Source organism: Neolamprologus brichardi, chromosome 22, assembly GCF_056152115.1.
Source record: "Neolamprologus brichardi isolate AB-2024 chromosome 22, ASM5615211v1, whole genome shotgun sequence".
NCBI lineage: Eukaryota > Metazoa > Chordata > Actinopteri > Cichliformes > Cichlidae > Neolamprologus > Neolamprologus brichardi.
Window position 1 is genome coordinate 14,531,524 of NC_142124.1, and position 123,493 is coordinate 14,655,016.

A 123,493-nucleotide genomic window follows, 5' to 3' on the forward strand; every position below is an offset into this window, starting at 1 on the left:
CTCTGCCGCCTCTCTGTACCTCACACACACACACACACACACACACACACACACACACACACACACACATACACACAACGGGACACATAGTAATGTACGTTTGGCTTAATGGTAACAGATTACACAATATGTAGGACACACACACACACACATACAGTCTTAAACATACACCTACTTGTGTGCATAAGTAGTCTTTACACAGCTGATGCCATGATGTAAGTGTCAGTGAAGCACTAATTCTGTGTCGTTTGTCAGTTTGCTGACAGTCGCTCACACAGAACAATCACTGTTTGTGTCTTTTTAACTGGTTTTATGAGCGAGTAGCTGTATTTTACTGTAAGTCCTCGGCTACAGAGTGGGCAGACATACAAAAGAGAAACAGAGACAGAAAGTGGAGGAGACAGACAAACCAGACATTGCAAATAAGGGGAGAGAAAATGGCTCTGTGTATATGTGTGTGCGTGGATGTGTGTGTACCCTGTTGCCAGTGCTATTAAAGTTGTATTGCACAGAGCTTTTAGAGCATCAGCCATCAGCCGAGTAACTTTAGCTAATAATTTTTTCAAAACCTCTGTGCTTTGTGCATGTCAGGGCTTCCCAACGTGTGTGTGTATGTGTGTGTGTGTATCCCTGTTAGTGTGTGTTTGGGTGGTTTGGATTGTCAGTATGTACTTGCGCGAGTCTTTCGTTACATCGTGTAAGGGCACGTGCATGCATATGAGCCTTTTTAGACAGTTATTGCAAACTGTAGATGCTAGACCACATGTGAATACTGTAAAAAAAATTGGCACTTTGCTCACTTACACATACCTTCAGTAGCCCACTGTTCCCAGCAACTGTGTTCATACTGGGTGATTTTACGCTGCGCAATTTATATCCAGTGCTGGCATCCGGTGCTAATGGAGGAAGCGGCGAGAGCTTCATGGAGAGAGGTTAAAAGTGAAGCTAACACCATGGCCTCAAAGTAGCAGGCCCTCTCTGTGAAGCCTGAGGCACACGGGCAAGTTTAATGTTGAGAACCTAATTTACATAATCAGCTATTTCCCCCTGTTGTCACTACAGTGGTACATGATGAAGTAGTTAATTTCCCAAGCAATGTGTTTTATGAAATGTTGTTCTCATTAAGTCCAAGAAGCTCATTAAAGTTACTTCACTATATGTTACACTAATTGGGGAAGTTGCTGACCACTGTGTTGGCCCACATCAGTTTTAAGTACTATTACATGCAGTAGTTGAGTAAATCAATCCAGAGTGATGGAAATTATTGAAGAGTCAGTCTTCTTTAAGCACACACAACTTGGACTTTAACTCGTGTCCCAGACCTGAAAGAAGACAGCGAAGCAAATAAAAACATGAATAAAACAAAGTAAAATAGATTCAAATACAGCATTTTAGCACTCCTTCCTCTCTGTTCTGAGTCCCTGCTAACAGGAGAGCAGAAGCATACGCATTTACGTCACACAGGCTAAAGATAAATCAGCACAGTCAGACCTTGCTCTCCCAAATGAAAGTCCTCTGCTTGCACCATTCCTGTGCAAAAGTCGGGAGCCACCCTGATTTCTTTATACAATGCAGTTTTTCCAGTTTTTGTCTGCTTTTTCGTTTTCAGTCAATTGAGGATGTTTGTTTGTTTGCTGTTTGTTTGTTAAGCCACTCAACATTGTGGCATCTAAAGGGATGAACCAGTTTTGTGACGACGAACAACAGATAGCTTAGCAAAGAGCCCATTTTGAACAGTTTCTTTAGAAATGTTGTTAATAACAGTCAGTTGCACAAACAAAGAATTTCTGCTGATGCCTCATCAGAAATCGTGTCAGTAGAAGGGCTGCAAAGACGCCATTCTTAAGGAAGAGAAATGGAAACCACAGGGAGTGCCTACAGTCATCTGTAAAACACAGTTGAGGCTCTTTCATAGTTTGAAGCTGCATATCAGCCGGTGGCGTTGGATCTTGAAGGAAAGATGCATTCATGTATTTTCTTGTGTTTATCCAATTCAGGGTTGCGCTTTGACTGGAGCTGATGCAAGCCCTCACAGGGCGAGAGGCAGGGTACACCCTGCACAGGTCACCAGTGTAGGTCACAGTATAGGTCACAGACTGGTAGTTTATCACCCACGATGGCGGTCTATGGCCTGCTATAGACTAACAAATATTGACCTTCAATCTAATTAGAATCGTAAAGCCTCTGTTTTTCCATGTATGTTTGCAGAGATAAAATTGTATGTTTGCTGCTCCTATTTCTCATTTTATAAGCAGAATATAAATAAATGAGATGTGGCTGAAAAAACTTTTGCACACTATTGCACTTCCTGCATTTTTGCCCTCCATACTCATCTGAAAAAACAGGCAAGCTCCTCTTCGCAAGTTTCTAACACCTCACAACATGGACTGGAACATACTTAGTAGTTATAGTTTAGCTTTAATGTTTGCCTGTTATTAACCAAAGTCTATACTAGTAGCTTTACTCCAAACATACCCTAATCTTCACTTATTCCCAATATGACCACAGCACTAACATAGAAAATGACAGCACATAATATAACCCATCTCTTAAGGTATTCTTCCAGTATCTGTGGTTGGGATTTGCCTGTGAAGCCCATCAGTGTGGATACTCCTAAGTCATGGTCAGACCACAAAGACATCTCCACTGCATCCCCTTGCTCTGGACTTAAGTGTTGAGATGTTTTCAGTGATAAATGCAGCATGGAGCAGATGTAGGGCTCAGTGTACAGTACAAGTGCTTCGCTCATGAATAAACTCACAGAGTGTGAAAATCAGTCAGCAACCAAAAAGTAAAACTTTAACAAATAATGTCCTGCACTGAAACAACTCACTACACCTTCATTTCAGTCATTTCATGGTCTAAGTGTATGAAAAGGAACAACGATACACCCCTCTCCCAGCCTAAAATGTATCACTCCATGTATCAGTATTTATGAATAATTGGACCTGACCTTTATGTACACACAGTGTATATATATAAATTCCTATGCAGATGCACTCAAATGCACACAAAGCTCTGTTTGCCTCAAGGTGACTCTGACCAAAAACGAGCAACCAGTGCTTTGTCTGTGAGATAAAGAAGAAGACAAAAAGAGAGAAAGTGCAGAGGAGGGAAAGAGAAGAAGAGAGAGATTAAGAGAGAGAGAAAGGGAGAGGCAGAGAGAGGGGAGTGCATGCGGCAAAACAGAGGACGGACTGAAGTCATTCAAGCTTTTCTTCCCCCTGAATAATCCCAGTTTTGTCCAAATTTAGTTGGAGGAGATTGTGGAACATCCAGTCCTTGACATCAGCCAGAAAGTCATGTAAAAGCATCGACTTCTACTGAGACTGAATCGCTGCCTGACTTTTTTTTTCTTGAGCATGTTTGCATTTTACTCTGTTTCTCAGTCTCTCTAGTTTCAATTATCTCAAGATTTATTTAATCACAAAATGTCTCACTGCCAAAGGAAATGGACAGATGGATGGATGGAAATGTCAGAGGGAATAAAGCACCCTTTTTCCATGGCTCTGTCGGGGCTTTAAGTGCAGAAGGAGAACCATAAGGGCAAAAATAGTAAGTTCTTGTAATTGAAGTGTGTAGATCTGGAGGAAGATGAGCAATTCAATTCAATTTTATTTATATAGCGCCAAATCACAACAACAGTCGCCTCAAGGGGCTTTATATTGTAAGGTAGACCCTACAATAATAGATACAGAGAAAAACCCAACAATCATATGACCCCTCTATGAGCAAGCACTTTGGCAACAGTGGGAAGGAAAAACTCCCTTTTAACAGGAAGAAACCTCCAGCAGAACCAGGCTCAGGGAGGGGCGGGGCCATCTGCTGCGACCGGTTGGGGTGAGAGATGGAAGACAGGATAAAAGACATGCTGTGGAAGAGAGACAGAGATTAATGACAAGTATGATTCAATGCAGAGAGGTCTATTAACACATACTGTGTGAAAAACGTGACTGAAAAGGAAAAACTCAATGCATCATGGGAGTTCCCCAGCAGCCTATGCCTATTGCAGCATAACTAAGGGAGGATTCAGGGTCACCTGATCCAGCCCTAACTATGTGCTTTACCAAAAAGGAAAGTTTTAAATCTAATCTTAAAAGTAGAGATAGCGTCTGTCTCCCGAATCCAAACTGAAGGCTGGTTCCACAGAAGAGGGGCCTGAAAACTGAAGGCTCTCCCTCCCATTCAACTTTTTCATATCAATGGCTATGAAAACAGGAATTGCAATGAGCAATGTGTGAGCTAGCATCGCAGTTTTGGTATAAACTTTAATGCACCATTTATTAAAGTTTATAGTGCCTCTAAGCATCACAAGTATATGCATCAATACGTGTAATGTTATCATAGACCGACACAGAGGTCACAGGAAGTCCTGAAATAAATAATATACAGGACTAATAGCAGGTTGTATGTGACAAGCCTGGTTTGATGTAGATGTAGAGCATTTAATGAAAACATCATTCTAAAATTAAAAAAATTATAATGGAATGAGTTTGATTTAGAGTGTTTATAAAATGGAGCAGCAGGAACAATCCCGGGACAGGTTTCTGCTTGCAATAAGAAAAATGTAAGAAATGTTTACAGTAAATTCACAAATCAATCAATTCAGCATCAGAATAAAGATTACACCACCATGGATGGAGGATGTTCCTATGAACAGCTTTACACATCACTGTCTACACGTTGGTTTACCTCCATAAGGTGTTGTGTTACTGGTGTTGCTTCAACCTTCATGTTGTGCAGGTAGGGGGATCAGATGTCCCCCTATAAGGGGGACTGCACTGTATTTTTATGCTTCCCCCCATCTCCCACATCTTGAACCAATGTCCCACATTTTACAGGCTCTGCAGGACATCCACCTTTCTAAACAATGGATTTTCCTTAGTACATATAAAGTTGGTGCTTTTAACCATAAACAAATATATCATTCTATGCAATATAGTGGAAAATACCACAAAGCACATATACTGAGAAATGTAATGAGAAATAGAGTTATTTTTCAGTTTCACACAAGATAAAAAAAAATGGTGTGAAGCGACACAGTATATTTGTGTGATATTTGGCTAAAGATTGTCAGCTAGTGCTCCAAAAAGAGCTATGGATACATCCTTACTCAAACCTATAGACTGTTACCAGACAGAACTGCAGCTGAAGTAACAAGGGAGAGTGAAAACTTCCCTTTATTCTTATTGTGTTTACCTAGCAAGAGTTGAAAAGTCCGACATGCGGCTTATTGTGATCTTGTCACCCTGTGTGCATGTCTGGTATGGCTACTCAGCAGCCATACATTACAGGGAATGAAAAAATCTTTTCAATTTGTTATTGTTGCAATTGCATTCTCTTAATAAAACCCAGTATCTGCAGTGCAGGCTCTCCTCACACACATACTGAAAGTTTTTGAAATATCTACAAAAAGTGTCCAGTTCACCAGCGGTTTAATGCTCTAAAGATTTATTTCAGTCCTTCATGTTGGAGTCTCAGATGTTGACACATGGCAGTACTGCACTTTAAAGATGTTACATGGACTCTGCTGACTCCATTGCTTCTTCTGGCACATTTGCAAGTGGCAGGAAGTCACGAGGAAAGGTGTACTCAGTCAGGTTGGAAAGTCCAGACACCACACAGCAGCTCAAGGCGCTGCGGAAAATCTCCATGTTGCACGCCTCATACCACTCATTGGTTAAAGCGTCGTAGTACTCGACGTTCAAAGTGGTGGAGAAGCCGTTGAAACCCCCGACGGCAAAGAGGCGATCGTCAATTACCTCAATGCCAAAGTTGCTGCGGGGGGTCAGCATGGAGGATACGAGGTTCCACGTATTGGTATGCGGGTTGTAAGCCTCAGCGGTGCGCAGACGGTTGTTTCCATCGAAGCCACCAACCTAAAAGTAAATGCATGGGTCAAATGACTGAATGTAAGTGTAACCAGCTTCACCGTACCCCTGTAAGAAAATGCACCAATTCACACTTAGTCTGAATAGAAAATAAATCCTAAAAAGCAGCTAGCTGAATAAAGAAGTGTGTCTCAGAAGGTGAGACTACAATCTTTGCTTTTACCAAAGGGTGCAGCTGCAAATCAACTAAATAGCTGAAATTCCTACCGTCCCCAGAGGATGAGTTCTAATCACTTGGCTTATTCCCTCATTTTTCTAAAGGTGTTGCAGGATAAGTTTGAAATTGTCTCTAACATATGTCCACTATGGAACGATGAGGATGACAATGTTGGTTTTGGATAAGTATTTCTGTATTACTTAGTGAAATGTGAAATCATCAGTGAAATCATCAAAGACACAACATTTTGGGAATGAGGCACATGAAAAACAAACAAACTAATGAGGCAGAAACATCCCTAATCAGTTAAATTAATATATAGAATGAGTAAGAATGCCTTCTCTGAACCTGTGGTCAGGATAGGAATCTGATCATTGATAAATACCAAACAAAGTTAACAAAATTCTGTGTCAGCCAAATCTGTGTTAAGCCTTGCTGATCAAAGCACATTACAGATTTGATTTGTATGTTACGTGAGTGTCAGCACTACTTTGTGGGCTTACTGCAAAGACATGATCCGCATATGCAATGACACCTATCCCGCTGCGGCGGCTGTTCATGGGACTGATCATTGTCCACTGGTTGCTCTCTGGGTTGTAATATTCAGCTGTCTGCAGACACTCGTTGCCATTGAATCCACCACAAATGTAAATCTGAAAACAAAAAAGGGGCATTAAATATCTTTACATTTCTTAGATTTCAGTTGGAAACAATGTTACCTGTAAGTGAAATGTTTCCACATCATTTGTGAAGTAAGACTGATACTCAGTACCCAAGTGTCCAACTGAAAAATACAAATGTGTAATAACAAATGTGTGTGTTTTACAATTACCTGTAATAAAAACATGTTTATTTTACGTGGGACTTCTTTGAGTCACAAAGCCCGAAATGAATCAAACATAACATTCAATCAATAAGGCTAATTTTTCTGTTCAGGAATGCAGATAAATAACTGTAATCTGGGATCTTAATGTAATAAAATAATGATGTGTTTTACAATTTTTTTAATATCTGTTATATTTTAGTTGACAAGTCAATTCAACTAAAGTACTGTACATAAATGTAAAGATGCACTTGTGATGAGTTAGAAACAATACATACATACATATATATACATATATATATATATATATATATATACATATATATATATATTAGTATATTTTTCAACTTTTTAAACTATACTTTAAAATTTGAAAACATGAACATAGAAACCAGTTTGTGACCTATCTTGCACCTCGCTTCACTGTAAAAATGTGTATTCCCTGACTGGTTGGCAAATGGTTGTTGGAGGTTGATGGCTGTCACTACTGTGAAATTGTAACCAAGAAGGTGTTGCACCACAAGCCTCCTTGTGTTTCCTTTGGTCGTTAGCAGACTGTTGAGGTTTGCATGGAGTACTCTGACTTGTCTGCAAATACTCACAAACTATTTGTTGTAGAAATCTGTAGAGTCTTTCATACAACCACTGCCTAACCAGCTGAGGAGTACACATTTTTCCCTAGCAACTGGTTGTTACCAAAGGTTGCTGACAGGTCTCTAGGCCTGTGTGCCTGAGACCCTACTCTATTTCTCTGCTACTCTTTTACTTCACCCACCTGGTTGTTAAGTGTTGTGCAGCTGGCGTCGCTCCTCTGTTCGTGCATCGGTGCAATAAGACTCCACTGGTTGATTTCCGGTTGATAGCGCTCTGCACTGCTGAGTCGTATATGCCCGTCGTAGCCTCCCAGGGCATAGATGAACCCGTTCAACACAGTCACACTCACATAGCAGCGGCGGGAGTGCATGGGCGCCACCTCATTCCAGGTGCGAGTGGTCAGGTCAAACCTACGGACGCTGTTGAAATGCTCCACCCTGTCGAAGCCACCAACGGAGTAGACGTACCCGTTGAGGAAGGCGGCTCCATGATAAGCACGAGGACGCTCGAGGTTGTTCGTTACGTTGACCCAGCGGTTAGCCCGGTAATCGTAGGCCTCGATGCCGTTAGTTGGATCACCACCACTCCACCCCCCAATAGCCAGCAGGATGGAATGAGGCAGGCGGGGACGAGCAAGAGGGTGACACAAGCCAGACATGAAGGGTCTGCTTCCTAGACCATGTATGTCTAAGATGGCATTACGTATCATGGACAGGCACTCAGAATTGGCCTCCACCATCTCACTAGACAGCACATTGTCCTTTAGGTAGTCTACAGTCATCACTCCCAGTCGGACCTACAGAGAGATGACAGAAGAGAATATGACTATGAATTTCAACTACATCAGTTTTAGTAAACTCAAGCTTCTTTAGGATAATGCTCTTAATGTTGTTTCATTTTCTTATTGCTAGCAAGAGAGCGACCAAAGTCAGACACCATTAGCCTTTTCGTCAACAGGGACAAGTCCTTTCTACAATTGTAATGAGGATCAATTTTAAATCTAAAGTGTTAAGTTTAACTTTATATAAAAATAAATCAAGTAAAATAAAGCTAGGGAACACAAACAGGGCAGAATGGTTGTACTTGTTAGGGATAGTTTTTAGTCATTGTTAGGGATAGTTTTTAGTCATAGCCATAGCAACTATACTTAATAAATATAATTTATTCTATAGTATGTGTGTAGAGATCTGATACGGTTGTAATGCTCTTGAAGAGAATTTCTTAAATGTCGTTTGGCTACAGCTAAAAAGAGCAACATCTCAAGATATTAAAGCATCCTTATACCCAGATGGATCGACTCAATCTATGACTTAAATGCTGAAGATTTAAGTCCAAACTAAATGTAGTAATGGAAGTTTATAGACCTTGGACAACAGAGCGGTGAGGTGTTGTTCCCGTTCTGCAGGTACATGGCTAATCCACTTTGTAAGCGCTTCATACACAGTGGTCTCCAACTGCACATTGAGGTCCTCTCTATCAAAGATGTCAGCAAGTTCCTCCACGGTTAGCTGCAGGAACTCCTCCTCAAGAACAACCTTCTCAAAGTTATTGATGATGTAGTGGTAGGCCTTGGCGCGTAGTTCGGGTGATAAGCATATTTTTGTGAACTGCCAAATGCCAACGCAGTTCTCTGGGCACAGTTGCTCCCCGAGGAAGTCAGAGCAGAGTTTCACAATGTCCATTGCATTGAGTTGATCAGCTGCCATGAGAAGTTCCACTACATTTTCCCCCGTTATGGAAACTGAGCCGGTGTATGCAAAGTCAATGATGAGTGCCATCATCTCAGGAGACAAGCCAGGTATGTTGAAGACCACTTTGTCTGGGTTGCACCAGCGGGTGAAAAGAGCCCTGAGGGTAGAGATGGAGACAGAGTAGAGAATATTAAAAGGTGTGGAGGCAACAAGATAATAAACTATGTCATGCACAAGTAGGATAAATATATAAAATCTGTTGACAGGAATGGAAATGATTGCCTAATTACATGTGTTACTATGTGATTACTGTGATAGTCTTGTAATGTCTAGTCCATATTGCCATAGAGTATATAACTCCAAAACAGAGTTTGTACATGTTTAGTGCGCTTGATTGTTGGGTTTTCAATGTCTTTATTACAATGGCACCATGTTTATGAATTTATTGCCAAACACAATGCAGTCCCACACCACGACAGAGCCTCCACCGTGTTTTAAAGTTAACTCTAGACACTCACTGTTGTACCTCTATGACAAATATTGAAATCAACTCCATAAGGCCAGTTTGCCCTGATCTTTAGTCTAGTTATTGCATAATTTGGCATACCTCAGTCTGTTTCCTTTCCTTATGGAAGTTCCAGTTCATTTTGATTAATTACAGTCTCTGTTTCTCTTCCATAACCATTTCTGATGAGGTTTCATGATAAGTAGATGGATTAAATGGTCTTGTGTCATGAATTTGCTGGATTCTTTCTTTTTTTTTTTTAAGGACATGACTTTCAGATACTGTTCAACTGCTGTAGACCATTACTTTTTTTATGTGTGCTACTCCTTGTTTTGTCTTTAACGTTGGTTCTTCACTAAGTTTTGTGTTATGTGTAGAAACAATAATGGTTCATCCTTCGAGTTATGGTAGGTGTCCTTTTTATGCTTGAATGATTCATAGATCAGCGCTAAATGGCTTAACAAACAAATAAACAAATAAATAAAAACTCATCTATAAACTTTTGCTCAGCGTGTGACTTTATAACAGAGTTCAATCTTTTTAGTATCAGTAAGCCTGGTGTGTTTTATTGGGTTGATAAGAGTGCATCAAAATGTTGTAACTTAATAAAACACGTAAATTAGACTTCAGTTCAACACAGTCTGAATTTAGTTCATATTATAACCAAGTGATTCACAGTGCTTTTTAAATGGCACATTTACTGAAGTGGAATCTGGAGCTCTGTGAAGGTAAAGATGAAATCTGCAAATGTTTGCATTATGTTTTGGGTGTATCTGTCAGTTGACCGTGACAAAGTCTTTCTATCACAAAAGTTTTATGATTCAACCCGTTCCTTTTTGTTGGCACTGTGTCACCGACTAAGACCATGAATTACATTTTTCACAGGTATAAATCCGTCAACTGTCCTTCACATTATCAGGTAAGCAACTCACCTGAAGTACAGTGTACAGTTACACAGGATGATCCTGTGGACCGGAAATTCAACATCCTCCACTTTGATGATTGCATCACAAAATTGTCCCTCCAAACGGAGTTCATTATACACTGAGCTCGACTTGTATGGCGGCTGGCTTTCTTCACTCATCTTGAGTTTTGTGACTGTTTTTCTTAGTTTTTTTGTCTGACGTTTGTCTTGAAGTGTTCAGATCACAAAATCAAACCTAACTGTGGAATTTGGGGAATGGAGCCTATGACATCATCATGACTTGGCAACTGTTGCCCCATAGAATTGTTTTGAAATGTATATTTACATTGTTTTAATGAACCTTTCATTGCATAAAAGCTTTGTTTTGATTTGATTTGGTTTTAATGTATTGCATATGAGCCTCACATATAGCATACAGCATTTTGTATGTTTGCCTCACAGAGGTCAACTAGTAAAATAAGCGCTTCAAAACACTCTTACGAATGGACTACAATATCATATTTAGCTCATATTTAAGCCTAATAGGCCATTTTTTCTGCATTTTATTGTTTCGTGTGTTGGCTCTGTTATTACTGAGGTTCCAGTTGTTGGGGATGTGCTGTACTGGACTCCGTTATGTTGAAATAACAGTTCCCAACAAAAATGCAGTCCAGTTTATCTCCCCAGGAAACTACAAACACACAAATAAACATTTGTAACCACCAGTTTTTACCCACATTTTAATACACAATACTGTAACAATAACAGCGTCAAAGTATTGTGTATTAGTGATGGTCCTGTTTTTATGCATGCTAGGTCATTGGCACAATTCTTTGTGGACACGTCATTATACCCCCTGTACTGTCCTTACTACACAAGCCAAAATAGGTGCAAGCAGTCACCTGTCTGAGCACAGACTGCACGCGCGTCCAACTCTGTTGCTGAGCAATTGCTCAAAGATGTAATATATACGAATAAAAGCAGGTTGTATATGACAAGCCTGGTTTGATGCAGATGTAGAGGATTGTATGAAAACATCATCCTAAATTAAAAAAATATATAATGGAATGAGTTTGATTTAGAGTGTTTATAAAACGAAGGGGAGCAGCAGGAACAATCCCGGGACAGGTTTCTGCTTGCAATAAGAAAAATGTAAGAAATGTTTACAGTAAATTCATAAATCAATCAATTCAGCATCAGAATAAAGATTACACCACCATGGATGGAGGATGTTCCTATGAGCAGCTTTGCACATCACTGTCTACACATTGGTTTATCTCCATAAAGTGTTGTGTTACTGGTGTTACTTCATACTTCATGTTGTTCAGGTAGGGAGATCAGATGTCCCTCTATAAGGGGGACTGCACAGCATTTTTATGCTTTCCCCCCTCTCCCACATCTTGAACCAATGTCCCACATTTTACAGGCTCTGCAGGACATCCACCTTTCTAAACACTGGATTTTCCTTAGTACATATAAAGTTGGTGCTTTTAACCATAAACAAATATATCATTCTTTGCAATATAGTGGAAAATACCACAAAGCAGATGACAGGTGTAATGAGAAATAGAGTTATTTTTCAGTTTCACACAAGATAAAAAAAATGGTGTGAAGCGACACAGTATATTTGTGTGATATTTGGCTAAAGATTCATGTCTTGTCAACTAGTGCTCCAAAAAGAGCTATGGATACATCCTTACTCAAACCTATAGACTGTTACCAGGCAGAACCGCAGCTGAAATAACAAGGGAGAGTGAAAACTTCCCTTTATTCTTATTGTTTTTACCTAGCAAGAGTTGAAAAGTCCAACATGCGGCTTATTGTGATCTGGTCACCCTGTGTGCATGTCTGGTATGGCTACTCAGCAGCCATACATTACAGGGAATGAAAAAATCTTTTCAATTTGTTATTGTTGCAATTGCATTCTCTTAATAAAACCCAGTATCTGCAGTGCAGGCTCTCCTCACACACATACTGAAAGTTTTTGAAATATCTACAAAAAATGTCCAGTTCACCAGCAGTTTAATGCTCTAAAGATTTATTTCAGTCCTTCATGTTGGAGTCTCAGATGTTGACACATGGCAGTACTGCACTTTAAAGATGTTACGTGGACTCTGCTGACTCCATTGCTTCTTCTGGCACATTTGCAAGTGGCAGGAAATCACGAGGAAAGGTGTACTCAGTCATGTTGGAAAGTCCGGACACCACACAGCAGCTCAAGGCGCTGCGGAAAATCTCCATGTCGCACGCCTCATACCACTCATTGGTTAAAGCGTCGTAGTACTCGACGTTCAAAGTGGTGGTGAAGCCGTTGAAACCCCCGACGGCAAAGAGGCGATCGTCAATTACCTCAATGCCAAAGTTGCTGCGGGGGGTCAGCATAGAGAACACAAAGTTCCACGTATTGGTATGCGGGTTGTAAGCCTCAGCGGTGCGCAGACGGTTGTTTCCATCGAAGCCACCAACCTAAAAGTAAATACGTGGCTCAAATGATTGAATGTAAGTGTAACCAGCTTCACCGTACCCCTGTAAGAAAATGCACCTGCTATATGTCTTTAGCTGTTTTTGCACAGATACTCCAGAAAGTGACGGAAGAATTAAGTTGCAATATTGTCCAAAGTTTCCCTTAATATGTAGCAGATACAAGGAGATTGTTTGCTTTAGGTGTGATCTGACTACTGGAAATACTCTGATTGGTTTAGGGTTTTACCTGGATAAAGCGAACAACTACCTGACATATTCTCATGCTGTTATATGGAGTTTACACATAAAAGTTTTTTAAAAAGGCTCATTAACGTCCCAGTATTTGCATTCTCACAGGCCCACATTTGTTGGGAATGTCTAGAAAAGATCAGGGTGCAGGGGTGTGTGAAAATGACTTCTGAATTAAAAGGAGAAAGTAAAATAAAGTGGAAGCCAGCTGTTGTGGAAGTCTGTATGAGACCTTTTTTCACTCAAGCCTCAACTACAGCTATTAAAGCACTGTTGTCTATTACACCACGCTATTATCAACAAAGATGAATAGCCCTCGACAAAAAGTATTCGTGTTTTCAGTATAAATTTCTTCACAGCTCTTTTGCCTTTAGTCCAAAAAGGAACATTGAGTTCCAGTCCTTTCTTCCTATAACAGATTAAAGTAGCCCTGACAGGCCTTGGGGCCGGAAAGCCTGATCAAAGACCCTGAGGTCGGCACCAGGGTAAGGTCACTGCATTCTGCTGATAATAAATTTTCCTTTTTTTGAATAGAGACTTAGTCTGAATAGAAAATAAATACTAAACAGTAGCTAGCTAAATAAAGAAGTGTGTCTCACAAGGTGAGACTAAAATCTTTGCTTTTTACCAAAGGGTGCAGCTGCAAATCAACTAAATAAGTGGTTTTAAGGCAAATAGCAAGATAAATTTACAGCTAAAATGCCTACTGTCCCCAAAGGATGAGTTCTAATCACTTGGCTTATTCCCTCATTTTTCTAAAGGTGTTGCAGGATAAGTTTGAAATTGTCTCTAACATATGTCCTCTATGGAACGATGAGGATGACAATGTTGGTTTTGAATAAGTATTTCTGTTGTACTGAGTGAAATGTGAAATCATCAGTGAAATCATCAAAGACACAACATTTTGGGAAAGAGGCACATGAAAAACAAACAAACTAATGAGGCAGAAACATCATTAATCGGTTAAATTAATACATAGAATGAGTAAGAATGCCTTCTCTGAACCTGTGGTCAGGATAGGAATCTGATCATTGATAAATACAAAACAAAGTTAACAAAATTCTGTGTCAGCCAAATCTGTGTTAAGCCTTGCTGATCAAAGCACATTACAGATTTGATTTGTATGTTACGTGAGTGTCAGCACTACTTTGTGGTCTTACTGCAAAGACATGATCCGCATATGCAATGACACCTATCCCGCTGCGGCGGCTGTTCATGGGACTGATCATCGTCCACTGGTTGCTCTCTGGGTTGTAATATTCAGCTGTCTGCAGACACTCGTTGCCATTGAATCCACCACAAATGTAAATCTGAAAACAAAAAAGGGGCATTAAATATCTTTACATTTCTTAGATTTCAGTTGGAAACAATGTTACCTGTAAGTGAAATGTTTCCACATCATTTGTGAAGTAAGACCGATACTCAGTACCCAAGTGTCCAACTGAAAAATACAGCAATTAACAAATGTGTGTGTTTTACAATTACCTGTCATAAAAACATGTTTATGTACCCAGATTTTACCTGAGTACGTGGGACTTCTTTCAGTCACAACATTCAATCAATAAGGCTAATTTTTCTGTTCAGGAATGCAGATAAATAACTGTAATCTGGGATCTTGATGTAATAAAATAATGATGTGATTTACTATTTTTTTAATATCTGTTATATTTTAGTTGACAAGTCAACTCAACTAAAGTACTGTACATAAATGCAAAGACACCCTTGTGATGAGTTAGAAACAAAATAGATATATATTAGTATATTTTTCAACTTTTTAAACTATACTTTAAAATTTGAAAACATGAACATAGAAACCAGTTTGTGACCTATCTTGCACCTCGCTTCACTGTAAAAATGTGTATTCCCTGACTGGTTGGCAAGTGGTTGCTGGAGGTTGATGGCTGTCACTACTGTGAAATTGTAACCAAGAAGGTGTTGCACCACAAGCCTCCTTGTGTTTCCTTTGGTCGTTAGCAGACTGTTGAGGTTTGCATGGAGTACTCTGACTTGTCTGCAAATACTCACAAACTATTTGCTGTAGAAATCTGTAGAGTCTTTCATACAACCACTGCCTAACCAGCTGAGGAGTACACATTTTCCCCTAGCAACTGGTTGTTACCAAAGGTTGCTGACAGGTCTCTAGGCCTGTGTGCCTGAGACCCTACTCTATTTCTCTGCTACTCTTTTACTTCACCCACCTGGTTGTTAAGTGTTGTGCAGCTGGCGTCGCTCCTCTGTTCGTGCATCGGTGCAATAAGACTCCACTGGTTGATTTCAGGTTGATAGCGCTCTGCACTGCTGAGTCGTACATGCCCGTCGTAGCCTCCCAGGGCATAGATGAACCCATTCAACACAGTCACACTCACATAGCAGCGGCGGGAGTGCATGGGTGCCACCTCATTCCAGGTGCGAGTGGTCAGGTCAAACCTACGGACGCTGTTGAAATGCTCCACCCTGTCGAAGCCACCAACGGAGTAGACGTACCCGTTGAGGAAGGCGGCTCCATGATAAGCACGAGGACACTCGAGGTTGTTCGTTACGTTGACCCAGCGGTTAGCCCGGTAATCGTAGGCCTCGATGCCGTTAGTTGGATCACCACCACTCCACCCGCCAATGGCCAGCAGGATGGAATGAGGCAGGCGGGGACGAGCAAGAGGGTGACACAAGCCAGACATGAAGGGTCTGCTTCCTAGATCATGTATGTCAAAGATGGCATTACGTATCATGGACAGGCACTCAGAATTGGCCTCCACCAGCTCACTAGACAGCACATTGTCCGTTAGGTAGTCTGAAGTCATCAATCCCAGTCGGACCTACAGAGAGATGACAGAAGAGAATATGACTATGAATTTCAACTACATCAGTTTTAGTAAACTCAAGCTTCTTTAGGATAATGCTCTTAATGTTGTTTCATTTTCTTATTGCTAGCAAGAGAGCGACCAAAGTCAGACACCATTAGCCTTTTTGTCAACAGGGATAGTTTTTAGTCATAGCCATAGCAACTATACTTAATAAATATAATTTATTCTATAGTATGTGTGTAGAGATCTGATACGGTTGTAATGCTCTTGAAGAGAATTTCTTAAATGTCGTTTGGCTACAGCTGAAAAGAGCAACATCTCAAGATATTAAAGCATCCTTATACCCAGATGGATCGACTCAATTTATGACTTAAATGCTGAAGATTTAAGTCCAAACTAAATGTAGTAATGAAAGTGTATAGACCTTGGACAACAGAGCGGTGAGGTGTTGTTCCCGTTCTGCAGGTACATGGCTAATCCACTTTGTAAGCGCTTCATACACAGTGGTCTCCAACTGCACATTGAGGTCCTCTCTATCAAAGATGTCAGCAAGTTCCTCCACGGTTAGCTGCAGGAACTCCTCCTCAAGAACAACCTTCTCAAAGTTATTGATGATGTAGTGGTAGGCCTTGGCGCGTAGTTCGGGTGATAAGCATATTTTTGTGAACTGCCAAATGCCAACGCAGTTCTCTGGGCACAGTTGCTCCCCGAGGAAGTCAGAGCAGAGTTTCACAATGTCCATTGCATTGAGTTGATCAGCTGCCATGAGAAGTTCCACTACATTTTCCCCCGTTATGGAAACTGAGCCGGTGTATGCAAAGTCAATGATGAGTGCCATCATCTCAGGAGACAAGCCAGGTATGTTGAAGACCTGTTTGTCTGGGTCGCTGCAGTGGGTGAAAAGAGCCCTGAGGGTAGAGATGGAGACAGAGTAGAGAATATTAAAAGGTGTGGAGGTAACAAGATAATAAACTATGTCATGCACAAGTAGGATAAATATATAAAATCTGTTGACAGGAATGGAAATGATTGCCTAATTACATGTGTTACTATGTGATTACTGTGATAGTCTTGTAATGTCTAGTCCATATTGCCATAGAGTATATAACTCCAAAACCGAGTTTGTACATGTTTAGTGCGCTTGATTGTTGGGTTTTCAATGTCTTTATTACAATGGCACCATGTTTATGAAGCTATTGCCAAACACAATGCAGTCCCACACCATGACAGAGCCTCCACCGTGTTTTAAAGTTAACTCTAAACACTCACTGTTGTACCTCTATGACAAATATTGAAATCAACTGCATAAGGCCAGTTTGCCCTGATCTTTAGTCTAGTTATTGTGTAATTTGGCATACCTCAGTCTGTTTCCTTTCCTTATGGACGTTCCAGTGCATGTTGATTAATTACAGTCTCTGTTTCCCTTCCATAACCATTTCTGATGAGGTTTCATGATAAGTAGATGGATTAAATGGTCTTGTGTCATAAATTTGCTGCATTTTCTTTTTTCTTAAGGACATGACTTTCAGATACTGTTCATTTGCTGTAGACCATTACTTTTTTTTAATGCGTGCTACTCCTTGTTTTGTCTTTAAAATTGGTTCTTCACTAAGTATGCGTTATGTGTAGAAACAATAATGGTTCATCCTTTGAGTTTTAGTGTCCTTTTTATGCTTGAATGATTCATATATCAGCGTTAAATGGCTTAACAAACAAATAAACAAATGAACAAAAACAAAACCATTCCTCTGAAAATGATCGGGTACAAGCACTGGACTAAAAAGGGTGAAAAATGTCCAAACAAAACCTTTACAAGTCTTCAAAAAAACACTTTGAGAACTATTGCTCAACTGGACTTTTAAAAAAATCATCTGTTTCAAAGCAAAATATAAACAAATGAGAGGCAACTCAAAACTTTTGCTCAGCGTATAACTGTATAACAAAGTTCAACCTTTTTAGTATCAGGAAGTCTGGTGTGTCTTACTGTCTAAATAACAGTGGGGAAGATATTAATGTAACTTAATAAAACACTTCAATTAGACTTCACACAATCACCAAGTGATTCACAGTGCTTTTTAAATGGCACATTTACTGAAGTGGAATCTGGAGCTCTGTGAAGGTAAAGATGAAATCTGCAAATGTTTGCATTATGTTTTGGGTGTATCTGTCAGTTGACCGTGACAAAGTCTTTCTATCACAAAAGTTTTATGATTCAACCCGTTCCTTTTTGTTGGCACTGTGTCACCGACTAAGACCATGAATTACATTTTTCACAGGTATAAATCCGTCAACTGTCCTTCACATTATCAGGTAAGCAACTCACCTGAAGTACGGCGTACAGTTACACAGGATGATCCTGTGGACCGGAAATTTAACATCCTCCACTTTGATGATTGCATCACAAAATTGTCCCTCCAAACGGAGTTCATTATACACTGAGCTCAACTTGTATGGCGGCTGGCCTTCTTCACTCATCTTGAGTTTTGTGACTGTTTTTCTTAGTTTTTTTGTCTGACGTTTGTCTTGAAGTGTTCAGATCACAAAATCAAACCTAACTGTGGAATTTGGGGAATGGAGCCTATGACATCATCATGACTTGGCAACTGTTGCCCCATAGAATTGTTTTGAAATGTATATTTACATTGTTTTAATGAACCTTTCATTGCATAAAAGCTTTGTTTTGATTTGATTTGGATTTAACGTATTGCATATGAGCCTCACAGATAGCATACAGCATTTTGTATGTTTGCCTCACAGAGGTCAACTAGTAAAATAAGCACTTCAAAACACTCTTACGAATGGACTACAATATCATATTTAGCTCATATTCAACCTTAATAGGCCGTTTTTTATGATTTTTCTGCATTTTATTGTTTCGTGTGTTGGCTCTGTTATTACTGAGGTTCCAGTTGTTGGGGATGTGCTGAACTGGACTCCGTTATGTTGAAATAACAGTTCCCAACAAAAATGCAGTCCAGTTTATCTCCCCAGGAAACTACAAACACACAAATAAACATTTGTAACCATCAGTTTCTACCCACATTTTAATAAACAATACTGTAACAATAACAGAGTCAAAGTATTGTGTATTAGTGATGGTCCTGTTTTTATGCATGCTAGGTCATTGGCACAATTCTTTGTGGACACTTCATTATACCCCCTGTACTTTCCTTACTACATAAGCCAAAATATTTGTTAGTAAACATATGAGTCTAAAAATACATGACAGTGCCAAACACAGATATTACAAAGTGTGATTCATGGCTAAACTGTTTTCTTGGGTTGTATTAGACTTTTATCTAGTTGGAAAAATGGGCTCCTGCACTTTACTGATGTACAATAGCAGTAAAAAACAAACAAACAAAACACATATATACACTGTATGTATAGTACAAGACTGTTATAATGACGGTGCTTGACAGTATTACCTCAGACAGGTGCAAGCAGTCATCTGTCTGAGCACAGACTGCAGATCTGTTGTTGAGCAATTTCTTTCCATTCACAGATAAATGCAGCATCCAGCTGCAATGGGTTCTGGTTGCCTCTAATGAACATGCCAGCCTAAGATTACCCAGGCATATTCAGTGGGAGAGATATCAACACTAAATGCTGGCCAAGGAAGTGTCTGGATATGCTAATGATCTCTGGCAATGTGGAGGCGACACTCAAACTGCCACAGGCCGTGTTGTTGTACAGGTTAGAGAACTTCATCTCGATAGCTCTGTCAAGTCACTTCCACCAAGAACAGTCAGATGGTCATGCAAGGGATCAGAAAAAGGACGACATGCATGCTCAGCCTGACATCAGGATGCTTCAGTCAGTTGCAGCAGGGTGGCAGTGATGACAGTATAAGGCATACACCTGCTTCTAATATTGAGACTCGTGCCTTGAGAATGCGGCACCCGTCTATGCATCCAGACAGGTTGCCAGTCTGTCACAGAGAGACAGAAAGGACATTCACACTCACACCTATGACTAATTAAGAATTGCCAGTTTAGCCTCATATGCGTTTTTGTTCGCTAATCACTGCACCACTGTGCCACATGTGTGCACGATGGCAGTGGCTTACGAGGTACATCTGGTGGGCAATGAATTAGCAGGTCAGTGGCTTGATCACTGGCTTCTGCAGTCTGAGGAGTGTGCGCGAATGAGAATGCATTAATTTGAACCGATTCTGAGCTGTACAGGTGAGTTTATTTGGGCTTGGCAAAGAAACCCCAACCCTGCCACTGACTAAAATCATTCAACTTGAACCAAAGACTGCTCACAGAATATGTTTGGGTTCTCTACAAGATTAAAATGATATATTAAGAAACGCATTTAAAAGAAAGACTGAAAATTTATTGCATTTGCGACATAAGCCTTGTTTTGTTTTTGTTTGTTTTTCTGACTGGTATAGCACTAAAGCGGAACTTGTTATAATTTACAAAGTTAAGCAGAAAATTAGGCCATTGTAGCTCCGTCAAGCTTTCACTGTATGACAGAAAACAATGGGAACGGGTCTCTCTTCCCTTAAACCTATCAGCTGTGATTGAACACCTGAGTAGGTAATAAAGCATCTTATTGCAAACACATTCAACACAAACCACATTTTGTTTTTGGTTTTATTTCGCACACACAAACCCATTAAAAAAACCATCCTTTATTTTTTTAAAGCTCACACACAGAATGTCTAATACATTCTCCCAACCTCGCATGTACACGCATCATTACAGGGAGGCATTCAGATATGCAGCTGCACACTTGCTCAAGCTTTATCACCCCCAAAATCTGTGCCCACTCCATGTTATTATACCACTGCCTTCCTCAAAGGCAAACACAGCAGGTAGCCTGAGATCTAATTAGCTAGTTAGTCTTTGGTTGACTGAGTAAAGACCCCATCCGAAATAAATCTGAGATCTCAGTTCGTGACATTTTGCTGTGATAAAGAGGAAACGTTCGCGGCTGTGAACAGTAGGAGAGGGCATTGTCCTGATGAATTTCTGCCAAACAAAGCTGTTTCTGATACGACAGTGTCTGAGGAGGTATTCATAAAAAACAAACAAACAGGCAGCATAGAAGAATGACTGTAATCAAACAGATTTCATCAAAACTACTTGAACTTATTTACTGGGGTCACTGTGCTTGTTTTCAAATCACTGGCCCACTAATCTGTCTCGAAGGCAAAACAACTCAGAGTGAGATGTCAAAACATTCAGACACACAGCGTGAGACGAATATTTAAAGGGGGAATACTTTTTTTTTACAGGCCCAAAAGCAAAAACTGTGGCTATAAATAACTGCGTGCAGCTAAAATGGTGCCTCATCAATACGCATGACTGAAAGATTTCTGATGAATTTCCTCACTGCACCATTTGCATGCAAAAGGTTGGAAAAGACTGACCAAACACATAACGTGCAAACATGACGGCTGACCAAGCCTTAGAAAGTGAAACAAAATGCCCAGTGTTATCTTGTTCATTATATTGTTCCTAACAGGCCATTTCAGGTCCCAAAAAAGCCTCAGAGGGACAGTTCTAAACAAAGGAAGCACCAGAAAATAAATAAATTATATTCCTCCCCTCCATCATTATTTAGGTGCCTAAATTCATGGCTCAAAGAAACCCAACATTTCAATTTTATTTATATAGCACCAAATCACAACAAGAGCCACCTCAAGGCATTTTATATTAAAAAGGTAAAGACACTACAATAATAGAAAAACACCAACAATCAAATAACCCCCTTTAAGCAAGCACTCAAAGGTGACAGTGGGTAGGGAAAACTCCCTTTTAACAGGAAGAAACCTCAGGCACAACCAGGCTCGGGGAGGGATGGCCATCTGCTACGATCTGCTGGGGAAGTCCTGAAAAGCTAAGCCTATGTCAGCACAACAAAGGGAGGATTCAGGCTCACCTGATCCAGCCCTAACTATGTGCTTTTAACCCTAATCTAAAAATTAGAGAGGGTGTCCGTCTCCTGAATCCAAACCAGGAGCTGGTTCCACAGAAACATGTGAGATGCTAAAGCACTGCTGCCCTTCAACAAGCTTTTGTTGATAGAAATACAGTTACTCAAATAACAGAACAAAGAGAACAAAAGAGACAGGAGCCCTAGCTAAAACAAAGAAGAAGAAGAAGAACATGAATCAGCTGCATAATGGGATTTCGGATTCAGGTTTTTCATCAAAACTAGTCCTGAAAAATTAAACCAATAGTAATCAAGACTCGGAAAAGTACTACCAGGTTCGACTCAGCCTATGGTTAATGAACAAAGCTACAGCAGCAATGAAGGAATAAAGCAGCTGCTGATGCAGATCAGGTTGGAGGAGAAAAGGACCAAGATGCCAGTTACACTCTGCCATGCTTCGGCTTCTCTGGGTTTAAATTTTTGCAGCGAACCTTCAGCAAATAATCAGCTTTGAGAATAAACCAGAGGAGAGAGGATGATAAGGGTTGATAACAAAAAGCATAAAAAGACAATGAGCACCCCCAATCACCATCATCATCATCACTTGTAGAAATGAGACTCCAAAGTCACATTGGTGCTTATTTACGCAAAATAGTTTTTATTTACTCTAAAAAAGGTGTGGTGTAGATCACAAATATATTAAGAAAAATGACACAACACATACTGAAAGTGTCATTTTTAACAGTATTTTGTGGTGTAGGACAACAGCCTTACATCAGCTTCTTTGTTGTTTTGTCGTTTCTTTGAATCATCGTAGTAGAAAAATGAGAAAGAGGTTATTTCTACATACAAGGCATCGTCTACCTTATCATTGTGCTTCTATCTTTGAAAGAAAAGGTTTTAGGTTATAATTCATAAGAGGAAGTGCTTTTATACAAGAATAAACTAGCTTGTGGCTATAGTAGGCTACAGTAGTTCATAGTAGAAAAAAGTAGGCGATGCACTCTGGTGCTGAAATATTGACCAAATGTCTCCTCTTCGTTCTCAACAAAAGTCTGAATCACATCGAGAACTGCCACATTAAATTCACAACAGCCAGAGATGATGAAAAGAAAAACAACCTGAAATCAGGAAGAGCCTTTGAGTCTTCAAATGGAGTTTTGTGTTTTCATGTAAAGCCCTCGAGCAAAACTGATCTTCTGATTGGATTTAAAAAAAAAATACTGAGAAGAGAGCACAATAATTGTGACCAACTTATAGGAAGAAACTCTGGCTGTGTTCAAGGACTAGTGAGGATCAAAGAGAAGCCAGTTCAGCAGCACAGCTGTTGTTTCACATCTTAAACAATTCCAATATGCTACCAAGGCAGAAGAGTGGCCACAGTTTTAACTGTTCAGGGTTTGCATTTCGTCCATGTTTCAGCACCAGAGGTCTACAGCAGTACCTTCTACTCTCTACGATATTTTAGAATAATAATACGAGGCAGGCAGTGCATAAACCATGTACAAAAAGACCCATCCCGACCCAACCCAGAGCCCTCTGTCTAAAGGAGTAGAACCACCTGTGTGAACCCCTGGAAGCCTCTAATTTGGTCTTTCTGACCGGCTGTCACCGCAACATCACAGATTTAGCACTCAGCACACATAAAACCGAATAAAAATAATAATACACACACACATAAACACTAATATCAACATACAGTCAGCAAATAAACAGTCAATAAATTCCTTCTGTCTGCATTTTAGGGTTAGGGTATGTCTAATACATGTGTATAATGTATAATATATGTATAATAACATAAATTTATATATTGTGATACAGTAATATATTTTCATGATAGTATTATATTGAGAGTGTTTTTATGACTACCACATCTAACAAGAAAACAAAAAAAAAAGAAAAAGTGATTATGGCACAGCATATTTTCTAAATGCTGCAAACTCAGATATAAAGCAATTGTTTTTCTTTTTACTATCAGTACATTTATCAGTCAAGTATAGAGTGTTAAGCCAGAGCTATTCGTGGCATGGACTTCCAGATTGACTTTAATACGAACACAGAGTCCACTGTAAAAAAAATCCACTATACTGGTCATTTACGTATTAGTTTTTTTTTTTCTGCCAGTTTCCTGCCATATTTTCTGGTCTGATTTTGTGCTGTGTGAGCACTGATGTGTGTCTATTTGAAGTCTTATTCTAATGTCTGACATCATAATTGGCAGTTTCTGTGGAAAGCTATTTGGTTGTGAAAGCTGCAGAAATCTTCACTTTTTAATGAAACACAGAGCGGGACAATGTTAGTCTGTCAAGAGGCTTATCCGTTACCTCCTGTCCCTCGTGAAACCACTCAAAGCTCTTTCTTTCAAAGGCAAAAAAAGAGAAAGCTTTTTGTCCTCTTAGCAAATCATTTGAAAGATCATATCTATAGACATAATCTGCTGTTTTGTGCCTGAGCTATCTGCCTTCAAACGCAACATCGGTCAAAAAAGAATTGTTGCCATAAATTTTACTTATTGCAATAAAATGGAAATAGAGCCATATTCATCATTTGTGTCTCTCTCTTTTCGCTCTCTCAAGAATGTTTTCCTGCGTGAGTTTAAGCGAGTGTATCCACGATTAACTGGAATTTTGACTAAACAATCCTCCGAGGTTCTCTCAGTCATTACGCTTAAATGTGACAGAGTGTTAATGCTCAGAGATTTTAACATTCATGAGGAAAAAACAAAAGAAACTGGAGCCACAGAGTGTGAGAGGAACAGAGATATGACACTAATGAAGATGTATGCTGCCAATACAGATCACTGTGTGTGTGTGTGTGTGTGTGTGTGTGTGTGTGTGTGTGTGTGTGTGTGTGTGTGTGTGTGTGTGTGTGTATACTCCGGGAGAACGGACTTCATTGGGCTCTAAAGTGCCTACGAAATAGCTTGATAAATGCGAGTAGGAAAAAAATTACATTTGTCAGTCACAATTTATTCAGCTGGTAAAGCCTCCATTGCTCTATCACCCGTGTCATGTCTGTGCATCTATGTGTCATTACAACATCCTGCTGATTCATAAATTATCGCCGGATTACTGTTTTCTTTATCACCTTGCTGAGCTACTGTTGCTTCAAAATGCGGTTAAAAGAGACATACCAGTTATTGCAATCTATACACAGTTTCCACACAGTTCTTTTACTTACTTTTTTTGTCCAAACCTTGCTGCTTGTCACTAAAATCTGGGAACAAGAAAGCTCTTGCGACTCCTGACCTTTGTGTGAAGAACAGCCTGCGGGCAGCCTTGACTCTTTGTGTCTCTGCAGCAAAGTCAAAATGAAACAGAATTATTGTCAAACACGCAGACCCACATTTGAAAGAAAATAAAGTCACTTAAAGTCAGGCGTTAATAAAAGTTTAAGGCACGACAAGTCTGGATTTGGTGACACTTCGATTCATATTTTTAAAAAGGGAGACTTCCTGTAAGTTGAGCCTTAAACCAAGTCGGCTTGTCCAGAAAATCGGGAAGTGCTGAAAACCAAGTTTACAGTGAAGTGACCTCAATCAGAATTGATATGACGTTACATAGCCAGAAAATGCGCAGACAGGAGGAGGTTCGGATGGATTGATGGGTCACAAAACATCCGACTTAGTTGAGACAGGACACCACTGATGGTTTCTTCCAGGGATGGCTTCTGCAGCTTTTTCATGACTGATACACAGCAAACCCTGAAGCCAAGTGAGAAAAAGCTTAATCTAGTAAATAAATGTCATTTTAAAACCATTTTCTCTGCTTTATGAACATCATAACACAGCAGAGTTTTTTTTTCTTGCATTTCTTCTTGCATATTTTCTGGCTTTGCTTCTTTCTCTCTCTCTTTTTTGCCTTTTTAATTAAAATGACAGTGTATTTATTAGAGTAGTGCGCATAAAAGAGAAATGATCAGCAGCACAAATATCCGTTTTCCAATAATCTGTTTTTTCTCTGCTCAGAGCAATTTTACATGGGTTTAAAAGACAGAGTGGTGCACTATGCAGCAGTGTAAAGAGGAAATGTAGGTCTGTAGTGCTGCAATGTTTCTTAAAAAAGAGAAAAGCTGATGGGGCAGAACAGGCAGTATACTTCGATCCATATTCATATTTCCATTTGTTTTTACAGAGACCTCTCTACAACTGCTGATGCACTTTGAGGGATCAGTCATTTTCTCATTTTTAGGAGGGAGCACCCACCAGTCTTTTTTGCATAAATATGTAGTTAAAGGGTTTTCCCGTGGCTGTGTGAGTCTGTGAGTGAGGAATATGTTTCTACTGTGCATCACATGCCTGCTCCATATCAGAAACTACATGTTGCACCTCTCTGCAGCCCTTACTTGCCTTGCAGTGGCACTGCAAAAGTCTTTCTCTGTTTCTCTTAATTGCCACTTGTCCACACGGGATGAGGTATGGATTAAGTAATGACTTCTTGCCTTTGTGCTCTTTGGGCCGTCATTTTTAGCAGAGATTATTCACATGCATTACCAGTAAAAAATAACCCAGACATGCAACAGTTTATTTCTCCTCCAGAAAGTCTTTATGAATGAAGATCAGTACATCTGGACTGTGTGTGTGAGTTGTTTGGAAGATAGCATAGGAAATTTTCTGCTCTATGCAATCAAAGCCAATAAATACAGATTTGCATCCAGCGGCTGATTGGTACACGAGCGGGCAGCAGTGGAAGAGCCAGTGGATGCACAGCTGTATTTATTGTCTCTGATTGCATAGGGCAGCAAATTTGCTATACAGTTTCCCACTGTTTAACAGGCTCTTACCGCATGTGAGGGCGGAATGGGTTGTTAATTTGTTGTATTGTCTTTGAAATATCCCATCGTTGAAAGGGCTGACCCATGCAGTCACCTGTGGACCTTAGAACCATGATTATCCCGATAACTGTCTGTTTGTGAGCATGCGCTTAATTGCAAGAGGAGACGGCTGTGCTGGAGTAATGCTGTGGTTATGCCTGATATATCGCTCATTGCTCACATTAACTGTAGCATCAACACAGCACTGCAGTCCAAAACAGTAGGTGCTGGAGTAAATGGACTTCCACTCAGGAAAGGCTTTTCTTTACCAACTGTTTCACTCTGTCACTCTCTGCGCCATCTCAGAATTTCTATACTCACATAAACCCTGTGAATTGATCCAAATAGTAGTATAGTACAATACAAGAAATATAAAAATAAATTAACTAGTATTTTGAGGTCATGTAAAAAGGAATATTATGAGAAATTATTAAATATGAATAAAAATAATATTAAAGGGATTTGGAAAACATTAAATACCATCATTAAAAATGGTTCTAGGCAGTCAAATTATCCTTCGTATTTCGTTAACAATGATAGAAATATTAGTAACATGAGTGATGTGGTTAATGAGTTCAATAAATTCTTTATAAGTGTTGGGCCAGATTTGGCTGATACAATTCCTGATATAACAGATTCTGCAGAGAAAGAAACTAAACTCATTGACTGTAATCCTCATTCAATGTTTTTAACGGTGGTAGAAGAAAAGGAAATCATTGATATTGTTGGGAAATCACAAACAAAAAATTCTACAGACTCTGATGACATTGACATGGAAATCGTTAAGAAAGTGATCAGTGGCATCTCCAAACCCTTAACACACATTTGCAATTTGTCTCTACAAACTGGTGCATTCCCAACACAAATGAAAACAGCTAAAGTAATACCACTGTTTAAAAATGGAGATAGACACCAATTCACAAATTACAGGCCTGTTTCTCTACTTTCACATTTTTCAAAAATACTGGAAAAAGTTTTCATTAATAGACTTGACAAATTTATAGATAAACACAAAATAATAATGGACAGTCAGTATGGTTTCAGACCAAATAGATCAACATCTATGGCATTAATGGAACTAATTGAAAATATCACCAACAATATAGATCATAGACAATGCACAGTTAGTGTTTTTATTGATCTAAAAAAAGCTTTTGACACAATTAACCATGAAATATTACTTCATAAACTGGAGTACTATGGTATTAGAGGAGTGGTGCTAGAGTGGGTCAGAAGTTATTTGAGAGACAGGCAACAATTTGTGAAGATTGGTGAATATCAATCAGAGTGCCTGGACATTGTTTGCGGAGTTCCACAGGGGTCAGTATTGGGACCAAAGCTGTTTATCCTCTATATCAATGATATATGTAAAACATCTGATATATTGCAGTTTATTTTATTTGCAGATGATACAAATATTTTTTGTGCTGGAGAGAATTCACAGCAGCTTTTGGAAATTGTCACACAAGAAATGATTAAACTAAAAACATGGTTTGACAGAAACAAGTTATCACTAAATTTGAAAAAAAAAACTACATTTATGTTATTTGGAAATTGTAAAAAAGATGCCGGAGCAAAATTGTTAATAAACAATGTTGAAGTAGAGCAAGTTTCTGAAACAAAATTTCTGGGTGTGATAATAGATAACAAAATCTGCTGGAAACCTCACATAAAGCATATACAAGCTAAACTGTCAAGAAGCATCTCTGTACTGAGTAAAGTTAAACATTTTTTGCCTTCCAAATCACTCCGGGTACTTTACTGTTCACTTATATTGCCATATTTAGAATACTGTGTGGAAATCTGGGGAAATACATACAAAACTTCACTTCAACCACTATGTAAAACTCAGAAAAAAGCAATCAGGATTATTACTAAAGCAGGATTTAGAGACCACACTAACATCATGTTCTTGAAATTAAAAATACTGAAGTTTATGGATCTTATAAAATATAAAACTGCAAAAATTATGTACAAAGCCAGATACAATATGTTACCAGGAAATGTACAGAGGATGTTTTTTGACAGAGACGGGGACTATGCATTGAGGGGAAAATTAAATCTGAAGACTCTTAAAGCACGGACACAGGTTAAAACCTTTTGTGTTACTATTTATGGGGTAAAACTGTGGTGGACCTACAGCAATGTTCAAGCATTAGTCAGTTTATAAAGATGTTTCGAAAACTGATTTTGGAAGAATATGAAACTGATAAAGTTGATCACCCATTGCATATATAACTATGCTAAATTGTATTTAAATTATATCTATCACTGTAGCTATGTTTATACATGTTCTCCTTGTTTATTGTGTGGGGTAAGTGATGATGGGAATTAGGTGAATAGTGGGATTCAATAGAATGTTAAGCATGGGGTAGGGATTAATAAGTATGTAATACTTCTTCCTACTCCATTTCAGACCTAATAATTGTCATTTCATGTAATTGAGACTCTGTTTGATTTATTTATTTATTTATTTTTATTTTTATTTATTTTTTTATTTTATTTTCTTTGTTTTATCTGAGCACATACGTGTGTGTATGTACACAGAGTAAATGCAAGTATGTGTACTTGTGTATATATTGTTTTTTTTTTGTATATGTCTGAAATAAAGATACTACTACTACTACTATAGTATAGATAGTAGATAGTATGTACAGTGGGTAAAATAATAATCACTAATTTTCTAAGTAATTATATTTCTAAAAGTGCATTTGACATTAAATTCTTACCTGATATTGATAACAACCCATCAAATCATCAAGTACAAAGAAATGGGGGTTTTGGGATGACATGCAGTGCCTTTTGACCTCCAAATGTAGAGTGTATTATGGCATCCAAAGAGTTCAGTTTTGGTTTCATCTGACCAGACCGTATGCTCCCAGTATTTCACAGGCTTGTCTAAATATTGTTTAGTAAACTGAGCATGAGCATGGTTTTTCATGAGCAACTGAGTCTTGGTGAGTGTGCATACATGCCATGGCGGCTGAGTGCATAATTGTTTTCTTTGAAACAATTGTAGCTCCCTGCCACTCTGAACTGGCCCTGCTTCACATTCCTACACAATCCAGCCTCACAGATACTTAGTCTCTCTATTTTACACAGTCTAAAGTAGATTATTTTCACAATAGAGGTTCCAAATATATTGGATGCTCATGTTTGTTGTTGTTTCCATTGTCATGAATCAGCATCATGAGTCTGTCAAGCTCCTTTTATATGTTATCATTTTGTCATGATCTGGGGTGTCGGTGATGTGGCTGTGCTGTTGTTTCCCTATCTGAAGCTTTGGTTCCTCGCCCGGTCCATGCCCGCCTCTCTCCACCTGCAGCTCACCAGCAATCAGCACAGCAATCTTACCGGTGCAGACCTTCACTCTCTGCCAGATTAGAGGTAAATCAGCCTCTGTGCGTAGCTAGTTCAAGTATTTGCTTGTGTGCAATCTCATCCTCTCATTTCTCCAGTTACCTGCATCTGCGGTTCATCTCCACTTGCCTCCAAACCAGCCTGAATTTCCTGTGTCACCGGTCCTTCATCCCACCTTATGAAATAGACTCTGTTCAGTCCCATGGCGCTCAGACTTAATCTGCCTCCCTCTCTGCACATTCACCCTACTTTCCTTGTCTCCAGTGCTGGAGGCTGGAGTGCACAAACCAGTGCACTCCAGCCTGTTGTCCACACCTCTGGTTTATTCTCCACTTACCTCCCTACCTACCTGGATTCCCTCTGTCACCAGTCCTTCACTTTATCCACAACTACAGCCAATTAGCCACCTCACACACATACAACTCACCTCATCTATGGTCCCTTTCATCTGGTCTTAAGGACCGGCGCTGAGGTGAACAGATTAATTTAGAAATGGTTGCTTCAGATTCTGGTGCACCCAGAAACGAAATTACTATTAATTGTGGAGGTGGACACATCCAATTCCTGCGTAGGGGCTGTTCTCTCTCAGTGTTGAGGGGCCCAACATAAGCTCCAGTCCTGTGCCTTTTACTCCTGGCAGCTATAGCCCACATGGCGTAACCTAACTGTACCACGTTAGGACCCAAAGTATGTCTAAGCTCTGTAGACTAACCTCAGACGGAGAGGCTGATCAGCTCAGCTGCCTGGGTTCAAATACACCCGCAACTCCTTAGCATCCTTTGCTACTCGTCTGTCACCATCCCAAATTAAACCGGAGCACTCCAGCCCATTGTCCGCACCTCTGGTTCATTCTCCACTTACTTCCAAACCTGGATTCCCTCTGTCACCAGTCCTTCGCTCCTGTTTCTTCCTAGGCTGCATCTTCTTTCTACCCACCGCTGCACCACCTGTGGTAATCATAAAACTCACCTGTTGCCATCAGTACTGGAAACAATACCCCCCTCTCCCCGTTGCAGTGGATCCTGTCCCTGTGAAGTTTCCACAATGTCCTGCTCTGCCATCGAATAATTAAATTAATTAAATTATTTTAATTAAATCAGTTTAAGTTTGAGTTCCTAGTGTACTGAGTCTGCTTTTGGGTCCATCCTTCCACTGGCCTCTCGCTCACTTATGACACATTTACATGTTATAAACCTTCTTATAATTTTTCTGGTTACTTGCTGTTTAGTTAATGCTTTTTTCACAGTTCTGACTCTCTGAATAAAATTGTTTGGTTTAAAATTGTCCTCTCTTGCAGTAATAACCGCATGTTGCAAAGCTAAATTTTTGGAAACACCTTACTTTTTACGGTTTATGTACTTTTGTGTTCATTAGTTCTGAGGTTTCGTGTAAAGGAATTAGGTGCTTACAAAAGGGCCACAGTAGTTATGCTCCTTAAAGAAATAAAACTTTAAACACCCAAGCAAAATCAGGAGCTCTAACCCTTCGTGTTATTAAGCCAATTATTCAGATCACCAGTGAGTTAGCTGATTTACAATATCTTTCTTTTCCCCCTTCTTTAAGAGTTTGTGTCTGCGTGAAGAAACGTGTTCAGGTTCGCAGAGATGCAGCTTAAACACAGAAAGCCTTTAAATTTTCCCGAAAAATCCTGATGAGTCATCATAAATCAAAACGCTGCTCTAGCCTCCATAATGTAACAGCTGCGGCTGCAGTAACCTCAGAGCTTTTTCCTCAGAGCAGATCAATATCACTGTAATGAATTGTACTCAAACACACACGCAGGTATTTTTCATTATTTCGGCTCTGTGTTGCTCTTTGAAGTGTAACAGAGTCTAGTTGAGGGCTAATTTAGCCACACTGATGGTAGGAAAAACCCGACAAAGAACATTTTAGAGGGAGATCACTACTGATTTGAGCCTGAGCTTCAGCAAGGTTAAAAGGAACGAGTTGAAGAGGCAGAGGTGTGTTTCTGTGTGCGTGTGTGTGTGTGTGTGTGTGTGCATGGGAATGTGTGTAGGTGTGATGCGCAGAATCAGCAGCGTGTGTGCAGGTGTGTTCTCACAGGTGTGTGTGTGTGTGTCAGAAGAGGCTCGAGGGGATGTAGCAGCAGTTTCCTACTTCTCTCGGTCGCTCCCTGAGAAATCAATTCCAGAGGCTGCAGAGCTTCTCTCTCCTCCTCTCTTCCATCCTCTTACAGTTTATTTCTCCCTCCCATCTTCTTTATCTCTCTTCATCTTTCTTCTTTATTTGAAAGAAGCAGCAATAAGAGTAAAACAATATACTACTTCACATAGAACATTTTATCCAATTCCTCAGGTGGTGTTTAGCCATTGATCTGGAAAGCAAAAACCCATCAGGAAACCGGTTTATTGTGATCATGTGTATTGAACAAGGCGCCAGTCACATCCAGGCCTCAGGAAAACTACATTTAGGCCCAGTGTTTCCAGTCCATAAGGAAGACACACAAAAGAAGGCTTTGAAATGTCTTCCAAGGCTTCTTGCTAACAGTGCAATGGATTCCAACAAGCTTTAAGAGCATAAGAGTTCTCCAGACTTTCTGAAGGTCTTTAACAGTTTAAAGCCTGAAACATAAATAATTGCCAGAATTTGTTGAAGCATTATTTTAAAGCAGTTTTTTTTCTTTTCTTTTTTTCTTTTTTTTTTTTTTACAATTTATTCCTTAAAAACGGCGGCGGGGGGGGGGGGGGGGGGGGGGGGGTATGTTTTTTGGTGACGCAGAAGTCTCAAAAAGTCACAAAAACTCAAATGCACTTGGCTTTAGGTTAAAAAGTGTTCCTTTGGACATTGGCTGCTTTTTCACTGCGTTTCAGTCCTTGTACCAGAAAATTTTTCAGAGTTTGTCTGATCTATTTGTTGTTGTTAACCCATTTTACACTGACCTAACAATTATTAAAGTATACAAAAAGCACCGAACTCAAGGGATGAATAAGTGTTGTGTTCATACCTCGAGTTAGCCTGCCAAAGGTACTTTTAAATTCGGTCAGTTCAGGCTGTGTTGAAAGACAAAGGCGGCCATACCAAGTATCTGTTTTTGTTTCACACAAAGCATTTCCATGTGTGTTCGCAGAGCACTGCATATTTCGTACAGATTTCTTCATTAACTAGCAAACACAGCAGGAAAAACTGGATTAGTGTTACATATTGCACCAGTTCAGACTGCTCAGGGCACGGCTTTAATGATTGGGTGAAGGTCTTGGCCACACTGACCAACACAATAAAAATGTTTCTTGCAGCTGGGCACTTTATGAATTCACTAATTCAATTGATTTCAGTTTAAAAATCAAATATGTGACCTTTCACTCGCAGAAACATTTGAACAAAACCACTGTGGCAAAATAGATTTTTTTTCTCAAACTGCTACATTATTAAGCTAGGGTTTGGGGGATCCAGAAATTGTTTAGGCATAGCATACATTCTCACTGGTATGCCGATGACACCCAACTTTATCTATCCATGAAGCCAGCTAACACACACTAATTAGTTAAACTGCAGGAATGTCTTAAAGATATAAAGACCTAGATGACCTCTAATCTTCTGCTTCTGAAGTTATTGTACTCGGCTATAAAACTTTTTAGAAATATGTTATCTAACCAGATACTTTGGCCTTCAGTAACACTGTGAGAAATGTTGGAGTCATTTTTCACCAGGGTATGTCCTTCTATGCACATATTAAAGAAATACGTGGGACCGCTTTCTTCCACCCCGCAGTCTGAGCGCGCTCAGACTGTGATCTTACTTGTGGTTCCTAAAGTATTGAAAAAGTAGAATGGGAGTCAGAGCCTTCAACTTTCCGGCCCATCCTCTATGGAATCAGCTTCCAATTTTCAGGATGCAGACACTATCTCTACCTTTAAGATTAGTCTTAAAACTTTCCTTTTTGCTAAAGCATATAGTTAGAGCTGGATTAGATGACCCTGAATTCTTCCTTCCTTACAATGCAATAGGTGTAGGCTGCTGGGGGATTCCCACAATGCATTGAGTGTTTCTTCTTCAGTCACGGTTCTCACTCACTATGTGTCTATGCACTTCTCTGCATTTAATCATTACTTATTATTAATCACTGCCTCTCTTCCACATATCTCATGCCTGTCTTCCTTTCTTCACCCCCTGGACGCCCCTCCCTGAGCCTGGTCCTACTGGAGGTTTTTTCCTGTTAAAAGAGAGTTTTTCCTTCCCACTCTTGCCAAAGCACTTATTCATAGGGGTCATTGTTGGGATTTTCTCTGTTTTCTTTGTATTATTGTTGGGTCTTTACCTTACAATGTAAAGTGACTTTATAACAACTGTTGATAACAACTGTTGTTGTGATTTGGAGCTGTATAAATAAAACTGTACTGAACTGAATTAGTGGTTAATGTCACAGAATACAATCAAGGTAAGACAGAGCCTAAAGTGAGCCTGAGTCGTCCCTTTAACCAATTTTCTGTGTAATGATTTTTCAGCACATCTTCATCCCTAAGCTAACTAACAAACTGTTCCCAAGCCAACTAAAAAACTGTAACTCTGGCTTAACAGGCACAAAACAGCTGACACGTCAACACACACATACACAGAAACACACAAACACAGCAGCATATTACTGTTCCACCAGGGAACTAAACTGCTTACAGGACACACTGGAGTCCTTAATGACCCAAGGTGTGTATGTGTGTGTATGTGTGTGTATGTGGATGTGTGAACTGTTTTTTTATATCTGCATTTTACCTGCAAACAGTTTTCCTGTGTTTCTGTTTCTTCCCCTGTAACTGCTTTACATCAACGTGTTACGTTTTTGACCTCAAGAGCATATGTAAGAGTACAGGTGCATGTCATGTGTGTATGAATGTGTGTCTGTCTGTGTGTGTGGATCAATAAAGCTATACCTGTAATAAGCTAGCAAGGCTGTTGTGACAATATTGCAGCTCTCTCAGGAGAAGAGATATGAGAAAGTGTTGTGTAATTTACCTCAACAGCAAAATTCAGAAGTGGATCATTTCCTGAGCGCGCGCGCACACACACACACACACACACACTGAGTGAGACAAAGAATGAGACAGCACATTGTTATTCTAGGCTAATGGGATAATGAATAGAAAACTAATCACAAAGTTGCAATTCAAAATCTTTTCATCATTAAGTTGTGATTACAAAAAAGTCCAGGTTATTCAGATAATGACAGTAAAAGTTTAGATTATGTTTAATCTGAAAACTACAAATAACAAAAAAAAAAACAAAAAAAAAAAACACACCATCATCTCAGCACTGAGTAAAATGCCTGTTTTAGGTTCAACTTCATCCTCTCTCTTTAGATTTTGTGTGGTGTGATTATTTCCAGGATCCCCTCAATAAAACAAGAAAAAAACAAAAACAAATAACAACTATGTCTTACCTTCTAATAAAGCACCTTTATAAAAACTTTAAGAGTTCGAACCTCTGGCTTAAGAATTGCAATAAATCCAGGTTTCTCAGTGTGGGTAACATTTTGTGTGGCCTGCAGGTCTGACAGGTGTGCGGATAAAGCATCCACAGTTCATTCTGTCATATTGTTCTCGCCATCATGGCAGACTGAACCATCCAGCACTGACATCCACAGCATCAGTCAAAAGTTTGGACACAAGTATGGATAGCTGACTTTGACTGCTGCACCATATGCAATGTCAAGAAACGCCACCACACTAATTGTTGAAAACCAGTACAAAAATGACAATTACCAGTATAAACCACCAGTGGTGTTTTAGAAACAATGCAAACAAGAAGCAATCCAGTGACGTTCCTCAATCAAAAATAATTTCACTGAAAAATATTAGAGCTGCAGACTACCAAGAAGTCACTAACCCATGAGCATGCATTTATGGATCACTAACCTGGCAAAGGAAAAACTTGGGGTTCGTATGAGATGTCTTCATCATCTACTCTGCTTCTTATTTGTCTTTTGGTTGCTCCCTTCAGGGATTATAAAAAAAATATTGGCCTGCATATCCTTCTTCCCTCCAAAAACCTCTGTGGTTTCTTCTTTTCTACATCCTTTGTCCTGCATTTCCACTACACACATGTTCAAACTATCTGAGCATTGCTCCTCTACTTTTATTGCTCCTCAACCTGAGCTGTACCTCTGATGTTCTGATCTTCAAACAATGCATCATAGCAGGTCTTACCTTAGCTTATCCTTCTGTCACAAATCATCTCTGATTCTTGTCTTCACCCGCTCCACCCTGCCTACACTCTCTTCTTCACCGACCAGCGCTTTGGATGGTTGATCTAATCTATTTAAAACTCATCTAACTTCACTGTCTCTGCTCTTTGCACCCCTCTCTCTCATTCACACAAATGTATTCTGTCTTCCTTCTATTCTTTTTGATTCCTCTTCTCTCCGGTACATACCTCCACCTCTAACTACAGAGATAATTAGAGATGCACAATAATGCTAATAAGTGCAAAACTACCATAAAAGATGACAGGACAATTTTATTCAACCTTGCAGACGAGTCTTCTGAAAATAATAAAATATTGAAAATATGATTCACAACAACAGTTAAAAATCTTTTAGGTAACTTTTACAACAGGTCATCAAAGGTCAGGTATCTTGTTGTGCTTGTGATCTTACTGCAGACTGAGCTGAGTTACACACTTGTTTATTTAGGTTCAAGAGCTTCTTTGTAAAGTTAAGTTCTCAAACAACTTTACCAGCATGACAACAGAAGTCAGGGAGAGACCGCACATGGATGTTCCAAATACTGAATCCAGCTAATTGTTTCCCATTTAATTTAATGTTTCTGGACAGCTGTTTTGCCTACAGCCTCTAATCAAATGCACCCTTTCTTTTATCATGCACAGTTATCACTCCTCTTCATTGATAATTATTAACCTAGTAAGTGTTAGCCTGTAGACATCATGGCTCTGGAAGTTAAGACAAGGAATGAATGGGAGAGAAAAACATACAGTCATTGTGAGTCTGTTAATCTTTTGTGTAATGGAAAAGGAAAAAAGTGTAGCTTTATCTATTAAATTGACTACCAGCTAACACACCAGACAAAAATAAATACACCTATGGCCAATTTGAAATCAGTAATTTACCCAACAAGCACAGGAAGAAGGCCTGAAATACCCCACCCAATAGTCCTAAGTGTTTTCTCCTCCTCTGATAGGATCCTTTGGTCTGAACTTACAGAACTGTAACGCTCTGTTTCTTTATTCCTTTGATAGCTCTTGATATCTGTGATTCCAGAAGTGAAACCACCGAAAACACGTGTTCGTTTCTCCACTTCTCCACTATTTGCAAATGGTTAAATAAAGATAGAGATGGGAGCACACGTTTGCCTTTGTGTGTAGAAAGTTTTAGCAAGAAATCTGCACAATTTTCTCCTGATTCAAGAACTTTGTTCTGCATATGATGAAAGTATTTACATGAGCCTATCTGAGGCTTCTCGTGGAGACACACCACGTGTGCAACACCTGCAGCTCATATTGTAGTCTCTGCTCACAACAGAAAACACAAACCTCTGTTTTACATTTTTTAGGAGGAGTGATGCTTGGCGGGATGAGATAGAAACCAAGTAGAAAATAATGATGGGGTTTGAGAGAGAATGATCGAGATGGTGGCCTGGATTCAGGAGAAACAGGTGTGCACACGCTGTCAGCCATAAAGGATATAAACACACACTCACACATGTATGCATGGAGAGTCACGCATTTAAATACTCTTACATGTGAGTAACTCATAAAAAAATCCGTATGCAGGCCGTTCCCTGGACAGGACAGATGAATGATGCAAGGATTTGAAATTAAAGATCCTGGTATCTGATGGTTTTCCTTTCCTTTCCTTTCTATTCCTTTCCTTTCCTTTCTATTCCTTTTCTTTCCTTTCATTCTTCTTCTTCTCATCTCCTGGCCTCTGTTTATTGTTGTGTTAAATAGGCTAATCTTAGTCATGGCTGCCTGTGTGCGTGTGAAGGCGAGTCATCCGAGAGTGGTATGGTGGTTTATTAAAGGAAAACCATTAGCCGTCTGCTTGACTCCATGCATTCACTCCCTCTATATTCTCTCTTTCTCTCTTTCACACACACACACACGCACACACACACACACACACACACACACACACACACACACACACACACACACACACACACACACACACACACACACACACACATGATGCAGTTCCAACTGGCCTATTGTTACTCCCCTCTGCTTTTATAACTCATCGAATATACATGATGGTACCATTTAGAGAAGAGAAGAGAAGAGAAGAGAAGAGAAGAGAAGAGAAGAGAAGAGAAGAGAAGAGAAGAGAAGAGAAGAGAAGAGAAGAGAAGAGAAGAGAAGAGAAGAGAAGAGAAGAGAAGAGAAGAGAAGAGAAGAGAGGAGAAATCCTCATTTGATGACTCAGTGTGTGATTAGCTCATTTCCAAGAGAGTGTATATCTGTGTGTTTGAGAAAGAGGGACAGCTACAGAGTTTAAAACACCATGTAAGCATCTCTATGCATGTCTATTTACAGAGCATAACGATGCTCACATCCATTCACTTACACATGCATACCTGCATGTGCTCTATTCTTTTTTCCATTGAACTGAAATCATGGCTGCTACATCCTCTGAGCTAAAGAGGAAAGGGACCAACCAGCTTATTTAAAGCATTCATGATGGTGTAGTGTATGTGTGCATTAGGGCGTACAACATAGCTAACTGCAGATTTATGAAGGCTCCTTAACAGTGAAGTGTACATACAGGCTTTGGAGTAATATGTGCCACTGTGTAAGGAAGGACCTTATTTTGCACATATTTCAACAGTGTAGCTTCGTAATGAGGGAATCTGGGTGCTGAACTGGCCTGTCCTCCAGTTACACAAAAGAGACTCTGAATTGTTGAGTGGCTAAGCTCAAAGTCTACTAAGAGCAAGCATTACACAATTAAAAACTGCAGTAACTATTCTTCTCAGTTCCTAAATGGTGGTAAAACCTGCTTTGTAGACTAAAGACTGTGAGTTGTCCATTTAGGTCCTCTCTGGGTCCCTGTGATTTTGACAATGATGTGATCTTTAAGTTATGCGATTTAAATGATTTACAAATGATTACACAGTATTACACAGTATCTAGTTACATTTAACAGAGAAGCAAAACTTTTTGGGGAATGAGTTTGCATCCCATAATTTTCTTATTTGACGATGTTAATTGTTAAGCACCATCACACTTGCCATGCCAATAAAACACCCAGTGAACTGAGAAAACTGGGCCCAACTGGAGGCTAGAGAGATGTGTGATCACATCTCTACAAGATGGCACTCTGAGTGTTAAAGCACTTATTTTCACACTGTAACAGTGATTTTTTTAAAAAAAGAAAAAAAAAGAAAAGTCATCCAGTTTTTCAATTAAAAACACTGATGTGTCACACCTTTTGCCTGCCACAAAAGCCAACCTCACCAGCTCTGTAACATGTTGATCTGCAACACGACATGAGAACAACACCGCGCTGGAAACTTCTGCACTTAGTGAGCTTTTAGTTTAATGCACAGCATTTTTCCAATACTTCTGAATTAGTTCACAGACAGCAAAAACATATCCAAGTCTGCCCTCGCATTTTATCCTATTTCCTCCTGTAGCATAAAGACACTGTAAGCTTTTTACCGTAAACACTTTTAGGCAAATCTGCTCATCTCACTTCTGTCACAACAGGCGCTGACATCAGAAAAACTGGTTGTCTGGTCAAAAATGATGGATGAAGAATTAAATTAAAAACAGATTTATTACAAGAATCGAATTTAGCTACCATTTTAGCTCTGTCCAAAAGAAGTAAACACAGCACAAGGTGGTTTTATTCTCCGAGAACTAACTCGCAGCCATCCAAGAGGCATGGCACTTTGCCACACTTATTTCTCCCCTCAAAAACACTTTTTTTTCCAGCGCCACGAAAGTCTTCAAAAACAGCAATGGGGTTAACACCTGCCACTTCAACCTGTTATTCTTTTGTTTACCTCTCACCTCCCTGACGAGGAAAACAAACATACCTTTTTTGTGACTGCTGTTTACAAACTGACGCTGTGCCTTCAGCATTAATGAGCGATCATGCTTTTCTCATCGTCAATTTGCAAAAAGTGTGCCGCATCCAACAACCAGTCGCTTAATTTAAGCTTTCAGTCCATGAGTTTTATTATATCCACTTTCTCAGTTAGAGGCTGTTTGTCAGCAGCACAAAGGAGCTGAAATTCTGAAAGCAGTTTCATCTCATTTCAACGTGAAGTTATTATCAGTGATTTAATGCATGAATATGTTGGTTTTATTGAGTCTTCTGTCCTACGTGAAACCAAAGAGCTCACAGGAATATCAGAGCATGATTAACTGTATCAAGTTCTACATTTTTTCATACAAGTTTATAATCAATCTGAGTCACGCTGCACCAATGAGTTCAATGACACCTCACTTTGCATTATAGGAAATTAAACTCAGCTGGTTGCATTCTGGTATATATTCCTATATAAGACTAAAGTTGCTGAGCGCCAAGTTCTTTTGCAGTTAAGTTGGTGCCCTGCAGCAACTTCATCACTGTTTATTTGTTTTATCACAAACTTTGGATGCACCAAAGTTGCTTTGATGGCAGCTGATTGCAAGTGGGTGCAGTCCCAGTCTCCATGTTTAAAGCAACCATTTCAAAGGTAACATGATCATAAGTTCAATGCCTATTGTTTTCTCTAATGTTACTGATCAAGAGGACAAAATAAAATGCATCGCTCCCACAATAAAGTCGGCTCGAGTTCTTACCTGTGCAATATCAGAAATTTGTGCATGTAAATAAAATGTCAGTGATGTTTTATGGATAAACAGTAAAATGTAAATTAATGAATGTCTGGACATTAGATGAATTACTGTGTTGTACATTTTGTGGCTTCATTTTCTTTCTGGGTGCCTGTGCTTCCTGCTTGCACGAGGGGAAAAAACTGACTTATTTATCAGCTTGTCAGTATTAAGGATCCAGTTGTTACTTCAATAATTTATCTTTACAATATACTCAGTGTAATTCTTGTTTATAGCGCTCTGCTGTTTCCTGATTTGTAATCTCTGTAATTGAATTTGCTGCCCGATACTGTTCTCAGACTTTCGCAGTTCCCTTTAATAAAGCTTTAAAGGCCAGCTGCTGCCTTCAACCTTTATTGAAAGTGTTTAACTCGCTGCATACTGTAGCTGCTCGCTTATATTTATAGTGAGGGCAGAAAAAGCAAACTCGAAACATGTCTGTGATATCCTTGACAAACACGATGAGGGATAAACATTCCTTTATTGAAAAATGCAGGTTTATTTCTCTCAGCATTTTAGGTTTTCTCTGAGCGGAGCTGTGTGCTGCTGTAGTGTTGGAGGTCTTGATCATCCACACACACGCATACGCACACATACACACACTTTCTCTCTGTGGTGTGTGTTCGGTGCAGAGCACAGGAGACTGTTGCTGTTAAAAAATGCACATCCTGCTCTGTTGCACAAGCTGCTGCCACTGCTGCATGGCAGACAAAGTGGGTCAGCACACACACACACACACATGCGCGCGCACACGCACACACACACACACACAGACGATTACATACACCAGCAGGTGCACGCACAAACACCAACACACATGCACACACAAACTAATGCAAACACACAGAGGGATCTGGGGACATTCACAGTCTTGCACTCATATGTTATCTCCTAATAAGTCCCCCTCTATTTCTTTCACTCGCTTATGAACACACATGAATGTGTGAACACTGAGCAATGCCCCAATGAGAGCATTTCTTCTGCATCTGGCAATATTTGCTGTTCTCCAGCTGTTCCAGCACTTAGGGCCTGATGATGAAAAGTATGCAAGCAGCAGACCTCTACATAAGAAGAAACGAAACAGCAGCACTAAAGAGGAAAGGAAAGGAAAGGAAAGGAAAGGAAAGGAAAGAAGCAAAAACGAGGCAGTAAGGGAGAAAGATACAAAGAGGGGAGTAAAAATTAAGGTGTAAGAGTGAAAGGAAAGGAAAGGAAAAGAAAGGAAAGGAAAGGAAAGGAAAGGAAAGAAGCAAAAACGAGGCAGTAAGGGAGAAAGATACAAAGAGGGAAGTAAAAATTAAGGTGTAAGAGTGAAAGGAAAGGAAAGGAAAAGAAAGGAAAGGAAAGGAAAGGAAAGGAAAGGAAATAAGCAAAAACGAGGCAGTAAGGGAGAAAGATACAAAGAGGGAAGTAAAAATTAAGGTGTAAGAGTGAAAGGAAAGGAAAGGAAAAGAAAGGAAAGGAAAGGAAAGGAAAGAAGCAAAAACGAGGCAGTAAGGGAGAAAGATACAAAGAGGGAAGTAAAAATTAAGGTGTAAGAGTGAAAGGAAAGGAAAGGAAAAGAAAGGAAAGGAAAGGAAAGGAAAGGAAAGGAAAGAAGCAAAAACGAGGCAGTAAGGGAGAAAGATACAAAGAGGGAAGTAAAAATTAAGGTGTAAGAGTGAAAGGAAAGGAAAGGAAAGGAAAGGAAAGGAAAAGAAAGGAAAGGAAAGGAAAGGAAAGGAAAGGAAAGGAAAGGAAAGGAAAGGAAAGGAAAGGAAAGAAGCAAAAACGAGGCAGTAAAGGAGAAAGATACAAAGAGGGAAGTAAAAATTAAGGTGTAAGAGTGAAAGGAAAGGAAAGGAAAGGAAAGGAAAGGAAAGGAGCAAAAAACGAGTCAGTAAGGGAGAAAGATACAAAGAGGGAAGTAAAAATTAAGGTGTAAGAGTGAAAGGAAAGGAAAGGAAAGGAAAGGAAAGGAAAGGAAAGGGTTAAATACACTCGTTTACAACTTTAGTCCTGCATGTTGAAAAATGAGCACATATATAAGACAAGGGAGTGAAACCAGATTCTATAGGGGATGTTAGAGAAAACTAAGTAGGGCAGGAAAGGAGAGAAGAGAAAAGCAAGAGAACAAGAGAAGAGAAACTACACACAAAAGTTGATAAGAATGCAAAAGTGCATTCAAAGGCAAACACAGATTTTTTTTTTCTTTTTGCCAAATGAGGGTCTTGATTAACTTACCATTGTGTAACAAAAAAGGCTGATGGCAGTTTCAGTGCTGTGTGTCCAGCTCTTAATTAGATCACTAAGATGCCTACTAAAGCTTTAGCACCCTAAGAGTGTTTATTGAACCATAAAAACTAGTGTTGCGTCATCTCAGAAGAACTAAAAACACACACACAATTGTATGGCAATCAAAAAGCGTGTGTTCCTGAAAAAGTCACTGTAGGTCCCTGAGGTCCAGGAGGAGACAGCATAATACCCCAGAACCCATTGTGAAAGACATAATTAGGCGACGTGGAGGCAGGTGTGATGACACCACACGCACACCGTGCACACATGGTGTCATACACCCGCAAAAAGCCACTTGTAAATACACACGAGACACAAGAGATCTGCCAGAGATGAACACACTTTATCCTACACACACAGACACAAAGCAGCATGAAAGTCAAGTCCCTTGTCCTTCCTGAGCCACCTGTCAACAGACACAAAAACAATCTGGTTTCATATCAGTCACCAAGTGAACCCACACTGGTGTTTCCTTCCTGCAGCGGACCTACACACAATTTTACCCAATAACCATTTCGCGGAATCATTTAGGTCATAAAATCCCACTAAAACCTTCAGCAATGAAAAGCTGTGATTCCTCATTTAGATGGAGAGAAAGTTTCAATTGAAAACAGCACTGATGAAACTCCTTGAAACTCGTCCATGTTTTATAATGCATGTATTTAGTGTGTGTCATAAAACATCTACGCATTGATTCCAATAATGAAAAAATCCTCAGGCAGGAGGGAAGCTGAACAGCCACACACAGTAAGCCACAGACACTACAGCCTAATACATTTACTTATTATGGTGTCAGTGTCAGAATTTTTTAAATGCAGGTTATGCATGTCCATCTAAATGATGTAGCCAATGCTTTTTGGTCTTGCAGGAAAAGTTCCATCAAATACAAAAATGCTTTTCCATGTAAACCTTTGTGTCTCTGAATGTAAAAATAATTAATTTTTTTGTCACCACCCACATTTTTAAAAAGATATTTTAAAGTCATCTTGTGAAATTTTGCCATAAACATCATTGAGTGGAGCAAACACAAAAACTGCACTGCTGAAGAACAATCATAGAGCAATGTGAAGTTCTGCGTTCCTTCCAATGGCCAGCAGGGGTGAGTCCTGTGGTTGCAATAAATAGAACTCTGATTTAATACTCCTATAAACACATTCTCGGAGAGGTTACAGACTCATTCGCTAATTTTAAGTTTCTTTAAATGCAGCATTATGTTGATTTTGTAAATTATGCTAGCATTCAAATTAATATAGACTTTAAAGCACAGCACGCACCAGTCCAGTCCAGGCCTGTCTGACTGACTGACCACTGACTACCACATTTTCTCAGATCCCTTCCTTTGGTAGAGATGTTAAGATAATGACGGCCAAAGTGCTCAGGTTGAGGTTCCTAATGCTACATTAATAATATGGAAACCAGTGGCTGGAAACCAAGTTTTGCAACTCTGTGCAATCTTGTTGCCTTGAAAATGTTTGTTTCAAAGATAAGGGAACAGGTCTGCAACCACTCACAGTCAGATGTCATCTTTAAAGGGACATCAACAGATTGCTAAAACACCAGTAAATTGGTTATCAGTTTACTTTTTGTCTGGTATTAATTTGTGACTCAGTGGGGTCAAGTTGACGGTTACATGCAATCTGATTTGGATAAAATAACCATTAACTGTGATTAACGGGCAAAAATTGCAATTCTGTTGCTATTTTTCACCAACCTGTTGCTGTCTACATATACAAACATTTGAAGCACCAAATTACTGGTGTTTTAGCAATCTGTTGATGTCCCTTTAAAGATGACATCTGACTGTGAGTGGTTCAGAGTCCAGCCATAACCTCACATGTCTGAGAGAGAAATTCCTCAACTCTTGGTTCTGACATAGGTGCTGCAGGATGGCAATTTAACTACAAAATGAAAAAGGTGCAAAGCAACCTTGTTTTTATATAAGAGAATATAACCTGATCGCAACAAGATGGCAACCAGCTGAGTCGAGTCTCCTACTGCAAAGAGATGACATGCACAGAAGAGTTGCTCTCATCAGTGCAGAGTGACTTAAATTGATTGCAATGTGTGGAATCTGTCGGCATCTAAAGACCAGATTTAGACTGCAATTATTTGAAAATCTGTCTGAGAGTGATTGCAGTCAGCCCGAGTGAAATGGCCAATATTTGGGGACATATATATATATATATATATATATATATATATATATATTAATCTTTTTTGTCACTGAGGCCCCCTACATGTTTGGATTAGCTAAGAGTGATACAGCTAAACATAAGTAACCCTTAAAGATAAGAAAATAACCAAACACTTTGGCTTGTAGTCTGTGGTAAATCCTACTGGTTATATAACTATCACCGTGACCAGTGTTGGTCAAGTTACTTGAAAAAAGTAATCAGTAATTAATTACTGATTACTTCCGCAAAAAAGTAATCCCGTTACTTTACTGATTACTTATTTTCAAAAGTAATTAATTACTTAGTTACTTAGTTACTTAGTTACTTTTTAAAAACATGATTTACAACCTGAATAGGTGATAAAGTGATAGATCTTTCAGCCCAATTCTACTTTTTCTACATAATCCATCATACAAAATGTAATCAAATGGAAAAGTCTCTTTTTAAAACTTGTTTTGTTAGTTTTAATCTTTTAACTTTATGCATGAAGCAAAATTTTAATTATATGCACCATTCTCTGACTGGAAGAAATTAGTTTAACATTTAAACCTATTTTCTGCACATTCCAGCACATAATAAATAAATATACATATATATATATATATAAATAAATAAATATACATATATATATATATATATATATATATATATATATATATATATATATATATATATATATATATGTATATTTATTTATATATATATACATATATATATATTATTATTATTTATTTTATTTTTTTGTGTTTACACTCACTCTTTCAGATGCAAGTAAAACACAGCAGAAAATAAATAAAGTCAAAGACTAGCGGTCCTTTTGCTCTATTTTCACCTGTAAAGCAGGAGTAGAGTAGGCGGAGGTTTATCCTGGTGCAGGTGTGCCGCGGTCAGTGGAAGGATACCGCAGTTTCTCTGTGAGTTTCTCATTACGTCGTAGCTACTCAGTGCTTGCTTGGAAGTTTAGGGGGGTTTTTTCGCTGTAAAAAGAAGTTTTCTTCCCACGCACAACGGACACTAATGTTTTTGTCACTTTTTACGGAATCAAACTCAAAATAAGGTCAGTACTTCCACGCTTTAAACGCTGCACGCTCATACTCTCTCCCGCACTCGATATATGATCCATTGTTGATCTGCACACACCTGTTGTCACGAACATCGCACTCGCTTAAGTCACTGTCATGAGACGTTCTCGCAAGAAAATCACGGTTTTAGTAACGCAGTAACGCAGCGTTCCTACGGGAAAGTAACGGTAATCTAATTACCGTTTTTGCAATAGTAATCCCTTACTTTACTCGTTACTTGAAAAAAAGTAATCGGATTACAGTACTGCCCATCTCTGACTGTGACAGTGTTCACTCCAAACATGGCGACAATTATTTTTGTATTTCTTTAAAATCTGAGTTATTGGCCAATTGAGCTCCCAGCATAGACTTAAATTGGCTTTGTGAGAGGATTTCCTGTCTGAGAGAGAAGGTTGGTGACATTTCCACTGCTCCTGGTTCTGCTCGTCATTCTTTCTCCCTTCATGCCAAAGATGGCAACGTGACATCCTACCCTCAGTCTGGGTAGAGACTGACAGTCCCAATTAGAAGTCTCTAGTCCTCTGCTTCTTTGTGTTCCATTATTTCAATTTCATTCTTCCTTCTATCACAGATTCTGCAATCATCATTTCATTCTGTTTTTATTTCCCCTTCATTTTGTTTCGACCTGTGTCCCACCTCCTCTCTTTTTACATTTCCCTTTGTGAGACCCCGTCTGTCTCTTTCACCCCCATCACCACCCCTCTGTCATCTGATCAGTAGAATTAATGGCTTTATTTCCATCAAATCGCCATGGAGATGAATCATGTCGTTAATCATCATATCGCTGGGGTGATGGATCGTGTCATTAATCAGGATTTTTTTTTTTCCTTTGGGCTAAAGCAAACCCACACGTTGATGATTAGCAATTAACACAATTTCACAATCACACACACACACATGCTGGAGGCACCCTGCAGAGCTGGAGTGTAGCCAGGCGGCAGAGTGACTTCATCGCTGTCGGATTACTCGAACGGCGGGGATCTCAGCTGACACACACATCCACAGACATCAGTACTAGACATATACACAACACAGAGAGACACACTAATGGCATAACTGAAAAAGCAACCCCAGGAATAACTAAGAATAAACAGCAGTAATTAAAGGAAGAACCATTTTATTACAAAATCAGACTGTTTGACTGTCAGTCTTTCAGGTTTTTACTTTGAGTGCAGTGTTTGTTAAAAGATTTCATTGTGGCATTAATCTCCAACTTTGTGGCCAGGACCCTGGAAGAGGTCCTCAGAGAAATTAAAGAGGCACAAGATAATTACTGAGGTGAGATTTATTTGTGGACATTTGCTCTTGTTAAACAACATGCTTTAGTGTTTCAGTCTTCTAAAACCCATTCTAATCAAGCTGTCTAGAGGTTGATTTACAGGTCAGAAGAAGTAGAAACAGTAACTGAGGTGCGCTGTAAGAAAAATGTATTTCCTGGACCACAGTGCAAACGAGTAAATCCTCAGGCAACATCTTGCTTTTGCTTTCCTTTACAGACATCTGAAAGGAGAGGATGGTGATACACTTACTAAGTAAAATAAGTCAAGAGTAATATGACATCTTCCTTATATTACTGGAGATGGGGCTCTGGGGTTTTTATCCTAATAACTGATCATCTTAAGATTATCTTGACTTGTTTTCCCCCTTCCTAATTTCTTAATGTTTTTTAATGATTGTCATATGTTTCAGATCATTAAATAAAATAAAATATTAGACAAAGATAAGACAAGTAGACACAATGCAGGTTTTTTTCCAAAGGTGTTAACAAGTCACAAGTTACCAAACCTACAGACAGATTTAAAAGTATCTATATATAGCCATGCATGTGCATGTGTGTGTGTGTGTGTGTGCTTAATATCACAATATGATTGTTATAGCAACCTTGTGTTTACATTCCCTGGTTGTGTCCAACTATGAGACAAGTCCAGGCATGTCTGAGAGCCAGAGCCATGTGTCAGTCTACGATGATGTGACTCAAGAACAAATCACTCAGCAAAGCATCGCTGGCTGAACTTGCTAACTGCAGTCCATGTGGAAATTACAGCATGGCAAACTTTGTGTTCAAATTCTCTCTTATAGAGATTTAAAACATAACAGATTATCTATCTGACAAGCCAGAAAACATCAGTAGTTACAAACTCTGAGATTTCACTACCCTGCATTACACTAATCTGAAACGTTATAAAGTTAAGTACAAGCAGGATCAATACCTGACATACACACTTCTCTGGGAAATTACCACTTTATCAAATTAAAAAATAACATAAAAATTCACATTAAAATATTGTTAAGATTTTCTATCAGTTAACTAGACATGTTACCAAAGTGTAACAACATGCTTTAACCGGAGACCACATACACTGTGTGTAAAAGATGGATGTAGCTACCGTGCCATAACTCTTTGGGCATGCGGGTTGTCTGGAGTCAGAAGTAATCATAGATAGAGATCTTTGGTTGCTAAGGCTCACAAGCTCGGTTAGCAAGCTGCAATCATTAACTGTCACTGATACCTGACAATTCGTAACAAAAGACTAATAAAATATTACAGTTACACTTAACAAAAGTAGAGCACAGTATTCTCGGTCTGCTTGTTCTACTGGACATTATTTGTCAAATAACTCGATTAAAAGTGGTGCAAAAGGAAAACACAACACAAACACAGTCAAGAGATGCAGTTCAATGACAACAATTAGCAGAAATGAAGCCAAGCAGAGTAATGAGCTACATACAGTTGCCTATGTCAGCAGTAAATCAAAGTAAAAATGCCACTAACTTTAAGCTCTACTCATCCAGAGGACAAGTTCAAAAAAGTCTATAGAAATTGACTCGTCGACCCTCCAGTGGCCATCAGAGGAACTGCACTGGACTTTACCTGGGATTATATTTTCATTAGTGACTTGATAATGTGAGCAAGTGAGAAAGCTTTAGCATCCCAATCCTCGGACAGAGTCAAACAATGTGAGAAAAATGAACCAATGAGTGCGTTCTGTCCAGTTCACTATGAAAAAAATGTACAAGCCCTGCAGTATTTCAACTCTCCCACATTTTATCTGTCATTTTCTTTCCATCTTACTTTGTCTCACTCGCTCTGAAGCAGTGTAACTGTCTCCCACGATGCTTCACGAAAGGTGGGAATGGATGAAAAAAAAGTGCCATAATATCAAAACTGCTGATTAAAATCAAAACAACAATCTGTGTATCACACACACACACACCCTGGCTTTCTTTCCCTCAATGATCTCAGATGAATTTCATCTGAGATCATTGCTTCATTAGTGAAGCTCTAGTTGTTCTGATTGATTTAATTATCAAATCATCTATGCAGCCTGTGCGTGTGTGTGTGTGTGATGTGGGTGTGTGTGTTTATTAGTGTGAAAGAGAGAGATTATGCAGTGATCTTGGCTGACATTGATCAGCCTAGTCTAATTGGGAGCATCTAGCCGTGTAATTGATTCTGCTACACTTCACAACTAGATGAGTTTAGCAACATCAACAACACTGATTCACACACTCACGGACAGAACGACACTGAGCCAAACTGAACTGAACTGAACCAAGCTGTACTGAGTCAGCTAAGTGGCAGAAATAAACTAAACTACCATAAATGATTAGATTATGTTGCTTTTTGTATGTGTTTACATCCATCCATCCATCCACTTTCTTAACCTGTCATCCAGCTCAGGGTCCTGGCCCTTCCCCCTATCGCCACTGTCACAGTGTCCAAAGACTCACAATGAAAATTCAGAGTCTGCATTAAGTGCAGATTTTGTCCCTCATTTTAATATATTCATTTTTGTTGCCTGCCATCCCGTGGCATTATCCACATTATATTGTTGCCTTTGAGAGAGCTGATTCTGCTGACTGGCCCGGGGGAAGTTCATTATTCTAACATGGCTGCACTTGTTCTATGTCATATTCATAGACTGCAAGCGACATGACAGCTCCCCAGAACTAGAGCATCTTGATCACCTGCTGGTGGCTGGTGCTACAGACTGTAGACTGTATACAAAAGATGGAGGTAGCCACTGTGACATCATTGGTGTGTGGAGTTTTGAAGCTTTGATTTTAGCCTTAAATTTTTATGAAGCCAAAAGTGACGTTATATTAAACAAGATCGTGGTGTGCTAAGTTATCTGCCGACCCGATATCATGACAAAGCGTGTAATAGACACCCAGGTCCACTATGTCCATTTGACGGTTTGCCTCTCCAAAACCTGAAATATACATGCATGCAGAAGTTGCATTAAGTTGCAGTAACAGCAGAGGGAGATATTTTATTACAAGCCATCATGAAAGTAATTTCAGGAAAGCTTTTAAACATATATTATTAATACATTTATAAGTATATACATATTAGCAGCCTAGTTTTTTGCTTACAACTTTGTGGCTTTAAATATATTATCTCCCCCTGCTGGTAATGCAATTTCTGCATGCGTGTGCATTTCACGTTTTGCAGAGGCAAAATGTGAAATGGGCACAGTGGACCGGCGTGCCTATTACACATTTTGCCACGATACTGGGTTGTATTGTAGAAAAGCCAACAAGCTTGGTTAGCAAGCTGCATCGATACACTGTATGGGTGCATTGTATACACACTAATAAGTGTGAAGTAATTCACAAGCAAAATGCCAGAATTTAAATGATCAAAATTGGAGAACCGACTTCATGGATGGTCTGTTTGTGCAATTAACTGCAAAGCAAGTCATATTATTGGTCAAACGATCTTCATCAAGAGCTCCAGTAGGGATGGGTATCATTCAATTGTAGTGGTACAACTTTTCTTAGCAATGCTTCCTATTGACCCAGTATTCCTATAAGAAAACAATCAAATTAAAAGCATAATTAAAATCAATTCAAATCATATTTTAACATGGAGCCATCCCAGGTTTTGGGGACTTGTTGTTTAATTTCATTTTAACCAGTCAGTACATTTGCGTTTTGTTCATGTTTTACTGTTGTGTGATGGTGTAAAAAGAGTCTTTGTCATAAAGACTGACAGCTGTGATGGATAACTGCTCAAAATTTAGTTTTTGTGAAGCATCAGCAGACATCTGCTCCTTTGTAGTTGTTTTTTTACATTGGCTTGCTGAAGGATAACACAGAGAAACAGTACAGAAAACTGGGATATTTGGCAGCCTTGTATGAGAAGCTGTGTTGCTAGCTTGCGTCTATGCAAGTTCCTGTCTGTCCCGCTTGTGTGCACTGACTCCATTCAGGATACAGAAACTGAGAGAGAGGAGTTATTCCCGATTCTGGACAGATATTTCCTCTGAGATGGATTTAATTTTAAATTAACTAGGTGGAAGAGAAAGAATGAGTCAACAAAAAGAAAAGCATGACAGGCTGGTTATTAGTAAACTGGCAGCTCATCTTTAGTTTTTTCTGACAACCATAAACTGGAATATCGCAATGTGCCAGCATTCACATCTGCTTTGCGCATTTAGGCAAAATGCTGGAATTGCATCACGGAGATGGACTGAAACTGCCTTTTCAAGAGGCTGCCATCTTTATGCACCTGGTCAATTTGAATGAAAAATTACCTGGACAGGAGGTAAGTACACTGGCAGGTCAGCACAAGGCCGGGAAAATGGTGTTCATGCGATTGCCAACTTTAGCGCGTGTGTGTTAATCTGTGCGTGTGTGTCCTGAGGATTAGTCATGGTCTTCTGCCTCTGCAGCAGTGCCTACTTCCTGCCTCACACACACACACACACATATACACACACACCCACACCTGCATCCATCTGGCCAGTCCCCTCTGTTAGCAGAGGTGTGAAACACAGAAAAATCAGTCGAGTGAGGGAATGAGGGACGGTAAGAAAGAGGAGCAGAGGTATGAAGGGGGAGAAGCAGTGGGAAGAAAGAGGGGATATTAAAGAGAGTTGAAGAGAGGTATAAATGCACAATGAGGGGAAAGAAAGGGCGAGAGAGCGGAAAGCGAAAGAGTGGGAGAGTGATATTAAACACCAGGGAGCTAACTGAGCAAATTCACCTGCCCACTCTTTTTGTATTCAGCCGATCTCCCTCCTTTTCCTTCTTCATCTGCCTTCCTCTCTTCCTTTCTTTCTCCCTCTATCATCTGTTTCTTCTCTCACCTCCTACTTCCCTAATTAGCTCCAAATCCTCTTACATCTTTCGCTCAGTTCATCTTCCTCCTCTTCCTCACTGTCTCCCCCTACTCTCGCCAAAAAAAATCAGGTTGACCTTAATGAACAGATGAAGAGAGGAGGGGAGCGAAAGCATCCAGGGAGTCCAGGAAAGGCTGGATCAGCGCTTTTTGGATCAGTGTTTGTTTACTCAGGACTCCCGCATGTGAAGCTGTCAGAGGTTTTTTCTTTTGCCATGTTTTTATTCTGAGGGAAAAACCATTAAGCATTAGGATGATTTGGAGGGTTGTAATCTTTTTCTGCTTTATTTAGGAAGAGCGGAAGAGCAGTCGTTAGTGTTTGCAGTATTTCCTTGGTGTTTGACAGGGAGCAGACACAGGGAAGATGAGTAAAAGGCTGGAGATGGCAATGCAGAAATCGTTACAGCATCCACAACAGATGAATGATGTGAATTAAATCAAGCAAGCTCAACTGAGACACCTGAACTTCATCAAACACATGGTAAAAACGTGCCTAAACTGGAAGTCCCAGATAAGATTTGCAAATTAGTAAATTAGTTAGATGATTTAATTAATGAAACCGTGAGATGAAGCATAGTTTGTTCAGGCGGAACACTGGCTGATTGGGACCAGCTGTTTGCAGGATGAATGGATCATAAATAGTTGGTAACATCAATTCAGACTCACAACACAGTTATTAGTAACATGACAATTTTTTTTCTGCTACTGTGGTAAGCATGTTATTGACATACCATCTGCTGCTACACCTCCCTGTCCTTTTGTTTTGTTATTTTTCAAGTAAGCTGCTAATTTCATGTTTACTCAACAGAATTGTCATATAATTCTTTAGGAGTGCCTGAAAAAAGAATAGAATAGAATAGAATAGCCTTTTATTGTTATTGTACATGTACAATGACAATGTGGGTGCAGAAATGTGCAGGAATAAAATATAAATAGCAGGACAACAAGAATAAATAACAGAAATGAGGAGTATATACAAAGAGGAGGTTTAAATGCAAAACCAGGAGGAAAACTCACAATACAAAGGCACATATTAGAGGACAGAGTTACAAAGTGCTTGAAAGTGGTGCAATGGACTTGGTCTGAGTATAGAGTCCAGGTGTGAGTGGCCTGAATGATGAGGGTAACTCAGACCATGGTTAAGATTGGTGGGTGTGAGCGGGGAAGAAGCTGTTTGTGAGTCTGGAGGTGTGGGACCTGACATTCCTGAGGTGCTTGCCAGAGGGCAGCGGGTCAAACAGGTGGTGGGCGGGAAGCAAGGGGTCACCTGTGATTGCCCTGGTTCTCCTGAGACAGGAGGAGCTGGCAATGGCCTCCAGGGTTGGCAGAGTGGAGCCAATGATTTTTTTTAGGCGGTGTTAATTACCCTCTGTGCTGCCTTCCTGTTCTCAGTTGTGTGTAGCGAATTTCTTAGTTTATGACACAGTTGTGGAGGATGAACTCTTATATAAGTTACAGAAAAATGTAATAAGGCTTGAAAATTGTAGGTCTGTTGTCGCTATAGGCGCTAGCTGTCTGCTCAGCTTGATCTCTTCTAACTGAACTAACTGAACTGCACTTTTTGTTTGAGTTTTAGTGAGGGTAAGGATTTTTAATGTGATTATGTGACAAATAATATGGCCGTCTGTGTGGTACAAGCAGCCTGTAATACAACTCCGAAATGTTAAACTCAAGTCTTCAAAAATGTCCATGAATTGAAGAATTAGTCATGAAATTCCACAGTTTTGTGCTGGGACTAATGCTTTTTACATTATACATGCGTCTCTTAGATAATATAGAAAGCAAATTTAGACAAAACCAAATTTAGGAGAAAACCCCTCAAAAACATGATGTCTAAGCAGATAAACTAGATGGTATTACCTTGGTCTCCAGCAGTACAGTGAGGAATTTTGGGATGATTTTTGATGAGGCTATATCCTTCATATGCATATCAGAGGAATGTATAAAAAAGCAGTTCAATTAATTGTTAATTGTTGTTCTAAAAGATCTGTGAAAGCCTTCAATTGATTCAAAATGCTGCAGCGTGAGTTTTTGACTGGGACTAGAAAGAGGGAGCATATTTCTCCCATTTTGGCTTCTCCTCACTAGTTTCCTGTTAAATCCAAAAACAACTTTAAAATCCTTCTTCTCATAAAAGAGTCTTGAATGAGCAGATTGTACCATGTCTTAAAGACCTCATAGTGCCATATTATCCTAACAGAGCTCTCTCAGACTGCTGACTTACTTGTGGTTCTTAAAGGATTTAAAAGGAGGATGGGAGGCTCCCAGTTTAGATTCAGGAGAGAGACACCCTGTCTACATTTAAGATTAGACCTAAAACTTTCCTTTCTGATAAAGTATATAGTTAGGGTTGGATAAAGTCACAATAAACCACCACTTAGTTATGCTGGTATAAGGTCAGACTGCTGGACTTCCCATGATGCACTGTTTCTTCACCTGTTTTCATTCCTCAGGTGTTTAAATATTGAGTTCTGTCTCCACTCTTTTTTCTTTTCTTTGTCCCCTCACCACCAAACGTTCACAATAGATGGCTGCCCGTCCCTGAGCCTGGTTCTGACAAAGGTTTCTTCTTGTTAAAAGTTTTTCATTCCACTGCTGCAAAGTGCATTCTTGTAGGCGATCGTCTGATAGTGAAGCTTACTCTTTAATATTGTAGGATTTGTATCTTGCAGTATAAAGCAGCTTGAGGTTGCTGTGATTTAGTGGTGTATGAATAAAGTTGAACTGAACGTTCCTATTCCATATATAGTTTCAAGTTTATACAATCCAACACAGAAGCATTAGCATTTGTTCAGAGAAATGTTGTTACTCGTCTATTTTTGCAGGAATGGAAATACCAGTCCATTAAATTGAGTTATTTATCACTGAATTGTCTGGAGTTTTCTATCTGCAGCCAAAAACAACACAGATGAGAGCAGTGAGAATAAGGCAAAATAGAATAATTGCATGTAAACTCAAAAAACAAGCTTAAAGAGGCAAAAAAAAAAAGCTCTCTGGAGTCAGAGAAACTGTATGGGTGTGTCTGGTAATAGTAATCTGGGTGCTCTGTGTCCCAATAGCAAATTTGTGATAATATATCTTATTTGTACTTACAAGTGGAGTTGATAACTGTACACTGTTATATAGAATAACTCATCATTTCATGTTTGAAAATATTGCATATAGACTTTAACACACCTTCATACCCTGAAAACCTCTGACATAAGAACAGATTGGAAAAAAAAGAGAAGTAGCACCAGACTGATAGTCGCGTTGCATCAATCTTCAAGTATTTCACAAAAGAAAACAGGCAGCTCCTAGTAATTAGTCTTGCATTTCATAGTCCATTTTGTTTCCTAGAGGTGTGTTTTTCTTCTGTCTTAGCAGCTGAAAAGTGATGATGTGACATAACACTGACACACAATGGTTTTAATGGTCAAAACATTTTCCCTTTCTCCTGATTCATCAGTAAACATCAGATTTGTGTCAGTTCCTCTAAATAAAAGAACAAAGACCTCTTTCTGGATTCAAGACTTTTACTAGCATTCACCAATTACCGAGAGAAATCTGTTGCAGAACCAGCAGAAACAACACTTTCTCCACCAACATTTTGCCTAAACAGACAAGACTACAGCACATCAACAACCTGTCTCTTTATAGATCTGTCATTTCTGTAACATGTGAAAAACAACACTAAGGGTTGACATTTTTGGAAGGTAATTTGGGCAACAGGGGCAGCACATGGCATCACTATTTCATCACTCTTGCTTGTTCGTTATTCCCTCCGCTAACACACACACAGAGCTTTTTGGCTTTTATTCAGTGTCTTTGGGGAAATCCAGGAAATTACTGACTGAGTTAGAGGTGGACGAGGCTGTTTAACAGAGAGAGCAGGCTCACCAAAAGAGGAATTTCTAATAGAACAGAAAAGATGATTCTGTTTTTACATGTGTTTTTTGGATAAGTAGGCATTCAAGTGTTAGCATTTAAGCCTTTTTTTCAGCACTGGAGAGAAAAGGTTTTTGCCCTCTTCCTTATTTATTACTTTTATGCATTTGTGCACAGATAGCCCGAGTAAAAACAAAATGCAGTTTTTAAAATTATGATTTTATTTATCAAGAAAATAAGTTGTTGTTCTTACCTACCTGTGTCACAAGCCACAAGGCTGCAACCCAGAAGCACACTTGATGTACAAACAGGTTGCAACATCAACAAGAGCTTTATTTGTTTTGGGGACGGAACTGAGGAAGTGGACTGGGGAGAAAGCCTCAGGCATCGCAGCCACTGGAACAGAGAGAGAATGAGGTCATTGGAGGAACAGAGAATAACTGCCGGGTGACAAGTAGTGATTGAGGGAATTCTTACTTGTTGGATTGAGGGAACCAAGGTCTGGAGAGGGTGGCCGAGCGAGTGTCCATGAAAAAAAGAGGAAGATAATCCAACCAATGGACTGGAGCAGATAGGCATAACATAAGAAACATGAAAAGTAGGGTGGATTCGCATAGATGAAGTCAACTTAAGCTGAAGGGCTGATGACTGTGAAGCGAGGAGCCAGTTTTCATGCCATGGACTTTAAAGGAATATCTTTAGCTGCCAACCATACCTTTTGCCCAGGTTCATAACTGGGGGCAAGTGTCCAATGATGGTTTGCATAATGGTGATTATGGGCAGCTGTTCACAGTACTGCTGCTCAAGTTTGAGTCCAGACCCACTTGCTCTGCAGAAGGTGGGGCTGGATGGAGGACATGTCAAGGTCTGTTTCAATTGCCAAGAACAGTGGAGATTGAAGGCTGAACCAGCTGGCCATTCCAAAAATACCTTTGCACGCAATCCTATTAATGGAGTTCCCGTTTGAGCGCAATGGCATGAACACGTGCACGCAGATATTGCTTTGTAATAGTTCTGGTGGAATATGCAACACAATATCCCAAAGCAGTGCTGCTATGCACAATTTCTGCAAAAAGTGTGGCGCATGCACTGTTATAGGTCATCTCCTGAATTGGCATGATGAAACAGACACTGACTGATTGAGAAACACCATTCATGTTGTGCACATGAAAAGAATTTATGAATTACCGGGAATTAAATCTGTTCATCCCAGCATCTACCAACACCAGACTGGTTGCTGAACATAAGTTGGTCAGAGGGAATTAGCTGACACGCTAGAGCTGGGAGTAATAGAAGAGTCACACACTACTTGGTGGTGAAGAATTATGTCTCTGTGGTTCTGTTTCGACTACTGCAAGGTGAATGAAGTGTCACAGTTTGATGCCTATGCCATGCACTAGGTTGATAAGCTCCTGGACCAGCACTGATCGCTTTTTTACTACATTGGATTTAACCAACGGCCACTGGCAGATTCCCTTGACTACAGAGTCTAAGGAAAAACAGCCTTCTTCACTCGATTTGTACCTATTTGTCACACTTTTGTTCAGCTTATTCAGAGCCCTCGGCCACCATCCATTGCCTTATGGGCAGGGTGCTGTGTCCATATGCCCCACTTGGATATTATCATTCACAGTGATACCTGAGCAGAGCATGCGCAGTGGCCGCAATCCTGGAGTCCCTGAGGCAGGCAGGGCTCACAGTCAACCCCAAGGAGTGTGCGGTTGGACTCAAGGAGGTACAGTATCTGGGGTACCACTTGGGAGGTGGGTAGCTGACCAGGCCCTTAACTTTCTTCGTTATACCTCCTACCTCCAGCTTTATTGGTAGCCCAGTCAATATACATATTGTGTTTCTCCAACCATTTTATATTGATTCGATTTTGTTCTGCTTCTGAGTCTATAAGTGCATGGACTGAATGAGAAGCGGGTTTCAAACAAAGGGTGACCTGCAATAACAAACAGAGCTTGGACATGGTTGAGGAGCCACCCACTCATATCCCCAACATTACCAGCGTATGCACTCTTGTGACCGTATCAGACACGCAGCTAGAAAATGGCCCACGCTCCCACAATGAAAATAGCCCAAAAATGTCTCTCCTAGTCCTCAGGAGTGAGTCGGGACCCCCCGATTTGCATGAGCTTGCATGGAGGGTCAAAAGGAGAGTGAAAGACAATAGCAGCAGGAGCTACCAACAGAGGTGAATGTTATTAAAGAGAAATAGACAACAGAGTATCCAGGAAAGAGAGAGGAAGATAATTCTGCCGTGATCTGTAGGTGAGTGGCGGACAGGAAGGCAAGGAGGTGAGAAGTTCCGTGAGCGTTTCGAGAGGAGAGAGCCAGCAGAGTCTTTTCAGATGAGTTGTGCAAAAAGTCCAGCATTCATTAGGCTACTGCCAGTAAGGTGAGTAAGTGTCCTAAGTTAAGGCAGCAGATAGCACAGGGAGACATAGGATTAGCCCAAAGAAAAACTCAAAGAAACAAGAACATGTGAGCCAAGTTACCACCATGGTGTAGGAGATGTTCTGGCAGAGATTGGAAGTCAGCGTTGGGCTCAAATACCGGTCAGCTGATTGCTGCTTGATGACTTGCCACAGCAGATGAGGAACAGAAACTCCACCCCGAGGGCAAGACCAGGATGGCAAAGCAAGAAAAGTACCAGACACTCGCATAGACCGTGCCAACCTGGTCCTGTGTGAAGAAGTAATTGCCCCTTAAACCTATTAACTGGTGGTGCCACCCTTGGCAGCAAGAACTGCAATCAAGCATTTGTGGTAACTGGCAATACATCTTTCACATCTCTGTGGAGGAAGTTTGGCCCACTCGTCTTTGTGTAATTGTTTTAATTCAGCCACATTAGAGGGGTTTACAGCATGAACAGTTTGTTTAAGGTCATGCAAAAGCATCTCAATCTGATTTACAGTGTGTGAAAAAGTGTTTTCCCCCTTCCTGATTTAGTGGTCTTTTGCATATTTGACACACTTACATTTTTTTCAATCATCAAACAATTTTTAACATTAGATCAAGATAAGCTGAGTAAATACAAAATGCAGTTTTCAATGATGTTTTCACTGATCAAGCAAGAAAAATTATCCAAACCTACCTGATCCTGTGTGGAAAAATAATTGCCCCTCTTGTTAAATTGTGGATTAACTGTGCAACTGGTTAACAACTCACAGCATTGCCATTGTGACCAAATTTTCAATACACATAATTACTTGCAGAGTTGCAGGTATATGAGATTGTTCTGCATTAGGAACTTTGGCAAACTTGGGAAGAGTTTGATTTCTCAGGTCGGTTTAAAATTTCAAAAAGTTTTCAGGCTGCCAATTAGCATTCAACCTAACACGTCGCAGCTTTGTAGTGCAAAGTGTGAAGGTCTATCATGAGATGTTTACATCATTTACCCCTTCAGGTAAAGGGATGAGTGTGTGTTTTTTAAACTCTGCAAATAATTCTCTCCTCTGCGTCATTCTGGAGTGACTTTACCTCCTTCCTCTGTGCATCCTCCATCCTCAGTCAGGCTGCAGAGTGATCTCACTGAAGCCTGGCCAGTGAGATAAGCTCCCACCTCTCTCTCCCGTCCAGCTCTCCCGTTCTCCTCCACCTTCCCTCGTTCATACTCCCTCCTCTTTTCCCCAGCCTATAGATTCGTTGCCCTCTCTCTCTCTTTCCTCAGCATTTTATGTTTAATTTTTCACTCTCTTGTCCAATCTCTTTCTTTTTCCTCCCCTTTTCTGATATTTTATTTTTCTAGTTTCCGCGTTCTCTATTTGTCTTTTTTACGAGTTAACATATAGGGAATCACCAAAGTGAAATACACCACCGGCAGCTGTTTTTCTTGCCAGTTGTATGTGTGTGTGCCTGTCAGAGGTGGGATTTGTGCTGACTGGTGAGGGTAAAAGATTCATGACCCAACAAAGCCTGTCAGGGCCACACACACTCACATACATACACATAAACACTCACTTTAAATTTTGAGACTAGGTGAGTCTGCAGATTTTGCTCTTAGGGAGAGACAAATGGAGGGAAAGGTTTTAAAGAAATGTAAGAAGGAGCAAATGTTGGATGGAGACTGTTGAGTGAAAGAAAAAGAGGTGGGGAGACCGACCTGTGTAAAGAAAAAAAGTAGGAGGAAGATAAGAAAGAAGAAACACAGAGGAAAAGGAACTGGTTCGTGAAGCAGAAAGGTCTTTGAGCCATTTAATACATGAGGGATTTCTTGGCTGTGATGACACATCAGAAGGAATAAACAGAGGAGAGGAGAGGTGGAGGAAGCACAGCAGCAGAAAAAGACTGACTCACCTTTCAAATCACGACTCCGTGGTGCACTTTCATCAGGTCACATATGGGAAATCCCATGTTAATTTCCCTGCAGTTTCCCAGAGGATGATACATAAAATCAACAGCATCATGCAAACTTGGGGTTGGCGTACCAAAGAACCTTTAAAACCATGTTGTGTTTTCTTCATCTTACCTTGAGCACAAAGACTAATAAAGGGATTCATTTATGCACAGCTCTTTTAAAAAAGTATCATACAGGACACCAGGTGTTATTTCTTAATTTCGGCTGTAAAATTATGTTAATGTTGATCTTTTAGGAACCATTTGAATTTTCTCTCTAGCCTAAAATGTTTGGGGAGTTGTGGTAAAAGTAAAAGAGCGGAGCTGATTATTCTGTGTGTGTTCAGACAGCAGTACCTCGTGAATGCTTTGTCCTACTTTGATACACCAAATCTCCCTGTAAAGTTCGTCTTCTCTTCTTTCTAAAACCAAATTTTAATTCTAGCACAAATACTACAGGGAGTTAGGTCTGAAGGTCTAGATTTCGACTGGGCTGTTGAAACTGCTTGATTCTTATCTTTTTTATCTTTTTTGCTGCTGTGCTTGGGATCATTGTCCTATTGTGTGAACAAATTTGGTGGTGGTTGACTCTGTGACAATAAGGTCTCCAGGTCCTGAATATGTACAAAAAAAGACCAAATCGTCACCACTCCACCACTGTGCTTGACCGTTAGTTTGAGGTGTTTGCGCTGATATCCTGTGTTTAGTTTTCTTCCAGCATGGTGCTGTGCACTATGGCCAGACATCCCCATTTTAATCTCATCAGTTCAAAGGGGAAAGTTTCACAAGTCTCGCAGTTTGTTTAGATGCAGTTTTGGAAACCTAAGCAGTGCTGCCATGTTCTTTTTAGAAAAAAGAGACTCATTCTAATTCTACTACCATGAATTTTAACATTTAACATGCTAACTGAGGCCTGTAGAGTCTGAGAAGTAGGTCATGGCATTCCCTCAGGACAAGCATGGTGGGCTACAAGTCTAAAAGCCAACATCAATAAAAGCCTAAAAACTGATTTAAATCTCTCTCCTTGCATTTCAAACAGTGTTCTTTCAAAAGTCTTGCTTGTTTTCATCTCTCCTTGAAATTACTGCCATCTTGTGACCACAGTTGGCTGTTGTCTCTGGAAGCAGGCCTAATACTGATTGATTATGACTCCACTGAGATCTGTGGCATTTGTCCAGGGGTGATAGCAAAGAAAACTGAAGAAATTCCCTGGCCAAAATCCTTTCAGTTTAACTTTTGAGGTAATATCACATTGCAAATTAATACAAGCTGATACAAATACACTCTACTGAGGCATTAAAGCATAATTCTGTTTCATTTCGACCTGATGTTTTTCATCTAAGCTTCTAATGAAGGCCCATGAGTCATGCTAACTGTGCGCTCCCAACTCCACAGTGGATTCAGGAAACCTGAATAAATAGAGGCAAAATGTGTCAGGTCTTGCTGCTTTAAAAAAATGATGATGATTTTTACAGGAAGAGAAATTGCAACCTGGCACCACAGCTCGTTGAACTAGGAATCTCCATCTGAGGCCTTTTGCCAGTTGACCTGATCGTCCTGCAAATTCATGCAAATTCATGCAAGTATGCAAGTTAGTTTATAGTGTTTCTTCTTTTAGCTTTATGAACACATTATAAATGTGCATAAAACACATACATTTACCTCAGTGTGACAACCTTTGTGGGCATCTACCTGTACAGCCGACACCAGTTGCATATTGTAATGTAGTGATGTATGTCCTTGTGCTCTAATGCTTGCACACCTGCAGGTTTTACTCAGAAGCAGCTGTGGCTGTGTGTCTGTACTTGAGATGCACATCCAGCCCTCTGCCAGTTCACCAAACATTGTAGCATCAGAGAGCAAAGCATTATTTTATCTAAATACATTCAGCGCCCTCTCTGTCTCTCTGCTCCTACAGAATCAATAGTCATTACACTCAGAGTGAATTGATCTCTCCGCGCTGTTTGCTGATTCCTCAGACTAAACTAAAACCAAATGAATCCCGGGCCCTCTGTATCAGGTGAATGAATGTCAAATGAGAGGCAGCCGGCAGGGGAAGCCTGAGCGGACTGGAGGTCACATGTAATCGGACCTGCTTCCTTTCAGGAGTCCACGTCAGCTTACTGATATCTTTCTTGTTTTCCTAGTAAACAAGCATGTTGGAATCAAATAACAGACAATGCTAAATGAATGCTGGCTTATTTCATGTTATAATTTAGTAATGCATGGATGAAAATGGGTCAGAGGGGACAAGCTGACATAGAGGTGAAAAGGAATGATGCAGAGCAGGTGAGGATGTGGGAACATGAGTGAATAAAAATGATATCACAGGAAATCCTACCATGGCATTTGAAATAATACAAATCCTTTTATAAGTACAGATTGTAGCTTGTGCACACAAATATTGCCTTTAATGTTCTATTTATCTGGGTCCCTCAATTTGTGTTTCCATTGTTTATTCCAATTCAACAAACCCAAAGTTCACTATGCAAAAAATTAACTTTTAGAGTGAATATCTGTTCATTTTGCACTTGTCTTTAGAATACACTCATTGACCACTTTGTTGGGTACACCTGGTCAGCTCATTGATCCAAATGTCTAATCAGCCAATCACATGGCAGCAATCCAATACATTTGAGTGTGAAGACATGGTAAAAAAAAAAAAGGTAAATGGCTGTATTTGTATAGCGCTTTACTAGTCCCTAAGGACCCCAAAGCGCTTTACACATCCAGTCATCCACCCATTCACACACACATTCACACACTGGTGATGGCAAGCTACATTGTAGCCACAGCCACCCTGGGGCGCACTGACAGAGGCAAGGCTGCCGGACACTGGCGCCACCGGGCCCTCTGACCACCACCAATGACACAACGACCGAGACTGTCCAAGCCGGGCTCGAACCTGTTGAATTTCAGACTGTGCGTCAGAATGGGAAAGAAAGGCGATTTAAGTGACTTTGAACATGGCATGGTTTTTGGTGCCAGATGTGCTTGACTGATTATTTCAAAAATTGCTGATCTACGAGAATTTTCCTAAACAACCATCTCTGGGGCTTACAGAGAATGGTCTGAAAAAAAGAAAATATCAAGTGATCAGCAGTTCTCTGGGTGGAAATGCCTTGCTGATGTCAGAGGTCAGAGAAGTATGGCCAGGCTGCTTTGAGCTGTTTGAAAGGCAACAGGAACTCACTTCTTACAAACCAAGTATCCAGAAGAGCATCTCTGAACACACACCATCTCGAAGCAGATTGGCTGCAGCAGCAGTGTTTTTTGTTGGATTTTAATTTTGTTATCACATCGACAAAAGATTTTTAAAAATTCCATTATTATAAAACTATTTTCATCATAAGGTTTTTATATAATATATGCAAAGTTTGAGTGTCTCATCACAAAACACTTACATATTACACAACTATTATTTAAATATGTTTGTGTTTATTTTGACAGTAAATATAAGACATATAGAAGCCCTGTAGGAGGAGATATGTTTATAAATGGTCTTATACTGTATATCCAACCCCCTCTGTAGTGGGAGGAATGCAATGGGGAATTAACTGTCTGTGTGTGTAACACAAGGACATTTTGATTCTGAAGTGGCTGTTAAACAGAAGCATATGGAGAAAACTTAAGCTGATAGTCAATTCCAACTCTGAGAGGATCTGCAGTGGGATGAGACTAAAACGGGATTTTAAGTAACGTCACGTCCAAAGTTGTGACAGCGCAATCAAACATAGATATGCACATGCTCGGACACTTATTTATAACATAATCTGTGGTCATGGATATGAGCTTAAGGCTTTGGATCATTCGCTCTCACTCACACATATACACACATAACCCTACAACAGCATCTTTTTTTTTTCACAGGAGAAATATTTAGTATCTTTCCTCTCGGTGACCAGCCGAGAGGAAAGATACTAAATATCTGCTTGTAAAAACACCAGTCTTTGATAGATCTTATCTCAGCCCCTTCCTGTCTCGAGGTGGTGTAATGTCCTTTTATAATCCGCCATCTTCTGTCTGTTTTGTTGACACAACTGACACCAAAAACTGGAGCTTCTCATCTGCCCTTGCAGCAGTGTTTATTTGGCTTGCCCTGTTGTAGTTAAGAAGAGAGGACGAGGTTCAAAGAACCCTGGTGTCATGCAGCTACATGGCTAGTGTAGGACAGTTACTGAACCAAGAGATTAGATTTAGGACCAGGCATCGCTGCTGTCTCGGAAAACACATTATTTACTCCTGGTCGAGCTGAATGTAGTTTATAAAGTACTGCTTCGAGTAAAGTGGTGAAACTGGAAGCACTGAAGCATCCAAAGGCTTTTCTGGGCCACCTGTAACAGACTACAACCTTCTGCTTGGTGACCATGCAGTGAATAATCTTGCTTCCTGTTGATTTGTCTTTTCACCAGCCACTTTATTAGATACATCTTGCTAGTACAAGGTGGCCCCACTTTTTGCCAGTGGAACTGTCTTAATTATTCATGACATAGATTCAACAACAGTTAGTGGGGTTAGGTTAATTGGTAACTCTAAATTGCCTATAGGTGTGAGTGACTGTTTGACTGGTTGTCTGTCCCTGTGTGTTAGCCCTGCGACAGACATCTGACCTGTCCAGGGTGTACCGTGCCTCTCGCCCTACGACAGCTGGGATAGGCGCCAGCCCCCCGTGACCCTAAGAAGGATAAGTGGAAGAGAAGAGATCGAATGAATGGCTTCAGCAACATGCTGAAACATTATTGTCCATATTACCATAACGTGATAGCATCACACAGTTGTAGTAGATTTGTCAGCTCCACATCCAGGATGGAAATTTTCCATTCCTCCACATCCCAGAGGTGCTCTATTGGATTGAGATCTGGTGACTGTGGAGGCCATTTGAATAGAGTGAACTTACTGTAATGTTCAACAAACAAGTTTGAGAAGATTTAGCCTTGCGATATGATACATTTTTCTGCATGAAGCAGCCAGCAGAAGATGGGTACACTGTGGTTATAAAGGGATGGGGATGGTCAACAACAATACTCATATAGGCTGCGGAGTTTAAATTAGTTAAAAGTCAGGTCCAATAAAAATATACATCAGAGGCCTTGAATTATTGATACCAGATGGAATGGAGTCGTGCTTTCATATTGTCCGTGCCAAATTCCAACTCGACATTTCAAACGTGGCAGCAGAAATCGAGGCTCTTAAGACCAGGCGATGTCTTTCCAGTCTTCTGTTGTACAATTGTTGGTGAAATTCTTAACAAATTAGAGTGGCACCTGGTGTTTTCTGCTGCTGTAGGACATCTGTCTAACGATTCAACCTGATGTGGATTCAGAGATACTTTTCTATATACCTTGTTGGAACAAGTGGTTATTAGAGTTACTGCTACTTTCCTATCAGCTCAAAGCAGTCTGGCCATTCTGCTCTGACATCTGGCATCAACAAGGTCTTTCCACCAAGAAAACTGCAAGTCACTGGATATTTTCCCTGTTTTGGACCATTCATCACGGCATCTTGTCCACAGCAACATACCAAAATGCACAGATTTTACATGTGACTGTCAGAATGGATAATTGCATTTGAAAGAGATATATCTAATAAAATGCCCAGTGAGCGCTTGGTCTTTAAAAACTTCACATTGGTTTATTCACAGCTATAATAATTATGGCCTCTGACCTTCACCTTGTGGTCAAGATCACTGAGATTCAAACTTGTCTGAGAATTTTACTCGCTGCATTTATGGGATGCATTTGAAAATCCTGTGTTGCCTCGCTCATGAATTATAGTCTTCACAAGATCTTCAAAACACTTGACCTCTGACCTTGAGGTTGAGGATTCATATTCGCCCAAGATTTTTAGAGATGCACCCATGTTATAAATTTAAAAATCCTACGTCACCTTGTTCTTGAATTATCTCATTCGCAGACTTGGGTTTCCGTGCCGCCTGAGTGGCCACCCACCTGCCCGCCTACCTGGCGGGGTGACAACAATATCTCATCAGCCTTTTACAGCTGAGAGGTAGAAACTAACATAATGATTGGGATGCAGTGTTTGTGCCTTAGGAGGTACATTGCAGTAGGCAGTACTTTCAAAAAATAACAGTGGAAAATCAGATGTTCGTTCACAACACTATGTCATCTTAACACTGGCATGAATCTGATAAAGGGCTCAGTATACCCCATGTGGTTTGACATTACACATATCCATGTGTACTGTAGAAATCAATTCATTCTTTCTGAAACAAGGCTGTGCTGTAGGGAAGTTTGAAAGGGTTGATTTGGAGGTACATACAGTAGCATTATTTTCTTGAGGCACCTGAATAGAAACTACTGCGAAGAGCTGGAAAAACAAGGTGAATGCAACAGGATGGATGTAATTAAACCGCAACTAAAACTTCTGTAGTGCTTCACTTTACACTCGATGTCACACACACCCACAAACACACACTATGGCAGTTGCATTAGAATGAATGAGAATCTCCAAACCAATCACTTTGTAGCTTTATGGATCATCTGTCAGCCAAGCCATTAGACTGCCAACTTCTTGACATTTACCAACAAATTCATATTTCTCACACACACCCACACTTGCATGCACATACACACAGGAAAAGACGCACACTCAGTCACACAGTCGGTCCTCACTACAGTAGAAGTACACCCACTAACACCCGCACCAGCACACACTGAACGCTTGTTGACATTTGCCAGCTCTACACATTTTTTTTTCTGCCAGGCATTTTTAAATGAAGGACATGAGATAGATCCCTGTAACTTAAGACAGATTGATCCGTTCCCACCATAAAACTTGTTTCACTGCCTCTGAAGATGCGCTTCTCTGCGGCAGGCACACTCTTGACACAGACAGATCCAATTCGAGCGTAAAATTTACTTGCTGTCTGTTGTTAGCCCCTTCTCTGCACTGTGTGAGTGTGTGTAAATTAGATTATGTGTGGTTGATATAATGGATGGGGACCGAGCACACTCAGGCCACTGAGAGCTAGTTTGAAAGATTAACAAGACATCACGACTTAGTTATGACACATCTTAAATTAGTCAGCGGAGAAAAGGGAAGAAACTTTTAACCAAATGCCAAACTGTGAAATCAGTTATCAAAGAGCAGCTGCTGTGAAACCCCATCAAACCAGCTGGAAAACAACTTTTACACACTAATTATTTTGAACCCTCGGGATGGGCACTGACAAGAACCTTGTATTTTTCACACTATTGGGAAAGCAGCACAGATATGGACTACAACCAGACTTGCTGTTAGAAGATAAGGCTGGAAATATTTGATCGTTTCTGTAGTTGTCAGCAAATAAGATGAAAAATAAAAACAATTGCTAAATTGCTTGTGCTGAAAATTATTAGCAGCACATATGCATATAAAAAAAAAATTCCATAATCCACCCAAGGGCCACGATTGGCCAAAAACAAAAGTGAGCCACACTGTTCTACTGGCAGACCCGTTTTTTCATTACTAGGAACACACTATAGTTTATGCAGTCAATACATTATTTGCTATTTTTATAAATAGTGGGTCATATTTTCTAATGTAAATGTATTTCTGTTTGTGTGATTTTGGCTTAAACGCTACATTTCCCAATTTTGGGGAAATTATTAAGTCTTTATCCCAAATCCAGAGTCTGTCCAGGTGATTTTATCCAATTAGACTGTTGGAAATATACTTCTGCGTGTCCTCAGATGAACTAAAATGAGTCTGAAACTGATAATATACTTTCTCAGTACAGCAAAGATACAGCTACCGTATTGTGACAGCTATTTCTTTTCCAAAATGCCAAATGGTTTCACTCCAGTTTCTTCCAATAATACAAATATTTGTTGGTTAGGTAAAGTACTGAGGATATACTTTTATTTTCAAAGCAGTGTAATTGTAAAACACAACTTAAAGGCTCAGTCACACTAATAAATATAGGACAGCAACCTCCTTACAACTTGGAAAATTCGGTGGTTACCGGGTGACTACATTAACCTTTTTTCACCAATTTTGATCTCAAGGTGAGTGCACAGGTCACCTGTTGGGAGCCAGTCTGCCTCCAAATAGTTGTCGTCTGATTCAAAGTGACTGCATGCACTCAGACAGATTGCCCGCTAATAAATGCAGATAGATTACTAACATGTTGCGATCACTCTGCAGCAATGACTGCAAGTCATCTGGGTTTTTCAGGAGGGTATTCAACTCAGCAGGTTCCCAACTCATATCCTGATTGTATTAATTTATAAAAGTAAGGTTGCTGAGTGCCCGTGTTATTTTGTTGTTAAATCATGATCCAGACTCAACTGAACTGTTAACACGAGAAGGAATTTTTAGAATTTTTGTTGCAAGTTCATAAAGCTCTACAGTACTTAATGTGATTTTTGATTTAATGAGAATTTCTGTGCATGTAGAGGGCAACAAATTTGCAAGTAATAGTCAGCAGAATTATCCAAAAGTTTCAATTTTCAACATTATGGCATAATATATATATAAAATCTTTCCCTGGAGAACTTATACTGTTTCACCCTTTGCTATGAACGGTGTGTACAGCCGTCAAATTGGAAATTTTCAAAATCTATAAAAACTGCACAAAACAAAACCCCATTACCATCATTACTGTCAAAACTTTCCAGCTTAATGAGCATGTAAATGCCAACAAACCCAGAGAGAGAAACTATCTGAGCCTGCTCAGAGAGCCACAACACTCAGTGGGATGCTTCCTTATTCCTCTGGTGCCCATGGTAACAGAAGTGAGGTCAGCAGAGGTTGGGACCAATGGGAAGAAGGGACCAAGACGATGAGAGGTCATGTGTGAGCGGCGCAAGGGGTCAGTCCCGAGTGTCCACACATGAGCAGATATAGACACACCAAATGCACATACAGAGTAATGAGTGTTATGTATGGACAGAGCTGTATGGACCAGGTCTGGTTTAGGCTAATGAGGCTCAGGGGTTATCATAAATGCACAGTGATATCACTCTTTGTGCTAGGAGGAAAGCAATATAACACAAGCAAGTTTCACACTGGAATTTACTTATCTAGTTTATTTATTTATTATTTTTTGTTCTACTGGACTGGCTAGATATAATTTTTATTTAGCTTTTTTGTTATGAAAAAATTTAAGTACTTTTAAACTCGCGTCTTTTTTGTCAAATTGTATGTATGTTTGGTGCTTAACTTAAATTTTCCAACTCACATTAAACAGATGTACCATATGCTCCTAATGAGAGCATGATGGATCCTGATCACTTTGTGGTGCCTGACCCTCACCAACAAGACAACAGACTGAACTGCCATGAAATTTAATACCAACAATCATTAAATAAAGTTTTTAATTATTTTGACGATGGTGCTCTAAAATTGTGAGAATAGATGTGCACCAAGTCTAACAATCACAAACAAACTCAGTACGACTCCCTGTATTTTATTAGCACGGTATTAGCAGATACACTATACTGCCAAAAACATTCACTCATCTACCCTCTCACATGTGAACTCGACTGCCATCCTTAATCCATAGGGATTTTTGGTCCCCACTTTGCAGCTACATTAGCGTCACTGTGTTTATGGGTATTTGTATGTGTATTTATGAGGTCAGACACTGATGTTGGACAAGGAGACCATCAGTGTCTCCTTGTGTCTCGCCCTCCAGCCCAATCAATTTGAATCAATAAAAAGACTAGATGTTACAATCCCTGATAATGCATTGCTTCAAATGGAGAAAGTCTTGAAGGATGGCTGTCCAGAAACCTTACCAGCGGGATGTGTCCCACTGGTAAGGTGTTTGGAACAGCTGAATTCAATGATTTGTATGGGTGAGTGAATATTTTTAGCAATGGTGTACCAAAGTACCTTCTTAGTGTTAAATTATGATCTGGAAATGTTTTTGCAGAAAATCATAAAGTCACACAGAATCTCACATTTTTGTGTTCATTAGCAGCTCTGTGGTGTAGTGCTTAATAGATTTACCTAAGATCCCCAGATGGAGACTGGAAGGAAGCACAGAATTAGCTTTAGAGGTTGCAAGCTAGCATATTCTTAGTGCCGATCCCAAGCCTGGGAAGGTTGTGTCAGGAGGGATATGTGATGTAAAATTGGTACCAAATCAAGATGTGAGTGAGAATTCTTTCTACAGGGGCTCCTGATTTATCCAGCACGCACACTGAGTCCAGCTCAGTGTGCGTGTCAAAACTGTAAACTTCCTGAGATGCTGGGTTGACAAGAAACAGGTGGACAGACACATGAAAGCATCTGGCCACAGCTGTGGAGACAAGATGCAATAGAAGAAAGTTTATTTCAAAATATGATATATAAAGGCTACACAATGTGATATACTTTCTCTCACCGTCGCTAACGTTTGCTTCAAGGTCAATGCAGTTTGAAATATTCACACACTGTTGCTTGTAGGGCCACACATCAACTACCAGTGGAGCTTCACACCATCTGTGTAGACACACACATATCTACTGTACAAGGTTGGAGCTGTAAAGTCACATCAGCATGCAGGGACATACTGCACGTGTGTTGCCTGTAAAGCACTTTGGGACATGTTCTCTGATCCATGACAGGGTGAAGGGCTGAGAGGGAGAAAAGAGAGGAGAGAGAACAAGAAAAACAGCTGCAGACAAAGAGATTTTGTATGTGTGAGCCAGACGGAGCCACTACGTGGTGGGGGAAAAAAAACAACTTCATATGCTTTGGAGGTTTCAAATAGCTCTAAATGGTATGTGATCTGGTCAAAGTGTGTCAGTGTAGTGCCACACTTATGTTGGAGTAATGACTGCACAATAACCTGCAAAACTGAAGCTTTTATAATAGATAAACAATAGCTGTCATAAGGTCATCAGTTTGTTATAAAATTAAGGCTTTGTTAAAAAAAAAAAAAAAAAAAATTGGTAAGCAATATTTTCTTATTAATAATGGTACCAAGGGCTACTCTAGTGCCAAATTCCCACAGTCATAATGCAAAATTACGGGCCAATTAAAAACTACTGCAGGCGGAAGACTGTTCCCACTCGGGGCGGATAACTTGCTTCATTAAAATATCACAATCAAGGACTCGTGCTTCGGAAATGAGGTCAAATTTCAATGATCTTTCATGTCGGTTAAATAAAAAAAACAGCAATTTAAAATCAGCAACATCACATAATATGATGTCATCAGCTGTGAATCTAGCATTGAATCTAAATGGTAAATCGATATTGTAAAAGCCCTGCTTGATGAGTCAAAAAGGAGTTTAACTATTGAAAGCAAACTGTAGAAGATGTTTTGCATTAAAAGACAAAAACATGGAGACAATTGCTGTTGGTCACTTTCACAACTCATCAGAATAATATTCGGACACACGGCAGCTGTTTTGAGGACTTGCTGTACACTAGTGACAGCATCATGCTGCAGGAAGATAAAGCTAACAAGTGTCCGCTTAATAAAACAAGACTTGAAAACCTGACAGGTATTTCTCTTAGAAGCTGGTGGAGGCTAAATGATAACTAAAAGGATAGTAAACATTTGCCAGAAAACTACAACTCTTAATGAAATATTAATGTTGTTCCATATGCACTGGATTCGTGGAAAAACACTTGCTAGCACAATTAGTATAAGTGCTTCAAGAAAATAGGGAGTTATTTCTGTGATTTTACAGATTTTACAGTGTCTCCTAAAAAGGAAAAATAAATTAATCTTTAATGTCATCAAAGAATGTTATGCAAATTGTAAATAATTGGTCGAAATGTAAACAGCCTAGTGTAAAATGGGCAATAACGGTCTACAAAGAGTTCACCAAATCCATCTGCAATAGTAGCCAGCACCAGACCATCCACCATGGGGCCTTTCTTGGGTCCAGTGTTCACAGCTGGTGCTTTTTGCTTCCATGTTTCTGAACTTTTTTTTTTAAGCCAGTAAGGGGCAAATGGATAAAGACTTTTTTTTATATCATATACATATGAATCCCTGAATCTCTTGGGCATGCAGTTGCCTTCAGTTTCTTAAACCGGGTCCACGCAGGGGGTGATTCACAATGATGTGGTGACCAGAGACTATAGAAATTCAGTGATATTTGGTGACTTCAAATGATCACAGCTGAAATTATGCTAAATTGGGAGCTAAATTATGATGCAAGCAGTTGATGCACAGGAATAACATTAGTTTACACTCTTTACAAACATGACTGCTCTCTGCCTTCCCAGAGAACAGGAGTGAAAGAAGCCATCTATGTCCACTGTGAGCGACCATCTTTGAACAGAGGCAGTGGTTTACGACACCAACTGTCTGCCATCTATAATCCAGTTTTGAGTTCCCTCCCCAGACGCCTTAACGCCCACTCACATCCTGGGCCATCTGACCTCAGGAATTCACATGATAAGGTGGGGCCAGGTTTCACAATGAGCTCACCTGAAACCCTGGCTGATTGGGACCCACACCCAGTTTCACACCTTGGCTCAGGCGATTAGAGGATCATCAGGGGGTCCTTATGTCCCTCTGTGGGGGGATACTCCCACTAGGTTTAAATCTGGGACTCCCCACCATTTGACCTTAGAACTGAAGAAGCTTCTCGGATGAGAGGTGAAACGTCTTCAAGCAACTTAAAGAAGTCCAGACACTTTTCTTTGCAAGCTCCTTTGACTACGATGACCTGGATGACTGAGAACCTTCACAGACATCTTCCCAGACAAACCACATCTTCAAGTTTGTGGATGACACCACAGTGCTTGACCTCATCTCCAACAAGAGATGAGTCGGCTTATGGGAAAGAAGTGGATACATTGGTAGTCTGGCACTCTGACCACAACCTCTGTCTGTACATCAGCAGAACAAAAGAAAGAATTGTAGATTTCCAGAGGTCAGGTCGCCTACATTAGCAGCAAGGATGTAGAGCATGTCACCTGTTTCAAGTTCTTCGGGCTGTCCTCAAACTCTAACATAGCCTTGGACATTGGAAAAACCCAACAATATCTGTTTTACCTCAGGAAACCAATGAGAGAAAAGACTGTTGGTCAATTTCTGCAATGGAGAGTGTGCTGACATACTGTGTGGCTTCCCGGCCCTCCAGCTGCACAAAGGCAGAACAGGAAACCATCCAGAGGATCATTAAAACTGCTGGAAAGACCATTGGGACAGAGCTGCCAGACATTACAACCATCTTCACCTTCTGCTGACTCTTCTCACCCTGCCCATCACCTGTTCCAACTACTTTCATCAGGCAAAAGGTTCAGGTCCATTAAAGCAAGGACTTTTAAAATGACAAAAGTTTTTACCCACAAGCAATCAGACTTTGTAGTAGCTGCTCGCCGCAACTGTCTACCAGCCTTAGCAGAGAGAGTCACCCTTTGTGAGAGCCCATCGAGCTTTTGACTTTCAAAAAAGTCAGAATTTTGGCGTCAATGCTACCTGCAAACCACTAATTAGAATATTATGACTGACTAAAAATTTAATGTCTTCAATCTGTCACAAATTAACCTCCCTATTCAAGTTCCCTCTGGGTAAAGAGACTTTACTGTGATACATTTCATTTAATCTGGGCTTATCTTTAAATACTGTGATCATCACAAATGCCACTTTTCTCAAGATAATGCTCACTGATTTTTATGCCTTTTTTTAACTTAAAAAAAAATAGACACTCAATTAAAGATTTGGCACGGTTCCAGGGTTACAAACCACAGCAACGTGATTAAAGTGTTGGTAAAACAGGCAACACAGCTTTTTTTTTTTTAAATGTTTGTTTGTTTGCAAAACTAAATCCACTGAATGAATTAAAATAAAACTCGTTTTGTCATGGCTCAGTGAAAGTGGAGGTGCTGCTGCTCCTGTTATCGCCGGCGCTAAAGCCATGTGAGTGCAAGTGTGTGTGTGTGTGTGTGTGTCACCAGGGAGAGGAAAAAGGAAAAAAAAAAATCTGACAAACCCCTGGAGCAGCTGTTGTCCCAAATGTGCACAATGTTTAGCACACATGCACACGCAGATACCTAGCATTTTATTTTGCTTGCACTGACGCTGTCCTTACAAACCTCACAGTTCTCAAACAAAAACACACGCACACATACTGTTGCTTGGTCTTTATTTACCAATAAGATCAGATGTGAAAAGTTTCAGTGGTCCTGAGGGTGGCTGGCTATCAGCTGACACGGCGCTTCATGGACGAATTTCTGTCTGTGTGGGCTTAGGGGTCTTGGTCATCATTTAGTGTTGAAATTAGGGCTGTAACACCTCCAGATTGCTTCGTGAATAAACTCAAACCATCCCTCTCCACATCTGCTCTCAGCACTAATCAGATCCGCACTCACCTCCTTTCACCTCATTAGAAATCTTCAAGGGACTCCCTTTAAATACATATTTACATGGACCTCCGCTACCTCTCTCTGTTACCTCAAACACGTCCGCCAGATGTCTTTTTCTGCAGTTTTAAATCGCGCTCTCTCCACCATCGTCTCATCCCTTGCTCCCTTTTAACCCTCGCCTTTCTGCCTCACCTCATGTTTCTGATTTTGGCCCCCACTCTTAATCCCTGGCTGTTTCCCTAGGGGGGTCAGACAGACAGATGCACAGCGTTGTCTTTTACACACACAGACTCATTTCTGACCTCATTTCTCCAAAGAGGGCAGTTTAACAGTTGGAACGAACAGACAACAGCTGCACAGTGCAAACAGAGAAAAGCAGAATAAAAGCAAGACAAGAAAATTAAGCAGCTGATTTCTTAGAAGTTATTGCCATGCATTAAGGCTGAAATCTGTTTTCATTCTTCCTATCATGGAAAACCAGGATTAAAAGCAGCCACAATCATCACATTTGGCAGGCTGTGACAAGGGAACACAAGTTATTTTTGCTCCAAGGAATGTCCAGTTGTCAACATACAGCCAGTCATCATATTTTCTATGATTATAATACAGATACAACTGGCTGCTTTGACTGACAGCTGTGGCAACACAGGCAGCTGTGCAGAGAGCCAGGAGCTGTCTGCTAGACCTCACCTCCACTAATTTGAGCCACAGAACTGGACATCTGTATCATTTTTGTGCTGTTTGTGCCTTATGGTGAATTTCTAATGCACCTATCTGAGATATGGTATAGTGAGCTGTGAAAACTCTGCTCCAGTTTTGGGAAATTAAATTCTAGTATTAGTCTGTTACTAGCCAGCAATTAGCAGGTTGTATATTTGTGTGCTGCAATGACACAAGCTATAGATGTAGCTTTCAAATTAAGCTTGCTGTCACTAGCTGATATCTTAGCACTCCACCCTTCAACCCACATATTTATTTCACTTATCCAATTCAAGGTTTTCACTGCTTTTTCATTGACCAGGATGAACAAGATTGGAAATGATCTGCTGTAGTGAGGCCTAAAAAGGAGAAGAATCATACAATTCAGGGATGCTGCTGGCTTAAAGCCTTTCCTAGCTGTCACAGCGCGAGAAGGTTGGTACACCCTGGACAAGTTGCCATCTATTGCAGAGCTAACATGGATATAGACAATCATCAACACTCTCATTGACCTACGGCCAATTTAGAATCAGCAGTTAACCTAATGTGCATGTCTTTGGACTGTGGGAGGAATCCAGGAATCCAATGCCGCCAACTCCACCCTCTGGTCAAAATACCACAACGTCTGGTTCTTTAAAAACACAATGGCAACACCACAAACCAGTGGTGTAACCAGTGAATAATGTGTGTTTAAAAACAAATCATGCAATTACAGATTTGCAGAGAAATTGACAAAACTGAGTACACTTAGCACATCAATTAAAAATACTAGTACAAAAATCTGAGATACAGTTCCCCTCCCTGCAAATGTGCAAGTAACACTACTCCAACAATATGTTCACAGAAATTCAGAAAGTAATTGAACTTCTTTATTTTGTTCATAGCAATGTCACAATCTTATGCAATGACCAAGAGCTTTTCAGAAAGACAGTAACAATAGCAACAAAGTGCTCCTCGTTCTCTGTAAACTCTGACAAACGCCTGATAGAAGTTTTTTGTCACTTTCTTCCAGAGCACGAATAAACTTTCACTTTGGTGCTCTAAATATTTTATCTTTGTCATTTATTCACTGCTCTGCTCTATTTATATGTGAACCACAGATCAGTACAAAGTAAACGAATTGTTCAAAGATAGTTTGCAACAATCATCAGAAATGTGCATTAAAATGCTCATGAACTCTATGTGTTAACATACAGCTAAAGCATCTTTTTCAGGACATTTGCAGACCTCGGAGAGAGAAGCGAACAGTCATAAATTCACTGGAAGCTTAAAGTTTGTTTTTTTTTTTTTTTATAACAAGACACTTAATTCATAATCTGGCATGGAAAAGAGTTTCTTGATTTTTCTGTTATTTTTCTGTTGCCGAGGTGTTTGTCCTGCATTGATTTTCACTTGTTTTCATAATCAACATAGAAACTAATCATATCTGGCCAGATTGGTTCTTGGAATGAACTTTCAGAGGGATTTTGTTTAGCTACTACTAGGTGGAGTGAAAAACAGCTTCAAAATGCATGCAGGTCTCAGTTGTGATCTCAAGGGAAATGCAAGAAAAACAAGACACTGCAACTGAAAAGCAATAAAATAAAAGGCAAATAAATAAATAAATAAAATTGTGAACTGTTCAAGAAAGCTGATCAATAAAGTAAGTGTATGCACTACATGAAATTAATTTACTGCGAGGGTTCTATTTTCTGTTTGCTTCTCTTGAAATGAAAGTATTTAATGGTGTTTATTTATGAATTTAAATGAGCCTGAAACCTCCTTCGTCTTTCTTTTGACTGATCTCACTCAGACCCAGAAACAGGCTTCAATCATTTTTTAAGGCATGTGCCAAACTGAGACTGGGCAGGTGTTGGTGTGGGTGTTTTTGAAGTTTAACATGATTGCAAGGAAAAAAAAAAAAAAAAAAAAAAGACAAGGAGAAAGTATCTTAGCACGCCAAAAGCCAGGGGCAAGAATTAAATCCTCATTAGGATCTGGCAGCACTACCACTCACCTTGTGTGTTCATGTGTGTATGTGTGTTTACATGGCACAAAATAGAACCACACAGTAACGTCAAACACAATCGTCAAAGTGTTTTTCTCAGCATATTAAAACCAAGCAGCACTTTATGAATAAGCAAAAAACAAAAAATATTTTCTGAATACAACTGATTTATATAAATCATGTGTCAAAGCATCATAGACACACAGCTACACACAACCACTTTAAAAGTACAGCCAGTGGTAACAGACATTACTGCATTTAGGTCAACAGTAAATGTTCCTTTTCTATATATTACTCTGAAAAGTATAAAGTTACACTATATGGACTAAAGTATTGAACCACACGTCTAAATTTTTTAATTCAAGATGTTTTCAGCCGCATTGGGTATAACAGCGAGCACCTAGCCATGCAGACTGCCTTTGCAAACATTTGTGAAAAAATGCACTGCTCAACAAAAGCTCACTGAATTAGATGGAGGCCTGCAATATTTCTCGATTTCCTGGCATGGTTCAGGCTTTACAGGGTTAACCTCGGCAGAAAAATGCACCGGGAGCTTCACCTCATGGGTTTTTAAGGATGAGCAGCTCCTGTGGGTGTAAAGTATAGCTGGCAGTCTACTTAAGTCCATATGGTGTATTTCTCTATGTGAACACAGAGAGCACTCTCATTTCTGTCCAAGCACGGTGACTTCCTATGGTGCCTCGGTGAACACTTCTAACCTTCAATGAATTACAACTTGTAGAAACGAATTAAGCAAACAACATGTTTTGTGTGAGTTCCAGAGGTGCAGGTGGGCAGATTTCAGATGGAGCCAGAAATCGATCTCGTTTCCAGTCTTCATGCTAAGCTGCCTACAGTTGTCCAAAGAAGTATCTTCATCAAACTCTCAGCGAGGAAGCAAAATGTCAGTTCATTCCTTTCACTCCTAAACTGACTCATGATAACTGACACAAAGCAGCTTTTAAATCTAAGTCACTATGACCTGCACAGATATAAATCCAAACTGCTGTAAACCGCAAACCCTTATTAACCATTTAAGCCATTCCTCTTATTTGGTTATATTAAACACATATTCATACAACCATGTCATTATTTAATATCATATCTAAATAAATAGCCAATCAGATTGTTGCTCGTAAAATAAACAATTTGACTGTTAATGAGGCACAGAGAGAAACAAAACATTAATAGATAAAAACACAGACAACCCAAACATTCTTAAAATAAACAAAACTGGCCTGCAACTAAAGCTAACATTTTCCATTTCTCGCTTTTTGCACAAGTGCACATTTAATGCATTTATACTGGACAATCAAACGTACAGCTAAGGCTATTTGAACAACCAGCACAGGATTACCGACTGACTTGCAGACCCAGTTGACAGTTTTCTCTGATTTATTCTTATATATAATGATTAACTTATTTTCACCGTGATGAATGCTTGGGGCCCAGAAGCTCTAATTTACTACAGTGAAACTGTAAACACAACTGATTGTGCACGGCTGACTTCACACGCAGAAGAAATCAACAGGGCAGACTGCACGGCGAGCTGTGCAAACATGTGATACATTCATATCTGATGACAGAGGAAGCAGCGGGGATAGGCTGGGTGGTTGGGGAGTGTTGTGACTTCAGCGAAGCAGAGTTAACCGAAGCTTCGGTACATGCTTGTAAAAGCTGAGTAATTATTCATGATTTAGGTCTAACAGAGAGCATGCATCGCTGTTTGGAAGGAAACCCCTCACACACCCACGCGTGTACCTCAGGTGGAAACGGCCTCTATTATTAATATTCGCTTTTCAGGTTATGAAACTCTGTGATTAGCTTTGGCATTAACAGCATCTAAGTATGTGTGATGTTATTCGGGGAGATGCAACGACTTCCACTAACACAAACAAATATATTTAAATAAAAATCTTTGAGTTACAGAAATTGTTCAAATTGTCCACTGATTAAAGCTAAACAGTCATTTTTAAGCTGCAGAAAGCAAAAGATGAAGATGAGGTACTTTTGCTCTAGTGATGGCTGTTCGGGGTGGATGTCAGCGCAAACCTGCTAAATATTTTAGGAATGTAAAAGTACTGGTTTCTTCCCCATATTCACTCAGCGCGGTAGGCAGCAAGCAGCAGCAAAGCTGCAACTGAAAACATAAAAAACTGTTTCAATACCTCCTGCTAAATGATTTTCCAAAAAGTATTACTGCTTGCATAAAGCGACCCTTGTTACTGAGTGCAACGTTCATATTTTGATAGCGCAAAAGCTCATTTGGTGTGTCACGCTCTACTGTGAATTTAACTGGCTGCCACCTGGAGTAAAGCAATTAATACAAGGCTCACAAGCAAAATCTCCACCTCCATCGCTCCATCTTTCTCTTTCACTTCCCTTCTTTGCTAGTAACTAGAAGCTTTTAGCAGAAAACGCTGCTCTTTAATAATTTGTACTCATGTGTCACTGTGCTGGCTTTGGGCACTTTTGGCTCTCAGATATTGCTGCTGATCTAAAAAGCAACTTTAACAGAAATACACAAACCGGGCAGGACGAACTAAAAACAAGTATCAGCAAAATAATCAGCTGACAAGAAATAGATAGCAGCTAGCCTGAAACAGCAAAAATGTGTTAGTGTTTCACGTGCACGGACGGATCCTTATGTAAAGGGCCGCTGACAGGGGGACATGCATAATCCCCTCCTATATAAGAGCAAGTCACCCAGACTGTAAGAGCCACAAAATGACAACTAACCCTTTTGCGTTGCACCCCTTTGTGACCTTCATCTCTTTGTCACCGGTTTGGCTTTCTACTTCAGTTGTCCTGCTCACACACACACACACACACGTGTACAAGAATCCTGAGGCTGAATTATAGAAAACAAGCAGCATGCTTGTTCAACGTGGTTTAGTGGCAACAACCTGTTTGGCACCAATATTGTTCCTCCTCATTTTTTTCACCATCTCAAGATAAGCTTCAAGTTTTTAAAAATGTGCACCTATACTGCATGTGTCAGTGTTCTTGCTGAATAGTCTGTATTCCCACCACCGCCACGTCAGAACAGTTGAAGTAATGCCTCAGGTCCCCAGTCCATGGCGGTCTGAGCCACAGCGAACACGGCTGCCCCGAGTGTCGCGGACAGCCCCCACACTGCCATCTTCACCATCCTGTTTCCCCTCCTCCAGAGCTGGCCTTGGTCCCCGGGCAACGCAGCTTCCAGGCCTGCGTGTCAGGAGGTTGCGAGCATAGAATAAGGAGGAGCACAAAAACTGCAATATTTAGGTTTTGAAATTTCGAAAGGAGCTGCTTCAGTCTTATGATTATTTTGGATGCTGTAGTTTGACTTTTTTTTTTTTTACTACTATTTTAAATATTAGGTTCACCCTTCAGCACTAACAAACAGACTACATCTTCTAAAAATGTCCATGGAGTTAAATCAACACAAATCAAAAAACACTTTAAGCGAAAATTGAATTTTTTAAGGCTTCGTGGAGGTTTCCTGCCAGGCTGCATTAAGAGCGCATTATTTAACATTTAAACACAGACCTTGTGTGTGGAATTTTAAACTTCATGCAGTGTTAAGCCAGTGTTAATAAACAGACTGACTTCTGACCTTTTTTTTTGCCTTTTCCATCACTTCCAGTGTGTCTATCCATCGTTTTTGTTGAATCCTTTGTGGCTGCAATTTGAATCAATTAAAAACGGCAAATACTAAAGAAAGGCACCCCCCCCCCCCCCCCAAGATTTCAAACACATGGTATATCTTTGATCAATGAAATTAGCTAAAATTGGACTTGAGTTACAATAGTGTTGTAAAACCACTGCTTACAAGGTGAAGGACGATTTTTCATAGTTAATGAGAAGCAGAGAAGAAGGAGGTTCTATAGATCGGCCCTCTGTGTGTCCGTTATGCATTTCATCTCACTTGTAATTGAATTTTGATGAAACTATGGGGAATTGTGTAAATAAGCTTTAATATTACTCTGCTTAGTCTGAGGGGAATGATACAACATGTTTGTGATTGCGTGTTCATCTTATACAAGCTGCTAAAAACCTACGGGAATAATGCATCTTTTTGTTCTGTTCTGCCATATTCAAATTTGCACTTGATTGGTCTGATGGGGGTGCTACAGTATTTGTTTACTTGTTATTGATTGGCCCAAAGGGAGGTGCAGAGATTGTGGGCGATGGCATATTTGCTGTTGCCTTGTTTTGAAGAATTGTGTTTACATGAGGTGGAAAAAACAAATGTAACAAACTGACGATCCAACATCCAACAAATTTTCTTCATACAGTTCCACAGTTGATAATAATAATAATAATAATAATAATATTTTGCCAACTTCAAAGAATTTACTTTTACCATAACCATCTACATGTCTCTACTCTGTATGTGTGAAGACCTCCTTCGGAGTCAGTAATAAGATTACAGAGGCTATTTTTACCGTGTCTGGAGGTGGTGGAGCCCTGGGCCTTTGTGAGACGCTGGAGAACAGAGTCCGGCCTCTGGTGGAAGGTGGAGAGCTGAAATGCCTGGAAGGTGCTGATGGACCGGCTAAAGAAAGCAGAGGAAGAGAAGTAAAGTAGAGGGAGATTTAGTTAGTGATGGAGAACAGAGGCAGGTCTAAGGTGAAGCATGGATAACTGGAATGATGTGGAAAAGATGGACTGATGAATAAAGTGATGGATAAAGACAGGCGAGGAAGTGAGTGGTAGACAATTTCAGAGAACTGCTAACTCAATATCTCATGTGTATAGGAAGCTCAGAGGGTAATGTATGGTGAGACATCAGTATCTTTCAGTGTGTCAGTCAAGGCCTTGTGTCACTTCATGCCCTAAACAATGACTGTATGAGCCACACTGAAGGACACTGACAGGCAGAAAGCGACTGATGGCTGAGGATACACAGTGAAAAGGAGACTGTTATCATGCCTCTAAGGCTACCCCCTAAAAAGTTTAAAAATGTGAAAAATGTTCACATAGAACCTCTCACTCACACACACACACACACACACACACACACTAAATGTCCTGTGTGTGTTAGCAGCACCACCGAGCCAGTCACGATGTGCTTATAGAGCATCAACTCTCAGTTGATGAAGGAATGACATTACATTACATGCTTTTTCTGCATTTATTAAATATTCAATTAAATTCTATTTTATTTACAAAGCACCAAATCACAACAACAGTTACTTCAAGGGGCTTTACCATATTGTAAGGTAGAGACTCCAAAATAATACAGAGTTTAGATGACCAAGCACTTGGCGACAGTGGGAAGGAAAAACTCCCTTTACACAGGAAGAAACCTCCTGCAGAACCTGGCTTAGGGAGGAGTGGGTTGAGGGGATAGTAATGCCCAATTAACAACTTTATTAAACTGGCGTGCCCTCACCTCTTGCGAGACTGCAGTGCTGCCCGCTTGGCCAGTAATGATGGAGGGTACTTCTCGAACAGGTCCTGTGCCTGGCCAATCAGAAGCTCGTATGGGAGATCCTGGGGGATACGAGAGAGGAGGTGGTGGACCATGGCCATGTCACACTCTGTCTGCTTCACCTCCTTTTCTCTGTGCAACACAATCTGAGGAGAAGAGGAGCAAAGCACCAGTTAAAACTTTTAACCCTAAAGCAGATCACTCTGGGTAACATTTGAGTACTAGACTGCATATATAGTACATTAGCTTGCGTTGTTTGTGAGGCACAGTAAGTGCACTGCAGACAGATAAGCAGATGAAGAGTTAAAGCCCCATGCTGTGCGCTGTACTCTGCCTGGGAGGAAACATGAACTACATTCTGCTTTGTTGTTTCACACACTTCAAACAGAGCTCTCCCTCTGCCCAGCCCCTCTAAACACACTCACACATACACACACATAAAAACATCCTCAAGTGCAAACAAGAAGCCACTAATCAAAATGCACAGACTCTACAGTTAAATAACACAAAGGAACAAAGGACTTGTGTACACTCTCGACATAACATACTTCAGCAGACAGAAACAATCCAGCTGGAAGTAACACGCATGTATGGCATGCAGCAGTTAGTGTGGAGGAGCAGATGAAAAAAGTCAAAATGTTTTCCCTTTGTAATCTGTTTCCGTGTCCTTCCTACTAAAGCTCTCACATCAGTCAGCTCTCTCTGCTCATTCTTTTTCCCTTTCCTCTTTAATCCCTCCCTCTGTACCCCTCTTTCTCATCTGCTCATTAGGAAGTATCTAATTAACTAGTCTGATGACTTCACAGTACTCTGCCTCACTCTGTGTGCGTGTGTGTGTGTCAACATGTATTCACGTGTTCTGGATTACTGACAAAACAACCTCATTGGCTCTCGCCCATACCGTAGCAGCAAGGTAGATGGGCATCAGGGGATGTGAGGCCAGGAAGAAGTCGTACAGTCTCAGGGTATGCTTGAACTCTGAGAGAACATGGCCGTACCATGTGATGAGCCAGGAAAGTGCAAAGATGGTTCCAACCTCCGCTCTGAAGACCAAAGGCACATTTCATCATGTTACCTTATTTTAACATTTCATTTGATTGTTTTTTTTGTAACCCTGTTTATACATATATCTACGTTCATATTTGCCCTGTTTGATCCTTTCTGAACTATTTTGTATTTATTTATTTATTCTCGGACTTCTCTAAACTGGTTTTGTATCATTCACATTTCAAAATAATCCCCATTTATTTACACTGGGTCTTAGTGCAGCAGATGGGTGGGGCTGCTGTGCTCACACCCATAGCCTGTGCCTAAGATGACCACATTAAAGATATTTTAATACAAATCCAAGAACAGAAACATTTCTGAAACCATAACAGTATATACTGTACAGTGTTGCCTCTGTACACCACCACAGCAGATTTTGATTAAAATAGCTAATATGTGATTGATGTTCACACTTTTAGCTGTAATTCAAGAAGTCTTACAGAAAAGTATTTCATCAACTATTTAGACATTGCAGGCATTTTTATAGATCAGAGGCTCAAACGCAACCTGAGAAACTAACATTTTACAAACGGGGACTGAAAGAACATCATCAAATATCCCTGTACTGTTAGACATTGATTTTATTCCACTTTCTCTGTCTTGAGAAACTCGTCAGTTGCTTTTGCAGTTTCCTTTGGACTCTGAAGTAGCATCCATATTTGGCTGAATCTGAGCAGATAATATAGCCCTGTATACTTCAGAATTTATCCTGCTACTTCTAGCAGCAGTCACATCATCAATAAACACTAGTGACCTGGTTCCACTGGCATTCATACATGCCAATGTCATAACATTGCCTCCACATGTTTGACAGATGATGAGGTCTGCTTTGGATCATGGGTTGTTTCTTTCCTCCTCCATACTCTTCTCTTCCATAATTCTGATATGAGTTCATCTTGGTTTCCTTTTTTTCCGGAGCTCTTTTAGATGTTTTCTGGCAAAGTCTAATCTGGCCTTTCTGTTCTTAAGTGTAAGCAGTGGTTTGGATGTTTCGTTGACAATGACACACCTACCTCCTGGAGAATGTTCTTGACTTGGTTAGATATTGTGAAGGGTATTTTTTGTTTTTGTATTTTTAAACCAAGGAAAGAATTTGTAAAAATCAAGTGTCTTATCTGGTCTTCCGGGCCTTTTGGTGTTGCTAACTTGGACTATGTTTTCCTTCTTTTTAAAGATGGACCAGATTGTTTTCTTGGCCACTTCTTAAGTTTTGGAAGTCAATGATGTTCTATTATCACCCAAATTTCTATGAAATAACAAGACACATTTGAACCTTTCATTGTTTGGGAAGCCAACCCCTCCCCCCTAAAAAAAATTCCTTTGACCACAATAAAGGTCAGACTTGTGTGTCTGACTCATGCCTTTAAGTCACATTTTAAACATGTGGTCAAGTATGAAAAGTGAGAACGTACAATCACTCTTTCTTAATATATGACTGCCTGTTTTAAGTGATCCAATGACACAGGACATGTGGATCAAAACCAGAAAAAAAAGAAAACCTCTGGATCTGAATTGGTCAAAAGCTATTTTCCCCCCGCTCATTGCCTTTAATACATATGTCATAATCCTGAAATCCTGAACACTTGAGATATAAAATACAGAACTGAAAGAAAAGTATGTTTTTTCAACCTCACATATATCCTGCTACTGTGCCTCAAGTAAAATAACAAATTAGAAGTTTCCGATCAATACTGGACAGGAGAACTGAGCGACAAAGAACAAATGCGTGCTAAATAAAGGGACTGACAAATGGAAAGAAGCAGGGACTGATTGATAGATAGAGGAAAGGAGCAAAGGGCAAAGATCATGTGCGATGGGTTGGGTAGGGATTGAAAATGAAGCAGGAGAAAAAGAAAAATAAAGGTGAGCAAAAGAACAAGTACAGAATAAAATAGGCAGAGATAAGAAGACAGACAAGGAGAAGAGGAAGCGCACAGCAGAAAGGGTGACTGAAACTTTGAAGTAGGGTGTTGTTTATCCTGCTGTCTTCTCCAAGTGCAATGTCTTGTTTTTTGTGCTTTTTCTGTTTATGTCAGCATGTATGCGAGACAGGTAGTTTGCAAATATGGAAGTTGCCAGTACAGTATCAATTATGAACAGGCAACAAGACAAAAAAAAACCAAAAAAACAAACTGCAGACATGCACGCATCAAAAATACTTTAAAGGGTGATTCGATTCATTGATTTGCAAACATTCCCATCCGCAGTCCTACACACATTATCTGCAGCAGCTGGCTATTTCTTGACGTCCTTTGTTTTGTGTTTTAACGAACTGCAAATTGTTCATATATCATTTTTAGGTGAATTCACTAGTGTCTCGCAAATAAAGTTAAATGTGGTATAAAACTTGGCAGGACAGACAGGCTGTTGTACCATTTGATAGCTGAACTCCAACTGCTGATGCGTTTTCAGTAATATTTTAATTCAATTGCAAATACACTAGCCGTTTCTCTCCCTGTAAGCATTATAGGTAAAAACCAACACTGTGGTGCCCTCTAGTGGTCACTACTTTTTGTACCTGATCATGAAGTTATGCAGTTCCAAATCAACCTGCTCCAAAATAGGCATCAGATAGTTTAAAATGTGTTTGGTGCTGTCCATGGTAGGATCCATGAAGTCCCTGCACAGAGAGAAGACTTGCAGAAGTTGGAAAAACATTTTAACTATACATAAAAGTATGAGAATCAGCAGGAAATAAAATATCCAACCTGAGGTGATAATTAGACAGTGTGTCCAACAAGGCGATGGCCATTCGTTCCCCAACTACCAGCAGCAGAGTGACGGCCACATCATGGTAGCCTTGGTAGTAGTGCAGCTGAGTGTTACGCTTCAAAACCTCCAGTATGATGTCGATGAGCTGCTCCTGAAGCACTGCTCTCTCCGTGGCTGGCATACCTGCAGAAGAGCAAATGAGCAGTGCATTTATGTAATCCAAAAAGAGACGCTAGAAAGGGTTTATTGTTGCAAGATTTTAAAGGCAAAATGTGCTTGCTGACTCTGTAAACAACAGTAGGGCTGTTGAATTTAAAATACAACAACACTCTCAGCTCAAAAAAGTGGGAACTCCTCCTGTGAAGATTAAACTTGGTTTATAAATTACTCACAAGATAACTCCATGTTGCTTTAAGGTCAAGGTTACAGTTTAACAAATGGCACATTGCGCTATGCTGCTATCTTTAGAGATAAAACACACCTACCTACCCACCCACACCCACACACACACACACACCTTTCGGAAAACGCTTCATCGACCTCCTGACATCAAGGACTACTTGGTTGTAGTCTTTGTGGTTCTCCCTCACATCTCGACCTACAACAAAAGAAATGTTTCCCTTATTGTTGCTAGCATTGTTTGCACTAGGAGCACTTAATTTATTACTTATTTATGCAGTTCATCAAACACTAACCACGCATTAAATTAAGTGTATACTAACCAGGTTTATGTGGTAGCTCATAGACATTTATGTTCAGTAGTTTGGGCCATACTTTTCTCCTTAGCTCATCAGTGAGCAGTCCTCCTTTACTGACTGCCGCTCTCCTCAAGGTCTCAATGTCCACTGGATCACTGTTCATTCAAAAGCCAAAATTAGACCATTTTTATATTACTTAAGGTCTGCTCATAGTATCTAAAATTTGCACCAGTTAGAAACTCCTACCTCTGATTTAAATAAACTAAGAAAACAGCTAATGCATTTTTTGTAGAATTAAAAAATTACTATGTTCAACAGGTCAGCACTATTTATATGTTAATGTAATTTAAATTAATTTCACAGGCTAAAATTTAATTGGAGTCATTTCAAGTAGTTTAATAAAAAATCTTTTAAAAATTACTGCCTGAAGTCTAGAACACATGTGCATGACCAAATATGACTTGGTCATTGAAGAGAATTCCCCCAAAATAATAATAATTCTCTCTTGAGCTGCTTTTGCAGAACCCTTTTGGAATTTCCACCGCTGTCCAATCAGTTTTGCAGAATTTGGCTGAATCTGAGTAGAATGAACCCTGCTGCTTCAATCAAGAGTCTCATTACTATAGACTAGTGCCCCGCTTTCACTGGCAGCCATACATGCCCATACCATAACATTGTAAACACTGTGTTTGACAGATAATGTGATATCCTTTGGATCATGAGTGGTTTTCTACTTCTCCATACTTAACTCCCCATCATTCTGGCACTAGTTAATCTTACTTTCATCTTTTTTCCAGAACTGTTGCCACTCTTTTAGATGTTCTCTAGCACAGTCGAATACAATTCTTGAATGAACCAGTAGTTTGGACCTTATTGTAAACCCTCTGCATTTCCATTCATGAAGGTGTCTTTTGATTGAAGACCTTAAGAATGAAACACCTACTTCACAAAGAGAGTGTTCTTGATTTGGCAAGATCTTGTTTTGGCATCATCTTGCCAAGTGAATTCACTGGCTAGTGATGAACCACATGATTTTGATCACTACTAAAGTTTCTGTGTTCGCTCTCTGATAGGTTTATTTGGGGATTATTCAGACTAATGATGGCCCCTGTCACTTTCATCAACATCAGTTTTGGACTTCAAAATTAAATTCAGATGAACAGCTCCTGACTGAACACCTCGAATGAACTCCAGATATTTTATCTGTGTAATTTGTCATGAATTAATGAGGGAGCAGGCTTTGCCTGGCCATGAAAGTGCTAATCAGTCAATTGTCCAATTACTTCTGAGCTGCTGAAAATAAGGGACTAGCTATAAAAACTGCTATAATTTTCAAGCAGTTAATGCAATATCTTTGTGAAACCCCTTGAATTACAGCTTAAAGTCAGCACTTCAATCACATCTTGATTGTTTTATTTCAGTTTTAAATTTGAAATTCACTGGGGTGATGTACAGAGGCAACATTAGAAAACAAAAATGTATCACTACCCAAAAACATGTGGACTTAACTGTATAACACATTTTAGGACACAGTTTAAGGGTATTTTTTTAAAACACTTTTTAAACTGTTCTTGAGAAATTAGTCTGGCTGCTTCTGCCTCCTCTTTATAGTAAAGTCCTTATGATTACATCATAATATTCCTGAACACACCAGAGTAATCACCACATGTGCCATCATGTTAGTATAAAAGTTATTGTCTGTTGATAAATTAGTGCCATCTAATTGTGAAATAGTGTATTGGATAAGAAGGTAGAGGGGATTTCTCCAGTGGAAATATGCCTTATGCCCTGGAGTTGTAGAACTATCTGAGGTATTTATTACCATAGAAAATATTGAAAAAAAGATCCACTTTTTAGGCTTCTAAAATGATGAAGAAGATTGTCAGGATTTTCATGTTCACTGAAGCAACTATTTTCCTGTTTTATTTCACTCCTAGAACATAATACACAAATCTGAATGTCCCATGACTGGCAGCACATAGCTCAAGAGTGTAAAATTGCTCTTCATCTGCTTAAATTTGCATGTCCAGTTTTTGTGGTGTAAGCACACTCAAGAGACACACTGTGATATTAACCTGATCAAAGCCTGATGGATCTCAGCCAGCTTCTGCTTCCTCCCACAACCTGGCTCTGCAACAAACAGGCAGAGATGAAGGTGTAAGAAAACAAAGTAAAAGCGAGTGGTATGGATGAAACAGACAGTTGTGTGAGAGCGTCCACACAGAGAGAAGAAAGTTAGGGGGGGAAGAAAAATGGATAAGGACAGAGACTCGAGGATCACGTTTAAAATCACACTATTATGGCTTTGAAGGTAAACCCAAAGATTTATACTTATTTTACTAACCTGCACAGACAAACCAGGTGTTTTTTCATTCATTTCATGCTAAAAGACATTGCCTTTTTTAAAAGTCATTTACGCAAGCAAAGCCATTAGGATCAATGATCATAAAGTTATCTAAATGCTATGCTTTAGATTGCAGCCAGTGTGAGTTAAACGCAAAACAAGTGACAACTTTGCTGGATCGCTGACCAAAAGCACCTTTTCCGTCTCCTCCCTGCCAGACTGTCAGCTGTAAATTTCCAAGCAGTCCAGTCTGCCTGACAGGCTGCCACGCAAGCAGCTGAAGTTTGCCCTTCCTTTGCTCTTGTAAACAAAGCAGCACATTTTACTTGCTGTCACTTGACTGCAGTAATATTAGATTAAATTAGAATTAGCTACATAGTCTAGTCTGGTCTAGTTTTGCTTGCCTGCACGTACAGATGTTATCGAAGCAGTCATCGTAATAAAACGGTATAACTTTAAAATAAGACGTCTTAAGCGACTGAATGCAGTATCTCTTCTTCAAAAACAAAGTCTGTAAGCTGTCATCGCGTACCTCTTGTGAAAGATCCATTCCCATTCACCACAACTCCGCCGTTCTGTTTCTTCCTCTTGAGTCTTTTCATTCCCTCTAAAAGCAGACTACGGACTCTCCGAGTTTACACCGTAACATATGTGAGTTAAAGAATTAAAAATATGTACGTAAACAGGTGAAAAAACACTGAAAATACCTGTCCTAGTGACGAAGCTTCCCTCAACAGCTGTCGCTACTTAACTCAACCGAGCAAGCGTTCTCAGCTACAATGCAATTGGTCAGAAATACCACGTGACCAAAAGGACGTATACTATTGGTTTTCCTTTCACTCGCACTGCAACCTGACTTGATTACAGATTTGTAGTCCATACATGTGAGCGACACAGGCAATTATACTTTGTATAATAAATGTTGAGACAGAAATGTTCTTATGCAGTAACTTTTTTTATAAGGAAAAAAGTGAGTGTTTGTTTCGTAATTGCAAATAAGTAAGAAAAAAAAGGACAGGACACTGTGATTGCTTTATTTTATTTTTTTCTTCACGAACGGGGGATGTCAGCTGAAAATACAGAACTGGCAACCCTTCTGACAAATGCACCTTGAGCCGTCGTAATGAACCGCCCCTCTCATTACCAGCGCTCACATTGCAGGAGGAAGAACATCCCGCTGCTATTTGTTCAGCTCCTGTTGTGAAGTTACTGAGGGACAAACGAGCGGCGGGCAGTTTGACCAACAATGTCGAGCAGGTAGAAACAGCGTGACTGAAGCCGCGGAAATGAGCGAAACAGCCGAGACGAGAGGGCCCGTAACCCGCCGGAGGAGGACAACCATCACCAGCACCAAGCAAACCAAGAGGCAAGACGCAAGGGAGAAACCTTCACCGTGTTCCGCTAAAGAAAAAGCCGCAGACAAGGTCCAGAAGCATGCGAACAACAACGGCAATGTGGAGAAAGAAATGGGGAAGTCAACACAGCAGCAGCAGCTCGCAAACAGTCCGAAGAAACAGAGGAGTGCGGTAGAAGATATCAACGACATGCTCAGGTAACCTTTGACGTTAACGTTCCAGCATTACGTATAGACGTTAACGGTAAATTGTTAGCAGATGGGTACATCTCATACTCCTCCTCCCCTTTTCATTCATGTGTAATTTAGCCAGAGTCGTTATTCTTCCTCCATTGTTTCCTGTAGCTTAATTGCCGTTTCATGACAGGTTAGCGGGTACTTATTTCTTACAAAGCTGTTCTTGAGCTAGTGGGCATTTAAAAAAAAAAGACTCAGTTGCAGAAACCCAAAAGTTGCACTTAATCTTAACATTTCCATAAGCTTTAAATACCTCCTTTTGAGTTGCCTTCGTTCATCCCTCTTTTTTTCTGCATTTTCTACATTTCTTTAATAGCCTTGCATGAATGCAATCTGTGAGAGTCTGGCACAGGTCTGGGGAGCTTTTTTATTTCCAGCTTTATAAACAAACTGACATAACTTTCATTGCTTGCTTTTTTTATTAGCTGGAGTTTGCTCTTTTGCCAGGCCAATAATAAATAATTTAAGAAAATAGTCAGCAGATCGATGGAGAGTTTGTCTCAGATGTCTCTAATTTTGATGCAATATAAAAATGAATAATAGTAACAGACTTCTTTGGCAGAACACTCACTCACTTGTTGAACAGAGGTAGGGTAGCTTTGAGTTTGTATACAGGGTGTGTCAGGAGAACAGGTAGGGTATGACCGACCTTGCTGCAAACAATAGCCCATGCTTCACCCTATGGGCACCACACCAGCTTCTCAGATCTGCCTACCTATTTAAAGCATGCATTTCTTTAGGTTGAAGCCATGCCTTCTTGATTACCCCATGGAATTTCTACATCCTTGTGATTGGTGTGAAGGCCAGGGTCCTAATACGACACTTTAATACACAGTAAAAGGAAGGTGATTTTAATTTGTGATTCATTTTTATTTTAATTGGATCCCAGCCAGCTGGCGTAGGCAAGTGATGTGTTCTTGTGACACATGCTTTGGCAATAGCATGTCTACTGTTTGCATGCATTTCTGCACGTTTCTGCATGTTGAGTGAGTGTCCTGGCACTATGTTAAAAACCACTTTGGTTTTTCCTCCTTTCCTCCTTTATTTTTCCATCCTCTTGCCCTCTCTACAGTTTTCCTAACTCGCTGTTATTGCTCCATCTCCTCTGACCAGTCTTCTCCTTCTCTGTCCTTGTTCACCCTTTATCACATATGGCTGTGTAAAAGTTCCTTTATGGTTTCTTGATGAACAGCCTCAGTTTTCTAAAGTATAGATTGGGGGCAGTGCTATGTAAACCTTTTAACTGCAGTGTGTGATTTATCCACGTAAAAGCTGGTATAGAAATTAAATAATTTTCCTCTGATCCTAACTTGAAGTTGAGATTAACTTTAATGTCAGATTATACCACATTGTTAAGTGTATTACCACCAGGAAAGTGGTAATCGGTCCAAGAAAAATAAGCTAAGTAAGGGAAGTTCAGCATAGCTGGTCCTCAACATGAAGTCACACGTGTGTCATTTTTGAAGGATTTCTCAATGTGTTAATCATAAATGACTCACTCTGAGTTATCGGTGCATTGTAAGAGTTGTAAAATCAATCCTGTTTCTCTAACTAGATTTCCCCCCTTAGCTTGTGGAGACAGTGAGACAGGAAAGAGTGCTAATCATTTGATTATAGTCTAAAATTTAATGGTGAACGTGTCAACTGTGTGTTTTTCTGCAGGTGTCACAATCTACAGGAGTCTCTCTTGAGCTCAGCCAGCGGCTACAGTAACTACAGAGGAATCCTCAACTGGTGTGTTGTCATGCTGGTGAGTTAAACCTCATTACATGTCCACACAGAAATGAAAATGTATGCCACCGTTGCTTCGAAAACTGTGTAACATTTAGAAAGTTAGACCCCTCATTCACCTAAATCTTACTGGTCTGGACAAGGCTCATGCAAGAAATCTCAAAGAATTACTCTCTAATCTCAACAGCTCATGTATGGTTATTCTTATTCTTTGCCACCCCTCTCTCTCACTCACTCACTCAGCCACTCACTCACCCACTCACTCAGCCATCCAAAGTGTATAAAACTACTGCAGCAAAACAAAAGTTCCAGCCCACACAAAGTACACATCCCTCTGGGCTTGCTGTTAGACCTGTTGTTACATTGACTTTTTGTGACACATTAACTTGTCGTGTTGTCTGCAGGAACGCTGATAAATCGACTTTTGTGTTATCTCTCATAACACTTGCAGATTAGCCACATAAGTACTTTTTTTCTTTTTCTTTTTTTTGGTTTTGCTCTGGCCTGGGTTGCCATTTCTTGTAGATATTTCTATATTTTTGATAAGAGGCGTGTTTGTAAGCTACAGTTTAATCTCAGTGAGCTTGTTTGAACTTTCTCATCAAAAGTGAACTTTGTTAGGTGGGCTTATATTACGCGAGGTCTTTAATTTGATGGCCAAATTGTTTTCCTTTTATTAGTGATTTAGGACAGCGTGGCATCACAGTGGTTAACACTCTCTCCTCACAGTAAAAGGGTCCTGTCTTTTAAGTTTTTATTTGAGTTTTTTATATTGGGCAAACAAATAAATGAGCATCACGCAAAACATGCAACAAAAAAACAAGAGGTTGTGGGATTAGAATCACAGTAAAATAGAAAAAAAGTCATTTGCTCCAAGGTATGTAGATTTTTTAACAGTGTGAGTAAACACTTTTTTTTTTTTTTTGGCTAACCGCCCGTAGGACCTTTCAAATGGTGTTTATCTTTCTTTTAATTCATCTGGGAAAGCTGCAAAATAACATAAATAAATAAATTAGAACTCTGGAGATCATTCGTGATGATTCTTTCCAAAAAGGTTGACTCAAAATGCTTCAGCTCTAACTTTGATCTAACTGGACCCATATTTAATATTGTGGTAATTTCTTTACTGTAAATTTTTAGTGAGCTAACATCCTTAACAGTCATCAATTCTATGAAAAACTCAATTTTCTAGCTGTAGCAGGGACATTTTTATTAGTAATGACAAAGAAATTCCTTCATTCACAACAGCTCACAATGTTTGCTAGTATTGTTATTGTTAATGCTTGCTAGTTATTTGAAAATAACATTTGCTGGAGCTCCTTTTAAAATAATTGAAATGGTTTGCTACAGTGTATGCAAAGACTAACCATTGTGGCTGCATACTTTGTAGTACTACTAGCATTAATAACTAAATTGGCCAACCTGGCTTTCATACAGCAAGATACTTCTGTTGAAGTTAGCTGAATGCAGGCATTTTAATTAAATATGTCATGTCCCTCTGTGTTGAGGAGACTTCAGGACTGTTAACCTCATTTAGAAACAAGAGCTTCTGCCCCAGTCCAGTGAGGGAAGTGTTGGTGTCTGTCTCCAAGAGACAGCCTGCAGTGCCCCAGAGAATCCTGTCAGTTTTAGCCTTATAATAGGCATGTAGATTTAAAAATATCCAGTTAGCTGTAATCTACATGAAAGGGAATTCAACTCTAAATGTCCTGTGTGTGTGTGTGTGTGTGTGTGTGTGTGCTTGTGTGCTTGTGAGCTTGTGAGCTTTGCATATCCTTGTGTAGATGTACTTGCACGATTGCTCTGTCTGCATGTATCTATGCAGATTTCTGTATGTATGTATTTGGGTGGTTCTATGACGGGTTTATTCCCGTTTTTGAACATCTTTCACTTTGTGGTCACCACATACCCAACGGATGGTGTTCACTTTAGACGTTTTTCAGAGGATGCTTTAGGATCAGGCTGTAAAAATGTAAAGTGGACCCCCGGAGCCTTGAATGTGTGTATATTTAGGAGTTCAGTAAGTTGTGTACTTTGTCCTCGATAACAAGGACCATCAGATAAATTCCTAAAATGTCAGCTGTAGAAGTGCATGCTTCTAGAGATGGGAATATAGATGTATTTTGTGCCCTCTATGATTTTTTTTTTTTGATTTTTTTTATTTGTAAGATTTAACACAAAATAACAGGGAAAAACTAAGTTTTTAAGAAAATAGCCCAAAATACTAGTAAGAAATTCTTCTTGTGAGAGAAAACTCAATATTCTTGGTACTCCATCCTCTGCATTGCTGGCAGGATAAAATACTTCTCATGTTGTGTAATTACTGAGCTGGCATCATCTAGTATCCGAACCCTGGGAACAAAGTCTACATGGGATTTTAAGACTTCCAGAATACCTTTTGTTTATATTTGTCCTCAGCACCTGCATAGATTATTTGTTACCATTTGTTTTGATTTGTGATCTGATGAAAGTGATTCTGAGGTTCATGAAACATTTTTTTAAGCTTTGTTTTAGAATAGTCTTATTTTCTGATTGTCACCTGATGAATTGTGATCCATTTATAGAGACCTCTAAGAGAAGATCGCTCGTTCTGCTGCAGACCCATCTGCTTGGCAAATAGCTGCATACCAGATGTTGGTTTTAAGGTGTCCCTCTTCTCCAAAATCAGACCTGTTCATTTTCAATTCGAAAACTTCATTAGCTACTAACAAGGCACAGATGGCTGCGACCAGTTCTTCTTCAGTTTGTTGGTCATAGATGTGGGAAGAGTACCTGAGACTTAGAATGGTTCATTGCATTGTTCCAAGTGATTCGCAGACAAGTAAACCATGTAAATAGTTTATATGGCCACAGGCTGACAAGGTCAGTGTACCGTGACTTAACGCCTGTTTGAAGATTTGATCTTTGTTGTCACCTGTTTTCTCAGGGCATCTTTGCCAGAGGCCAGGTTCAGTGAACATCAGTGGCTTCTTTCATTGTTAAAATTACTATCCACCAGATCAGAGAGAGGGATGTTCATTTTGCATTATAGATTGTTCAAAGAAAGTACAAGTGGATAGAAGTAATATTTTGATTTAATAGTTCTATAGTGTAGTTTGATAGCTGTATATTATGTGATGAAAAAAAATATAGTCTTATTAATAGCATTTCATTTTCTAGAACATTACAAATGATAACAAACACAACATACACTATAGTAAAGTAGCTTTTGGACATATTAACCTTTTTCCTTCACCCTTCCCAGAGCGCAGAGATTTTTGCCCCTGTACCCAGCCCTTATCATTACTGTTAATTCATCCTCCCGAGAACCCTATGACCCTCTGATCCTATGACTTATAATATCCTGTGCTGATCAGTATTTTAATGGTGTGCATAGAAAGGGCAAATGGTAACAATGAAAAACACTGCAGTGGAAACTACTTGTTTCCACTGCAGGAAGTTGGGGGGAAAAAAGGCAAATCTTTGTAAAATCTTCAATGTTGCAATATTCTCTACAAACGTTGCTACAGTAAATGTGTGGCATGCTACAGTGGCCTCCTCTGTGCTGAAGATTACTGAGGTAAAGGTTACTGGTTTGGACTACAGACAAAACCACATTGCTGCCGGGGTTTGGCAAGCTGGTGGGGATATTCACTGCAGCATGACCCCATTAAGTGTCATACACCAAATGTCCTCATTATCTTAACTAGCTTAAGAAGCTAGTGACTAATATAAAAATGAACTAGAACTGTACAGATCCCATATATAATGTTGCTTCTTTAAATCGTGCAAAGTCTAGCGTTATCTTAGACTCTCTGATAGCCCCGATGGCTGAGATGAAGCTGGACTCTGAACTTAAATATACAATTTAATAATAAACTTGTTTTGCTCGACACTTTCTATCAGATCGCGCTTCAGCAGGGTGTCAATGTGAACAGCAGGAACATGTGGCTAAATTTAGCTGAGGATCTAATCTATTTATAACTCGGCATCTAACATTTTTATTTCTAATATCCTCCTCCTTAATGAATTCCAGCATAAGAATAAATGTGTTTTGTTTGTTTGTTTTCATCAAATTTGAATAGCAACAGTTTCAATGTGTATAAACAAACAGTTACATCTGCACGTTGAAGATTCAGACAAGTGTTTTGTTTTCTTTTTCAGCTTTTTAATGAAGAACAACTTTGAAAAATATGCTTTGAAATTTTTCTATAGTACGAGTCATGTTAATATTGTGTCCTGTTGCATCTTTCTCAGGTGCTGAGTAATGCACGACTTTTCTTAGAGAACATTATAAAGTGAGTATACACCTATATTTATGTAGCTGTTATTGGGGGGGTTGTTAATCAACAAGAGCTTACATATTGAGAACTGCTTCACGCCCAGAACAACTTGAACTGTTGCTGCAGTACAGATGTTCTAAGGCATGAGCTTGTTCCAGGTCTTAGGTTATGAAGCTTATTTCCTCTTGTTCCACATCAGCTTGTACAGGCTCCAGCCTTCTGCATCACTTTAAGAGATGACTTCCTATAGCTGTAAAATATATTTCTGTTCCTTTTTCAGGTATGGCATCTTGGTAGACCCTATCCAAGTAGTGTCCCTCTTCTTAAAGGACCCCTACAGCTGGCCAGCAGCATGCCTAATCATTGGTACGGAACCTTAATTTTACTGCACATGGTTATTGAGTTACAACCATGTGTTTATTTGTGACTTAAGGATTGAGATGATAAAATTCACAAACATGGTTTGTAGTTGTATTGCTGTGTAGTGGTTATTAACAGCTTCTTTAAGTACAAAAGGTGTAAATGGATCCAGCGTAATTAAGTTTTTCAGTGGCTCAAATGTGCAATGTTGCCACATAGAAGTGCAGTTCATGTGAGCCTCTGTGTATAATATATTTTGCTGATGATTGTTCAGATTTTATTTACTTGGATACAGTTGATTCTTGATGCTAATCAGTACTACGGTGAAAGCAGAACTTAAAACAAAGGTCGTATTTGAATGTTGTTCTTCAAATTCTCTTTTGAAGTTCGTGACTGAAATAAACAGAGTAATGATTGATTTTGATTTTTATGGCATAGCATCTCATAGAGTTTGAGTACTGTTTTTGTTTTTGTGTTTTAGTGTCCAATGTGTTCATCTTAGCAGCCTTGTACATAGAGCGGCGTCTGGCTGTGGTAAGTCCCTACACTAATATGATGTGTTTTTCTGTGTTGGATTAAATTTTCATTTAACTTGTGATGCTCAGTTCTTCTTCTGGGACTCTTTGACCTCAGTAAGCTTATTTGTTGATGTGATAACACTGTTTTCTTACAGTACAAAGAAAGTGGATTTGATTAGAAGGTTGTCATTCTGTGATCCCCCATGTGTGCTTGAAACGGGTGCTTTTCAGTTGCCGAAGTCTTCAAAGTAAATTCAACATCACAGCGCCACCTCTTTTTATACCTGCTCTTAAATCCGATAAGAACACTGAAGCTGATCCAGATTAGATAGCACAGTTCCTTAAGAGAAGAAATACTGAAAGTATTAATAAAATATTGCTTACTTTTTGTCCTTTATTCTTTCTAGGGCACAATCTCCGAAACTACAGGGCTGATTCTTCACTTGTTTAATCTGACATCCTTGTTAATCTTTCCTTCAGCCTCAATACTTACTGTGACCTCCATCACACCAGGTACAATATTTTTTTTTTTTTATGCTTTATTCTTTTTTACACAAGAGGAGTGGGTCTTCTGTTTAGAAAATTAGAACAAATGAGAGCAATAATGTCAAGTACTTTAAGGTGAATATGAGTGAGCCAGTGAGTTAATCTGTACACATACCCAGCTATGTTTGGTTCATTATTTATTTATTACGTACCATGTCATCTATTGCACACTGCTAGTGACTTGTACATTGTCTGTGTCTGTGTCAGTGGGTGGTGTGCTCTCCTTAGGCACCTACACAGTGCTGTTTCTCAAGCTGTACTCCTACATGGACTCCAACAAGTGGTGCAGAGAAATCAGACACGCCAAAGCTAAAAGAATGACACGATCATATTCGTGTAAGTATATTAGCATAGGAACTGCTGGGCTGTTGAGTCATTGTGACTAAGTTCAACAAAACGACTCATATCTGTGAATGAATTCAGTAGATGATTCATACCTGCAGAGATTTATTGCACTGTTTTGCTTATACTGCCATCTAGTGGTGGCATAGTAACATGTGCAACTCTTTCATAGAATAGCTGGTGCTATTTCAATTGACCGTGGATCAAAGCTGGATCTGCATCTGTAGCTATATTACTGTGGATTCATTTTAATACACAATAATGAATAAAATAAAATTGAATGATGCTTGAAATTCTAATTGTTGTGCCTATTCATCTGCCACATTCAGGTCCAATTGTGGCACAGTCCAACGGGTCAGCGGCTAACACCAATGTCTCCTACCCAGGCAACCTCACACACAGAGGTAACAGACTGCACAGTTAGTGCAGATGGACATTGCTACCAACAACAATGAGAAAGAAAATTAGCGGGTCAAAATATTTGCTGTGTAAATATTAACTTAAAGTAGGGGCTGAGGAGTATCTCTTTGTATATCCAGTAAATGTCGTTTCTCACAAGGTCTTATTTATTTTTTTAAACAATCCAATATCAAAGTCAGAAAGTGTAGGATCAAGTCATTAATGTGACACTTTGATGTGACCTGTTTGTGTGTTTGTCTTTAGACATGTACTACTTCATCTTTGCACCAACTCTCTGCTACCAGCTCAACTTCCCACGGTCTCCACGGATACGCAAAAGGTTTCTGATCAGAAGACTTTTTGAAATGGTGAGAGGAAACGATCAGAAACACAGTCCCAAAATTTTAGTTAGTGACCTAATTATAGTGACAGAAAATGAATCGCAATCCCAAACGAGGAGATGAATGTGTGAATGTTTTATTTAAATCTTAACGTGTTCTTTTCTTCCAGCTTTTCCTCATGCAGTTGTTGGTGGGATTAATACAGCAGGTATGAAACCTTTGAGCTGGAAAATGCTGCCTGCAATAAATATATTTAGATTTGACTTATAGTTTGTTTTCTGTAGCTGATTGTTTATCTGTCATTCTCTTACATTGTTTAGTGAAAATCTGAAATTGTGATATGCCTAGTTCAAACACATTTCTTCTTTGAGTATATTGTGGGAAAGCGGCAAAAAAGAAACCTAACCTAAGTCTGTGTCTTCCAGTGGATGGTCCCAAGTGTTCAGAACTCAATGAAACCGTTCCAGGTGTGTATAAACACAGAGACACTCACCACATCACTTACAATGGATCCAATAAAAGAAGAGTCAAAAAAATATTTGCCTGTAACTGGAGCGGTCTTATAAAGAAAAGGTATCATTTTTTTGTTACTTCTTAAAGGAAATGGACTTTTCTAGGATGGTGGAGCGGCTGCTGAAACTAGCTGTGAGTATCTAGACTGCACATCAGAGACTTTATCCGTGATCTATTATTAGTGATCTAAATTAAACGCTCAAATGAATCCCTCTATTCTGGTGTTGTGTGGTTTTTTTGTTTTGTTTTGTTTGTTTTTTTTGTATTATTTTAACATTTTTAAAGTGAAATTTATTCTGTGCTCATCTCAAAAGAGGTCTCAAGAGTTACATTTGTTAGTCAACAGTAGTTCAACCTTACCAACCTAGACACCTTTTCCTCTCTCCTCTCTAATCCTCCCCCTGGCTGCCTCCTCCCAGGTTCCTAACCATCTAATATGGTTAATATTCTTCTATTGGTTTTTCCATTCCTCTCTGAACTTTGTGGCAGAGCTCCTGCAGTTTGGAGACCGGGAGTTCTACAGGGACTGGTGGTGAGTCATCAAGCATACATTTTCTGTGTGACTCGTCTCATCTTTCATTTATTTCTCTTTTGGTTTTTTTGGTTTTTTGCTTCCATTTTTCTGTTACTTTAATATGTTGTTGTAGCAGTCTGTCAAATGTAGGAGAAGTGATGGTGTTTCCAAATGCAACAGATGATGTATCACATAGGTTTCAAAGAGTGTTTTCCTAGGAATATTGATTCAAATCGCACTGCAGTTTTGACATCAGTTCCTTAAACTGCTCTTGATTTCAGGAACTCTGAGACTGTCACATACTTCTGGGCCAACTGGAACATCCCAGTGCACAAGTGGTGCCTGAGGTGAGCAGCAAACTCTGTAATGACAAGTCTTTTTTTTATTTTATTTTATTTTTTTTTAAATCAGTATTGCCACATGGTTTGATTGGTTGGCTTCAGTCTCATTAATAGTGCATGTATAGTTATATACCCAGATATAAAAAGAAAGACCAGGAGTCATTTGTCTGTTTCCCTGTTTTGCAGACATTTCTATAAGCCAATGTTGAGGAAGGGGGTGAACAAATTTCTGGCTCAAACTGCTGTTTTTCTGGCTTCTGCCTTTTTCCATGAGGTAAATGAGCAACATTTAGCCTCAAACACCTTTGATGGCTGTTTTTACTTCTGTATGTGAAGCAGACTGTTTTTACTAAATGTTTTATTCCTACATGAAGGCAGAAATTCAGAGGTTCCTGGTGCATGCACAGAAAGAAGAGTTGCTAGCTTACAGCATCACTGTTATAAATGCAACTGCTGAGTTCTAAAAAAGGGAATCTATTTCTTTCCTCAGTACCTGGTGAGTGTTCCTCTCAAGATGTTTAGACTGTGGGCATTCATGGGAATGATGGCTCAGGTAAGGCCCTATATTTATTTCATTATATACTGAGGCATACACATGCATTCACCTCTGACTTTAAACCCTTCAGGTTCCTCTGGCTTTGTTCGTAAGTCGCTTCCTGAACGGAAACTACGGCAACGCGGCCGTGTGGATCTCACTCATCATTGGACAGCCCATCGCCGTGTTGATGTACGTCCATGACTACTATGTCATTCATTACGGGAGCACTACATAACACAGGACAGACACCCACACACCAGTCTGCAGAACACGGCAATAAGGTATTATAGAGCAGGTTCAGGGGAATCCATGGCAAGCTGATGTTTATGAAGCTGTTGAAGCATTGGCACGAAAGTTGTGACTTCATTTTTGCACATTAGAAAACCATCAGGAAATGATTTTGGATATTTAGGAGTCCTGTCTAGTCTCACACTGCACCCCTGTCAGCCTCCAACTGTGCGATCCACTGTACAAAAACAAATATATGGTGCTAGTGGTTTAATCTACCGTTCATTGACTCAATGGTTAGACTTCTTTGGGGGTTGGGGACTCCTCTGCTTTAATACATTCATTTTAAAAGTGGGAAGACTAATAAAAACCACACGCTCCTCCGCTCAGTAGTGAATGTTTAAGAATGCACATACCAGCAGGTGCAACAAGTGTGAACCACTGCCAACTGTGCACAAGCTACAGCCTGGATCCAGAATCCTTTTTCCAGAGAAACTATATGAAAATGGGGATTCTATATCAGGGGCTGAGGAGCATCTCTTTGTATATCCAGAGGCAACACTTTTAAATGTTAAAGCCAGTAAACTTCTACAAGCTAAAGCCTGACATCCTGGTCGACCACTTAAGAATCTCCAGGGCTTGACATAGACCAGACTGACTTTTGCATGTATCCTTGGATGCAATATAACTTCCAGTATTACGGACGGTATATTAAAAATGACACCGAAAATGTCCGAAGGTAGAAAACTGAAGGAAACAAGGATTCCTCTCCAAAAAGACTGAGCACCAGGACGTTGATGTGGATTTATTTGTACATTTGTATGTCACACAAAATCAATGCAAGCTTTGAGCGGAAGAGCACGTGTTGCTGGCTTACTTGCCTTGGCTTTATCATCATCTTGTGTCTGCACTGCCTTTGATTTGTCGAGTTTATTTTATAGTTTTGCAGTATTGTATTTGCTGGATGTTTGATTGTGCCATTTTGAAATCACATGTGGTATTTTGTGTTTAAACTAATGATTTAAGTGTTTGATTTGCCAGATTGAACCAATGAATGTTTTTTGCACTTGAGATGCATGCAGTTAACTGAAGCAATAGATTTCAATGGATGCATTATTTTAAGTTGTATCAATCATGTAAAGAAAACAAATTTGTGCTGAGATTTCTATGTTCTGTAATCTGCTTGTTGACGTTGCTGTTAAAAGGGAAAACTGAAGCTGCATTAATTTAAAGAAAGCAGTTGAAACAGCCTGATCACGTTGGATGATTTACAGTATTTGTTGAGTCCATTTCTTTGATCTAGATATTGTCAGAACATGACACTACTGCCAGTGTGGATAACATACCATAAATTGATGTAGGAAGATATTCTTATTTTATCAATCTTTCAGAGATAATTGACAGCCTTTTGTTTAAAAATGGTTGCATTCTTTCCTTTTTGATCATAATTCAGGGAAAAACAGTCCTTGAACACCAGTAATAGAACTGAGTGTTGGCATTCCTTACTGAATACTAAGTGCCTGCTGTAAAAAGGAGGGGAAAATGCTTGCATTTAAAATGAAGAAAAATGCTGTTAGATTTGATGCCAAATACTTGTAATATAATCCAAAATGTAGGAAAGGTAGTCTTTTATCTATGTAGCAAGTGGGCTTCTTTGTATGGTATGGTGATTTGTGCGGGAGCCTAAGATTTACTGCACTAAGCTCAAACTGAAATATTTTACCAAATCTCAGTTTTAAAGCTATAATTTTGTTTTCCTGAAAACACAAAAGTAAAGCATCATTCTGATCACTTTTAGTATTTCATTGCACAAATGACACTTTTTATATCCTTTTTGTCTGACCCACTTTCATCTGCAAATGTGACCCAGTTCTGAATTTTGTCAGACGTGACATACGGTTATTGTGTGACACCAGAGTTAACATCTGAGAAGAGGTTTTTTTTTGTTTTGTTTTTTTGTTTTTTTTCTCCCCTAAAAACTTGTTTCTACATTTACAAACCATGTATCTAAATAACATGAGCTTGCTGAGGAAAAACAGAAAATGCGTACTTCAGTACAATCGATAGAATGAGGCATCCAAAGCAGTTTGAAGGTGTTTCTTCGATATTAGTTAATGTTGAGGTGTGTGTTTTGTTTTTTGATGCAATATGTAAAATTGAATATATTGCTAGTTTTGCTCATGTGTACAGAAATCCAAAGTGAAGAAAAAGATTATCTTGGAAAGGCAACTGTCACTGAAAACGTGTGGTGTTTGATTAAAAAAAAATCATTTATCTGGTTAATGGACTTGTCTGTTTGTGTTTCATTAACTCTTTCCCCCATTTGGTGACCTCCCCTGAGTTTTGACGCCACAGTACATATCAGTGAAGATGTGGTTTGTTGGCTATTTGAATAGCTTCCAGGTTTTTCTAAGAGTAATTACATAGGCAAAGACCACCCTCACAAACTTCTGATGCAAACCCATTTTGTTCTATAAGCAGGCCTGAAATATGGCAGAAATGAAAAGGGCTTCTAGGCCAACTTCTAGTAGGTTTTCAGTTGGTAAAGACTTAAAGAAGTAGTGTGCCTCCTTCGGTTTTTGACAAATAAGATGATTGTCCTAAATCCTGTACTTAATGTTATAGCACATCAAAAGAAGTTGTGGTAATCATTCTTTATAAACTTAAAAGCAAGGAGCATTATTAGCAGAGACCCTGTGATGATGTCTTTTGATCCATCCTCCATTCTATCTGCTCAAAACTGCTCAGCTAGAAGCTCATGTTCACAGTACAGTCTGTCGGGAAAAATACACCCTCTACACCCGCTGCTTACCTTCTAGTCCCACATTTGAAAAGGTTTGCTACCGATGCTCTATAAGATAGACAAAACGTGCACTGTGAGGTGTTTTTAAACATCCTTGAGCTCACTCCATAGACATTACGCACTTTGAGACCCTTCAAGCAGTTGCTACGCATATCGCTGGTTGCTATTGCACGTGATTCGTTTGTTTACGGGTTTTCGTTTCCCTTATACTAGTTCCGAGTGAACCCCTCCCCGCCCCCCGTCTCGCTTAATTTGAGGAAATAATTATTGTATGAATCTTTATAAAAAAAAAAAAAATCTTCATTCTATTTTGTGTAGCCAGGGAACTGATCCATAAACAACTCGGTTGAGGTGGTAACAGAAAACCTGAAGATATTTTTTTTTCCCAAAAAACTTTATTACATCCTGGTAATAAACAGCATAGGTAATAAATACACCTGAATAAAACACAGAAGAAGCAAATGAAGCAGATCAAGCAGAAAAAGCCTGCCTAAGACAAACAGACTAGAGCTTGATAATGTTCACATAAAGGCTTTTATCTAAGCACACATTCTGTTTTATAGATATTTATTTTGTGAAGAAACCAACGTAACCATACAAAATCTAATATTAGAATTATTAATATTGTAAATGAACAGGTGTGGTTATGGAATTGGGCTAGAAGTAGTTAGCCTAATCGAAATAAATGTCACAATCATCACAGCATCTAAACATATTTCTATAATAGAGAGCCAAATCTGAGAAACCTTTTAGCAAATATAAAACTACTGACATGTAAAATAACAGGATTAAAATCAGATAGAAGCAAGTGTCAGGATCTTATTTGTTTAAATGACCAGAGGTAAAGATTATATTTTGTTCCTGTCAAGTGTTATAGCTTTAATAGCAACAACAATTTATTGAAACTAAGTCTTTCTGCTGATATTCATACCTCTAGTACAAGGGAAAAAAATAAAGGGATTCTGCATTGTGTCAGAAGGAAATATAGACGAGGGCATAAGGTGGTCACATTCATAAACACTGTTTAGGATGCACAGGATGGTGGCAAACTGGAAAAACCCCAGATAATGGATCTTTTGGATATCTTTTTAAAGCAGTGCAAGGAAACATCAGACCAGACTTGAATGTGCAGAGACTCACAAAAAAGTCAAAACTAAATGTCACACTGAATCTGCATAATGTTGTCACAACTAAAACTCCAAGTCACATCGGGGGGGCTGCACACCGCAAGAAGCTCTACTGCTGCAAGACACAGACAGACAAGTGTTGAACTTCTACACAACATTTTTACAGACTGAGAGCTGAAATGGTAACTTTTTGACTGTAACACTGTATTAGCGTTCACGTATATGGAGAGATGTACTAACCTTGGCCTTCTGATTCTGGACAGGCAGGTAGAGTTTAAACTCAGCTGGAAGCTCATCCTCAGAGTACAGTCTGTCGGAGAAATACACCCTCCTTATCCGACAGTTAGCATGAATCTGAGGGGGGAAACAGAGCAGATGTTAAAAAGAGAAAAAGGAATATTGCGCCAAATTCTTACTATAGAGAAACAGGAAAGACTCAGAGGTTCCTCATGTGTGCACTAACCTGTACACGTAGCGTCTCTGTGTAATTGGTTCCATAAGCCCTCCTGGTGAAGTCGGACAGGTTGAACTGAATCTGGTTCCAGCCGTCATCGAGCCTCATGGGCATGGTGCAGATGAAGGGCTTCACCCTCGTCGTGCTCTGATAGTTACTCGCTCGAAACCGCCGGCGAACGTTTTTATCGTCCAGAACCTGAGAGGGAGATTTGAGACACACGTAGCACCAGGTCTATGGTAGATTCCCAGACTGTATGTTAGCCAATCACAAAGCATTTAAATGTCTCTACCTGGACCTCAAAGGTGAAATACTTCTTGAGGTTCTTAATGATCATGACCAAAAAGGGAAGTTTGATTCCCAGGGTCTTCTTGGGGTCTGCAGGGCATGTTATGTAGGTGGTGCTGTAGGGAGGACAGAGTTGATGAAGCTAGGATGGGCGAGACTTAAATAACGGATTTATCTCAGTTATTTAACACGACAAAAATATTAAAGAAAGTAAATCTAATTACTCTGCCTGGCATCTACATGATACATTAATGTGCATCCAAGAGCTTGAAAAAACGAATATCATGTTAAATATGCCAGGACTGCAATAGTGTTTATAATTATATAATTGTGTATATTATTATAATTTTCAGTTTACATATCCTGTACATATCGTAGAACTGAAAATAAAGTTGACCTTTGATTAATAAATAAACAGACAAACTCACCTGACATTTGCTCCCTCAATCTCCAGCACATTCGAATGTATGTCATTGTCCGGGACTCTCTTTATGTGACCGTTCCTCACCTGTGAAAACCCAGAAATAGATTTGTTCCATTATTTTCAATGGAGAAATTAGGATGTTTCCCAGAGTGTTTAGAGTGCTGTATGGTGTACCAACTGTAAACCCCCCTGAATCAGATGTGGGATATCGAAGCAAAACTAATGAAAGAAGAAGGCATGTCTCATATCTAAAGTCAGATTCATCAACCAGGGACTGGGACTGCCCAATCCGCAAAGCACTGAACTTAATACTTGCTTTTCAAGCTTTGAGTTCTTCTATTCAACTGTCGCTAAGGGGGGGGGGGGGGTAGAAATGACTGAAAGATTAATAGGCTCTGTTTTGAGTTTTGTTCAAAAAGGAATGAGTTCATATAGGAAAAAAATATATCACATATGAAGGACACGTTAAGCTAGGTTTTTAATTAAGCAGCAAGGCAGAACAAAATCAGGGCTGTATCAAGACACAGGGACTAAACCCCAATTCAACCAGACCAAGAACTGATCCGGAATTAAAACAAGACTACAACAGTTCAAAATCAGGGCTACTGAGGACTTAACCAAGACAGAACAAGAATCAGAACTAGATGATAGTAGCACTAAAAATCATCATAGACCTGCACTACACTTATTTTTTAATTCTACCAAAGAACACTATTTAGATTGAGAAAAGTTTATATAATTATTTAGCCTTGTTGTGCAAACAAGCCTGCATAACTTAATAAATGTAGAATTTGAAAAATAACAAACCTAAAAAGAAACACTAGGTACATGAGTACCTATGATTAAGGTGATACTTTTGGTAAACAACCATTTGACTAACATGTGTGTCTCACCTGCTCTTGTTCCATCTCTGTTCTGTCCCCATTCTCCTCTCTCTCCCTCTCTGTTCCTCTCTCTCCCTCTTTGTGCTGACAATCATCAAATATACAGAAACCAGATATTTACATTAGAGATGGACCGATCCGATATTACGTATCGGTATCGGTCCGATACTGACGTAAATTACTGGATCGAAAACTTACGACATGGCGTAACTCGGCTCATAACCGTAGCATGTAGGAGCAGTGTGCTCACGTGATAGAGCGGCTGTGTGTATTTGTAGCCTCGCTACCAAACCAGCATTTCATCTCCGATGAAGTGATCCCACAGAGAAGTAAAGCAAGTGTGTAAGTTCATCTCTGAATGTTTGTAAAGCATTCCCACATTAAGCTTAACAACCGACATATGGAGCGACTGCCTCTTCTCTCACTCCTTCCCTCTCCTGTTGCTACTTCAATCATGAAACTACTTAATGATCAGCTGATCGGCTTTTCTGTCACGAGTCCGTCTCTCTTCTTTGTTTTTGGCCCACTTTGCGCCAGAAAGAGGAAACCAGCGGCTGAACAACAGCAGCACGTTTAAGCTTGATAATCTGTTGTTAGAATTTATTTAATATTACTTTCTACACCAGGATCCTTTTCTACGTAGCTGACGGCTGGTAACTGTGCAGGGGCGGATCTAGCAAAGTTTAGCCAGGGGGGCCGATAGGGCATGAACAGGGAAAAGGGGGCACAAAGACATACTTTTCTTTCTTATTCTCATTTAAAATGTCTAGCTTTTAATAAATAATTATCTGAATCTTACACCCAAAGTTTTAATCTTGTGTAAAATGTATAGAAGTCCATTACTGTATATAGTAACTGTTAAGTCTAATATACCCTAGTAAGCTATACTACCTTTTCCTTTGGGAAGGTACCATCTGTGTGGTCTGCAATTCTGTTGAAGAAAGATGTTGAATCTATTTAATTATTCTTGAAAAATAATTTATTTCTGTGCATTTTTTTTCACACTGCATCAACTTAAAGTTGATTACGTCGATTAAGCATCATGAGGTGGAGGGTGGGGGGTGGTTCCCTATTTTTTTTTTGCTGGGAGTTTGCAACCCTATTAGTTAGGTTGCTTAATATTTCTGCTAAGTACTCTTTAAAATACCAGAATAGGGAAGATGGAGTAGGTTTAAGTTTATTAGATTGATCAGTATTGCTGAACTATGAATTATTTTGTTGTATTTTTTACATACAGGTATAACAGAATAGCTTTAGTGTTGTTGTTTATTTAAACTTGAGTATGAACTTATACAAAATGCAGCAAGATATTAAAAAAAACAATTTTATTGATTAAAAAACACACTATATCGGATTCATATCGGCAGATATCCAAATTTATGATATCGGTATCGGACATAAAAAAGTGGTATCGTGCCATCTCTAATTTACATACTCTTCAGATAAAAACACTTTTTTAATTGTAACATCAAATCAGACTAAATGTTTGTTTTTTTTAGATTGATAAATATACAAACATATTTGTTAACTTTAAGAGTAAAGAGAGAAATTGTCTGTATTTCTTAATTGCAAATGGCACCAAATTGTATATAAAATTGAGCCAAACTTATGGAGGTCCACAATTCTTTTCCAGGTGTTTTGGTCTTTTCCCATGTTAAAGAAACAGGCTTTGTGTTTTGCCTTATATGCATCCACAGGTGTGCCACCAATTTACTCACATGGACTCTACTAACCTATCAGAAGCTTCTTCAGCTCAGAATGGAATCGTCTGGAGTTTTCTTATTAATTAACAATAAACTTAGTGTACATGTACTCCTAAATTTGGTGAAAGTGATAAAAAATAGACAGCTCTGTCTCTCTTTATTCTGACATTTAACTAATTCAAAAGATATTTAAATATTTATTTAACCAAAACAAAACAAGTTTACTCTAAATTGATGTTGTACAGTAAAAAAATGTTCTTGTGTTTTCCATAAAGTGTATGTAAATATCTGGTTTCAACTGTGAATATACTGCTGTGTATTGAAATTCCTCGTTTTGCATAGAAATATACTGAACAACATACAAAGCATAATATATAAAATACTACCAGAGTTTTTTCTTTGAAAGAAGCCCCTTATGTCCATTCTTGTATATCAGTGCATTACTGAAACCGATTTATTTAGCTGTGGAGGGTAACAACTGAAAATATGAAATAAACACACATGTAAGCTAAGACTCTCTAAAGAAACAGCATTGTTGTTGTTCAGCTTTTCATTTTGCCATTTGTTGATTCACTCGAAGAGCAAGTAACATAATATGGGTCAAGTGATCAGTTTGATATCAATCTTTTGTAATACACCGTCATATTTACATTATTTGTACAGTACGAATGATTTGCTTTGGTACCTGGTCGAACTTCAGTTCTCCTCTGTCTGCCTGGCTGCGTTTCTCTAACAGCGCACTCGCAGGCAGCAGGTGCCCTGCCCCGCTTAGTGCCTGAGCTCGGATCATACCAATATTAGGGGGGATTTACGCACAGTCGTAAATTCCCACAGTGTGCACTATGTGCTTCGAATATTGTGTGTAGTTTTTGTTTTATACAGTTGTCAGCCAGGCGTCTAACTATGAAAAAATTACACTCCAAAAGACCCCGGGCTTCTGAAAAAAAACAAAAAACCAACCCGGGCTTAAGCCCAGTAAGCCACCCCCCGCTCCGCCACTGGTGCCGCCCGACCTCCGGGTTAGAGATCAGTTGTTGCTTCAGAGGAGTTGAAATATCCTCTTTTTAGGATAGGAAAACATCCGACTGGGTTGTGTGATGGGTGTACTGATATGGAGACGGTTGAGCATGTACTCCTTAGTTGCAGGAAGTATGCAAGTCACAGGAGGGTGATGTGGGGTGAAATGAGTGGTGGAAGGGAACTTACGTTTGAACGAGTGGTTAAAGAGTTAAGTCATGGTGAAGGGAAAGTGGTGGTTTTTCGTTTTTTGAAAAATACTGGTCTCATCAAGAGGATCTGAGGATTCAGGAATGACGGACGATTAACAGCCAGGAGGTGGCAGTAATGCAACAGTTTTGGATGCAAGCTGCCGTTAAACTTGACTGAAGAAGAAGTTTTGAAATATCTCTGGATCTTGCTTATGGGAAAGGAGAGACAGGATACTGACAGATGGAGTGGTGTGGCGTGTGCAATGATGCAGACCGTGAAGAGAGAGCTTGGCATTAAGGGAAACTGTCAATTTACCAGTCGCTCAAAAGAATAGAATCGTGGATACAAGCAGCAGAAATATTCCCTCAGAGCTAGGGTGAGGAGCTCAGACACGCTGGAGAGATTATGTCTCTTGGCTGAGTTTGGGAACGCCTCCGTGTACCCCCGGACAAGGTGATGGGGAATGCGAAGTCTGAGTCTATCTACTTAGAGTGCTTTCTTGCAACCTGGACTTGGATACGCGGCAGAAAATGAATGGATGGATGGATATCTCATGTCTCAGATCATTTGTCACCACTGCATAGATGGCCATGCAGAGAGGACTGCAAAGCTCATACTTGAATATCTGACCAGCAACAACTCCTGTTTAGCACATTAGCCCGTAAAACCGTGTGAATGGTACCAATGACTCAATCAAGCGAATGTAACTTCAATTACTGATGTATGACTCGGCTTAGCAACTTAGCAGCACTGCCTCCATGGCTACCCTGTATCATGTTGCTTCTACAAGTAATCAACAAGAACTGCGCGTCGTGATTTTAAAGTGCATCTAGAAAACGTCCACAGCCATAAAACAGTGCGAAGTTTAAAAGCGGCGTGAGTGCACATGATGCAAGCCAGTTTTAGCCCCGCTCGCTAAGCCAACATACAGCTCCCTGCTTCTGTTCTGAGCGACTGCTTACCTTTTTGTCCCATATCTGAAGAGGTTTGCTGCCGATACTATATAAAATAGACAAAAAACCGCTCTGGAATGTGTTTTTAAACATCTTCTTTGGGCTCAGCAGACAGTCAATGTGCACATACTGTAACCGCTTCTAACTAAAGCTATACGTTTGTTTACAGGTTTAATTCCCGCCTCCAACTTTTCTGTTTCCGTGTGCTAGAATATAAACCGTTCCGCTAACAGAAACTACCACGTTGGCACTCAGAATAAAAAAGAGAAATCGGTTTCACTGAGTGGTCGAATATCCCCACACGGTGTGAAATCAGAAAGAAGGCAGCGGATGTCTCGTTTTTATTTTGGTGTTGCTGGGGAACGAAAATCATCTGACGTTGTTCATGCCGGTTAATAACTGCTGACGCTTCTCGGTCGCCGTGGTAACGGTGTAAGCTTAAAGCGCAAGCGTTTAACATAATGTCGTCTAGAAGTCGCCGAAATAACCAAAACAACTTTCACGTTTGATGATTTTTGTTTCAGTGACTGAATGCATGATATAACAAAAACTCCCTAATCATAAACTAATTCAAAATGATATCTTGAGCTGCCCGATTCTCACCGCCTGCAGCCGGATCCATATGCGCGTCTCCAAAGAATTTTAAGACTTATCTTTAGTTTAGAGAGATGAGCTTTCACACATAGCTTCCATAACCAAGTAGGGCCGCACAGCTCTGATCCTCCATTACAGCTGTCAGGATATTACCTGTACAGTTCCTGTAGAGGAATGATGCAGCATTAAACAAGGCACCCTAGAGCTACTGGAGTTTCCGCTGGTCTGTAGAGGTGGGAGGATCCATCCAAATATTAATAGTATTAATACCAACTAAATATTGCCATCAGAATGACACTAGCACAATGGGACTGATACTTTGCTTTAATTATCTTAAGTTCAGTATGTAGCCCACCTAATTATAAAAGTAAACCTCTATGCACTATGAAAAAATGTATCAACCTTTTTGTCATGTCTTTCTCTTAAATCCGTTTTATTTATAGCCTGTAGCACATTGAAACAACAGAAGTTGACCCAAAGTGCTTTAAAGACAGATTCCAAGTCTAAGACCCCCCCAAAACCCCTGTTTGAAAATACACGAAAAGCTGAAAGGTGTGTTTTGCTGTGTTAACTCATCACTCATCACATCATTAAAATGTGTTCAGGAATTGCAAATTCAAATTGATTTATCTCATAAATCGCGACACACTGCTCTCCCCTAAATAAACTGGCTTTATGGGTTAAGTTAAGTATTGGTATACTAACCTTGTATTTACTTGGTATCGGATCTATTCCTAAACTTGCTGTGTCACACAGCAATAATGGTCTTTCTTTCACTTTCTTTTCTTTTCTTTCTGAATGTTTTTTCTTTGGTTCATCAGAATTTACTCAGGTACAGTACCAGTCACAGCGACCCAGATGCTTAATAATATTATCTGACGTCTTACCTGTCCATAGAGACCAAGATTATTCATGTTGATCTGATAATAGTGTAGCTACTCTTTATTTATTTCGGGTATTTCCTTACACTGACAGAAAAGTGGGTTGACGTTGATGTTGACATCCCTGTTTTAGGCGAACATCATGTTTTAGGATTTAATGAGTTTCTAAACTTAATACTGAAGTAATGATTCTAAATGATGTTTTAACTATCATTGGGTCCTGCAGTAGATATCAGGACATTATCAGTCCATAATGTAACATATCATTGAACCATGACACCGCCTTTGAATCCTACCTTAAAGAGCATTCATCTGACGGCCATATCCTCTGCTTTTTCTGACTAATACATTAGCCCCACTGACCTAAAAAGGCAGATAGAGTCTAGTCCAGCCACCATCCTATCTTATTTAACTCCAGTTCTAGAAAATGAAATCATCTTTTTGAAGTTTGCCTATAAGACAGCTCCATCTTTATCCAACCTCAGCTGTTCATTTTTAATCTTGGATCCTGGTCACCCCCCATTTAAATCTTAACATCTTCAACTCTGCTACCTCCACCTTGGTCTCTTCTGCCACCGTCTCCAAACCATACATTAGGGTAGGTCTCACCACAACCTTATAAACCTTCCTTTTCACTTTTGTCACCATCCTTCAGTTACAAATCACCCCTGAATCTTATTTTCAGCCTGCCTGCACTCTCGCGTTCAACTCTCTCATGCAGTGTCTTTTGCTTTCGATAGCTGACCCCAACTATTATGGGGTGGCTGTAGCTCAGGAGGTAGAGCAGGTCACCTACTGATCGGAAGGTTGGTGGTTCGATCCTTGGCTCCTCCAGTCTGCATGTCAAGTATCCTTGGGCAAGATACTAACCCCAAGTTGCTCTCCGATGCGTCCATCGGAGTATGAATGTGTGTGAATGTAGTTAAATTGCACTAAGTATAGATAAAGTGCTTGTGAGAATGGGTGTGATTGGGTGAATGTGGCATGTTGTATAGAGCGCTTTGAGTGCTCCGAGAGAGTAGAAAAGCGCTATATAAGAATCAGTCCATTTACCATTTACCATTACTATTTAAACTCATACACCTTCACTACCTCTACTCCTTTCACCTTCAGTGTTCCCCCGTCTCCCTCTCATTCATACACATGTATTTAGTCTTACATTTACAATGACTATTCTTTTCTTTTCTATTCTATTCTATTCTTGCTTTTATTGCCTTTCATTCATTTTCTCTCCAGTGCACATGCCCACCTCTCCAGGCTCTCTGCCACCTGCTAAAATCTGTAACAGGGCTACACCCTCGCTGCAGGAAGGAGCGCTTTCGCAGATCATTCATCCCAACAGCAGTTAGACTCTATAACTCCTCAATCACGATGTCATAAGTCACTGGACACTGTGAACATTCACGGTCACCACTTCATGTATAATGGACCTTCCATGTGTATGGACATGTGCAGGTATATATGTATGTATATCTATACATATGTATATTTAGTGTATTTAGTATATTTAGTATGTACATGTGTGTGTGTGTACATGTCTATAAACAGGAATAGTAGTGGTACAATAGCTATATCAAGCTATATGGTTTATGTCTTCCATATTTCCAACCATATCCATAATCACATACTGTGTATGCTACCATTGTATATAGTGTATTATACTGTGTATGCTACTATTGTATATAGTGTATTATACTGTGTATGCTACCAGTGTATATAGTGTATTATCTTACTTTTTTTCATTTATTGTACTTATTGTATTTTTGTATTTCCTTCTGATATCTGTACCTGAGCTGAGGTGACGCAAAAATCCCCGTTGTGGGATCAATAAGGTCTTATCTTATCTTATCTTATCTTTCAGTAGTTCTGAACAGAAGACCTACTGAAAGCTAAAATAAATCTCCTGCAGTTTGGAGACCGGGAGTTCTACAGGGACTGGTGGTGAGTCGTCAAGCATACATTTTCTGTGTGACTCCTCTCATCTTTCATTTATTTATTTATTTGCTTCTTCCATTTTTCTGTTACTTTAATATGTTGTTGTAGCAGTCTGTCAGATGTAGGAGAAGTGATGGTGTTTCCAAATGCAACAGATGATGTATCACATAGGTTTCAAAGAGTGTTTTCCTAGGAATATTGATTCAAATCGCACTGCAGTTTTGACATCAGTTCCTTAAACTGCTCTTGATTTCAGGAACTCTGAGACTGTCACATACTTCTGGGCCAACTGGAACATCCCAGTGCACAAGTGGTGCCTGAGGTGAGCAGCAAACTCTGTAATGACAAGTCTTAGTATTTCCACATGGTTTGATTGGCTTTAGTCTCATTAATAGTGCATGTATAGTTATATACCCAGATATAAAAAGAAAGACCAGGAGTCATTTGTCTGTTTCCCTGTTTTGCAGACATTTCTATAAGCCAATGTTGAGGAAGGGGGTGAACAAATTTCTGGCTCAAACTGCTGTTTTTCTGGCTTCTGCCTTTTTCCATGAGGTAAATGAGCAACATTTAGCCTCAAACACCTTTGATGGCTGTTTTTACTTCTGTATGTGAAGCAGACTGTTTTTACTAAATGTTTTATTCCTACATGAAGGCAGAAATTCAGAGGTTCCTGGTGCATGCACAGAAAGAAGAGTTGCTAGCTTACAGCATCACTGTTATAAATGCAACTGCTGAGTTCTAAAAAAAGGGAATCTATTTCTTTCCTCAGTACCTGGTGAGTGTTCCTCTCAAGATGTTTAGACTGTGGGCATTCATGGGAATGATGGCTCAGGTAAGGCCCTATATTTATTTATTTCATTATATACTGAGGCATACACATGCATTCACCTCTGACTTTAAACCCTTCAGGTTCCTCTGGCTTTGTTCGTAAGTCGCTTCCTGAACGGAAACTATGGCAACGCGGCCGTGTGGATCTCACTCATCATTGGACAGCCCATCGCCGTGTTGATGTACGTCCATGACTACTATGTCATTCATTACGGGAGCACTACATAACACAGGACAGACACCCACACACCAGTCTGCAGAACACGTCAATAAGGTATTATAGAGCAGGTTCAGGGGAATCCATGGCAAGCTGATGTTTATGAAGCTGTTGAAGCATTGGCACGAAAGTTGTGAATTCATTTTTGCACATTAGAAAACCATCAGGAATTGATTTTGGATATTTAGGCGTCTTGTCTAGTCTCACACTGCACCCCTGTCAGCCTCCAACTGTGCGATCCACTGTACGAAAACAAATATATGGCGCTAGTGGTTTAATCTACCATTCATTGGCTCAAAGGTTAGACTTCTTTGGGGGTTGGGGACTTCTCTGCTTTAATACATTCATCTTAAAAGTGGGAAGACTAATAAAAACCACACGCTCCTCCGCTCAGTGAATGTTTAAGAATGCACATACCAGCAGGTGCAACAAGTGTGAACCACTGGAAACTGTGCACAAGCTACAGCCTGGATCCAGGATCCTTCTTCCAGAGAAACTATATGAAAATGGAGATTCTATATCAGGGGCTGAGGAGCATCTCTTTGTATATCCAGAGGCAACACTTTTAAATGTTAAAGCCATTAAACTTCTACAAGCTAAAGCCTGACATCCTGGTCGACCACTTAAGAATCTCCAGGGCTTGACATAGACCAGACTGACTTTTGCATGTATCCTTGGATGCAATATAACTTCCAGTATTACGGACGGTATATTAAAAATGACATTGAAAATGTCCGAAGGTAGAAAACTGAAGGAAACAAGGATTCCTCTCCAAAAAGACTGAGCACCAGGAGGTTGATGTGGATTTATTTGATTATCTTGGAAAAAGATAATCAAATAAAAGATTATCTTGGAAAGGCAACTGTCACTGAAAACGTGTGGTGTTTGATTTTAAAAAAAAATCATTTATCTGGTTAATGGACGTCTGTTTGTGTTTCATTAACTCTTTCCCCCATTTGGTGACCTCCCCTGACTTTTGACACCATAGTACATATCAGTGAAGATGTGGTTTGTTGGCTATTTGAATAGCTTCCAGGTTTTTCTAAGAGTAATTACATAGGCAAAGACCACCCTCACAAACTTCTGATGCAAACCCATTTTGTTCTATAAGCAGGCCTGAAATATGGCAGAAATGAAAAGGGCTTCAAGGCCAACTTCTAGTAGGTTTTCAGTTGGTAAAGACTTAAACAAGTAGTGTGCCTCCTTCGGTTTTTGACAAATAAGATGATTATCCTAAATCTTGTACTTAATGTTATAGCACATCAAAAGCAGTTGTGGTAATCATTCTTTATAAACTTAAAAGCAAGCAGCATTATTAGTAGAACGTGATTCGTTTACGGGTTTTCGTTTCCCTTATACTAGTTCCGGGTGAACCCCTCCCCGCCCCCGTCTCGCTTAATTTGAATAAACATCTGAGGAAATAATTATTGTGTGAATCTTTATTAAAAAAAAATCTTCATTCTATTTTGTGTAGCCAGGGAACCGATCCATAAACAACTCGGTTGAGGTGGTAACAGAAAACCTGAAGATATTTTTTTTTCCCAAAAAACTTTATTACAACCTGGTAATAAACAGCATAGGTAATAAATACACCTGAATAAAACACAGAAGAAGCAAATGAAGCAGATCAAGCAGAAAAAGCCTGCCTAAAACAAACAGACTAGAGCTTGATAATGTTCACATAAAGGCTTTTATCTAAGCACACATTCTGTTTTATAGATATTTATTTTGTGAAGAAACCACCGTAACCATACAAAATCTAATATTAGAATTATTAATATTGTAAATAAACAGGTGTGGTTATGGAATTGGGCTAGAAGTAGTTAGCCTAATCGAAATAAATGTCACAATCATCACAGCATCTAAACATATTTCTATAATAGAGAGCCAAATCTGAGAAACCTTTTAGCAAATATAAAACTACTGACATGTAAAATAACAGGATTAAAATCAGATAGAAGCAAGTGTCAGGATCTTATTTGTTTAAAGGACCAGAGGTAAAGATTATATTTTGTTCCTGTCAAGTGTTATAGCTTTAATAGCAACAACGATTCATTGAAACTAAGTCTTTCTGCTGATATTCATACCTCTAGTACAAGAAAAAAAATAAAGGGATTCTGCATTGTGTCAGAAGGAAATTTAGACGAGGGCATAAGGTGGTCAACATTCATAAACACTGTTTAGGATGCACAGGATGGTGGCAAACTGGAAAAACCCCAGAATAATGGACATGGTGGACTTTTATTATTTATTCAATTATCTTTTTACAGCAGTGCAAGGAAACATCAGACCAGACTCCAAGTCACATCGGGGGGGCTGCACACCGCAAGAAGCTCTACTGCTGCAAGACACAGACAGACAAGTGTTGAACTTCTACACAACATTTTTACAGACTGAGAGCTGAAATGGTAACTTTTTGACTGTAACACTGTATTAGCGTTCACGTATATGGAGAGATGTACTAACCTTGGCCTTCTGATTCTGGACAGGCAGGTAGAGTTTAAACTCAGCTGGAAGCTCATCCTCAGAGTACAGTCTGTCGGAGAAATACACCCTCCTTATCCGACAGTTAGCATGAATCTGAGGGGGGAAACAGAGCAGATGTTAAAAAGAGAAAAAGGAATATTGCGCCAAATTCTTACTATAGAGAAACAGGAAAGACTCAGAGGTTCCTTATGTGTGCACTAACCTGTACACGTAGCGTCTCTGTGTAATTGGTTCCATAAGCCCTCCTGGTGAAGTCGGACAGGTTGAACTGAATCTGGTTCCAGCCGTCATCGAGCCTCATGGGCATGGTGCAGATGAAGGGCTTCACCCTCGTCGTGCTCTGATAGTTACTCGCTCGAAACCGCCGGCGAACGTTTTTATCGTCCAGAACCTGAGAGGGAGATTTGAGACACACGTAGCACCAGGTCTATGGTAGATTCCCAGACTGTATGTTAGCCAATCACAAAGCATTTAAATGTCTCTACCTGGACCTCAAAGGTGAAATACTTCTTGAGGTTCTTAATGATCATGACCAAAAAGGGAAGTTTGATTCCCAGGGTCTTCTTGGGGTCTGCAGGGCATGTTATGTAGGTGGTGCTGTAGGGAGGACAGAGTTGATGAAGCTAGGATGGGCGAGACTTAAATAACGGATTTATCTCAGTTATTTAACATGACAAAAATATTAAAGAAAGTAAATCTAATTACTGTGCCTGACATCTACATGATACATTAATGTACACTTACTTCAAACAGAACACAAAGACATGTTATACACAAAGTGAAGACAATCAATGCACCCAAGAGCTTGAAAAAAAGAATATCATCTTAAATATGCCAGGACTGCAATAGTGTATATAATTATATAATTGTGTATATTATTATAATTTTCAGTTTACATATCCTGTACATATCGTAGAACTGAAAATAAAGTTGACCTTTGATTAATAAATAAACAGACAAACTCACCTGACATTTGTTCCCTCAATCTCCAGCACATTCGAATGTATGTCATTGTCCGTGACTCTCTTTATGTGACCGTTCCTCACCTGTGAAAACCCAGAAATAGATTTGTTCCATTATTTTCAATGGAGAAATTAGGATGTTTCCCAGAGCGTTTAGAGTGCTGTATGGCGTACCAACTGTAAACCCCCCTGAATCAGATGTGGGATATCGAAGCAGAACTAATGAATGAAGAAGGCATGTCTCATATCTAAAGTCAGATTCATCAACCAGGGATTGGGACTGCCAGGACACCACTGGGTGGTGCCGCTCGACGTCCGGGTTAGAGATCAGTTGTTGCTTCAGAGGAGTTGAAATATCTCTGGATCTTGCTTATGGGAAAGGAGAGACAGGAGACTGACAGATGGAGTGATGTGGCGTGTGCAATGATGCAGACCGTGAAGAGAGAGCTTAGCATTAAGGGAAACTGTAAATTTACCATTCTATACCAAGAATAGAATCGCGGATACAAGCAGCAAAAATATTCCCTCAGAGCTAGGGTGAGGAACTCAGACACGCTGGAGAGATTATGTCTCTTGGGTCAGTTTGGGAACGCCTCCGTGTACCCCCGGACAAGGTGATGGGGAATGCGAAGTCTGAGTCTATCTACTTAGAGTGCTTTCTTGCAACCTGGACTTGGATACGCGGCAGAAAATGAATGGATGGATATCTCATGTCTCAGATCATTTGTCACCACTGCATAGATGGCCATGCAGAGAGGACTGCAAAGCTCATACTTGAATATCTGACCAGTAACAACTCCTGTTTAGCACATTAGCCCGTAAAACCGTGTGAATGGTACCAATGACTCAATCAAGCGAATGTAACTTCAATTACTGATGTATGACTCGGCTTAGCAACTTAGCAGCACTGCCTCCATGGCTACCCTGTATCATGTTGCTTCTATAAGTAATCAACAAGAACTGCGCGTCGTGAATTTAAAGTGCATCTAGAAAACGTTCACAGCCATAAAACAGTGCGAAGTTTAAAAGCGGCGTGAGTGCACATGATGCTAGCCAGTTTTAGCCCCGCTCGCTAAGCCAACATACAGCTCCCTGCTTCCGTTCTGAGCGGCTGCTTACCTTTTTGTCCCATATCTGAAGAGGTTTGCTGCCGATACTATATAAAATAGACAAAAAACCGCTCTGGAATGTGTTTTTAAACATCTTCTTTGGGCTCAGCAGACAATCAATGTGCACATACTGTAACCGCTTCTAACTAAAGCTATACGTTTGTTTACAGGTTTAATTTCCGCCTCCAACTTTTCTGGTTCCGTGTGCTAGAATATAAACCGTTCCGCTAACAGAAACTACCACGTTGCCACTCAGAAGAAAAAAGAGAAATCGGTTTCACTGAGTGTTCGAATATTCCCACACGGTGTGAAATCAGAAAGAAGGCAGCGGATGTCTCGTTTTTATTTTGGTGTTGCTGGGGAACGAAAATCATCTGACGTTGTTCATGCCGGTTAATAACTGCTGACGCTTCTCGGTCGCCGTGGTAACAGTGTAAGCTTAAAGCACAAGCGTTTAACATAATGTCGTCTAGAAGTCGCCGAAATAACCAAAACAACTTTCACGTTTGATGATTTTTGTTTCAGTGACTGAATGCATGATATAATAAAAACTCCCTAATCATAAACTAATTCAAAATGATATCTTGAGCTGCCCGATTCTCACCGCCTGCAGATCCCTATGCGCGCCTCCAAAGAACTTTAAGACTTATCTTTAGTTTAGAGAGATGAGCTTTCACACATAGCTTCCGTAACCAAATAGGGCCGCACAGCTCTGATCCTCCATTACAGCTGTCAGGATATTACCTGTACAGTTCCTGTAGAGGAATGATGCAGCATTAAACAAGGCACCCTAGAGCTACTGGAGTTTCCTATGGTCTGTAGAGGTGGGAGGATCCATCCAAATATTAATAGTATTAATACCAACTAAATATTGGCATCAGAATGACACTAGCACAATGGGACTGATACTTTGCTTTAATTATCTTAAGTTCAGTATGTAGCCCACCTAATTATAAAAGTAAACCTCTATGCACTATGAAAAAATGTATCAACCTTTTTGTCATGTCTTTCTCTTAAATCTGTTTTATTTATATCCTGTAGCACATTGAAACAACAGAAGTTGACCCAAAGTGCTTTAAAGACAGTTTCCGGGTCTGTGTCACACAGCAATAATGGTCTTTCTTTCACTTTCTTTTCTTTTCTTTCTGAATGTTTTTTCTTTGGTTCATCAGAATTTACTCAGGTACAGTACCAGTCACAGTGACCCAGATGCTTAATAATATTATCTGACGTCTTACCTGTCCATAGAGACCAAGATTATTCATGTTGATCTGATAATAGTGTAGCTACTCTTTATTTATTTCGGGTATTTCCTTACACTGACAGAAAAGTGGGTTGACATTGATGTTGACATCCCTGTTTTAGGCGAACATCATGTTTTAGGATTTAATGAGTTTCTAAACTTAATACTGAAGTAATGATTCTAAATGATGTTTTAACTATCATTGGGTCCTGCAGTAGATATCAGGACATTATCAGTCCATAATGTAACATATCATTGAACCATGAGACCGCCTTTGACTCCTACTTTAAAGAGCATTCATCTGACGGCCATATCCTCTGCTTTTTCTGACTAATGCATTAGCCCCACAGACCTAAAAAGGCAGATAGGATTGTGGCTGGACTAGACTCTATCTTATTTAACTCCAGTTCTAGAAAATAAAATCATCTTTTTGAAGTTTGCCTATAAGACAGCTCCATCTTTATCTAACCTCAGCTGTTCATTTTTAATCTTGGATCCTGGTCACCCCCCATTTAAATCTTAACATCTTCAACTCCGCCACCTCCACAGTTACAAATCACCCCTGAATCTTATTTTCAGCCTGCCTGCACTCTCGCGTTCAACTCTCTCATGCAGTGTCTTTTGCTTTGGATAGCTGACCCCGACTATTTAAACTCATACACCTTCACTACCTCTACTCCTTTCACCTTCAGTGTTCCCCCGTCTCCCTCTCATTCATACACATGTATTTAGTCTTACATTTACAATGACTATTCTATTCTATTCTATTTTTGCTTTTACTGTCTTTCATTCATTTTCTCTCCAGTGCATATGCCCACCTCTCCAGGCTCTCTGTCACCTGCTAAAATCTGTAACAGGGCTATTTCATTACTTCTGAACAGAAGACCTACTGAAAGCTAAAATAAATCCCTCTCAGCCTAACAAAATATGTTTGTTTTTTCCCATGAGGTTTTAGCTCCTCTCTGCTTGTTAAATGCCTGCAGACTTACCCTTGTCTGCAAGCCCAGATAATTCCTCTGACATTTCCAATTTTGTATAGAGTTTAAGTTTAAGTGCTGGAGTGCCCCTTAATTCCCTAATACATCTACCCCAAAGGTTTCTAGAAATAGATTTCCTATGCACAACTTAATTTAAGCACTCTTTCCACCCTCTAAATTCCGCCGAATTGTCAAGCGCGACATCCTTCCTCCGTCTCCAACAGTTTAAACA

General features: G+C 39.6%; 7 protein-coding genes across 9 annotated transcripts; 2 read left to right on the top strand and 5 right to left on the bottom strand.

The window, feature by feature from the left end:
* Positions 1 to 5,434: 5,434 nt before the first annotated feature.
* Positions 5,435 to 10,857, bottom strand: LOC148096726 (kelch-like protein 10). The gene is made up of 5 exons (XM_087835248.1): positions 10,594 to 10,857; positions 8,830 to 9,313; positions 7,647 to 8,261; positions 6,552 to 6,701; positions 5,435 to 5,879 (listed from the first exon to the last, which is right to left on the bottom strand). Exons 1-5 carry the CDS (start codon positions 10,743 to 10,745, stop codon positions 5,517 to 5,519), a joined length of 1,764 nt encoding a protein of 587 aa, XP_087691374.1. The 5' UTR covers positions 10,746 to 10,857; the 3' UTR covers positions 5,435 to 5,516.
* A 1,729-nt stretch (positions 10,858 to 12,586) lies between these two features.
* On the bottom strand, positions 12,587 to 18,657 carry LOC102798322 (kelch-like protein 10). The gene is made up of 5 exons (XM_087835247.1): positions 18,402 to 18,657; positions 16,503 to 16,986; positions 15,476 to 16,090; positions 14,438 to 14,587; positions 12,587 to 13,031 (listed from the first exon to the last, which is right to left on the bottom strand). The coding sequence occupies exons 1-5, from the start codon at positions 18,551 to 18,553 to the stop codon at positions 12,669 to 12,671; spliced, it is 1,764 nt and encodes a 587-aa protein (XP_087691373.1). The 5' UTR covers positions 18,554 to 18,657; the 3' UTR covers positions 12,587 to 12,668.
* A 57,959-nt stretch (positions 18,658 to 76,616) lies between these two features.
* Positions 76,617 to 90,717, bottom strand: zgc:63863 (TBC1 domain family member 20). Of its 2 annotated transcripts, XM_006787930.3 has the most exons (11): positions 90,664 to 90,705; positions 90,489 to 90,574; positions 89,688 to 89,742; positions 87,637 to 87,767; positions 87,432 to 87,512; positions 86,911 to 87,097; positions 86,721 to 86,822; positions 84,057 to 84,198; positions 83,117 to 83,301; positions 82,167 to 82,276; positions 76,617 to 80,943 (listed from the first exon to the last, which is right to left on the bottom strand). In XM_006787930.3, the coding sequence occupies exons 2-11, from the start codon at positions 90,556 to 90,558 to the stop codon at positions 80,777 to 80,779; spliced, it is 1,230 nt and encodes a 409-aa protein (XP_006787993.1). In that variant the 5' UTR covers positions 90,559 to 90,574; positions 90,664 to 90,705; the 3' UTR covers positions 76,617 to 80,776. The 2 variants fall into 2 exon arrangements, with proteins under 2 accessions (XP_006787993.1, XP_087691114.1); XM_087834988.1 differs by having other exon boundaries at positions 90,489 to 90,717.
* A 291-nt stretch (positions 90,718 to 91,008) lies between these two features.
* Positions 91,009 to 104,451, top strand: dgat1a (diacylglycerol O-acyltransferase 1a). Its single transcript, XM_006787928.3, has 17 exons — positions 91,009 to 91,508; positions 93,210 to 93,297; positions 97,515 to 97,555; positions 97,821 to 97,906; positions 98,382 to 98,434; positions 98,826 to 98,931; positions 99,172 to 99,300; positions 99,636 to 99,710; positions 99,970 to 100,073; positions 100,216 to 100,254; positions 100,472 to 100,513; positions 100,647 to 100,691; positions 100,979 to 101,091; positions 101,355 to 101,420; positions 101,601 to 101,688; positions 101,905 to 101,967; positions 102,041 to 104,451. Exons 1-17 carry the CDS (start codon positions 91,243 to 91,245, stop codon positions 102,185 to 102,187), a joined length of 1,551 nt encoding a protein of 516 aa, XP_006787991.1. The 5' UTR covers positions 91,009 to 91,242; the 3' UTR covers positions 102,188 to 104,451.
* A 907-nt stretch (positions 104,452 to 105,358) lies between these two features.
* Positions 105,359 to 114,094, bottom strand: cfap20 (cilia and flagella associated protein 20). Its single transcript, XM_087834828.1, has 7 exons — positions 114,053 to 114,094; positions 108,170 to 108,244; positions 107,281 to 107,360; positions 106,857 to 106,968; positions 106,574 to 106,762; positions 106,351 to 106,464; positions 105,359 to 106,225 (listed from the first exon to the last, which is right to left on the bottom strand). The coding sequence occupies exons 1-7, from the start codon at positions 114,092 to 114,094 to the stop codon at positions 106,220 to 106,222; spliced, it is 618 nt and encodes a 205-aa protein (XP_087690954.1). The 3' UTR covers positions 105,359 to 106,219.
* Positions 114,095 to 114,741: 647 nt separating this feature from the next.
* LOC102778697 (diacylglycerol O-acyltransferase 1-like) lies at positions 114,742 to 116,604 on the top strand. Its single transcript, XM_035904254.2, has 6 exons — positions 114,742 to 114,844; positions 115,375 to 115,441; positions 115,692 to 115,757; positions 115,903 to 115,990; positions 116,208 to 116,270; positions 116,348 to 116,604. The coding sequence occupies exons 1-6, from the start codon at positions 114,742 to 114,744 to the stop codon at positions 116,492 to 116,494; spliced, it is 534 nt and encodes a 177-aa protein (XP_035760147.2). The 3' UTR covers positions 116,495 to 116,604.
* Positions 116,605 to 118,714: 2,110 nt separating this feature from the next.
* Positions 118,715 to 121,426, bottom strand: LOC148096727 (cilia- and flagella-associated protein 20). 2 transcript variants are annotated; one of them, XM_087835317.1, is made up of 6 exons: positions 121,052 to 121,426; positions 119,937 to 120,016; positions 119,456 to 119,567; positions 119,173 to 119,361; positions 118,950 to 119,063; positions 118,715 to 118,821 (listed from the first exon to the last, which is right to left on the bottom strand). In XM_087835317.1, the coding sequence occupies exons 1-6, from the start codon at positions 121,133 to 121,135 to the stop codon at positions 118,819 to 118,821; spliced, it is 582 nt and encodes a 193-aa protein (XP_087691443.1). In that variant the 5' UTR covers positions 121,136 to 121,426; the 3' UTR covers positions 118,715 to 118,818. The 2 variants fall into 2 exon arrangements, with proteins under 2 accessions (XP_087691443.1, XP_087691442.1); XM_087835316.1 differs by having other exon boundaries at positions 118,715 to 118,824; positions 121,052 to 121,425.
* Positions 121,427 to 123,493: the final 2,067 nt, after the last annotated feature.

Bases quoted from the DNA above. Each gene is read 5' to 3' on its own strand.
- dgat1a (XM_006787928.3), top strand. From the start codon at position 91,243: ATGAGCGAAACAGCCGAGACGAGAGGGCCCGTAACCCGCCGGAGGAGG. The intron at 93,298-97,514 runs GTGAGTTAAACC...CATCTTTCTCAG, and splicing joins ACTGGTGTGTTGTCATGCTG to GTGCTGAGTAATGCACGACT. The intron at 97,556-97,820 runs GTGAGTATACAC...TTCCTTTTTCAG, and splicing joins TTCTTAGAGAACATTATAAA to GTATGGCATCTTGGTAGACC.
- LOC148096727 (XM_087835316.1), bottom strand. From the start codon at position 121,135: ATGTTTAAAAACACATTCCAGAGCGGTTTTTTGTCTATTTTATATAGT. The intron at 119,568-119,936 runs GTGAGTTTGTCT...TCCTCCCTACAG, and splicing joins ATTGAGGGAACAAATGTCAG to CACCACCTACATAACATGCC. The intron at 119,064-119,172 runs GTTAGTGCACAC...TTCCCCCCTCAG, and splicing joins CAGAGACGCTACGTGTACAG to ATTCATGCTAACTGTCGGAT.
- cfap20 (XM_087834828.1), bottom strand. From the start codon at position 114,094: ATGTATGGTTTGGAGACGGTGGCAGAAGAGACCAAGGTGGAG. The intron at 107,361-108,169 runs GTGAGACACACA...GGGTTTTCACAG, and splicing joins CAGAGATGGAACAAGAGCAG to GTGAGGAACGGTCACATAAA. The intron at 106,969-107,280 runs GTGAGTTTGTCT...TCCTCCCTACAG, and splicing joins ATTGAGGGAGCAAATGTCAG to CACCACCTACATAACATGCC.
- zgc:63863 (XM_087834988.1), bottom strand. From the start codon at position 90,558: ATGAAAAGACTCAAGAGGAAGAAACAGAACGGCGGAGTTGTGGTGAAT. The intron at 84,199-86,720 runs GTACAAAAAGTA...TTTGGTCTTCAG, and splicing joins CTGCATAACTTCATGATCAG to AGCGGAGGTTGGAACCATCT. The intron at 83,302-84,056 runs GTATGGGCGAGA...TCTTCTCCTCAG, and splicing joins CCATCTACCTTGCTGCTACG to ATTGTGTTGCACAGAGAAAA.
- LOC148096726 (XM_087835248.1), bottom strand. From the start codon at position 10,745: ATGAGTGAAGAAAGCCAGCCGCCATACAAGTCGAGCTCAGTGTATAAT. The intron at 8,262-8,829 runs GTCTATAAACTT...ATCTCTCTGTAG, and splicing joins TCACCGCTCTGTTGTCCAAG to GTCCGACTGGGAGTGATGAC. The intron at 5,880-6,551 runs GTAAGCCCACAA...ATTTACTTTTAG, and splicing joins ATGCGGATCATGTCTTTGCA to GTTGGTGGCTTCGATGGAAA.
- LOC102778697 (XM_035904254.2), top strand. From the start codon at position 114,742: ATGCCCACCTCTCCAGGCTCTCTGCCACCTGCTAAAATCTGTAACAGG. The intron at 115,758-115,902 runs GTGAGCAGCAAA...CCTGTTTTGCAG, and splicing joins GTGCACAAGTGGTGCCTGAG to ACATTTCTATAAGCCAATGT. The intron at 116,271-116,347 runs GTAAGGCCCTAT...TAAACCCTTCAG, and splicing joins TCATGGGAATGATGGCTCAG to GTTCCTCTGGCTTTGTTCGT.
- LOC102798322 (XM_087835247.1), bottom strand. From the start codon at position 18,553: ATGAGTGAAGAAGGCCAGCCGCCATACAAGTTGAGCTCAGTGTATAAT. The intron at 16,987-18,401 runs GTGAGTTGCTTA...CTCTACCCTCAG, and splicing joins AACTGTACGCCGTACTTCAG to GGCTCTTTTCACCCACTGCA. The intron at 14,588-15,475 runs GTGGGTGAAGTA...TTTTGTTTTCAG, and splicing joins GCACAACACTTAACAACCAG to ATTTACATTTGTGGTGGATT.